The sequence below is a fragment of the Punica granatum genome, chromosome 5 (genome assembly GCF_007655135.1).
Source record: "Punica granatum isolate Tunisia-2019 chromosome 5, ASM765513v2, whole genome shotgun sequence".
NCBI lineage: Eukaryota > Viridiplantae > Streptophyta > Magnoliopsida > Myrtales > Lythraceae > Punica > Punica granatum.
This window is the reverse complement of record NC_045131.1, coordinates 1,994,988-2,131,123: the sequence shown is the minus strand read 5'-3', so window position 1 is coordinate 2,131,123 and position 136,136 is coordinate 1,994,988. Positions and strand designations below refer to the sequence as shown.

Below are 136,136 nucleotides of genomic sequence, written 5' to 3'. Positions count from 1 at the left end.
ACTTTTTATTTTATTTATTCAGGGTGATTATTCGATCCCTTTCAACATTTCTTGTGTTATATATGTTGTCATGACTCATATTAACGTTTTTTTTTTAATGAATGTCATATTAACGTTTTATATGATATAAATCTCACTGCGAATAGTTGATTCAAACGACTTGCATACGTAATAACCCATTCTTTAAATAGATCAGATAAACTCAAGGAATAGATCAGATCAAAAGGCCAGTTTCTTGTGCTTTAGACTCTATTTTTGGCCAAATGAATGACCAGTACGGGGCATACCATAATAGGAAAACGACAATCACTCGGACTCTCGTACGATCAAAATTTATATCCTTCGATTATTGTAGGTTCCATCGCTTGTGTCGTAATAATTTAACAGGTTGTCGGATTGAACCTGAATCACGTCCTATTGACTTTGCGCTATTGAAAGGGACGTGAAAGGTTTTCTCACCGGCCCCCTCTTCCATTGTTATGTCTGAGATGAGAGAAGATGAGGAACCACATATGCATTTTTTATTTTGTATATAACCATAGGAAATTAAGTAAGACCATGCAAACGCACAGTTAGATCACAAAAGTCAGAACTTTCACCCAGTTGACTTTGATATAATTGATTCCCTTTGCTCATGTAAATAAGTGTAGTTCCAATTCAATCGCCATTTTTCTTTTTTTCTATTTTGAATAGCTCAATCATCAATTTGATCAAGAGTCAACCAAGCCCAAGAAAATGTATCACTAGGACTTTCATGTTTTACTTGGAGTAAAATCACAAACATTGTGACATCGCTTTACGTATCATTCGACTTTTGGTACGTGAATCAGGGGATTTTCTTCGAGTTGCGTGACTCGGGGACTTGTTACATAGATAGAACTAACACATACATTCGGTATATGTAATTAAATTAAGTTCGGACCGTAAATTTTCAGAATTTTTTCATGAGTAAATTAATGGGACGGGAACACATAGATCGGTATAGCTTGTGGGAGAGCATAGTAATGTTGCTTTCCGAGGCTAGTGGCCAAACACATGGGACATGTGAAAAGGCGACCTTCCATTTTCAGCTCACCAACATAACCTTTTTTTTTTTTTTTCAAATTAAGTCCCGATTAATTATGTTGAATCGGGTCGGCCCACTAAAGAATAGAGTTCTCCCAACGTAAATTTTCAGCATTCACAAGCACTCGAACTCAAAATCTTACTTAAGCGGAACAAACGTCGAACCGCTTGAACCAACCCACTTTAATTACATAAACTGTTTTATCCGTCTCACAACACATCACCCCCCTCAACTTTAAATGCCACCCAAATGTTAAGGTTTTTTTTCCCAAAAAAGAAAAAGAATTGTACATGTACATGTACGGTCGACCACTTACGACGACGTATATATATGCAGATCGATACCCACTTACATGTCCATTTATTGATAGCATTGTGGTATTGTATATTCAGACGACCCGAGAAGTACCAAGATGAAGAGACATTGTATATATGTTAAGTTTGAATTTATCATCCATTATTCCTTCCTGCATGCTTACAAGTTTTGCAACTAGCTAGTCCGCTCTCCGATAAATAAATACCATAGACCTGGCTCGACTGGATTAGTCGAGACCGAATTCGACTTTTTTATACCATGGTTCACACCGAAAAAATAAATACGATAAACAAAACCTTTAACAAATAAAATTAATTAAAAAAGAAGGGCGATTAAAACTTAATTCCAATTTACAAGTGCTTTTGATTGGTTACACAACCGAATCATTTATCAAACGCTTGTGTCGATGGTAATGCTTCTCCATGAACACTCTTGAAGCTCCCTCCACAGTCTTCCTCCATGTCTACATACACAAATCATCACTATAATTAGTAATAAATAAATAAATAAATAAAAACTAAATAAAGGTTTTCATTGTTAAATAAATTAAAAAAAAAAACATTATTGTTCCAGTTCTGGACCCCCACATGTTGTGTCTAAGAGCAATATGCGTACCTTCTCAATGGTTCCTAAGAGGGACCTGTTCCTCAGTTCCCTCGCCCTGAGCTGGGTAAATGACCTCCCGATCCCGAGCCGCCGGAGCAGTACCGACTTCCTTGTCCTCGCTGCCACGGGCAGGAGTGACCGCCTTTCCACCAAGCTATTACAGTTAGTCGGGCTCTCGCAGGACTCGCCTGCCTCAATGGGGCCCACTCGCTGCCGGGAGCTCCTCTTTCGGCGCTTGGTGGCCCTGATCACCAGCTCCAGCTTCCGGTCCTCCTCGTCGTCGGAGTCGGAGAACTTGCGCAGCAGCTCGTCAGAGCACTTCTTGTTCACGTGCTGGACGTTCATTGAGCCATCTGAATTTTGGTCGGCAGATCCCATTGTCAGATGCAGTAAGGAAAGAACTAAACAGAGAGATAGAGAGAGAGAGGAGGAGAGAAGAATTGGTGGGAGAGAGATATCGTCGGGGAGGGAAGGTGATGGTGTTTGGATTAATATGGGGGGCGGGGGGTGGGGTGGGGATGATTATGCTGCGGGGGAAGGAATGGACCGTTGGGGTTGGGGACTGCTTTGGAATTATTGTTTATTTGAATAATGAAATTGATTGATTGATTGATGGCGGAAAAAATATAGCCGTTGAGGAAGCAGAGCTTATGTCTATATTACTATTATTAGATTAAGCAAGCATATATATGTATGTAATGTATGTATGTATGTATGTATATGCATGCATGTATATGTACGAATCTAATTACAAAAGGATGCATGTGATTTAGTGCAGAGCAATTTAGATCACCGAAATAATAATAACGTTCGCACGCAAAGCAACTTTTGCCATTTTCCCTAGGCGCCCTTTCTGACACAATGCAGGCGCGGGCAAAAGGCCTAATCTTTGGGTTGGGTCAGTTGGACATAGATCGGGTCTCAGTCCGTGCTAAGTCTTTTTAGACCGATGAAAATCGGGGACTAAAGCCCAAGCCAAATAAAAATTGAATATATATATATATATATATATAGAGAGAGAGAGAGAGAGAGAGAGAGAGAGAGAGGTTCTAACGTTATCGCTAAATAATTAACTTATTTAGTACTTCACCTCTTGAAGATGGACATGTATTTTCATACTACATGTTACGAAAAAGAAAGAAAATACCATATAATAATTATAATAGATTAAATGTTTGTATCATGTTTTATAGATCGAACCCATTACAAAGGGGCGTGCATATTTGATATCCCAAAACAAAAGAAATTCTCACTTAAATTATTAAAGAATTACCAATCTGACTTGGTTCAAACGAGTCGGTATTTGTTATTCTTAAAAAAGGTTTTCGATTTGAGCATCGTGAATGAAAAAAAATTCCACATTGGAGAGCTTTACTGATCTGATTCGAACCAGATTAATACGGGCTATTTAAGTTTTCGGATAATAAAATGCGCACTAAAAAAAAGGGGGCAAAGAACGCAGCTAGCTCTATAGTATTAAGATATAGATTGTTTGTTTAGAATCTTTGACCAAAAGGGGATGTAGCTCAAACGGTAGAGCGCTCGCTTTGCATGCGAGAGGTACGGGGTTCGATACCCCGCATCTCCAACAATGATGATGTTTAATATTTTTTTTTGTAGTCCAAATTTTCAATTGAGTATCGATGCACTTGTTTTTTAACTCATATATACAAGCTCACATTGATGGATGGAGAAATTCATCATACCATAATTTTCCTCTTTGATCCTAAAGGAAAGAACTGCTCGAGGTATAGTCCATCGTTATTAGTATCTATTATGCTATTAAATGAAGTACAATTCATATCAGGTGACCTCATATTTTATATTTTACGTTGTACTCCACTTTTATATTTTGGTATAAAAGGAATAATATATTTTAAGATGAAAGGATAAATTTATCCGATAATATTTAGCGACACAAATTAATTAAAAGTAGATCATATCATGTAATATCTCTTTTTTTCTCAATAATGAAAATAAGATTCCACCATTTTCTCGTGGAAAAAAAATAATAATTATGAAAGTGCACCATAAGTCGTCTTTCCATTGATCTCCTTTCAGGAATCCAAAATAACAAAAATTAGTAAATTCTCTTTTCTTTTTCTTGAAACTAATTTGTTTTTGTGATCGATAGTTTCCCAACTACTACTCTTCTTTTGAAAATTGAAAGTAAAAAAAAAGTGCATTTATTTTATCGGAAATATATTATCGAGAGAAAATGCATATTTCAATGAGCTGCTTTGACGTAAATGCCCCTAACAGTAACGGCCGCTCTGGTCGTCTCCCCGTCTTCTTCCTCCCGTCCGTCTTTCTCTCCCCATCTCCAGTCCCGTCCCGTTCTGTCCTGTCCTGCCCATAAACACTATCTTTCTATGCTCGCACCTTCTCACAGTTCACACAAACTGCATCTCCTCGTTCATTCCCGACAATGGCGACGGTGCAAGGCTTGCTTTCTCCGACGGCCTCTCTCGTCTGTCACTGCTCCCCGTCGGCGTCTCCCCCGCAATCGCCATCGAATTTCGTCCCTTTTATCAGCTCCCCGGCGCTCGGTGGGAAGATTTTCGGCTGCCGGAGACTCATGAGGAGGCGTTCGCCTGTGGCCATGGTCCAGCAGGCTGTGCAGGGAGCTCCGGCGACCTACGCCAAGGAGATGGAGCGGCTCTCCGCCAAGGAATCTCTCCTTCTAGCTGTGAGTTCGTAATGGTTCTGCATCTGATTTACTTATCTTATCGGAAAGATCTTAAATTCGCGTAATCAAGCATCGAAATTTAGCTCATTGACTGAGTTTAGAGCTTGGACTGTCGCCAGTTTAGGTAATTTTACGTCATTTAGTCAACGAGCAGTTGTGTTGCTTCACGAGCTCAATTCGTTAGCCAGCTGGTGTGACTGATGATCCATGTAGTCTATCATTATCATTCTTTAATTTGCTTACTTTTTCTATGTAGATGAAGCATTGGATTGGGTATGCCCTTTTGGCTCTGTATTGTTATCTCCCCCTTTTCGCAGTAATTTGGTCTTTAGGAATCATTGACTTTTGATGCTTAGCGAAAATTTCGAAGACTCTTAGCTTGTTGTGTCATGAGATTACTTTAAGTATCATTCGGAATCTCTGTTACATACTCAGTTCTTCCAGGAGCCTGTAGAGGTAGTATGGCATGCCGTAGTTGTCTCATTTGTGTGATATCCAGCTAAGAGAACTGGCATTGTTTTCGTCCTGCAGCTCTTTTACCAGTCCTTTTCCAACCATATGCTGTAACTTTATGTGCCTTAAGCGGCCTTCTAGCTTGAATCTATTACATGGGGTTATTTCAACTCATTCGATCTGTAATTTCAGTTCAAAGACTCTGGAGGATTTGAGGCATTAGTCACTGGGAAGACTACGGATGTGCAGCGGATTGACGTGAATGAGAGGATTATTGGCCTTGAGAGGCTTAGTCCGGCCCCAAGACCAACGACGTAGGTGCTTTCTTGAAATTAACTTCAATTTGCAAATGTTTCTTGTCAGATGTTTACTAGTTTGTTCAGGCAATCAGGTCCCCCTTTTTGGAAGGCCGATGGAACTTTGAATGGTTTGGCTTTGGAAGCCCCGGACTTCTCGCTGCAAGATTGATTTTAGCGTGAGCACTGTCACTCTTCCATCCTGATCTTTCTATTGTCATATGTAGTTAGTGTATAGGCTTTTGAACGTGGAATTAACTAAGTAGCAACTAATTGTCGAATTGTAATTTTTTGAATTGCAGGAGGTTTCCCACAACCTTGGCTAACTTAACAAAAATGGATGTCTTGATCAAAGATGGGTATGCTAATATCACAGCTAACATCAAGCTATTGAACTCGGTAATATGTAATTTTCATGTTCATAATATTTGCACATGTCTGTTCAATCAAATTGATAAAATCTAAGCACTCATTGATTACTTTTTGTGAATATTCCATAGCATGATAAAGCGCTGGTGATCAGTTTTTATCACTCTCGAGTTACAAGACAATTCATATTTCCTCAACGTAGGCAGCTTTTTCTAAATTTGCTCTTTTGGCCAAATAAACGTGACAATGTTACATATTAGAATGCTATACAGATTTTACTTCTGAGTGAAATCTCAGTATAAGCCTTTCGTTGTTTGCTTTGTACTTATATGTTGCATGTCTCATGTTGGACATGGACCTTGATACTGGAGGCATGACTAGATAGTGTTTTTATTACTTGATACAGATAGAAAACAAATTAAGTTTGTTAACCAAGTTATCGGTGGAGGGGCCAATGCGCATGAAGGAAGAGTATGTTGAAGGAACTTTTGAGACACCCACAGTTATAGAAGAAACAGTTCCAGACCAGCTAAAAGGTGCCCTGGGCCAGGCAGCTAGCTCGGTGCAGCAACTTCCTCTTCCTATCAGAGATGCCATTAGCAGTGGGTTGAAAATTCCCCTAAGTAAGCAGATAGAATTCACATTCAATAAAATCAATCTCTCACGGATGCTTCTGCTGCGGCTTAAGATTCTTACAGTGCGTTTGGTTTCAGAGTTAAAGTAACTTTGATTTTGATTGTGGAAAAGGACAAATGAGATGTTATTATAAATTTGACTTGGGAAACGTGTGTTTTTGTTGTGTAGTGTGTTGAGTTAAAGTTAAAGTTAAAATTTTTGTGATTTTAACTGAAAAAACAAACGGGCCTTTATCATTCCTTGAACGATCTGATAGAGTTGACTATGATATATATGAGAGTCTAAAGTCTTTCAGCATCGTCGTTTTTTTTTTTCCTCCCTTTATATTCTCATCCTTTCTTATCCCGTTCTTTTTGTGTCATGCCTTCAGCCGGGACTTTCCAGAGGCTTTTCATGATCTCTTATCTTGATGAAGAGATAATGGTAAGTTTCCCATCTTCACAAGTATCTTAAAATTGTAGCGGGAATGAACCTGAATTGTTCTCTTTCTGACAAAGTGCTTGCTTATTGAGAAAATTTACCGGAGATCAGTTTTCTAGGTCTAAGTATCAGTTTGAGCAAACATGACAGGCTGAATGCTTCATGACTATAATAAGGTTTAGAGACATGGCAAGATCCATTTTGTGATGATTGAGAAAAATGGATGCAGGCGGCTTCATTTATTTAATTGATTTGTTGCAGATTATAAGGAGCACAGATGGAGTAGCAGAGGTTCTAACAAGGTTGGATGTGCCCCCAACCATGGTAGATTCCATGTCAGAGTACGAGAGCTAGAACTTGTAATCCATACATACAAATAATAAAGAAATTTTTCGACTCGTAATTCTAATAAAGATGTTCACGGCACACTTTTTTCTTTTCTCTCAGCTGAATCAACAAGTCTATTACGAAGTTCTTTTTTGCCTCTACCTGATAATTTCTTCTCAACTGTCCTCTGGCATCACTGCAAACTTTCTGCTCCTATATTTCATACTGTAAATTTCATACAATCTACTGTATGCTTCACTTTTATTAAAAAAAAAAAAAACTAAAAAGGAGCGTTCTTGAATCTGATCCTCAAGGATTATGAAAGCATTAGTCTGGGAATGAGCCTATGATATGTGGCATAAACATATTATGGTCATAGGTTCACTCATATATGATATCTTAATATCTTTCATTCTGCAATGTTTAATGGTCTTGATTAACTTTAGTTTGTGCCCTTAGACCTTGGCTTCTGACCTTTGTGGTTTTTTTTTATTTTTCCCCTTGCCATTAGTCTCCTTAGACTTTGGGAAAATTGGCATATCATATGCCACCAACTTTGTGGTCCTCTTGTTCTAAAGCTATCCGGTTTACCCTCGATATGAGGGACTAGGTTCTGTTTTGTTTTTCGTTTCAGCTTCCTGGTATGCCATACTTGAGATTACTGTAACAATTCAATAGAAGTTTTCCTTTATGAGACTCGAATATTTATTTTCCTAGGCTACATTAGCATCTTCAATTGAAAAGCATGCCTGCCAGTAATCGAGGATCGCAACCCTCTTATTGAATATCGGTTTTTTTGTTATAATGGGCAGCTAGTGCCTTGATCGTATCCTACGTGCCGACCAAGAATATTATACTTACCATTTGTGAGGAATCAAAAGTTGACTTTGGAGCCTCTTAGTTAACTATATTAATCTTAAATTCCCTATCAATATTTCTTGTGCGCCTGTATATGAATGTTAGAATAATTATATTCTTGGTCACATTATAGTATCTCTAATGTTGTATCATTGTTTAATGATGCGATTGCACCTACTAATTCCCCTATCCTCCTCCTTGGACGACCGCCACATGTAAACTATATACTACATAGGACATGAAACCGGCGGCACCCCTTCGAACTCTTATCGATAAGCCCCTAGCTAGCTGTGATTGAAGATATCACGGACAAAACGTTGTCATATCTTCCCGTTTAGACCCATACTTATGGTGAAGCTTGTTCTGGATTAGTCTTTTATCGATCTTAACAGCACCACAAAGGCTGCAGCTACAGATAGGTATCTATGTATGTAAGTATAGTGTGTGCTTGGAACAAATTACATGAGATTCCAGTTTCCTGCCGAATTTGAAGTGTATATCCATGTAAAGTAGTGGTCTCGTGAAAAAGGAACCATGCCGTGTATTTAATATATATATATATATATATATAAATGTTTTATTAAATGTTATATATCTGATTGTTTAATCTCTGTTGCGATTTTTTTTTTGTAAGTGTCTGTTGCGAATTTTAATATTGCACGAATGCTTTTCTCAAGAATATTAATGATCATATCAATTGAAACGAAATCAATCCTTCTACCAGACAAATATTTTAGATTACAAGGAAAAACTCACGAATCAATCAGTTGTAGGTAGTTCTATCAATTAGTCGGCGTCATAATTCGGGATGGGATAGACAAGCGACGACATCATTCGAGAGCCTAACATACGTACAAGCATCCACTAATTGAAAAACCAAGGAAAAAAAATTATAATCATTGAGCTACAAGTTAGTTGAGGTCATCAACATGATTTTCGCGGCCGCACGCACATACATATATAAATTTGTATCGAATGTAGAGAACGCATTTTGCCTCACAATTCAAAAGTGTTCATAGTACTTTGGGAGGAAGAGGATGAAGTAGAAGCAGTCTGATCCCCAGTACTCAACAGTACCGGGAACTCCACAAGCGCTTGAACGTACCCATCCAAATGTTCGAAACCATTCAAGAAGCTTCCCGAGCTGTCCGCATTCCATATCCCGAGCTCTTCCCTCTTCACAACCATACCTCTGGACTCCGATGAGGACTGCAGCTGGCCCGGGTCTTCATACTTGTCATGAAAGATCATCGAGCCTTTCCTGCAGACCATTCTCGACTTCTTGATCCGTCGAAGTGACTTCTGATCATTGCCGGCGGGCTTTCCCGTGAGTCGCTGGACGAGCTCCCTGAAGTTGTCCACGTCGGTCTTGATGATCTCGGGGGCAAATATGTGGATTATTCGAATCTTAGGCTTGGTTTTCGATATGGAGTGGGAGTCCTTGCGCATGCTGAGGGCTGAGGGACTTGAGGGATTTGCCATTGGCTTAAAGATGATAATAATACTTACTGGTTAATGGATAAATATATCTGAGAGAGGGGAGAGGGAGAGGGAGAGGGAGAGGGAGAAGAGTTGGTGGATTTGTTTTGGAAGAGAAACGGGGAAGAGTGTGGTTTTATACAAAAGATGATGAGGAAATGGAGAAGATAATTTTTTTAATGGGCAAATTGGTTCAAAAAAAATAAACAAGAAATAAGCTGTCCATGAGAGAGGGGGTAAGATTGGGGTGGATATTTTTTTAGTTTGATTAATAAAATAAAAAGTTGATTTAAAAAAAAAGATTAATTAATAAATTCCCACAAAACCGTCTAAAAATATTTTCACTATAAGATATCAAAAGGTCTAACCACCACAACTCTTTTTGTGGGCAACATGGTCTGCTGATAATAGGATAGACCCTATTTTATATGTAATCCAGCAAATATTATGCAACAGTTTCGCGTTTATAAAAAATTCTCGACGCAATATCAGCAATTTCTGTCGACGGCGACCGACCTTCATATCGTCGAGTTGTATATAAGTGCCCGAATAAATTAAGAAAGTTCTGTCAAAAATGTTGTCTGTTCAGTCTTGTTCATTTGATATGTAAGTGGATGTAGTTTATGCCAATAAATGGTAGTGGAGAACATGATCGGAGGTCGTACGGGGAATTGCATGACAGATTGTTTATGTCCTTTTGAGAAATTAGCTAAGGCCAATTAAAGCCACTTGGAAATGCTACGCATGTCGTTGTTCTTTCATGCCTTCCCAAATCAAATCTACTCATTTAAAAATATTTTATTTATCTTTAACTAATGTACTGCCGGCCTTGCAGCGGCGTCATATGTATCATCAACATGGGAGCTTCTTTCCTTATTAATCCAAGCCCAGCAGAGACTCTCTTTCCTCTCTCCTCCTCTCCCCATCTCCCCGAACCAAAGGATCATACTACCGGCACAATCAATCGTATCAACTGTCTGCACAACTGACCTTTTGTGGCTACGCTCCTTTTTTTTGGGTGGTTTGTACAGGTTTCGGCTCCTCGATAACATTCGCTGGTTTGTACCGATCAAGGAAGCTATCGCTGGTTTAAACTCGATTAAATGAACATTGCTAATTTAATTTGAATATTTAGGGATTGGACTGCTCAAGTTTTTGGTTGTTTGATTTGTTCTAGAGGTGTGATCTGTAGAAGGTTCTTGCGCCGGACACCGGTCCAAGACTCCTCTCGATTCTGCTTACTCGTGAAGCAAGCTCTATATGGATTGTTCTATGCTCTGCTTCATGGTCTTCACTGGGGTCCATATAGAATTTAGTCGCAATATGTTGAGAACAAACTACGACATTTGGAATGATCTCTACAATTATACTTATTATTACTTGATATGCTTCGATCACTTTATTATGACTTGATGTACTTCAATCACTTGTATCTCCCTTTGTAGAGATTTAGGTGGGCCTGCTATTTTTCCCCTCGTATTCATTTTTGTCATCAACTAAACATTGAAAAAAAGAAATTCCTAGATCAGCACATTGTCTAATGAAATTCTTCTTAGTATTTTATTTGTAGACAGATCACGAATCCTTGTTCGTCAAGCCCAATTCGCTTGGATTTACAGAACGGGCCAATGGGCTAATAAGCAGATAAAGGCAAGGAGTAGGCCGAACGCGAGAACCGAGAACTCAAATTCTCTTGGTTCAACATCGAGAGAGGATTAATGTTGCTGCACTGGATTCCTTTGTCGAAATGGAAATAACAATTTCATCGTTAGGAAATTGCATGGGAATGTAACCAATAACCAGAATGAATCCCATCTCATGCAGAGCAAAGCTTTGTGAAATTTTTTTTGGTAGTACAACAATGAATCAGGTCAATAGAATCACCATCGCCCAAACAAACATATATGAAGCAGAGCTCGGAACGGGTCAAAAATCAGACGACTTTAACTTAGGCAAAATTAACCAAAAAAAAAAAAAGAGACGGACCTATGAACCACCCGAAGCAAAGTCCTGCGGATGATCTCAAAGCCTGTTCCGATACCAGAATACTCCCTTGCTCTGGGCGCCCTCGTCGGGCTCCACGTAGATACATTCCTTAGCCTCTCTCCACATGGCCTTGTAGAAGGGAGTCCCGTCGAACTGGTAGTATTCCCCTAAGATCGGTTTTATGGCCTTGGTGGCCTCCATCGCGTGGTAATGCGGCATCGTTGAGAAGAGGTGGTGGGCCACATGTGTGTCGGTTATGTGGTGGAACACATGGTTCAGGATGCCGTAGTCACGGTCCACAGTCGCTAGCGCCCCCCGAAGCCAGTCCCACTCGGACGAGTCATAGTGGGGCAGTGAAGGGTGGGTGTGCTGCAGGTAGGTGATCATCACGAGGAAGCTGTTCACAACCAGTAAAGGTCCTCCATAGACGCATAAAACCCAGGCTAGACCCCTCAGGGCCACTAGGCGGTATAGCCCATAGCATGCTGCGAGGATGCCTGCATCGGAGACAAAGATCTGCAGGCGCTCACGGTCTGTGTAGATGGGCCCATAGGGATCATAGTGGCAGGCGAATCGATTGTACGGCCTGCCTGAGACGTTGAACATCAAGTAGAGGGGCCAGCCGAGAGTGAGGGTGATGGTCAGGGTGAGGATTCGGCCCAGGGGGTTGTTGAGGTACTCGGAGTACCATCGCATATGGGACTTCTGCTTTGGGACGAAGACCTCATCCCTTTCAAGGGACCCAGTGTTGGAGTGGTGCCGGCGGTGGCTGTACTTCCAAGAGAAGTAGGGCACAAGGAGGCACGAGTGGAGGACTAGGCCGACCAAGTCGTCCAGCCACTGGTAGTCACTGAATGCATGGTGGCCACACTCGTGGGCTATGACCCAGACGCCAGTGAGAACGGAGCCCTGCACAGCCCAGTAGAGTGGCCAGGCAAGGTAGGAGTAGGGGGAGGGAAGGAGGTGGAAGTAGGTGGTGGCAATGTAGTAGAGGATGGATGCGATGGTGAGGTCATATACGACATAGGAGAAGGAGCGGAGGACAGATCTTTGGAAACAATGGGGTGGGATGGCTTTCTTGATCTGCCCAACCGTGAACGGAGGCTTTGAGTAGGGGACTCGCTGCACAGCATCTGATCCAGACTTCTTAGAAGAAGGGGGAACAGACATCCTGCCTCCGGCACCCATCGTTCCGAGATCTGCAGATGATGTAACGAATCAAAGAATGAGTACGAGCACGGAAAGTGAACTTAAAACATAGATAAGCACTAATCGGAGGTAAGTTCATCTGATGGACAAAAAGGAAAACATGGGAACACATTTAGCAGCTGTGTACACACACTTGATCCTACTCGTAAGTGCAACTGCAGAATGATGCGTATTCAATTCAATAGAAAGCTTCTGAATCACTAGAGCATGTTATTGTGTGGAAGCAGTGATTCCCAAAGGGCAAATACGAGGCGCATCTTGCAGGCAATAGAACACTACAAGCATCTGACCGCGGAGTCTCTTTTTCTGCTGTCTGTGAATTGCCCACATTCTAATTTAAAGAGGTATAAATCCACAATAAGATAGATCGGTATCACCATACTCCAGCACTTCACTACCTAGAGTATGTCCTGAGCAGTCCTTCACCTTTCTGCAGCAACGAAGAATAGCGAGAAAACAATTTCGGCACTATGAATTAAGATTCCATGGCACGACAGATCTAGACTTGAGTTGGCTCTTTTGGACACAGGGCATACTTTTGCATAGAAGAAGTTTTAAGGTACGGACCTTAGCCTAATGGCCTTTTCCCCCCTTATTATGCAGTGCCTTCCTCCAGGCAGGTTAAAGGGAGAATAGGGTAAAAATTCAGGACCACCTGCTATGGAAACGGGAAACTGAGACTGGGGCCAAAAGGCCACAAGGAAAAGGGGACCTTCTGCAGGCCCATTTGATTTTTTTCATTTTTTACTTTTTCTGTAAGTGAAATAGGAATAAATTCTGCAGGCCCTATTGGTTACAGAGCAAGAAAAGCATCATTTTCACTCAGCTCGACAGGCCACCACTCCTTTATAACAGCCATAAGTCAGGAAGATACTGTCCACAATTTGTGCGCACAACACGACCACCTAAGTGTTCCACTTGTTGTCCCATATATTAATACCATATGACGTTTGAAACATTCAATTTTGGACTGAACTGTTCAAGTGCAACTCGCTGCGGCTCCATTAGCAACAAGTACTCCATCTTAAATGATGTTTAAATGTGATATAAGGATATGACCTAAGCACCCAGAGTATGTGGAGGCGGCCCCGCAACAATGAATCCATTCCATTTCTCCAACTAAACCACGTCCCTTTCCTTTATTACGAAAAGAAAGAAGGAAGCTTCCGCTTCCTCTCGCTGTTTGCACTTTCCAGCCCAGGAAAGAGACAAGGACACCGACTCACCAGTTTCTTAGGCATGAGATATACGCGCCAACCTATGATTGTCGCTTTCAAAATGTGACTCACGATAGTAATAATATCAAGCGGAAATCTCGTGCAAATACACTTGAATGTATCACACCCAATAAAAATAAAGTAAAAATTTGACTCACAATAAATACACAGATTTTCATTAATAAATATTTTAATTGACTCTTACTCATTCAAAGTGAATAAGTAATACCCACTAAATATTTCGAAATCTCATTTGAGAACCTAATATAGCAAAGCCCAACCTAAACTATAGGCAATAATCAAGTTAACTTAGCGGAGCAGGACCTACCACATCATGTAATTAACTACCGCACAATTAATTAATAAAGCGCATCTCCCCCGATTAATTTGTCTCGTGTTTTAGGGTTTTTGTTTTTATAGGTAGGATTTTTTTAGCTTATTACAATCTATTCCATAGTAAACCACAAGTGGTTCAGGTAATATTCTTCTAAGTTAAAATATACTAAGAATCAAAGGAGGGAATAGCATACTAACGCACGCTCTCACATGTTGACCAAGATATCGTAACTTTAATACTTAATGGGACGATTCGTTCCGTTATTAATTATTTAGAATTTATTTTTCGTTGTACTAGACTTTAAACCTCCTTTATAATCGAAAAAATATACTAAGATTTTCCTGCCCAAATAAAAAAAATTAAGACTTACCATTAATTAGCTGTTTTAATTTCCAAATATATAGTATCGTGAATCACAAGAGTAAATGAAACCCCCCTAAACTTCACATTTGATCAAATATATATATGTACATACACATATATAGATATATAAATTACGGTGACATTCTTATTTTTATGCCCAAATCACAAGAAATTCTTAGATTATTTTATCTTGCCGTGGCATGTGAAGCACCAGTGAGATTGACTAAATAAATTACGATATAACATACTACGATTTCACTAACTATAAAAATTATAATCTAGTTCATACAATATTCACTATATGATCATGAACAATGAACTGTTAAATTTCTCGTAATTGACATGTTACGTTGACCTATTTTTTCGCTGAACATTTAACATGCGCCCTTGAAAATAAATAGCCACATTAAGTTAAGAACAGTGATTTTGACCAAACTCATGAGGCCGCCATCCTTTTAGCACGAGTGAAGATGTTCATTCCTTCCTTATCGGAGAAGGCATGTACTTAGCAAAGGAATGAACAATATTATATCAATATATGCTATATATTGGGAAAATATCTAAGGTGGCGTGGACCATGTCAGACGATAGAAAGACAAAAGCCCTGCCGGAAAGTATGGCAATGAAGTGACCACTGAATCCGACTTTTCACATTTCAAAAATAATAAAGGTAATTTAATATTCGTCCCGCATAGGAAGAAAAGAACAAGCTTTAATTTAGAAAAACATAACCACCCGACAATTTCGATAAATTAATCGCAATAATTAATCAATTAAAAATCGGATAAACATAGCAGCAGGATCCAAATCAGAGGTCCCCGAACCCCGACAGGGAAAATAAATAAAGAACGGAATCGGTATAAGCTGAATAGAATAAGCACGTCGCTTTTCGAATTTTACAATCCGAAGGGAGAGGTATCCCTGATAGTGTCGCAGCAGAGCCGCGCCTGCAGCGATCAGATTCAACTGTGCGGTGTAGCGAACACAAGGATTCGCATTCTATTCAATCTCAGTCGCGGATCACGGCCTTGAAAGATCATAAATTGTCATGATATGGGCAATCGTATAAAATGGAACAGGGAATCTGAAAGAGGTGGCATCGGAATCTCATTTCTCGGATTCGAGCTACGTCGAACCAGAAATGGCCGAAGAACGACAGATGAGAGCTGCATTGTATTGAAAATCTGTGCAGGATGCAGAAACTTCGTACAGAGACGTCGTCTCTGAGAGGTATTCAGCCAAGCAGAAGAAGGAAATGAACCGTAGCGGGCGAAAAACGAGAAATCGGAGCTCGTTCGTAAGAAACAGGGCCTGGATGAGCCCGTTCATGAACAGACACCCTATGTTGGCATTAAATATGAGCGTGTAGGATCGCAAACAACGCGCACTGTGCAGATCTAAGCTAATCTACGCCATTGAAGCATCGCCCGAGCTCAAAAGCAATCACATTCAGACAATGCGAGGCACGACAATCGGACGCTCAAATGCAGAGACAGTGATATCGGAGAGAATCGCATTCGCGAGGGTAAGAGCTGGTTTACCTGACGATTCGCTCTTCCCCTAGGCCGACGAGGAGCTCCCCTCTCTCTCTCTATCTGGTTCTCTCCCTCTCTCTCTCTCTCTCTCTCTCTCTCTCTTCAGAGTGGCCGCTCTGTGATGCCGGCCCTTCGTAATGAGCTCCAAGCTTGGCGTATTTATGGTTAAAGCTTCCCTCCCTCGAACTCGTGGCGGGCCCCGCGCCAGGGTGCCACTTGTCAAATTGGACTGCGGTCTGATGACGTGTCGAGCAGCGGTTGGATGGTGGACCGGGCGCCTGATCTCTGGTGACCAATCAACGCCGATTTCGGTGTTTAATGCTCACAAATCTGGACCGTCCGTTTGGTTAGGGGCTCTAATCTCTTGGCGAGCCACTTGATCCAGGGGAGGAGCACCACGTGACATTCGTCGTGCAGTGACCGAATTACCCTCCGAATGTTTCTCGAATTACAGATACTACTACTACGACTACAAGAGTCAACCAACCTGTGGAAACGGTCCAGATAGGATGTCTGTCAGCCTTGCAAAAAATTTAAATAATCGATTTCCGAAAATAGAAGATATAAAATTCTCGAGTCTATTGATACGACCCCGATAATATATTTATTTTAAGATAAATTCCCTGGCCTAATTAGTGCTTTTCTCGTCTAATTATATCCATATTTAGTTTATCAGAGTGCATGTCGGGAAAAAGAACTCCATTTTGTTTGTCCACTATTTTGTTGAAATGTTGCGAGAATCATATGATTCATTGCTTTCATTTGTCAGAGTAAAGCATGTATTCACTCCTGAAATTTTATTTGGATCAAACGTGTTTGTCGAATAACACGTTCTTCTTGAACACTTATCTAACATTATACGTTGATCACATGGTAAAGATAAAAAGTAAGTTGGTTGAGTTACGCGTTTGAATTAGTTGCATGCTCAAAACAATTTAAATTGAGGAAAACAATCTAAAATATTTTCGAAAGCCCGTATTTTATTACATTTGAGATTTATGAGACTGGTTGGGGGTGCAATACTAATTTTGGTTTAGTCAAATCTTTGAATATTACGTAAACCGTAATTTTTTTTTCAAAATCATCTAGGAAAGATTTCAGTGTTGTCATTTTTTTTTGAAATAAAATATTATTTATATATTTATTGATTGGACCGGAGACGGCATTATCAGAGTACACTTCACATGTAAGAATATTCCTTAATGCACGCGTATGTTTCTTTCTGTACACTAGTAGGCAAATTGATTCCGCAACTAGCTAGCAGATATTTTTGGGAGGTACTAAATAAATAATATGAATTTAATTTTGTTGTAATAAAATTATGAGAAAAGTCAACATATAATCTTAACATTCCACACCATTTTTTCTAATATAAAATAGGTCCATGCGTTTAGTTAAAAAAAATAAAATTATAAACGAACATAAAAAATTTCACTAATGATAATCGAATTTAAAATATTTTATACTCCGTTTGATTTCACAGTTAAAATCACAAAAATTTTAATTTTAATTTTAACTCAACACACTATACAACAAAAATATACATTTTCCAAGTTAAAAATTTTAACTTGAACTTTAACTCAACACACTATATAGGTGGTGTTTGGTTTCATAGTAGGATTTTAGAATTGTGATTTTGATTTTGATTTTGAGTGGTATAAATGGGGTCCACCCTTTGACTTTGTAAGAGTTATGTTGTTTTGTTGTGGAAAAAAAGTAATATAAATGGGACCCACTCTTTGATTTTGTATGAGTTATTTTGTTTTGTAGTGGGTAGAATTAAGTTAGAATTGTGATTCTAAAATATAACTCTGAAACCAAACAGAGCCATAATCATTTGTCCTTTTCCACGATCAAAATTAAAGTTACTTTAACTCTGAAACCAAATACACCATTAATTTATAAGTGAATAAAGTGTTTCACTTCACGGGTCATTTCTCTTCTTTGGGGTCATTTTCAAACTTCAATAGCTTTCCTCTTTCAGTTGCTCCACTGGTGGCACCGGCCGTACGAGGACCATGACAACCGATTTCAAAAAAAAATAATAATAATAGCGAAGAACAACATGAGTGGGATTAGTTGACTAACGTTAATGATATCAAAAGATATTTCCTCGGATTTGTTCTTGTGAAACGGTCAGAATCAAAATTACCCATAGAAAATGTTTGAGAATAGTAACGAATTAAAATACGATTTAATTTTGAGGGTAAGAAATTAAAATTACACTGAGAGTTTTGACGATAAAAAATGGAGAGTTGGTGGACTTCTACAGTACAATTAAGGTAACGAATTAATATTTAGTTTAATTGGTCGTTCAACTTAGCCGCTGGCGGCCCCCGATTAACGCGCAAAGCCAGTCAACTTTGTTCGGATCTCTGTCTGATTATTATTTTTTTTCCTTATTTTCTCCGATAAGCATGTCCGGAATTCATGGAATTGGATCTGATCGGATGTCGTCTGCGTTTTGCACTTCCAACTCCCGGTCACAAAAGCCACAGTTAATCGCGAACTAATTAAATAACGAAAAAAAATATATATTTTCCACCGGGTTGGGTGAAAATCAATATCGACGGTACTTCCAGAGTCAATTCATAACTTTTCTTGGGATCTCCCTACCCAGTTTATGTAATTCATAACTTTTCTTTCGCCTTGTATATCAGACCTAGGCCTCCTTTTTCCACCAGAAAAAGTATATAATTATTGTCTTGCTTTTTAAATTTCAATATTGGATATAATGATATCTCACTGTCACGTCTTTCATTCGTTAATAGGATTCACATTCAACGGGGTTATCATCATTCGCCAAGATGCGTGTGAGCGTCGGTATGACTCATTCAGTTCTTCTTCAAGTCTAAATTAGCTTTCAACTTGAAGTTACCATGGATAGGTTAATTTTCCGGTCTCGTGAAAACGCATTTTTCGTTACAGGATCAATATAGACTTGTTCAAATCATCGTGTTTTTGCTTCAAAAGTTATACAACCGTGAAATCATTCTAAACATCACAACCAACAAGAATCGGATATTCAAACTCGGTTTTTTTGAGCTCAAAATGCTGGAGAGCTAGGAAATCTTTGGTGATGGAATGGCCTTTACACCAGTGGAAGGGACAATTCTTCAAGTGGACACAAAGCGAACGACCAAAGATGAAAGGGGCGCATTATCTTACTGTTGGCTTGGTAGGGATGGCAGTGGGTTTTCGTAAATGGGTATTTCATCTATCCCAGATCCTGATAGGTCATTAGAGGGTTCTTCCCGTTAGGTCGTGGGAATGATTTAAAATTTTTGGTGAAAATCATATAGGATTTGGGAAGGATTCATGATTTTATGCTAAAACTTATCTTAAACCTGTTAAGCAATCAAATTACTAAAATGACATTCGTACTTATCCATATTTACAAAGCAACCTTGTCGTCAACTTATGTCTGCAGTGTTTGCTCGTCTCATTTGATTGCTCTATATCCTTCTAGTCACAGTCGATGTTGGATATGCTGCATTTCTTTTTTAGCTTCTATTATTGCTACGTGGCTTGCTTTAAATAACAAACTCTATTATTGAAAGAATTTTATATCTCAATGTTTCTATTTCATGTCTCCCACTCTGAGCAGTAAGCATATATTCACTCTTTTCTATTTCGAATACTTTTTATGTTTTCCTTTTCTTTATTTTCCTTTAGCTTTAGCTACTTGGCTCGTTCTTCCTTGATAAACTTGATATTGATGCTCTTCATTAGTGGAGCTCAATGTGTTTGACAAATGTATGAGCATTTGGATATTTCATTCCAATATAAATTTATGAAGTTTTTTCTACGTATTTTGGAAATGTCTGAACACGGTGAGAATATAAATTGGACAACTTATATATTGTACTTGAATACTTATTGTTATTTTAGACCATTTTATATAAGTACAATGTTGTGATAAGTCCGTATAACAATTTTTTTCTTTTACAATTTTTTCTAATGGGTGAAAAGAGGGTACCAGTGGAAACCCATTAAAATAGCGACAAGGGTTTGGAAAATTTCCTTTAAAATACTAATGGGTTTGAGAAGGCTTTGAGATTACTATTTCTCAATGGGTACGGATAAAAGATGGACTCGGCCGTCCCAAACCCTTTCTCGTTGCCACCCATACTTGGGACGTGACCTTAAAATCCTTCGGCACCCATGCAAAGCACTGTTGAAGTGGCCATTCATCGCCACTTTGTGTATGCATTGCGGGGGCAAAAAAGGTATTGGCATTGGCTCGGGATGGGCATTGACTCGGGATCGCAGCTCAAAAGAAGTCTTTTAGACCCGAGATGTACTTACAGTCCATCCAAACTCACCGGTCTCAAGAAAGCACACCGACTGGTGGCGAAATGTCATACATTAACTCCCAACTAGATTTCAGACTTTCAACTCACCACCTTGAGAGTCAGTTCAAAGGAAAGGAAACTGGTCATTCTTCGGAAAACTGAGGTGGTGTTTGGTTTCATAGTGGGATTTTAGAATTGTGATTTTGATTTTGATTTTGAGTGGTATAAATAGGACCCACCCTTTGACTTTGTAAGAGTCATGTTATTTTGTTGTGGGAAAAAGTAATATAAATGGAATCCACTCTTTGACTTTGTATGAGTTATTTTGTTTTGTAGTGGGTAGAATTAAGTTAGAATTGTGATTCTAAAATACAATTCTGAAACCAAACAGAGCCTCTAGTAAACTTAAAACTCTAATCCTGTTCCTATTCTCAGTTTCAAAACACGCACCGCAGGTTCAAGTAACAGAGTGCGGCTAGACAAGGAAACTCACCGAGATCCCCAGAGCTTATACTGTAATAAAACCACACTAATGCCTCACTAGATTACAACCGAAGCTCTCGCTATGTATCAGCTAATCCCCAGGAATGACCGGAGATCTCTGAGACAAGAAAGACTCAGACTGCTGACCTTCGTAACTCTGCTGCACCATGGGCAAAATTACACCTTTCCCCGAAGGTACAAGATCCTTTGGCAAAATTGTCACACAGCTTAGTCTTGTAGTTGCTCCCTGAAGGTGCAGGCCCGCCCTGTGACCCATGGCCCTTTGCATGGCTGGACATTGCACTGACATTTACAATCAGCTCCCTCACGAGGGCACTTGCTTCCTTGATCTGCTCGAACGTGCCCTCGAGTTCGATGTTCCTGAGGGAAGGGTCAGACTCATGGTCACGGATGGAGAGTTTGGCCCCTGTCTGGCGGCAGATCTGCTTTGAGTTGACTCCACCCTTCCCGATGATAGCCCCAGCAAGGGAAGCATCCACACTGATTTTAGCCGTTGCTGAAGCCCCGAAGCTGGAGACAGGTCCCCCAAACGATGGGGGTGGCAGCAGCTCCATTCTGCTGCCAAAACGGGGTGGGATTGGTGCCATGGCCCGGGGATCATCAAAGGATGCCGCCACAGGTTTCCCGAGTTCCCAGTGGCCATGAGCGAAGTGGCACTTGTCACCAAACTTGCAGCCTTCAGCTGTGTTGTATTTGTTGCACATCCGTGTCTTAACTGCTGGTGAAGAAGAACCATTTGGGACAGGTGGTGGGCCTGGCATGGCCCTGGAAGGCGGAGGGACAGCTGGCGGTAGATTCATCATCTGGGCAACCGCATTATAACCGCCGGGAACATAATGAGAAAAGTGGCAAGCTTCGCCAAATTGACACCCCGAAGTGCTGCAATCAAAACCCTGCTTCAGCTATTGCATGACTAGCAACACCAGAATGCTTCCCAACATGAAGCAGAAAGAGTGTTTGAAACTTATCATCTTTTTAATCGTTTCTCATCTATAAATGATAATAATACAAAAACTATCCTTCCTCGAATAGAGGTACAGATCCTTTTTTTAGTAGTAAACAAAGTAAATCTTCTGATATATCATATAGCTCACTAAGAGACCTCTATTTCACCGCAAAGACAAGAGCGACAACCCAGGCAGGGTGGTTTTTTAAGCAACATGAACCAGTCAAGCATCTCACTTACCATTACATGAGTGGATTCATGAGTTCATTCCCATTAAGTAATTAGAATAGACCAACATCATAGCACAACCTCATCGGGACATATAGAACAACGGGAACAATCACTCTGAACACAAAAAGTATCAATAATACCATACTGAGTCCAACTTTAATCTTTTCATGCTTCATGATAGAGTGAATTCTCCATTACTTAGCATTTCTTAGCTTGATTTAACCAAGGGTCAAAAATGTACCTGTATAACAGCTTAATAACCAGTTCATTAGTAAAACCACATAATCTTATCCATGAGAATTATAAATTAAAAACTTTTACAAGAACTTGTCAAATTGCTTGAAGCAATATGCAATTTTATAGCATTTCTTTTTTAATGGGCAAAGATATTAACCTGAAAAATTTGGTGCAAGGCTTCAATTTGCTTCCTACACCGGTTGAAAAGGACTCCGTTTCTGTTGCAAAAAGTTAATTACCGCCTTTCAGTTCAATGCCTTATTTTTTAACCACATATTCATAATTGAGAACATTAAAGTTTATCAAGCTCAAATATGATAGAGCAAAGAAATAGTTGGGATGGCAACTGGGTTGAACATTTAAAGACTTCTGATAATAGTTAGTCATCTGTGAAGCACATATTTAGCAAGTTCCCTCTTTTCTTGGCAGAATAAGTTTCAAAGTCTTCCCAGCCTTATTGTTAGTGTTGTCACATATTCATAACTGGATGGCTCATAGATTCAGAACCAAACTTTTCGTTTCTTTATATTTTAATGTTTCCCAAAAATAGCTACTGCATACACTTACTTTAGCGCACCTCTGAAGGTCAAATCAATTCCTAGGAAGATGATGTTTATGGATCCCCAAAAAAAACAATTCCTTGTCTTTAGTTGGAGGAAATTAATGTAATTCAAATGCTTGGAGGATCTTCTGCTGTTAAAAAGGTTAAGGTCTTAGTAACGGGGTCATAGAGCAGTTGGATTCCGCTATGTGCTTATGGGGTTTGCACAGAAAAGACAAAAAAAAAAATGCCATCTTTAGAGCTAAAATCTATAATGGCAAAATATTACCTAAAAGGAAGAGAAATTATTGGAGTCAATTATTGAACTCAGCATACATATTTTGTATAAGAACTGACAAACCAATAGAATCGAACTTAATCCCATCAGACAATCACAAAGCCAGTAACAATGACTGAACTCCTATCATAGGCAAATCTTCCCATAATCATAAATCTATCAACCACGTGCTTCACATTTACCATAAGACTGAAACTCTTACCAATATGATAATGCAACATCTAAATCTAAATTAGTTTTAAGAGCAATAGTTCTTGAATTTGAACTCAGACATGTGGTCATGTTTTCCAAGCTGCTGATGAAAGTGAGGCTTCTCATCAAAAGCTTTCCCATTTACGATACGCAATGCAACAGTAACCCTAGAGACATAATCACTACAAGCCCAAAGAAGCTCCTTTGAGCTTAAGGGTAAAGCATATGAACAGAGCAGGGCAGGTGAAATCAACAACATGGATACAGGAAAAGGGAACTAACCATGTTTGGACTTCTTGGGACCGCCATTAGCAACCAAGCCAGCTTGAGGTCTCCCCCTCTTGCGGGCTTCCATCGAAACCAAACCGAAAGCCGAGATCCAAGAAACAGAGGTGGAAGATCGAGACAGGTGACGAACCCAGCAGAGAGAGTCGCAGCGTCGACTCCTCAATGGATAGAGAAAGGAAACCCTAGCCGGAACGACCCCGTTTAAGTCGGTCGGGGAGTGACAGTAGCCGAGTGGATGCCCAGCGACAGCGAGAGAGAAAGAGAGAGAGATCCAGAGATAGATATGAGAGAGAAGCAAAGCAACCCACAGCTGACATAGGGGCTCTGTGCATCGATACTAGAATAACAGAACAAGAGTTTCATAATTTCACTTTAGCCACTAAAAGTTTCTGTTGGTCTCAATTTCCTCCTTCAGTTCATTATTTCATTTAATTGTACTGACTCATGCTTCCATGATGATAAGTATTTTTCTTCTGTGAATTTTGTGTCGTACGACAGACCATTTTCAATGATCGAAAATAATTCAAAACAGTAGTATTTAATATCTACTATATTTGTTCCAAACCTCATAGTTTCTTTTTACATACTCACAAATGATACATAATAGGAAAAATTATATGATCTTACTGCTATGACTTTTTCATAGTGCGTTTGGTTTCAGAATTAAAGTAATTTTGATTTTGATTTTGATTTTGATTGTGGAAAATGACAAATGAGATGTGATTATAAATTTGACTTGGAAAATGTGTGTTTTTATTGTGTAGTGTGTTGAGTTAAAGTTAAAATTAAAATTTTTTACTTGAGAAATTTGTGTTTTTGTTGTGTAGTGTGTTGAGTTAAAGTTAAAGTTAAAGTTTTTTAACTTTCAATCCAAACGGGTCTTGAATGTCTAGTTTTAGCGATTTTCACCGGCATTTACTCAGTATAAATTTGTAAAAATGTCTAATTTCATGTCCTACAATTTCCTGTATCTCTCGAGGGTTTGCGTGATGATTCTCCAATAATAGAAATTGCTTTTTTGATTCCAAATGAGGCTTATCAAACTACCTATTAATGGACGTTGCACGGACTGGGAATGAATTGAGAGAGCAAAAACTTTAGGAGCCAAATGAGGAGAAAGTTTAGGGGACATTTTTAGTTTTAAGAAATATATTATAGCCACATAGAGATCGTTGACTTAGGGCCCATTCCGGAGGGGGTAGCCCATTGGGTTGAGAGCCCATTGAAGTGATCGATATTGAACGCAGAAGCCCAAAATCCCAGACATGCAGGGGTAGAATCGTCATTTCGCAGATCGCCATAGACCCAGTTCGATAGCCTGAACAGTACATGACACCCGCTGTTGTAGTCCCACTCTCTCCAACCTGCGGCAATTACAAAGTTCCCACCCAACAAAAACCAAACTTCGATTTCATCGAAAGCTCCTGTCACGGCCCTCGTCTTCGTATAAATCGAGAGGGACAACCCTTTGCTCATCTCTCAGAGTCCACTCTTCTTTCCGAGCTCAAATCTTGCGGATTAATACAGGTGAGTTCTTCTGATCAGTCATCTCCGCGATATGTTTTCTTGGAAATGTGCTTCTTTTTCGGCTCCCTAATGATGGGCTTGTGATCATTTTCTGGTTTGCCTAATGTTCCTTAGTGTTTCTCAGCCGGATTCGCCGATGAATGACTTGCATTCACTGTTTCGAAGTTTTCCATTTCAGTTTGCAGGGGGTAATCTCGATGACCCTTTTAGATGGGCGAAGGAATGCTATGATGTTTTGTTATGTCATAATCTGCTGACGTGAAGGGTTAGATTGAATAGGGAGATAAACAAGGGTGGAGTTGGGATTATAGTGTTCCACTCGCAGTCACTGTATCTCTTTAAGCTGGAGCTTGTTATTGCCCTTTTTTTTTTCTCCCCCTATTTGATATGAACTGAGGAATATTATTTCTAGAAGCGGCCTTATAACGTACAAATATTTTGTTTTCTTAGGATTTTGACTTTGTTGTTGGGAATTTAGATTCGTGATCATGGCCTCGACTGCAACTGCTGGGACCCATATGGCTGCTGTTAAGCCTGGAATTTCTTACCAGAAGTCGTTCAAGCCAAGTATAGCAGCTCTGGGTGTGGAGAGCAAAAAGGAAGCCTCTTGGACCAAGCTTGCGAGCTCGTCCCACATCTCTTCGAGACAGCCCATGTTGCAGAGCTTTGCATCAAGGCGCGTGAAGCTTGCAAGAGTGACCACAAAAGCAATGTCTTCTGCCAATGAGAGCAGCCCGCTTCCTGGATTGCCCATTGACCTGAGAGGTCTTTAATTATGTCCTCCCTCTGTTTTTAAATCAACTGAATTGAATGGGAGAAATTATTGGTTGCTCTCAAATGTCCATGTTTTCAGCCTGCCAAAACTTGACATCGATGTTGCAGTTTGACAGATGAGCTAATAAATAAGAGCACTGTTGTGAAATTTCTGTTGGTTTTGAGCATAAGCAAGTTTGTTTCTCTCTGCAACCAGTAACTTCCCTAGATTGCAGTAAACTAAATGTCTTATCTGGCACTAGAAGAAATTGATTACCCTGTGTGGACAATAGATGATAAGGCAATGTAATGGAAGCACTTGTAAATTAGAATACTGGGAAATACATTCCATCTCTTGGAATGTTTATGGAGATCTTCTGATGGTCGGTATATTTTTGTACCTTGTAGGCAAGAGAGCATTTATAGCTGGTGTTGCTGATGACAATGGGTATGGTTGGGCGATTGCAAAATCTCTTGCTGCTGCCGGTGCTGAAATTCTTGTTGGTACCTGGGTTCCCGTAAGTACATGATAGATCTGCTTCCACAACGCGTGGCATTCCTCAAACTTCCATAATTTTTTGTCGGTTGATTCAATATGATAATTATTGCAGGCCCTGAATATTTTTGAGACGAGCCTTAGGCGTGGAAAATTTGATGAGTCACGAGTGTAAGTAAACTGTGCTGCTTGGCTATAGTTGCTTATATATGGTCGCATGGTATCTGCTAAGCCTCCTCCACCTTTAATGTGCTTCTCCAGGTTGCCTGATGGCTCTTTGATGGACATTACCAAAGTTTATCCACTTGATGCGATTTTTGACTGCCCCGAGCATGTTCCTGAGGATGTAATGAGCTCTCCTTATTATTTCTGAGAATGTCGTTTTGATGTCAGATGTAGTGACTATATTCACTTACACTACATGGTTTTCTGCAGATTAAGAATAACAAACGCTATGCTGGTTCCACAAAATGGACTGTTAAGGTAAAGACTCTCTGTAACACCTCTGGTAACAATATTTGAAATGATTATGAATATGAACTTGCTACATAAGAAATTCGATGTTCCCATTGCATGTTTCCCATCAATATGTATACACGATTTAATAAATAATACTGACACAAAATTTAGTTATATGGTTTTCTTTCTTTCTGGCGAACACCTTTCTCTCGATCGGTATAGGCACAGCTTCATTATTAACATAAAATTTTACTTTTGTTAGATTTCCCAAGTGCGTGATAAATAGCAATCTCAAATTGGCAAGAAGAGTTTTACAATATACTTTTAAACAATTGTTGGAGGTCTTCGTCTGAAAAATAGGCTCACTTTTGGTCAAACAGAAAGAAAATTTGAGCTTCTTATACTAATTTTGAATGGTCGCAGGAAGTCGCTGAATCTGTCAAAGAAGACTTTGGAAGCATTGACATCCTCGTGCATTCACTTGCTAATGGACCAGAGGTGGGGCATATTGCTCAATCTCTTCTCCTTGAATAATACCCTCTGAAAATGGCTTGTAGTTACTGTCATTCTCTTTCACAGGTCATCAAGCCTCTGCTTGAAACTTCTCGGAATGGATATCTCGCTGCAATCTCGGCATCGAGTTACTCCTTTGTCTCTCTGCTCAAACACTTTGTTCCAATCATGAATCCAGGTACCATTTTCCACTTCATGCTCCCCTCGAACAGTAGTTAGTTTTGTGGATTACATTCTTGAGAATTATTTTTAGTTTTCTGGTCTGACATGTTCATTCAACAGGGGGTGCTACGATCTCTCTGACCTACATTGCCTCTGAGAAGATCATCCCAGGGTATGTCCAATTTGGTTGTTTTGAATAGTGTTCTCTGCATCTTCATATGTGATTTAACGTGGTCTATTTGCCTGTAGATACGGTGGAGGTATGAGTTCAGCAAAAGCTGCTCTCGAGAGTGACACACGTGTAAGTTTTCTTGTCCTTTGCCCATTAGCATTTGTCTCTCTTTGATGCAACTTTCCCCTAAATTAAATTGTTTAGAAAGTCTTGAAAATCTATTCTTAAAAATCATTTTAAGAAACACGTTTGAAAGCCTTTTTCCTTTGTAAAAGAAACATCAAAAGTTAGGGAAAGATAATTCCTGAAACTGGCTTATAAGAAAACCTTTTACCATGATGTTTAGGAAAGACTTCCAACGGGCCGCCCGATAATCTTGATGAATAATGATGTATATTGTGGAGATTGATCCATTACTTTGCTTGGTGCAGGTCTTGGCTTTCGAAGCTGGGAGAAAGCACAAGATCAGGGTTAACACAATATCTGCAGGTAAAATGCACGGACTCCTTGTATAAATCCTATGGCGTCACTCCCATGTTAAAGAAATTAGTCGAAGCATCCTCTTCGATGAGTATAACTAGAAGCCGAAAGATCTAATTTCTAACAATTAATCCTCGGGGAAAAATAAATTGCAGGTCCATTGCGAAGCCGTGCTGCCAAAGCTATCGGCTTCATTGATATGATGATCGATTATTCTCTAGAAAATGCGCCGTTGCAGAAAGAACTCTCCGCAGGTACATTTGCCTCTCTCCCTTACCAATTCATTGTGCATCTTCTGATATTTTGCCACTTTGTATGATTGGGCTTGTAAAGTTCCTGAAAGTCACTTCTAAATTGAAATTTCAATTTCCAGACTGAATTTTTCGGTAAAGGAGCCATTCTGATAACGATATCGACTGTTTTATTGCGCAGAGGAGGTGGGTAATGCTGCTGCCTTCCTTGCCTCTCCACTGGCTTCTGCCATCACCGGTGCAGTCGTGTACGTCGATAACGGTCTAAACGCAATGGGAGTTGGAGTCGACAGCCCAGTATTCGCAAACCTCGACATCCCGAAGTCTAAGTAGAGTAAAAGAGTTTGAACGAGAGAAATTAGTAAGAGGCGGACAGAGGATTGTGCTCAGTGAAATTTCTACTGGAATTTTGAATAATAGATTTGTCTCTCCCTTGTCTAGCTGCGTTTGATTCTTCCTGGTGAGGTGGAACCAATTTTCTTGCTTCGGTTTACTTTAACAAGTTTGTAATTCTCGGGATCGTCTTCGTCTTAGTTTTGCACTCATATCTCGCATGTGATACCTGCAATAGCTGAAATAACAACATAGCTGTATGTGCTTATGGTGGAGTCTGTTGGCAGTTGCCATTTAACTGATTCATGGGTTCCGACTTCCAAGCATACTTTAAGCTGGTGGATCGAGAAACCGTCAAAGTCTCGTGCGAAAGAATCTATATTATACCGATCCTTTATAGGTTTTTTCGGTTTTTCGTAAAAAATCTTGAACCGTTGGCCCTGGCAATTGCAGTGAATCAAACCGCGAGGACTTATCTTGAGATAGTGGCATAATGCAGATGGAAACATTCTATATCAAATCATTGTTGACTGTTTATTCGAGGCGGGTGATACGATTTAATTTGAAAATTTTTTTAAAAAAACAACGTTTGTAAGAAAATTCAGAATTCCAAACGATGTTGAAAATTAAAAAGGAACATAATTTATGGTTTCCTTCATCTGTCTGTCTCGTAAAGCCAAGAACTGACAAAAATTAAATCAGAGAAATGTTAAAAAAGAAAAATCCTTAGACGGTTAGGAAACCGCCACGTGTAACCTCAGCCTCATCGGACCGTCCCTCAGAGGAGAAATGAGTTAGCCAGTGTGACGGGACCCACTTGAGGATGGGCGCGTCGGATCAGCGCCAAAATTGGGCGGAATCTCCGCCCAATAATAGCCATCTCTCCGCCCTCCAATCTGACCTAAAAAATCGAACTTTTGATTTGATTCTCTTCGAATCGCCCGCCGGAGAGCCTCCACAGCCGCCGGTCTCAGTCTCAGCAATCCGAAGATGAAAGCGTCACTCAAGTTCCGGGACGACCAGAAGCCTCTCATCAGGGCCAAGGTCCCCCTCAACATCATCGGCCTCCCCTTCCAGTCTGGCATAGTCGCCGGCGAATCCAAGGAGCTCACCCTCAACCTCGGCACCTTCTTCGAGTCCGGCCCATCTGTCCGCGTCTCCTATCGCCCCAACGACTCCTGGAATCCCTTCTCCCTCGTCGTTAAGACGGGGACCGGCCCCTTCGGCTCACCGATTTCCAGCTCCATGTCCATGAGCGCCGAGTTCAACCTCCTCAACCGCGGCAATCCTGCCTTCATGCTCCATTTCCGGCCCAATTTCGGCGACTTCTCAGTGAAGAAGTCGCAGTCTTCAGTCATCAAGCCCAAGTCCATCAGCACTGAAGAGGATGCCTCCATTGAGGTGGTGGAGGCGCCCCCGCCGCCCCAGACCAACGGCAGCTATGTGCTGGATAACGGTGCCTTTTTTGGAAAGAAAATTGCTGCCCTGACGCCTGGGTCGCCTGCTGTGGCGTTTTCCGGTGTGCTTTCTGGCATGGAGGTGGCGGCAAGAACAGTAGTTCCAGTGAGGAGCCGCGCCGTCGTTAACTTCCGGTGGGGAGTCAGGGTTCCCGGAGAGGCAGGGAATGCTTTCAATCCCACGGGGGGGATTACCTTTGATAAGGTCCCATTTCTGGTGATGAATAAGATCGGGATCGAACATGTGCCAGAGGGTTTCAATTCGAAGCAAGAACCAAAGGGGCAGGAGAAGTCATCGGGAAAGGAATCAAATTTTCCCGGAGACAGCGATCTTGCAGAGGCTTGCTTCTCAGTGAAGCGCCAATTAGAGATACTGCAGGCTGAGAATGGGATGCTGAGGAAGGCCATTGAGGATCTCCGTCGAGAATTCTCTGCAAAGAGTGCCAGTCCATCCCCGCCAATCACTCATGACTCGGTGAGGTACCACGAGATCGAGAGGAACGGAAACAGAGCTCCTAGCGGCAAAACCGATCGGCGAAGCAGTGAGAAGAGGTCCACTGATTCTAGCGGTTTTGCTGGGAAATCAGTGGAGGCTGATGTGAGTGAGGAACTGAAGAAGGCCTTGAAGGGAGCTGGTGGGGCCTGAATCTGTTTAGATGCTCCATTGTTCGGGTTTAAGGCCTGGTCAAGTAGGCTTGCAATAGTACAGTAATATGCAGTTCGAGATTTTGTGTTTGGAGTGTTTCTTGTTAGCTTTCCATTTTATTGTAGCGTTGTTAGATATAAAGGAAGTATCCATTGTAGATTGCTTAGTTGCAATGATATTTTGGAAAATGAAATGCCTAAATAACATTGCTGGGTTATTCAAGTTTGATTCTCTTGTCTGTGTTGAGAGCTGACAGGTTAACCTTACCAAGACATTTGTAATTGCTGAAAGAGAAACAAGCTTTCTTAGTCTGCTCTGGAGGCCGTCATGAACAGACAACGAAGGAAAAAAACCCTCTACGTGCTTGCATAATGTGTATGTTGGAACTTCCGATGTTCTCATTAACAGAATATTTTAGAAGAAAATGTGCACCCTACCTATCGATCAGGTATGATTCGGCTGTCATATCACTTGCATTGGACCCAGCCCTTTATTTTTATAAACTTGATTGTGCATAACTTAACTTACTAGCCAATAAATTTCGGGTAGATTTGGGTTTCCGTGCAAAACAACGAGCTATGGAAGATGCTTCCGTGGCCTTGGAGTTTATATCCTGTAATATTGACAGTTTGACTTTGATCTTCATGCCTTTGCTACTTAACGGCGTCCCAAGTAAGACTTGCTCAGTCAAAATTAGTTCTTCTATTTCACATACTTTATACGTTAAATAATGCACATATATATACTTTAATATTACTGTGGAGATTTATGATGTAGTCTCACTGGGGCATTGGGGCTGAGAAGCGTGTTAAAAACATGCATGATATAATGGTGAGCAAAATGTACAGATTGTAAGTTCTGATGTTCAAACCTATCCCTTTATTATGCTAATTGTTATTATGAATATCCTCTTTTTTTTTTTTGGTTAAGTATTATGAAAATCGTCATTCTTACAACTGTAACTGTGAATGTATTGCACTAGCCCTCTGCATACAGAGGAGGCGGTGACATGATGAGACGCATAATGCTGGAAAAGAATGGGAAAGCTCTTGAGTTCTTTCCAGGGGAAGTATCAACTGATTGCATAACTGCTATCCAGGTATTGCCCGGTGGACTCATTTACAGTAGTTTACGCATATCTGTTTTTGGTGAATGGACACATTTGGGTCCTGGCTAATGATGTTGTCTAGGAAGCTTACTGAAGCATGGCGTCTGCACTCCGAAGCTCTGACATTATACTGATCCTGAGGAGGTCTGACATCACTAGGTAAAATCTATAAACTTGTAGTAATTGCAATTTTATTAAAAAGCTTGAACTGCTCAATGTTGAGCAGCTCAAATTGCTTATTACAACCCTCATTGATCTCGATGCAATGGATGGCAAGAGCAGTGTATCCCTATTGGCAGAATGTTTGAGTTCTCCGGATGTCAACACTAGCTGAGTAGAAAAATATTCTCACAAGAAGAATCTCTTTAGACTAGTATTTGCTTCCGCTCATTATGCGAGTTTCTTTATTTTCTGTCGCTCTCTTCTTGACTTGTAGAAAAGCATTGGCTAATGCACTCACAACAGCTCCATCAATGTGAGTCTTGGAAATGCCGGAATGGTAGCCCTTCAGGTAACTTCTGCAAATTGACTGCCAAAGGGGTATGGAAGTGAAGTTAATTCTCTTCACTGCTTAGATTTCACTTCTCTCAGCACCGACAGATTAACCCCTTTTGATAATCCACATTCCCCTTAGCAAGTTCCGACTTGGTTCTAACCTTGGCATATCATCACCAAAAACCTCGAGATCTGATCAGTTTACTCTGCTAGAGTTTTGGAGGGGATCAATCAACGGACCAGATAATTTCCAATCAAATTCAGTAGCTCGAAGACCAAAAATTCATGGTATCCATCGAAACAACATAGACAACATCATCAGTAGTAAGGTATGAATATGGCTCATTAACATTCTTTGATTAGAAGAAGGAGACTTAGTGCAGTGACATAAGGTGTCGCCTAGGACCAAGAGATTCTGAGTTCAATCCTTGCCAATGAGCCTTATAGACCTTTATTTCGCTTTATTTAATCTCCTTGTACTAGGCATATGTGCCTCCCTTATTACCCAAAAAACTTTCTTTGATTAGCTAGGCTTGGTTTGGGAGCGTTGTTGCTAAAACAAAAGTACTGAAATATAATTGCTGAAAAATAAGTGTTATAAGTAAAAGCGTTTAGGAGGTAACAATTTACAACTGTTGAAATTAAAATTAATACTTGAAATAGAAAATAAACAGAAGTGTACTGGAAAAAATCACGTTTCTAAGGGATTCCAAAAAAAGAGCCCTTAGATAAAGCTCAACGGCGAAAAGCCATTAATGGATCCAATGAAGCCCAAAGCTTCTCAGCCCAGTTCCTTCCTTATTTGAGGCCCAGCCCACGGCATGCGACTGTTGCGGGCAGTTAAAACTATACATAGACCTCTATAGATATGTCAGAACTTGGCCCTCTGAAAGAGGAAACCGACATGAACAGAGACCCATATTTTCCACACGACATCAAGGTTGGCGTCCGAGGGCCATGGGGTCGAAAAGTACTTAAACTCACATGGCCAATTCTACCAACTATGCGGCGGATTCAATAAGTATGAGGCCCCGAACATGGAAGAGTGCACATTCGCATCGATAAGAAGTTCTTAATAATCATACTTCAATTGAACCGCGTCGACGGATTGGAAGTTCAGACCGAGGATGGTGCCTAGATTAGGGCCACTCCTCCATCTTCCTCGTTAATTCATTGCCCTTGTCGGGGAATCGTTAGTCGCAAGTATATATACATCCATTTGTACAGATAGTTCCCTATCCCAGGAGTCAAAGGGACGATATGGGGCCCCGACAAGCTGGCAGATGAAATGGGACTGCTTCGTTTCTACCGAACCGAAGAAGGCTTCAAAGTTGAGTGTACCATTAATTAATTAATGCCTCTTTGGGGTGTTTAAAACGTAATAATTATATAAAATAAATAAATAAATCCTTCTAAGCACGCAGTGTAACTAAAAATTCTCCTAATTCAAAATTCTATTCACATCTATTGAGTTAACAGTCCTTGAATGTTGTGTAAATTACCACCCATTATTGTGAGCGAAATTTTGAATTGGAAAGACTTTTAAGTTGATTATTAGGAGGACATGGCAACACTCAATAATCATATAGATTCTCGATCAAGTAATGTCATTGTTTAATTGTCATGATGAATGTCGTAGAAATAATAAGTTGTTTTTGGCGTGATTAATTTGGTCTACAAGACGTATGCATAATATGTGCATGGTTTGGTTTAAATTAGTTTACTGACATATAGAGAGACAATAAAAATGAGGATTAAAGTATGCGATGGACCGAAGGGGCCGGTGCTAAGGGACGCGGTTGTCCCCCTTAAAATTTTGACGTGTATTAAGAAAGATTAATTGTACATTATTCTTCAAATTTTTGACAAAATTTCTTGTAATATCGCCATATCTAGTTCAAAAAGAAGTATATCCTTGGTCCCTTAAGGACCCCTCTCCTCCCAAAAGTGCACCGTCCCTATTGCAGTATTCTAATTAGTATTCTACTTGGGCAAATTCTATATATGGTGTTAGTCATTGATTTGGATAATGCTCATGTTTGGGTGTCAGAAGTTCAATGCCCACACTCACGCCAACGCAAATACAAAATTAAGAAAGTTTAGCAAACATACTTAATCAGTTTATTAGACCGTGCGTCGCGCGGATTTTATAAAGAAAATTTTACTGTAAAAGTTTAAATATGAAAACAATAATTGGTTTGAATTTATAATTTATATTAGCATGTAAAAAGTTAGACAATCAATTCAAACTTGTAATAACAAAAATTATTAAGTAAGGAATTCATGTAATACATACATCATTGCGATTATCAAATTAATTTATAAGAAAAATTAATCTAAAATTTGAATACTTTTAGATAAGTTCGTTAGTTATATTTTATGAAAGAATAAGAATCATTTAGAGTCTATCAAAATTTTGAAAATTCATTATATGCTTGTGCTCCTTTGTTATAAATTTGAATAACTTTAGATAAAAATAACCCGGTCACTAGGACGAGGGTTTTACTTAATTAAGTTTTTATGAGATTAGCTATAATGCTTAATTTTTTAAATTAATTTTAAGTGTGTAAGTATAAATGATTATTTATTTTTTTAAAATGGATGAATATATTTATTTGTAAACGATATAATAATAAGTGATTGAAATATTTTTCATATATTTTTTAATATAAATATATAGTGAAGAATTAAAAACGTGGTTTTCTTTTCTAATTCTGACCCGACAGGCCAACCAATAATGCTAGCTGATCCTCATGTTTCGAGGGTTATATCATTCTTCAAGACGTTACATTTCAGAGGACCTTGTCATCCCAAGGAGGCAAGAAAAGATTAAATCTTACACATGGTTCAACAATGCAGTTCGAGCTTTTAGATCAGTCGAGCAAAATTTTCATGGAATTTTCGCATATATCTGTAAATGCTGAACTAAAGGACAGGAATAAGCTAGAGACAATTTCGATCGATAGCTTAGTTATGTTAAGTAGTAAAAGGGTCGTGTGGATGGATAGTCACGTGAATCTGCTATAAGCTTCATTTTGGTTTGGCAATTGCAATTAGCAGCACAGGGAATGGGACATTAGAAGCTTATAAAGACTGTTTGATAATAATCCTCTGTTCTCCCCTCTTATCATTTATTTTACTTTACCTAATGAAAAGGCACTCGACCCTCGAGTGTATGATCGAAGGCAGAACTCATAATAAGAATCAGTTGTGCAGTAGGCAATTGAGTAGCATATGATGAAATACCGAAGTGCTAATTTGTTACGCAATGATATGATGTGATAAGGGAGTTCAAGGATTGAATTCCGCTATTAAAGAAAAAGATACAAATAAAATGTTCTGCTCTTTGGATTATAATATTATTGGCATGATGGATCTAAAATCTGGTGTTTATCTCAAGACCACGATCTGCAGTCAGTGAAGTACTCCACTCACCAATACATCATCTTCTCATAAATCAATGCCGGCCCCCACCGTTTGCAATTATGAATTGCATCTCTCATTCTTTTAGTCTATTTCCACATCATATATATGAACTTATGAAGATAATCGACGGTTGCCGGAATCGGACGGCTCTCTTTGCCTTCCTGCTCATAGTGAACATCCTCTTGTGCTCTGAATTAGCTGCTCATCATCACAGCAGACCAAATCCTGACAACGCGAGACGAAGTTATTGGAAGGGCTCTAGGAAGCTCGCCATGGCCTCGATGAGCAACTTTTCTTCCAGGAGGCTGGTGAGAGGTGCGGGCAGCGCGCCAGACAAATCTATGGAGACAACAAGCATGAGGAAAGTGCCTGCTAGTGGACCAAATCCTACCCAGAACAAGTGACATCGATCAAGATCTGGATGTAACGGATTCGAGCAAGCGTTCTGCATAGCTCTTTCCTCTCTTGTAGGATCAATATTATCCCTTTTTCGTGTTCCGGGCAATGTTCTTTTCTGTTAAATATACAGTAGAAGGTGTACTTGCATCGTGTCAGATATTTTGTACATAAAACTAGATTGTTAGAAGCATAGCTACTCTCTCCATTTTAGGTTATGATGATATGATTCACAATGATAACCAGTCAAACACAGAAGACTAACCAGTCTGATGATTGAAGAAATCATCAGACAATAAATCAACAGCCACCGGTCGACATCATATATGAGTAAAGAAGAAGACCGTGCGAAAAAAGAAAAGTACGACTTAATTATGAATTTCATAACATGTAATGATACTGATGTATCTGGATTATTAAGTTAAATGACATCGAAAAAACGAATGTATAATTTTTTTTTTATTTTTTTTCCTCTAGGAAAAAGGGATGAATAAAGCGACCTTTCTCGTTTCCCCAAATGTCTATAAGCTCGACAGCTAACGAGGTAATCAAGGTAAATTCAAAGTAGAAAAGATAGCTCACCCGCTACCCATATGTCGGGTAAAGCCTGGACATGCGTCCAATACTCTTGAACTGTTTAATGCTAATAACCCCATTAAGACATTGCTGATTAATTAAGGAGGTCCATTAACTTTATGTTGAGAGAGTGAAAATTGTCAGACAAGGACCAGTAAAGTTTTGAAGCATGGAGGTGATCAATGTACAGATCTAGATAAGGAGCATTCTGCGGCTAGAAGTGCCTACTGGAGAACGGTTAAATGGGAAAACTGATGCCAGAACTCTAGTTATCAACTGAGAAATGTTCAAAGAGGACACTTATCATGCCACCATTTATCGAGAATGGTGGATTACAAAGACGAGCGAGGAGGAGCTCGTCGAGCCATCATTAAAACAAAGACGAATCGCAATTTCCGCAATGATCCCCTGACCACGCACAATCTTGGCTTTTGAACCAGACAAAAAGCATAATGCAGATTGAACACGATTTTAATTTACAGAGTACAACCACCTTCAAAACTATGCCAGCTTCTATATAGCTATCATTTCCTGAAACCTGCGATCGGATTCTTGCTTCTCCAAAATGAACTTCTGGTGGCATTTCGCGATGAAGATGTCGGCGAGCTTGTCAATCTCATCCGCACACTCTTCATGAGCAGACGTACCGTTGTCACTAGACTCTTCACCTGCATGTGCATTGTCCTTCTCTTCTAGCCATTCCAGGTACTTCGAGAGCTGTGAATCTCCGCTGCTGTTGTTGTCCTGATCCGCTGGCTCCATTGAGATCATGGAATCCCAAGTTGGGTCGTAGTAGTAGAGGTGGCTCGTCGAGAACGGAGCTGGAAATGGCTGCACGTGCGAGGAAGAAGCAGAGCACCAGTTGTAGTGGAACCGGAACGAGCCTAAGTATATCTTCTTATTCTTGCTCTTCTTCGCCGGGAGCATGAAGTGAATCTGGAATTTGTCTAGTTTTCTCTGGACGGCCTTGACGAGGAAGGATTTTGCTCTGGAGAGGACCCGAACAATGCGGCACGCGCACGACAACACGAGGGTGCGCATTGGGTTTTTTATCTCAGTCGAGATTAAGCTCGAGGACTTGGGAGATGGCATTTTCATTGATAGTACTTGAGCAGAGGAATTTGATGTGAGACTCGTACGAGTGTTGAACAATGCTGGGGCGTGCAATAGCAATTTATAAGGTGCCCAAATTACCAATTTGCCCTCTTTTCCGGGGATTTGATTTAAAGGGACGTGAAGGTATCTATCCATACACATCTCGTTGAGGGCCTTTTGGCCTTTTTCACTTTTTTTTTTTTTCTGGTTTTTGTATTTGCATTGACTATTGACCGAGTGGTGATTTTGCTGGAAATGATACGGACAATTACATATATATATATATACACATAAACAAAGACCTCCTTGGTCAGTGGAACCAATGAAGCAAAGACGAGACAGCTCATGGTGGTATACATATATACCGATACGTAGTGATACGGTCGAAAAATCGACCGTAATCAAGAGTTTACGCGATTTCATTAATCTATATGCCGAACTCTCGGGATGGAAGAATATGAAACAATTGTCTATGTTAACCAAATGCCTTTACACAGCAAAAAGATGTGTTTGGTTCCCATGTGATCCATGTATAGGACCCGCCACCTGTGTTCAAATTGGTTGTAATTCGAGTTTACTCTAAAATTTTTTAAAGTAATAAAGCAAATTTCCCAGAAATTTACCTGGGAAAGATTAATTTAGAAATGCCTGGGATAAACTAATCCGGTCATATATAGGTAGGTTGTTCCAACTAATGGTATACGTATGCTGATCATAATTTTCTCATATTTGTGTGTCGCAGGTATATCGTTTTTGGTATCGTGTCAAAAAGCGTAAGGTTAGTATTGATCGTGATAACGAAAGTTCGCAATATCTTGTCTTGTTGCATGTGTCCATATATCAGAAAATCCTAGCCCGAACGGGCTGAGGGACGGATAGATTTAATTAATTTTTCATTGCATTGACTAATTCCCCAATTGATGGGAAACATACGTACGTCATAGTTGTCACAGCAAAGTGACGAAGACACAATTTTTTTTTAATACTTGGTTTGATCCCAATTAATTCAGTTCGAAAAAAATTAGATCTTTATTTCATTATAATTTTTTTTTACTCACTAAATTAGAATCTAAAACTTTATTTAAAGAAAATAAGGATCAAATCACTTGAATTAATTTACATTAGTGACAAATTAGTATTTTCAATCCTTAATATGTAAACCAGATTTCAACCTATACCTAATTATAAAAAAAAAAAAAGAATATCACGCTGCAAGGAAAAAGATTGCGGTAGACTTTGGGGTATTGATAATATAGAAAATTGACTGATTGATGATGGATGATGAAATTCAGAACCATTGCCCAATCGGAGATGCTTCACTTATCAAAGAGTGAACCTTTTCCCAAATAGATCGTAATTGACCGATAAATTTTACTTGGTAGTTGGTAGATCCAAAGTCCACATCTACTGTGGTACACGATTCGACCTTGCATATGTGCCAGTAACGTATGAAAATTACGCAGCATTCAATAAGTAGATTTGCTTAGATCGTTTTAAAAGGATAGCGATACTTATTTATTTGATTTACCAATGGTAATAACAAGCATTTCTTCATTTGCCATACTTTTCGTGTACTAGAAAATTAGTAACATGGATTATCAACTAAATTGGATAAACATTAACAAGTAGTGTTTATATATAATTTTGTACCGGAAAAACATATACAAATAAATTACCATTTTCTTCAACCAACACGTGATTTTGTTGCACTGCGGATTTCTCACATGGGTCCCCCACGTTTTGGAGTCAGTACAATAAATAGTTGACGAAGACTGAGAATAAACAGATCACTATTATTATTTAAAAAAAAAAATAGCTGAAAGAAACACAATATTTCACTAAATTATATGTGCTCAAATATATATATATATATATATATATATTAAAGAAACGGACCGAGGCCCAAAAGCAAAACTAAGAAAATTGAGAAATACAGGAATTGGGTAAAGAGAACCCAGCAAAATCATCTAAGATAAGCTACTTAAGACCAGCATGCGAAACATCGAGTAAATGCATGACCCACGAGAGATTCAAAACCAAACGAGCCAATCAATCAACACACATATGCGTGTTCGGATGAGTGGCAGGTTGAAGTGCTCAACATATTTTCAGGGCATAAGCTACTTAAGACCGGCATGCGAAACATCGAGTAAATGCATGACCCACGAGAGATTCAAAGCCAAACGAGCCAACCAATCTAATACATATGCGTGTTCGGATGAGTGGCAGGTTGAAGTGCTCAACATATTTTCAGGGCTTGATAGGGAACTTATATATATATATATATATATATATTTTTTTTTTCAGTGAACTAGGGACCAAAGGCTGAAATAAAACTAGAGTACATAGAAGAATGACAAGACGGTCTCAAAGATATCTCCGGACAGAAGAATCTGAAGACCCTTTAGTGGTGAATGAGTGGTGGCTCAAAAGAGTTGGGTCCATCAACAGTTTTAAGTCCAAGTCCAAGCCCAAGATCGGGTCCCAAACTTTACATTTCATACGAATTTTAAGAAATTTCTTCCAACCTACAGTTTAATTGAATTTGCTTATATTCCGAACCGAAAGTGGGGAATTTATTTATTCAATCCCACCAAAAATAGGAAAAGGTCTTTTTTTTTTTGGGGGGGCTAGGAGGGAATTGGCATCCATACAGCTCCAAAGTATGTGTACACTTCCCTGTTATAGATATGGTTAGCATAATATTTTGGAATCTAACCAGGCATTATACGTTACATTATCTCCTCAATCAATAATTTCGGTTACAAATTAATAATTCGTCAATGTGAAAAGGCTACACTCTCAAGAGAAAATTCCATGACAAAAAATATGCTGTACGAGGGGGTATTAATTCATGCTTTTCTTTCCTTGCTTCAGGGAAAGTGCTTAGACTTTCGATTGAATACAAAGATTAATTGTACACCTCACACATCTCTATCGGTCGATATCTTTTTCCCCAGTGAAGTTCTTTGCTCTTTATTGGCCACCACTAAAGGTCCCTGTCCTATGGATTTCGACCCTAGCCCCTACTTACCGGTATATATTTCTCACAACGTTACTTATTTCATCGACGTAACAATCGGCAAAGTGTACTGTCCAAAATCACAGATTTTATAATTATTCTGAGATTTTGATGATATTAAATCTGAATATTATGTTCGGGCATTCTGACCCCTTTTCTTTCCGAGTGGATCTTTTGATATGTCGCACAAGTTCGTGCAATTTAGGATCCACGATTAATATCCTAATTCTTATGTTAATGGGAATATTAGATATCCGAACCTTATCTAAACAGAGCCACGAGATATTTACTCCTTAAGGTTCCAATTTACAAAAGCCATGAGATATTTCGTGTAGCATCACACACACACACACACACACACTATATTGCCATTTCCATTAAGTTATCGTAATAAAGTCCTTGAATTCATACTCGATCAGCTCGATCGATTGCAAGAGATCATATATATCGAGGTCGTGTAAAGATATGCCCACAAACTGTTGGCCATAGGGGCTTGACAAGTAAAAATTGGATCAGTCTCTCGTAGTCCGTCGGACGGTATCCTAAAATGGCTATGATCTCTCATCAAGGAATAGAAAATTAGGGGGGGGTGGTGGTGGTAAAGGACACGCATGCTGCCTACAATTGTTTGGGAGGACACAAAGAGAAGAGAACTAAAAATATATATGACCCTATTCACCCAGAAAAAAATAGAGATGACCCTTGGGGGCTTTAGAGGTCAAAAAGGGCATGATAATCCAAATTAAGATGGATAATAATCGATATTATATATATATATATATATATATTCTTTAATAATTGGGAATTAATTAGCATTGTTAACAGCCATACTATGCGCCCTGGATTTTTGTGGTCCTCTATATCGAAGTTTATCGAGTTGCCCCCAAGTAATCAGCAAAGTCAATTAATTAATTGTTCCGACTATATGTAGATCCGAGATAATTGAATGATTTGCTTGCTCGATGAGTTGGATTAGCCGAGAAACGTACAAATTGATCCGAACAACAACTAATCGCTATGTTTATTTTTTTCAAAATGGAAAAATGATTGTGTTCTTCCTGATATATGTTAACATTGCTCTCCTTATGAAAAAGATTATTGTTTTCTTAAATATACCTCATATTTATCTATATCTATGTATATGTGTATATGCATGCATGACGTTCCTTCCAATTTCTATAGGTGGGAGGGGACATGGGGAGAATCTCCGTCCAAGTTTGTCCTCTTCGATAACATATTCTACCGGAGTTCTAAATCCTAATTAGAAGAAGCGAATTAGGGGCATCAACGTCAACCGGTGACCGGACCCTGACAAATCGATCATCAATTATATTAGTACTTTAACTATAAAAAAGATTATATTAGTATTTTCTATGTGTGATGATATATTAGTATTTGCAAAAAATGCATGAAGAACCTTCACGACACTCGTAGTTGTCATCGGGACAACATGACATATTTATCAGTCCGATTGAAGATTGCAGCGGATGATTTGTTTTGGATGTTTGCTTGTCCTCGTATTTGTCTCTAATAAATAAGATTAATGCCATTGTAACATTTCTTGTCATAAAACTTGTTTTGTTATGTGGATGGCCTCAGTTTCAAACTAGGTACAGTGCTGCGTATTGCGAGGGATTAGAAAAATTAATAAAATATAATTATTTAATATATATATATATAGAGAGAGAGAAATTAGTTAATTTTTAGAATTCGGATTATATTAAAAAAATTTAATATTTATTGAAAAAAAGAAAATTCATAAAAAACTTTTAATACTTATTTGCTATTTTTAATATAAAATTAATTGTTATGATTGCACTAAAATTGAAATATTCAAATACATGAATCTCTTTTCGAAAAAATTAAATATCTTAGTAATCGATAAGATATTAAACCACAAGCTGATGGTTAGCAATTGAAGTTCTCACGACTCGAACTACACTCAACCACTAGCTGAGAGTTAGCAGATGGAGCTCTCACGTCTCGTTTTTCAGCTTTTATATAATATAAATAGAGAGATTGTTAATTAAATAATTAATTGCACCTTTTTCTTTTCATTTATAACTCTGACAATAAAAAATTAAATTCCAATATATTCCTTTTACTACTCTATTGGTGCATTTAAATAATTTTTTCGACTTATATTAGATAATTAGACGCAGCTTTTTTTTTTATATATAGAAATTAAATTTTAACATGACAAACACCTATCTTCGAGATCTGAAGATCTTTTTTTTTTTTTGTGTGTGGTTTGGTTAATTACCACATTGTGTTGTTAGACCTTTATGTGTGTGTGTGTGTATATATATATATATATATATTTATTTATTTATTTATTTATTTTTTCTATGATCCTTCGTATCTAGTCTATGGAAACAGGTCAAGTGCAGTGGACGAACATCAGCGTTTTATGTCTTCGAATGTTTTTTTATTTGAACACGTTTCGGAATCTAACGGCTTCAGCTTTGGCACAAATGTTCTTTTAGGTTATTGAATTTGGTACAATGGAATTTTTCTAGTAATTTCAGATACCCCACTGAGCAACCGGCATTCCTATGGGGAGGAAAGGGATCCATATCTCCTTTTGTGGAATTGAAGGATCTGGAAATTCTCATGTTTAATTAATATCATCATTTTATTATGAGAATAATATATATTTATATCTATGTGTCTTTGAATATATGCTATAGTATCCTCCTCCCATTTAAAGTATGAAGCCATCGATGCCCACAACAATATATTCTCCATTCTTTCTGGGTATATAATATATACATACAACCACACACACATGCACATATGTATCCATGAGAACCTGTCATCTTCTCAGCTGTAATGAGCTTTGTTTTTGTCGATTAGTTGTACAAATTAATGCATTTTTTTTTAATTTTCAGGAAAAAAAAAGAGAGTGGAAAATGAAAATATAATTAATTTTTCAAAATAGGGAAATATGACATTAGTTTATAAGCATTGTTTTTGTCAATTAATTGTTCATTCCTATCCATTTCAGGAATAAACAAAAAGCTCTTCTCACTGTAACAAAACAATTTCCATTATACTGAGCTTACAGCTCAAGCCTTCCTCATATAAGATGGAATCCGTCTCTTATGCATTCGAATTCCACACTTCAGTGTCCTCCATTTTCTTCCTCAGAAGGCTTGAGAGCCTCGAACCGGGACAGAATGGAACTCGAGAATGATTAATCTGAATGGGACATATCTCTTCCTAGGATTTCTTGCCATTTTCCGTTACCATGTACTCTCAGTCTCAGAAGATCTATTGCACACCGGAGCGGATTCAGCCTAACTATGAACTTACCGCTAATGGAAACTTCGAGCTCGGGAACTGTTCTTGTCCTTCGCAGCTGTTTGGGCTGCAGCAACAACCTTGGACCTCCGGAGTTTGCCATGAGTTGGCGAGGCAGGACAGCACAGGACACGCCAAGTCGACGAGCACCACCTTGCTGAGCCGCTTTGAGTCACCGGCCTCTGCATTTTATGCAGCTGAGAGGTGTATGAGGTTCCCACAATACGGATCTGCCAGGATGGCTTGTGATTCAGAATTTCCGCTTTATCGATCGTCATGCGAGAGCTTCTCGATCAGCTCAGGAGACCAACCTGACCAGTCATGCGAACAGGACAAGCTATCAGTAGATCATGGAGACTTGTTATGGAGGCAACTCTCAGTTCCGAAGGAAAATCAGGACTGCAAGGTAATAGAAAGTTCCATTAGTTTGCCAATTTTACTGCTTTCTGTTTTGGTTTTCTCATAGAAATCTTTTTTCTGTTTCCAGGTTCTTTGTAATTCGTACAGTTATCCTCCACCTCCGTCACAAGTGAGCTTCGCATCACAGCAAGAGAAGCAGCCCTTGAGACTCCCATCCGGAAGCAATAATTCGACTAGCTCCTCGGGGACGTTCTCTGTATCAGCAACATCAGCACTTCCCAACAAAACACGAATAAGATGGACTCAGGACCTTCATGAGAAGTTTGTTGAGTCTGTGAATCGCCTAGGTGGTGCCGAAAGTAAGTATTGGTCAATCTCCTCGCTTGCCTGAGACTTTCGTAAGATGAACGGAGTTTGTGTAGTATCTTTCCTTTTGATGAATATCGTGCGTCTCTTCATATGCAGAGGCAACTCCTAAGGCTATTCTGAAGCTCATGGATTCCGATGGATTGACAATCTTCCACATAAAGAGTCATTTGCAGGTGCTCATCCCTTTGAGGAAACGAATCGCTGTACTAAACATCACGAAGTGGGTTTTAATTTGACTTGCTGATTGATTTTCACTTTGCCCTTCATTTGATTAACAGAAGTATCGGATAGCAAAGTACATCCCAGAGTCTGCAGAAGGTAAGAATTCCCAATATCCAATCCCTTTGGTGTGAAACTATTATCCATCTTTCGTGCCAATATGACTGGACTATATCTGCAGGAAGGAACGAAAAAAGAACGATCCTAAGTGAAGTTCCCCGGCTTGATCTGAAAGGGTAAATTAATCAGAGCTCTTAAAGAGATCATACACATACACGGTTTTATACTCGAATCCGTTTTTGCTTAAGCTACGATCCATCTTATTCTGCAGCGGCTCGCATAACAAGGAAGCACTGCAGCTTCAACTGGATGTCCAGAGGCAACTCCATGAACAACTAGAGGTATGCCAGTAAGATCTTTGAGAGCTTTCAACAGGACATTCTTATATTTATCAAATATCGAAGAATATAAGTACGCGACTCTTGTGGATAGATTCAGAGGAAGTTACAGCTGCGAATCGAAGAGCAGGGGAGACAACTCAGGATGATGTTCGATCAGCAGCAGAAAACGAGAAAGGCGCTATTAAGCAATCAGAACAAGTTGGGTCTCGAAGACGATCAATCCTTGGGAGCTGGAGGATCCGAGAACGCACAATTCCCATCCAAAATAAGTTAAGACTCTCGAAGAAAGCAGCAATCAGCTGAATCCTTTTATTTGCAAGAGCAATCATTGGTTTAGTCAAAACAAAAAAGAAAGAAAGAAAGAAAGAAAGAAAGAAAGAAAACAACCCGAACCGTGCAGAAGTCCCTGTGATGAGGGTGACAGTATCTGTTTGTAAAGATATACCAAATGTACACAGGCTATGTTGGTGAAGTATAGAAGACGATGACGAGCACATATGTTGCAAGTCCAGAGGAGTCCCGGTCTCAGTCTCACTCTCACTATTATACTAATGTTCTGTTTCATTTCATGTCTCTGAGTTTAGATCGAATCCATGAGAGTCAAGAGTTCATGAAAGGTTGCTGAAATTCCTCAGCAAAAGGGTCATCAGTGTATGCCAATACCTGCCGGAAGCACTTGGTTGCTCTACTAACGTTTGTCCTCCTACACGATATTTCCACAAGCACTTATGAGCTCTTCGGAACAGGTACAAGAAATCAGTCAGATGCCCTGTGTCAAAAATACTTAATCCTGATGTCTGGCCTTCAGGAAGAGCTAATTACCCATCACATCATAGTTTTAAGAACATGGACGCTTGATTGAAGAATTTTGTTCGACAGAATCCAACAAAAACCCGATTAGCTCGCTTCAATGGGCGACACTTTTATTGCTGTAAGACCATCTCCTGCATGGTTTTAAATTCGATTTGGACTGGTGTGGAGTGGACAATGTTTAATCATTATTTGGTTATTGAAGACGTTTCGAACCGTTTTGCATTTATATGATCTTGAGTTTAGCTTATTACATATTTAAGTTGAGGTATCTCTATCTGACATATATATCGGGAAATTAACAAACACTAGTTAGGAAATTGGGGGAGGGGATCATTCAAGTTTTTATGTATTTTTAAATAATTAATTAAACTTATGGTATGTATATGTAATTTTCAAACCTAAGCTTACATTGTTTGTAAATTCATGAATTCCGAATCGAATTATGAAAGCTTCAACTATACGAAAACTTTTGAATCCGATAACCTTGATATCCAGTTCCGTCGTACTAATTCAGAGTTCCAATTAGCCCGTGCTTCAAGAAACAACTTGCACAAGAAGTTATTCATATTGAAATACAGTTTAATTTAATTCTCTTTTTTCTTTTTTAAATTTATAAAAAAAAAGAAAAAAAAAAAGGGAGATATGGCTTGAAATAAAAGAGGATTCCGATTAAATGGTAAGAGAAAAGGAATTTTGGGGGGAAAATGGTCCAACGAAATGCGAGAGGAGAAGACAGTCGCCCGCAGTTCCGGACGAAGTAGGCGGGCTACGCCGTTTTGGCTCTTCCGACCAGAACTGGAGACGTCACGAGGGTTTTCTGTCTTGAACTCTCTGCAGCTCAGAAACCCTACCAGAATGTTTTATTTCCATCAAGAATTTGCGGCTTCTGTAGGGTAATATAGTTTTGGAGAAGAAGAGAAGAGAAGAGAACCGACTAATAGCCGAACCCTCTGTTCAGTTGCCGCCGCTGAGACGCTGCAGAATCTCGGAACTGAGGTACGACGATGGACCTTCTTGTTACTATTCTATAAATTGGTCGCCTTGGAGCTTATGTTATCTCTGTTTCGGCTGCTCGGTGTTTGCTTGGAGTTTTTGGTTCCGCGTTGATTCCTCAATGTCCTTGGGTCTTCTGAGACTCCGAGTAGCATCTGTTTTCAGATGGGTCTCCTCGGCTTGCCCCGGGAACCACTTGGGACCGGCCAAAATCGGAACTTGGCCACCTGGGTCGTTTCACATTGCTATGATGAAACCTCGATTGTACAGGACAAAGAGAGTTTCTTCGGAAAATTCTGCGGCTAAAGATGTGGTTAGGATATCTAGGGCGACTCGGAAACTAGCCCAAGTTGCCCTCCTAGACTACCTGCACTGCACCAGAAGCTTGCAGTTCATGCTCGCGGAGCATATAAGCAAGAACTCGCCAGTGTTCCTCGAGACACTCTTAAAGAAGGTCAATTGCGAGGGTGATGTTCAGCGGTCGGTGACCCGCTTCTTGCGTTATCATCCGATAAATGAGTTCGAGCCTTTCTTTGAGAGTATAGGTCTGGAACCGTGCGAATACAATCCGCTGCTTTCGCAGAATCTGATGTTCTTAAGTGACGATGATACTTTGCTGGAGAACTATCATGAGTTATGTCACTACGGGGTCGAACGGAATAAGATTGGAAGGATATTTAAAGGGGCCTCCGAAGTTTTCCGGTATGACTCTGGGATCTTGATGTCAAAGATCCGAGTTTATGAGGAGCTTGGGCTTAGTAAGTCTCTTGTAATCAAGATTATTGTTTCTAGTCCTTATCTCTTGATTGGGGATGTGAACCAGGACTTTGTTGAAGTGTTAGAGAGGTTGAAGGGGATCGGGGTTGAGTTCAGTTGGCTTGAGGAGGTTTTCCCTGATGGTGTCTACATTAGATGGAGTCAGATCCATGGGCTATTAGACCTATTTAGTCAGATGGGCTGCAATGAGGAGCAGTTGAACCAATTGATCCATCAGCATCCTGAGATTCTGTTTGATGGCTCTGGGGGCAGGACACTTTCCCTCATCGGCTTTCTCCTCAAATTTGGGTCTACACTGCATGGTCTATCCCCAATTTTTCTTCAGTTTCCAGGAATCCAACTTGGGAAGTTCGTTTCAAACTTGAGGCAGTGTTTTCTCTTCCTTTCTGAGATTGACATGGAGAGTTGTGACATTGGCAGAATCTTGCGATCTCACCCGTCACTGTTGGGTCAATGCACTCTGAAGAAACCCAACAGTATACTTGCTCAACTAAATGTTGGGAAGAGGCGACTTCGTAAAATCATCCTAGAAGATCCAAACCAAATGAAGAATTGGGTCATGGGATCAAAGATCGAGCGATTACCCAGCTTGGGTGAGGACCATGGATCATTAATGGAAAGGATTAAGTTCTTGTCCGGCTTGGGATATGTGGACGAGTCCAGTGCAATGAAAAAGGCTCTCGAGCGGTTCCGAGGTAGAGGAGGAGAGCTCCAGGAAAGATTCAATTGCCTCGTGGAAGCAGGCCTGGACCCGAAGGATGTCCTCGAGATGGTCAGAGTGGCTCCTCAGATACTGAACCAGTCCAAGGATTTGATCAACAGGAAGATAGACTTCCTTGTGAACAGTTTGGGCTATCCCGTCTCGACCCTAGTGAAGTTCCCAGCGTATCTTAACTATCATATCAAGAGGGTCAAACTTAGATACTCAATGCACAAGTGGTTGGTAGATGAAGGAACAAGCGATCCTAAGTTATCCCTTTGTACCATAATCACGACTACAGAGAGAGCATTCATTAAGCATCAAGTAAATCATCACCCGAACGGCTTGCAAGTTTTCCAAGACCTGAAGAGAGAAATATATGCTTCAGTAAGCTAGTTTTTACTGAACAGTGTTCCGATTTTTTTTCATCGTGAAAACATTTACCCAGCCCAGCATCACTTGTTCCATAGGTGGGAAGATGGATTCTTTTTGAAAATGAATCATTTCTATCTTCTTGTATGTATAGTTCTCTCTCTTATCTGCTTTCCTAGCATTGCATATCCTGCAACTGTCTGAGGTTATTCATGGCATTTGGAATTACGCGCTGGGCTGGTCCATTATTAGCATAGGCGAGGACCGACTTTTGAGGCTTGCTGTGGCTCATCATTGGAACTGAAATGGATAAAACCAGTTCATCCGAGGAATGTAAAAGTGTGAATCTCAAGCTCACCAGATAATAATATCGTTCCAGGAGATATTCATTTTCTGATACTATTTCAGGACAGAGCTCGTTGGCCTAGGCCGATGTAGCCGACCAGGAACCCACTCCTAGTCCATGTTCAGGACCTTGCTAACGCATATACGGATTGGCCTGCCCAGTTGCACAGGCTACCGGCCAATAATTAGGTCCGATTTTAGGGGAAGTGAGGAAGATTATGGGAAGAGAGGAACTAGGTCTGTGGAGTAATCTGCGTGGGCCTCTGCTTGAGGCCCAAAGGCCAAGAAAATCCTGGGCCATTGGTTCCAACGCAAATGTGCACTTTTTTGCTTGATCCAACGAATATATATATGGGGGGGTGTTAGTTTAAGGCATTCAATGCAAGCTCTCTTTGATAAAGGTCTTGAGTTTGAGTCTTATAAATAAATAAAAAAATTCATGATTAAAAGAAATTTACCTCTTAGTGGATTTAACTCGAGCCTAAATTAGACAAGATTTATGGGAATTTGGATATTAAGTTGCGTACAATGAGAAATATATACGTATGTACTCCCATAATAGCAATGAAAAACTGTTTATATAATGTTTTCAACTATTAGGAATTTTTTTACTACCTCATGTGAAATGAAATATATAATCTTCGGAGAGAACAAGCTCGAAAATTGAGATCAAACTGCAAAGTGCTCTTCTTTTAATAATTTTATTTATTATTCAAGCCAAAAGAAGGAGAAACAATTCTATTATTTATTAGTTCAGATTTCACGCGTTTGTTTTTCTAATTTTTTAACCTCAAAAAGCTCAAAGGGCTTAGTCAAAACTCTCTAAACCAACAGAGTTTTCACTTTAACCCACGCAGCATCTGCATTGGATTTGCCTCCAATCGCCACGTATCATCTTGTAATCTGCATTCTAAAGTATCTTGTTACCGTCAAGCAATGTATAATTTACTGTACTGCCTTCGCCGATATTTTAAGCACTTGGGTATTGTTTTGTCAGAGATAGAGGTATTTGGATTTCATCCGACTTTTTACTAGAATTCATGTCATATGTTGACGTGTTTTAGAAAATTATATATGATATAGATAAACGGACGTCCACATGTAGAACGGATGAGGTTGAGATTAAAATAAATAAATAAATAAAAATCTATCCAGTTACAAGTTTACAACCACGAGTGTTGCTTCTTGTCAAGCTCGATAATAATGCTTTTTTAAGTTGCAAACTTTTCTGGGAGTCCTAGGAAATCTTCGGTTCAGTGATACAATCGGCGGTGACCCTCTGTCCCTACTTTTCTTTTTCCTTTCATTTTTTCTTTTTTCGGCAGAAAGCTGGTGAAGTTAATTGTGCTGCTGTCTCAGTCTGTCGCGTAGGAGCCATTTAACATCATATGTACGTCTTTCCCCATTTTAGACAAATGATTGCGCCTACTCGTACCTTTCCGAGGCTTGAATCCATGGTACGGTCATACTCCTTTGTTGAACCAATCTAAGCATGTAATTTATATTGAACTTGAAGCGTGCCGCATATTTGATATCTAATACTGAATGAGATGAGCAAACTCTTTTGCTACACGGGCTAACCTGCTACTGGTTAGTTGCATCCACGTATATAGTCGGTGTGTCTTTTCGGAGCATTATAGTTGTTGTCTTGTGGATGGGTCACGTCCTTTTATAATATGGCCTAATAGGACGGACCCATCAAATTTTGGTGCATCCCCAACTCATCTTTCACCATCCTATGTCCAGTGCCCCCTTTTGGACTGGTTTCCTTATAACTCTTTTGCAACTTGTCCCTCCTTCGACTCATCTTTCACCGTCCTATGTGTATGTCCTATTTTCGACCTTCCTCCCTATAAATCTTGGCGACCTGCCTCTCCAGCTGTCAAGTGACGGCCCGACAATCGATCTCGTGTGCTCGATTTTTAAAGATTAAAATGACAGCTTCATCCTTCTTATTTCCTCATGTGTTAATAACAGCGATAATCATATTGATCACTCGCCCTCAAGAAGAAAGAAAGAGACAAATGAATATATAGATAGTACAGATTGATACTAGGGCGATATAAACTTGAGAAATTCTTCACGAATTTTGAATAAAATACTTATATACAACAATAACTAATATATATATATATATATATGTGTGTGTGTGTTTCAGTTCACTATCATTATCAATAAAAATTAAAATGTCGTCGGATTACCAGAAAGCTGGCTAGGTTGTTGTAGTGCTATCAAATGTGTTTCCTTAGAGGGATAAAAGAGAACATGAAAGTAGAGTGGCTAAGCATCTTTACCCTTGTGGCTTTACTTTGACTAATCCAACAGAAAACATAATAATTACCCCAAAAGTGAATGCCTTCTTTTTTCAGCAAATTACGGATGTTCTTAAGCAATGTAAAATTAATTATAACAATTCGACCTTACAAAAGGCATAATTCCTATGTGTTACGGTCACATTCGGCTTATTTATCGTTTAGAATTCAATTGTATTGTAAACCCTTATTTAAATTTATCGAGACACCAGATGGAACAATCGACAATATTATTTTGAGATATATATAGTTAATTAGTTTTTAAATATAAGACTCATTTACTGAAACTGATACGTTGTAATTTCGGTTATATATTTGTGTAATCGCAGTAATTCCATATTCATCGAACTTGCAACAATATTATAGAATGCTCTCATACGTATGCGTGCCTATGCTATGATACATATAACAATGGCTATGCTATACATACCTATTGGAATCATCATCAGTTCAGCATTAACTATTACAATTATTAAGTTTTTCTCTTGAACTATTTTTTTTTTCCTTTCTTCCTTTTTTTTCTGTCAAAAATAGACGAGAATCTTGGCAGGAACTTTGGGGCAGCATGGCCCCACGGGTGGCCTCCAATTTGACTGGCTACTTTGTTCTTTACAACCCAGCCAATAATTAACTTATTAATTGTCGCCATCTCGACATGTTTTCTTTTTTATGTTTTTCTCCTCTACGCGTACTTAGTAGCATTGGTATTAAAAAAATCTACTTCAAAATAATTGCCAAAAAAGCAGCCTATATATAGGAAAGAATCCACGGCGAACATTTATGGTAATCGTTCTGGAAAAAGCAGTGATTTGCGGACCGCACATCGACCACATTTTTGGTAATGGTCAGATATTAACCATTAATGGGACTCTATTTTATTTAATTAATCCTAATCCTCCAGCTGAATAATAAAGAAACTACCGGAAAAAAAATAAAGAAACTGGGTCATATATTTATATACGTGTTTGTGTATGTAATACATATATGTGATTAGGACTAACAATTTGTGTCGTGTCTAAACGGGTTCGTGTCATCAAAGTCATAAACCGTACATGACACGATCATTAAACGGGTCAAGTTTTGGAAACACGAACACGACCTGTTTATATTAGTGTCAACCCGGACACGACACGTTTAAACCTGTTTATCGAAACGTATCATAATAGGTACACATGTCCGTACATGACACGATTATAACCGGTTACCCGACACGTTAACACGATCCGTTTATTCGATTAGTCCAGTTACACGGACACGTTAACACGACCCGTTTATCCGATCAACCCGATTATACGGACACATTAACACGATCCGTTTATTCGACACGTTAACACGACCCGTTTATTTGACACATTAACACAATTACGACCTGTTTATTCCGAATAGAATTTTCTAAAAAGTTAACCATACTCATTTCATTCATAGAAATGGATCATAATCTAGGAAGTACAAAGATCATGAGATATAAGTATACTCTTAAGTCTTAAAATAGATTACAATAACTTGTAATAGCATCATATCATTGATGCTTCCAAAGTAGGCATTCATCATCAGAACTCAGAAGGATCATAAACACATATAAATATATATGTTCATAATCACCTTCAAAACTTTTCTCTAATCGTCCAGTCATCTTGAAGAGCTGATCGAAATGGGGTTTGCAGTATAACACTCCGTCGTAGGAGGAGTAATTACTCAGCTACAAAACATACATGAAGTCAAACACCGAATGACATAGGAACCGAAGAACTCAAACTCGTCTCAAACTTATCAATTTTCACAAGAGAAGGCCATAACAAGACAATCATTCCAAGATGCAGCTATCGATGAATATCGAACCATTGACCAGACATATCAATTTTAAGGAACTAATCAATGAGTTGCCGTCATGAATCATGATCATCGAGCTGGTCCTTGATGTCAAATGGAAAGAACTAAAACATAGACATGATAAAGTACCAAAAAACAAAAACTTCAGCTTCAACCAATTCTCCCTAGTGTTTTTGAACAGATTCATAACTTGGCTCAAGCAAACACATATAATCGGTCCCATTCAATTCAAGGCACAACATGGCTTTCTTCTCCATTATCAATTAATTTGATGAAGCAAAGCAGAGTGAAAAATTGGATGAAATCAAAGATGTAGCAAAGCAGAGCAGGGAAGGGGGTGCAGCGGGCGGGTCTGTAGAGCAGCAGCAAGGATACCTGAGGTTGAGGCCGTGCGGTTGAGGTATCGGTGACGTCGCAACGGCTGAACAGTTAGAGAAGGCTTGAGGTCGGGGGCTCAACGGTCGACGACTTGAGGGTCGCGGGGTGGAGGTCGCGGGGTCGAGTCGGGTTCGAGGTCGACGTCGTCTGAGGTCGAGGACCGAGCCAACGTCGCTTCGTCTGAGACTTTGAGGTCGAAGAGAGGGCTGGAGTCGAGGTTCGCGGGGTCGCAGTCACAGGGGTTCGAGGTCACAGGGTCGAGCGGAATGGCGGAGCGGATCGTGGATGGTTGGAGCGATGGAGGCTTCTTCAGTTCTTCTGCTGATAGAGGTGGAGGCTGAACGCCGGAATCGAAGGAGGAAGGGAAGGGACGAAGTCACTGACTCACTGTCACGAAGGGTTACGGGTTAGGGTTTTGCGGCCGAGCGTACAGGAACAGGAACAGGAACGGGAAGGCTTAGGCAATCAGTACTCAATAGCACTAGCACCGCAGGTCGCACCGTCGCATATTCGCAGGACAGGAGGCGCGACTCGCAGGACAAGAGGGAGGAACAAGGCTGCAGGACATGAGGAATTTCAAAATTAGGGTTAGTGGAAGGGTATATTGGTAAATTCGATTAGATAAACGAGTTAACGGATTACATGATTAGACACGTCTAAATAAATAGGTTTAATCGTGTCTAATCGGGTTATGCGGGTTCAACCCATCGAGACACGTTTATTAATCGTGTCTAAATGGGTTGAACCCGTTTATATCGAAATTTCAAAATTAGGGTTAGTGGAAGGGTATATTGGTAAATTCGATTAGATAAGCGAGTTAACGGATTACACGATTAGACACGTCTAAATAAATAGGTTTAATCGTGTCTAATCGGGTTATGCGGGTTCAACCCATCGAAACACGTTTATTAATCGTGTCTAAACGAGTTGAACTGGTTTATACCGAATATAAAAAAACCTACCCGTTTAACTTCGTGTCGTATCCATGTTGTGTTATCGTGTCGTATTAAATATTGCTGGCCCTATATGTAATGGTACGAGAAACAAAGGAGGAGACTTTCCCTCTGTACGGACTAATAATCCATTCGCCGGATATGAGGGAATCATGGAAAGCTAAATTAGGAACCCATCTTCATGGTAATGACAAATAAGACTACAAAGTACACAGTTGCCCATTAGCTACTAATGGGTTGCGAGTACAATTTCTGCTTCCTCAAGGTGGAGCATCTTATTAGGGACTATTTGGAAATGATTTAAACATCTGTTCATGAGATATGAAGAAAGGGTTTTGTTGGAAGGAATAGTACTTCAAATGTCTTGGTCATTAGTTTCAAAAGTTGGATGCACGTTGCTCGATGCAATTAGAAAGGATCAAGAACCTAGCCAAAGTTTTGGGGAGCGTTCGGAAATGTTAATGTGTGATGGGATGGCTTTTACAAAAAAAATCTTGAGGGGTTGTTTACAGATGGCATGCGCGGTGCATCCCCATAGAGACATGACTGGGATGGTAGTGGTGGGTGCTCGGTGATGTCAATTCCAGAATGGATGCTATTCCTCCTACAGTAATTCGAGGATGACGACCGTTGCATGAACGGCTCGAAATGGTTACCAACACAACACGATATAGAGAGAGTTAAGAGGGGAAGAAGATGAAAGTCAAGAATTAAAGCTAAGACTAGAGACCTATGCATGCTTACTTTGGCCAAACAACTTTTTTAACCAAATCGGAAATCATCAAATCAACTGAAACCGAACGTAAAAGAATCCTCTGAGTCTGAATCTGAGCCCCTATCTGCCTAACCTATGTACGGGGGGGGAACACACAGTATGGGGAACTTTTGCCCTTCCGTTTCTATCCAACTGAAATTGAACAGTTCCTGATGTGTATATATATGCCTGTAAATGGGAACTCCTCCCCTTACCTTAGCTTCCCCAAAAGTATAACCCCTTCTTTTTCACATTCTTCATCCTCAATTATTGGTCTCCCCGCCAACAACATCGGTTACCGCGCTGGGCCACGGGCCGAGCTTCTGCTGTCTTGACACTGTAGTTATGTTATACCATCACCAGGAGAACTCTGCCAGCCGTAGGATCACATCTGATTGATTCCAAATGCATTAGAAAAGGCATTTGCATGTCGTGTCAATCGATCGATCTTTTTAATCGGGATAATAGGCAGTCTAAGCAGATCATGGGTACCAAATATAGTAATTGCATTCACCAAACACTAACCATACGTAACCTTCTAGGTTGCAACCTAACCAACCTGCTGTCGGTATGGATGGATGAATTTGGACTGTTGATTCCCATGGAAGAAGAAGGAATTGTTAAAGAGTCCTATAAAAGTGGTCCTCTCTCGAACCTTTTTCTCTCTGAATTAACCAAACAGCCAACCTCATTTACACAGAAAGACACACAGAGACAACCTCTTTCTCTGTTTTTATTTTTCATCTTTTTATTTTTTGGGTGGCCCATTGTTGCGTTATTTTATTATTTTTTGCTAGAGAAACATAGGAGAGAGGGCACAGTAGACATAGGAGTGTTGTCCCGCTCTACTCTTACTCTACAGAGAGGCAGAGAGAGAGAGAGAGAGAGAGAGAGAGAGTGGCAACGGGGGCAATGGGCAATGGGAGAGTGTGTCAGGTGTCTGCTTTTCTTTCCCGTCCACTCCCCACCACCACCACCACCACCACCACTCTCTTAACCCTCTCTTCTAACCCCCCCCCCCCCCCCCCCCCCCCCCCCCCCCCCCCCCCCCCCCCCCTCTCTCTCTCTCTGCAGTCTCTTCAATTTCAGAGGAGGCAGCAGAGAACACCCCACTCTTTCCCCCGTGAATTGTCCTGCAATGAATGGGAAGAAGCTCCTCCTGTAGACCTACTCCTCAATCATGGAACCGGGCTCGATCTCCCTGACCGACTCTGGCTCCTCCTCCCCTCCCACCACCACCACCGCCTCCTCCTCCTCCCCCCTCCACCACGGCCTCAAGTTCGGCCGCAAAATCTACTTCGAGGACCATGCCCCCCATCCCCCCAACCCTCCCCCTCCTCCTCCTCCTGCCAAGCCCGTCCCCGCCTCCGCCTCCGCCTCCGCCTCCTCCTCCTCCTCCGCTTCATCATCTTCCAAGAAAGGCAGGGGGGCCGCCACCGCCGGCGGTGGCGGAGGTGGGCCGATGCAGGGAGGCCAGCCGCCCCGGTGCCAGGTCGAGGGATGCAAGGTGGATCTGAGCGACGCCAAGGCTTACTATTCCAGGCACAAGGTCTGTGGGATGCACTCCAAGTCCCCTAAAGTCATCGTTGGTGGCATAGAGCAGCGCTTCTGTCAGCAGTGCAGCAGGTCTGCGCCCCTCTCTCCCTCTCCCCCCTCCTTCCCACCTCCCATGGTTCCTTGAAGCTCATACTCGACGATTGACAGCTCATTCTCATGGACCTTGGCCTTACTAAAGCACAAGGTTCTGTTGGGTTCTTCTGAACTTCACCTTCCAGGAAAAAAGAAGGGTTTTTTTTTTCGGGTATAATTTATTTGCCCAGTCAGGAAGATTTTAGTACATTCTCGTTGTTAGTTTCAGCTTTTCTACCTGTTAATTAGTTTTGCTGCCGATAATTTTTCAGAAGTTACTTCCTTAATCAGCCACTCAATTTATGTTCTTAAAAATTGGTTATTATAGTTGAACACCAGTTAATTCTTGGTTTTGGTTGGAGGTTCGGTGACAAAGCTGCTTCTTTTAAGTCTGCTTCAGTGTCATTTTACGTGTTTGGAAGGTTGTACTTGACTTGATGTTGTGCTTGGAAGAGTCTGAGTATAATAATTATTTGGGTTGTAATGGCAAAATGACTGCTCTTGTTTGGTTGCTTATGTTGTCGGAAGGTTGTGATTGGCTCGTTTCTGGTAGAAAGCTACTGCCTTTTTTCTTGTGGTGATTCACTTATAGAATGGGGTTATACTTTTGGGTGTTTTCTGCTTGTCTCCACGTCCCTATTCTCTTCGACTATTCATTTTTGGAAAGATTCTAACACCTAGACCTGCCTACTCATGCTCACTGTGCTTCTTTTTTTTCCAGAAGAAAATGGTAACAGTTTGGTCCTCTAGGTGATGATTATCCTATACAGAGCAAAATTGGTCTTGTACTTTCCAAGGTGTTCAATAGCTCTTTTACTGAAAATGGTTGTTAATTGCTGAGCTTCCAGTATTCGACACAATTTCTGTTTGTTCCTGATCATCTAAGAAGGGGGATGTCTTTAATTGTTTTCTGCAATGACCGGAATCTGTTCTTTCCTTATCTTTATCAAACTTGAGGATTGTACAAGACGGATGCTGGGAGGACTTTTTTTTAATATTTGCTCTAAGATTTCCAGTTCTGCCCTTTTGTATCGATATGGAAACATATTATGATTAGCTTTCAAGGCCACTTTTCTTGTGGAATCTAATTCTAGGGGCAGCAGTCTTCATGGAAAACTGAAAATCCAGTGGAGCGAACAGCTATGACCAGCGCTTTACAGTACTGCTGAAACAAATAAATATTTGTAAAGTCTCTGAAGTACATATGGATCCAAACTTGCAGTTCTTTTCTGCTTAGCCTTTCATGTAACTTCAAACTTTTCGGGTTCGTTAATCATGCCTTACAATATCATGATAAAACACAGACATCACTCATGTGAAGACAAGAAGTAATCGTATTTTAGCCGTTTGTCCTGCGGTTTTTGTCTTTTTATTGTTTGATGAAAACTAATAGCTCCTGGCTAGACTGTTCCCAGGTTTCATCAGCTTGCAGAGTTTGATCAAGTGAAACGTAGTTGTCGAAGACGCTTAGCTGGTCACAATGAGCGTCGCAGGAAGCCCCCACCTGGATCCCTATTGGCCTCTCGCTATGGACGGCTCTCTACTTCAGTATTTGGTGAGACCTCTCATTTTTCCTCGTCTTTCCTCCGGTTTGGTTAATATAATGTTGGATCATGCCTTCATCCGGTGGTTAAGCTTTCAGATCAGCTGGCGTGGTTTCTTTATCGTAGATTACTACACATGGGTTCGAAATATCATACTCCCTCATGTCTCCACTTTATTCTGTTTCCTTTTGTTTAATCTAGTTCAAATCACAGGGGGTTTATCATTCTTCCAGCCCATACTACGAGGAGTTTTGAGATGACAAATATATGAATGACATGGCTGCGGCGCTGTGCAATGTTTAAGTCTTATTGTATGGTAATTCTTGTCTCAGCTTATGCATTTTTGTACGTGAACAGATAACAGCAGCAGATCAGGAGGCTTTGTGATGGACTTCACAGCATACCCCAGGCATCTTGCAAGGGATGCATGGTTACCCCCTCGATCATCTGATCGTGGACCTACAAATCAAACGAGTGGCCATGGAAAGTTTCCACTTCATCATCCATGGCAGAGCAGCTCTGGGAATCCCCCACCACCCAATCTCTTCCTCCAAGGTTCTGTTGGTGGTGGCAGTAGCAGCTTGCCTTCTCCTGGAATCCCTCCTGGAGAATGCTACACAGGAGTGGCTGCTGGCTCAACCTGTGCTCTCTCTCTTCTGTCAAATCAACCATGGAGCGCTTCTAGAAGCCAAGCCTCGGCTTTGAGCGTGAACGAGATGTTTACTCAACAAGAAAACCCAACCACGGCAGCTCCTCATGGTGCTTCCGTTAGTCATCTTCCCAGTGCCTTGTGGGGCTTCAAAGCAGGTGATGATTCTAGTGGGATCCCATCTGAGCTGGGTCTGGGCCAATTCTCACAGCCTCTGGACAGTCACTTCCCTGGTGAGCTCGAGCTGTCCCAGCAGAGCAGGAGGCAGTACATGGAGCTTGACCATTCCCGAGCTTTCGACTCATCCCAGCAAATGCACTGGTCGCTTTAGGTGCATATCCCCTCTTTTGTTCTGTATGGGTTTCTCGGAGGATCTTGGGGTGCCTGCTTTAGAATTGGCACTATTTTTGCAGGTGATCTGTGTCCTCATTTATCTGGAGTTAATTCTCCATGACCTGGTGTCTGTATTTTACTTTCTAGGACCGAAACTCAACTGAATTTGATATTTGGCTCCGATTCTGCCCGAGGACCATAATCTGGCTGCGGAGACCTTGCTTACTAAATTGCAACTTCGCCGGGCCGAACAGTTATTAGCTGTTGTCTTGGATTGTGAACTTATCATGTTGACTCTGTTTCTCCTATAAATTATATATTATTGCTGGTTTGCATGCCAGTGTATGTCACTAGATAGTTCATATCTCGCAATTGATCCTTAGTCTCGTGATCCAACTATATCGTTTATATCTGGCAAACCGCTGCTGCTTACCATGCATTGTATCATTAGTACATCGGACCACCCACCTCTATAATCATTAAATGGGTGACCATGCGCAAAGAAATTATATGCTATGGGGATGTGCCACAGTCGTTTTGCTCTTGTATTCGTAATTCGTGTTCTTGAAATTTTCGGTTGAACGTAGCTATTTCTTGATTCTAAGGCCATTTTCTTAAAATGAATAAACTACAAATTGAAGCGGGAAAGAAGCCCGCTGCTCCTTGATAACTAACTTTTAACGATTTTTTAACAGTACTGCTAAAGCTACAGGTCTCCCTCACTCTCTAAGAAAGCAATCTCTCTATCTCGTAATCCCTCTCAATCTCTCTCTCTCTCTCCCCTCTCTGTTCCACTGGGGAAAACGAGAGTTGAATCCACTGGAGACTGAACATCTTGCACGGGAGTTGATTTCAAGAAAAAAGAATCAAAGATCGCAGCATTCTTCGAGCTCTCCTGTTTCTCTGTACAGCCCTCGGCTCGCAAGGTGATCCATGGCTCGTTCTTGTTCTTCTGTTCACGGAAATCGGTAGCCTGCTGCCTCTCTGAAACTTGACTACATGTTTACAGGGAAATCAGAGATATATCCCCATTTCTCCGATGAGATGGTGAGAAAGAACTGCTGTTTGTGCCTCGGTTTGGTTGTGATCTTGACTATCCTCAACGTGCAGGCTTTTGCTGTGACAGACCCTCTCGACGGTATTCATATATTTATCCTGGAAATTTCTCCCATTCTATCAACTGATCAGTGAAATAATGTTCAATGCTTTTCAGCTGTTTCTTGAACTTAGTTCAATTTTCTTGCTCAACAAGTTAGTTACGTGAATTCAGTTATATTGTTCTCTAAGATGACATCTTTTTTCTCGGACAGTCAGAGCACTCCACGATCTATATGGGTCCCTAAATTACCCATCGCAGCTGAAAGGATGGAGATCGGATGGTGGGGATCCGTGCGTGGAGCCATGGACTGGAGTTGCATGTTCGGGATCTTCCGTGCAATACCTGTAATCTCCTTCACGTCCGTAATATCCAAGAATGAATAGGTCAATATTTTGATTATGAGCTGCTTTTCAGTGTAAATCTTGTGACTATATGCTGATCGTATGCAGTAAACTTGATGGCCTGAACTTGAGCGGTGTTCTAGGTGCCGAGCTTTATAACCTCCGGAGCCTGAGGCTACTGTAAGTTGCCACTCTCGGACAAATCAAGATTCGACTTTAGTGTGGGAAGGTGCACTACTGATGTGTTCATTTGCGTAAATTCTTATCAGGGACGTGAGCTCTAATGGCATATGGGGAGAAATTCCTCAGAATTTACCTCCGAACGTCACTCTCTTGTAAGACGATTGATTTTCCTGCTTATCTTCGCATTTGTTGACACCTCTCTTTTCCTTACTTTTCTTTGCGATTGATGATCTGATTGTTTATCGGTTCCTCGTGCAGAAACTTGGCTTGTAACCATTTGGTCGAGAGCATTCCTCACTCATTAGGTTCCCTGAAAAATTTGAGGCATCTGTATGTTGCCTGCAGCAGCATCTTCATACCTTTCTAGCTTTGTTCTCCATTTCTCGAACAATGAACTCAAAGTATGCTTTTCTTTTCAGGAACTTGAGCCACAATACGCTATCAGGACCCATTGGAAATGTCTTCACGGGGCTGCAAAATCTGAAAACTATGTAAACTTCCCATTGATCCATTTCCAGGATCTACTCCTCACCGGAATTTTGAAATTTCAAAGTTTTCCATCCTTCTCTTTTGCCCACGGTAACAGATATACATCTAATTTTACAGGGATCTATCATATAATAACTTCACTGGGGACCTCCCGAGTTCATTCGAGTCTCTCATAAATCTTGCTGGACTGTAAGAATTTTTTTTTCTGATTCCGAGAATATCTTCCCATCTGTCAGGTTTTTGGATCACGTGTTAGTTTGGTGCATCTGCAGGTTCCTCCAGAATAACCAGTTTACTGGAGCAGTGACTTTATTAGCTGACCTCCCCCTGACCGACCTGTAAGTTCTCCTTGGGCCTTTCTTGTTTCACATCTCAGCTGTCAACTTCTTTTCCCAAGCTATCTCACTTTCGAATTTACCAGGAACATTCAAGATAACCAGTTCAGTGGCGTTATTCCAAAGAGCTTCCAGAATATCCAAAATCTGTGGTCAGTGTCAAAGATTTTAGTCCTGCTACAAGTTGCCTACATAAGATCCTATCATGAAGGGTAGTGAATTCTAAGCTACTTCCACTTCTTGTCAGGTTTGGCAGTAACCATTTCCATGCAGCCGGCTCTCCGATGTGGGATTTCCCACCGAGTTTGCCCATTAAAAGGAATATAAGTAGCCCCCCGACGAGTCAATCAACTGCTATTGGAAACTATCCCTCGCCTAAGGCCCGTAGGCCCAGGAAGAAAAAGATGGGTCCTGGGGGAATCGCCTGCATTGTCGGCGGAGTAACCTTAGCTGTGAGCTGTGCAGCGTTTCTGATCGCAATCCGTATCCATCGAACTCGGGCCATGAAGCCTAAGGGCTTTGGAAGCAGCAGCAGCAGCAGCAGCGGAAGCTCCATTGAGTCCCAATCAGAAGGAACAGGAAGAGGTGAATTAAACTGAGCTATTTCCTGAGAAGTATTGCTTGCCTGACTCTTTATTTCCAGTGATGGAGTGTCTTGTTCATTAGGAGAAGGGAGCCCAGGTGTCCTGCCCATCATATCTCCTGATGTTTCTGCCAGTGCAACGTTCTACACGAGAAAGAGCTTCTCCAGAGAGGGTAAATTCCCACCATGCGCGAAGCTCTTTACATTGGAGCAACTTCAGTACGCCACAAATGGCTTCAGTGAAGAAAGAATCATTGGTGAAGGATCTCTGGGATCTGTGTACAAAGCTTATTTTCCGGACGGGAGAGTAGGAACCTTATCCATTTAGTTCATTTCTCTTATTGATCATATTCGAAAGAGAGAGATAAACTAAGTGGAAGTCTGATTTGGGGTCTTCTCTTGCTGTCAGATTCTAGCTGTGAAGGTCATGAAAATGGCATCTTTATCCTTCAAAGAAGAGGAGCAAGTCTTGGACGTGATTTTCATGGCATACAAACTGAGGCATCCAAACATTGTGCAACTTGTTGGGTATTCTATAGAGCATGGACAACATATCCTAGTCTATGAATACATCAGGAGCTTGTCCCTCGAGGATGCACTGCACAGCGGAATTTACAGGCCTCTTCCGTGGAGTTTGCGTTTTCAAATCGCACTTGGAGTTGCTCAGGCACTAGAGTCAGTAAACTACATTAACTGAATGCCTGTAATCCAATGTCAGCTGAGAAATTTCTCTGAGTTTTGTTTTTCGTTTTTCTAGGTACATGCACTCGAAAGTCTCACCTCCTATTGCTCACAACAATATAAAGGCAGGGAATATCTTGCTTGATGGAGAGCTCAGGCCCCTTGTTTGTGATTCCGGGCTTGCTGTTCTGAGACCGCTTACAAGTAACAGTGCCAAGCTCAAGGTTAAATTTTGAATGCAATTAGTACTTTGTGAGGAAATAAGCAGATCAATAGACTTATTTACCTACTCCCTATTTATGGAAAATATGAGCAGGCATCTGAGATGGCCATTGGAGATTCAGGCTACATTGCACCAGAAGATGGGCAACCGGGGATTGAAAAGACGAAGAGCGATGTTTATGCCTTTGGAGTGCTGCTCTTGGAGCTGCTTACTGGGACAAGACCCTTCGACATGTATGTTTTACAGAAATTATTTTATCAGTTTTAAGTGGAGATCTCTCCATATTTGCGTTGATTTTTTGATCCTGTGTTGCAGTTCAACGCCGAGGGAAGAGAACTCTCTGGTGAAATGGGCTTCGTCCCGGCTTCATGACCTTGAATATCTGGAACAGATGGTTGATCTCGGGATTAAAGGGACAATCAACTTGAGGGTGCTCTCGCGCATAGCTGATATCATCTCACGTTGTTTACAGGTACTTTTTCCCATCCCAGACTCACAAGCATCATACCATTCTCTCAGAGAACAGTATTATTGGACAAAATTATATTAGTATATGAGGAGACTTGCATGGCATGAAATGCCTAGAAACTGTATCAGATTTACCAAGGGAATTTCGTATATCGACTTCTCTTCGAATCAATAGTGGAGAGCTTTGTAATTTTTAACTGCCCTGTCATCTAATTATTGTTTTGTTCCGAATGAAATTTTGGGCAGCCTGACTACGGATTCCGACCGCCTATGTCTGATGTGGTGGAATCGCTAGTATGCCTTCAGCAGAAGCTCAACAAGGCTGAAGATGGCAATGAACGTGAACTACAAGACAAGTCTTTCAGGTCAACGTATACCCGCTTCTTTGGCTCACCCACAAGCCATTTCTCGACCGAGCTTTGAGTGGTGTGACTAAAACTAGCTGCTTCTGTTGTCAATCAACTTCATGGTGCTCTGTTGCGGTTCTTTTGCCGAAATCAGTTTTGAGATTTTCTGTGAAGACAACTCTGATGAAGAAAGCACTCATGAGTCTGCTAGTCTCATTCATGTCCTACATCATTAAAAGTGAGGTTTCATTTGCCCTTTCATCAAGCAATCCTAACTCTCAGTCATAAATAATACATACGCGTGCCAAACTACTGATTACCAAGCACAACCACAGATAGCAAATTGTCTTCCGACAGGAGAGTCCCCCCTATCAAAGTCTAGTAATACATACTGAACATGATGAGATGACTAATTAAGGGATGAACATATATATATGACCTGGTTGGGAGAGTGATGGAAGAGCCTCCCTAGCCCTGGCTAGACTTATGAGAGCACTTACAACCGAGAGGGGCTCGAGGTGACCGGAAAGTGAGGGATCACAAGTGGCACTTGGCATTCCTCCTGAAGGAATTTAGGCTTCTGGCTCTGAACTCCTCTGGAGACTTCTCCGTCACCGGAGATTCGGGATCGGGTGGGGCGGTAGAAACAGCAGCAAATCGACGACCAGAACCCCATGGTCTCTCCCCCTTTCTTCTAGATCATGGAATCGTCAGAAATACATTTGCTTCTGTTGTTGTTGGCTCAGCTTAGACAAAGCAGGACATAATTTTCCTACAAGTCAATACACGTGCCATGACAAATGATGTCACTGCTTTACCTTTTGGAAGTCAGCAAATATCTAAAGCTCTGCTGAAAAATGTGGCACGAGGACCGTTCGTTGCTCCTGAAAATCACCCGTGACATCTAATAGTCCGACAAGCCGCCTCAAGAGCGCATATTCAATGGACCGGATTGGTTAGAGTGAATTGCAATCTGAGTCTAGGAAACTCATATGTTAACACGATCCGTGGCAACTCTCAGATACTCTCTTACATGAGCTGATTTATGTCATTGGATAGCTAGAAATAATTTAAAAAGTATCATTGTTGAAAGTTGAGGCCTAATGTTGGCCTAGATCGGGCATATGGCGTGGGGTGACCCTTCTCGAAGGGTCAGAAGGAGGGTCGCGAGGCATTTTTTGACCTCAAAATGGGTCCAATATCAAAATTTGGGTCGTCCTAAACCTGTTTTTCTGTAGCGTGATTGCACCTTTGACAGATTCCGACGACTCTAGATATCAGCTTTGGGCTGGGCTGGCTTCGAAGCTGATCCCAACCTCGCCGCAGAAATTGGCTAATGCCCACAATTACCGTCTTATTTATTCAACGATGAGATAGACATTGACAGATTAATTCACTAAAGGATTTATTAAAGCCAATAATATCGATTTGAAAGGATTTGATGACTTTTAATTTACATTAGTCTATTGCTTTCGTGCTTCTTACTCATTCCTTCTCGATTAAATTATTATATGTTGTTATTATTTTTAGTTTACCGAATGAAAAGGAAATACAATAAGTGGAGTTGACATCCAAAACCCAAAAACGGAAGGCCATAACAGAGATAATGATTTACTAAATTTGGGAAGTGGAAATGGTCTATGTTGGGCCCACTAGGGAGCGTTTGGACTTTATGACAGGTGGAATGATGATGAATAAGGCCCATAACAATGGCTAAGTCCCTATTTCATCCGAGAACCCCATGCCCTCTGAGCTTAAAGGGGTATTCCAAGTACAGCAAAATCCTTTTCATCTTCCCTACTCGATCCAAAAAGACACATCTAAAAGGCTATTCGATTCCATTTACCTCCACCGAAAAAGTCTTTCCTAGGTCCCGTCCTCTTTCTCATATCTATGTTGGGGGTCATGATGAATATATAAATGTTATATTCTCTATGCTCGTAAATTTCTTCTTCAATGTGATTGATCCGGTCTGAAAAGATCGGAGCTAATGTAAATAGTTCTGTAAGATATTCTTTCGAAGTAGAGGGTTCAAAGATCCAAAAGTTATATAGATGATCGTCTAAGCATGATCATTTAATGTTTCTCCATATAATCATCATATAATTATATATATATATATATATATTTTTTTTTTTTTCGGTTACTCATTTACTTATATTTCTTTTCAATAACGACTTCATTAATTTCTATGCATCGAAACTTATATATACAAAGCGGAGAAAATTATCTGGCAAAGCGAATGTAATCAGCTAAACCTTTTACATATTCTCAAAATATAGCTGACACACGATTGATATAAGACAATGTCCATATAATCCATACAGAGCAATATACATGTATATATAGTGGTCTGCCCGCAACAATCTCTCGCTCTTCTCAACAGTCCGATCGATCATCATCTCTGTCTGATGTATTAGACTAATTAGTACGTTTGGTCGACGTTATTGTCATCTTTCCCTTTACCACACTCTATAGAACAGTTATTTTAGTACACTAAAATCTTCCATTTATAGTATAAGGACAACAATATATAATTGTTACTACTCCTATCTACCTCCAGCCAGGCAGCGTTGTGGGCATACAAAATGATACTTATCAATAAATAACAGATGTAAAGAAGACGTTGAAGCCCAACTTCTTACATGATTTCTTTATAATTTTGTTTTATCTTCTCTAAAAGAGTACACTTCAGCTATGAATAGTCCCTATCTTTCGAGGGAGGTTCATATATGCGCGTATATATACATATATTCATATTTGATGAATATATTATCCATTTTTTTCTTTTTTTTGGGTTGTTTATTAAGCATTAGAGATGTTCAAATAATTGTAGATTAAACTAATTAATTGGTCAACCCTTAAATTATTAGGAGATCACTATCTCCATTTACATTCCCTATAAGCAGCAAGACAAGGATTAGGCACACCGTACATCTTTGGTGTTGATATTGTTAACCAAACATCTGAGTTGTTATTAAAATATATATACACATATATGTACATTTACATGGTTGACTATATATAAGACTAATGATAATAGTTACTAGCAAAAGGGGAAAAAAAAAAGAACATAAAAAGAGAGAGGCATGTTTCATATGCAATGGAAGACCAAGGAAAGACTCCATGGATCATGCAAACGCTAGCTTTGGATTATTATTTTTCCGATCCAAGCTAACATCTACTTGCTAGATTATGCACTTTTTTTTTGATATAAATCATGACATCTGGAAGTCCAATTGGACCATAACTAATCTAGTGAAGCCCGAGTCGGCCCGCTAAAGGGTAAAACTCTCCCGATGTTGATTTTTTACATTCACAAAGACTTGAACTCGAGATCTTGCTTAAGCGGAACAAGTACCGAACTGCTTGAACCAATCCACGTTGGTTAAATTATGCACGCTTTGGTGGATTAAATGATGCTTGACATTAATGATTATAATCAGAATTAATGCCTGCCCGTGCTAGCAATATTACTCTATTTCCAGTTTTAGCACGGTGTTCTTTCGCTCATCACTTTCCTAATCCACAAGCTTTATTGAAAAATATAGCAGCAACTCTTGAGTCCCTATCTCTAGCTAGTTCCTCCAAATATACACGTTCACAATTCCTGTCTATCTGTCTCTTCTCCCAATTTGATGCTCCTCTAAAAATATCGACTAGGGGATGGTCTGTGTAGGAAACGTTCTCATCATCAGTGCATGCTGCAATCCCAAGACATATTTAACTGCAGGAAAGGATCTGTAGATTGACAGGCCGTTCCTCAGACCTCTTGGATCATAGTTAGTACTAGCTTATGGTTGTCGTTGGTAAGGTAAAACAATTTAAGACTTGTGATCGATCATATATTTGCATGCCCTGCATTATCTATGTTCTGAAATTGTCAAATATAAATTGTGCGTGGGCCGATTGAATGCCCTGAATCTATCGAAAGGTCAACCATATATATAAACTATTATTGAAAACGGGTGGTGGGTTGCACTCTTCAAAGGATCTCGATGCATACATTTAATAGCATAAAATATTTGGCAGCAGAGAAGGAGGAGGAGGTCGATCCATTGAACTTTGATTTAGATGTCGTTACTTAGTCAATTCCCCTGACTTACAATATTAAGCGAACACATAATATACATGAATATATATATATACATACATATTTGTATGTAAATGCGTACACGCTTTGTCATTATAAATGTAATTTACAATGTCTTTGGTATTACAATACATCTATAGATGAATTGATTAGCATATTTCCAATTTTTCTCTTTTCATGTACTTCGTTGCACTTATCATGTTTACATATTAATATCACCCAAATGAAATCATGTAATTATATGCAAGGGAGAAAATATTCAATGACTAATTAATATGGAATCACGTAATTGTGTAAAACTCAATTAACAACTGATACATGTAAAAGATGTAGTTATGATTCATAATTTTTTTCTTTCCACCTTTATATGTGTCGTTTCTTATTGAGTTTTTATATACTAACGTGACCGTGTAATACTCACTGAATATTTTCTTATGGGAATGCAAATGTAAATCAGTCATACAAACGCATAGTACAATTCTTAAAGTATCCTAAATTCAAAATTTCACCGTAATCAAATTATCGTGGAAACACAATATGTAGAATGCCTTTCAAACGTAAATGCACAAATTAGTTATCAACTAGGGCCAGACCCAAGAGAGAACCGCCTTGATTCTCAAATAAAAGAAAAATGTGAATTGGACGAAATAAAATCATTCGAGTAATAGTTTTGCCCCTTAGATACACCTATATATTTAAGAAAATGCATTGACATGAATATATATATCTATCTATATAATCTATAAATTATTTTCTGAAAATAAAAAAGTAAATATTCATATGCAACCCAATGAAGGAAGATATCGATATCAATATACTTATCAAAGTGCATTGACCCGATGTTTAATCTATAAATTCCTCTTTGAAAAATAAATAGGAAACATTACCAATGAAACAAGAAACCCGACACATATGTTCTTGAGTTCACAAACAAGGGTTTCATTTCTTCTGGGTAATAATTAGGGTTTGTATGATATGTCAATTCAGAATATTATAGCTAACTAGTGGGCTCTTCGATATAGGAGGAGTTGGTAGCGAATTAGCCTCGGCTGCTCGAATTACATCTTAAAAGGGGAACCTTAATTTCATTAATCGCAACAATCAATTATAATATTGTTTTACTTTGCCGACGTGTTTTGATATACCTAATCCAAAATATTTTGTTTTATTCTTATTATTAATTTCATATAATTAGAGAAACGTCTCTTATAAGAGGAAAGGTTTGAAGTGGGATTCGGGGAGTGCATCAAGGAATAAATTATAAATGGAATTCTCAAATCCAGTTATACTATACACATTAAACAAGTGAAGAATTTTGGCTGCTAACTATGTTTTTCTATTAATATCTTATACCGGAAAACTACTTCGACAAAGACTGATTAATAAAGATATGAGAGAATAGCTCCAAAATTCAACGAAAAAACAAAAAGAACATAGAGTAATAAAATCAACAGTTGCCCTAATTTATACTCATGTCTAAATTGTGTGAGAAGTAATATTGTTTACTTGTATTATATCATATTTACTAGTCCAAATAAACAATAACCTATCAAAAAAAATTGTCCAAATAAACAATAAAACAATTAATATATATATTTGTCACAAAAAAAAGGTGATTAATCAATATGGTGGAATTCAAGTATATTCAAGTTGTAATTGTTATCTACAACACTCTTAATTATAATTCTTAAATATCTCTTTATCGGTTTTTTTTAGAGTCATACATACATATATATGGTTTTCTTTTTCTTTTTTAATTATCTGATGATTGAAGTATTACATCTGATGATATAGATATGTATGTTGATGTACAAACATACATACAGGCCACTGGTTAGAGAACACATGAAAATTACGTCTAATTAATATTATGTAACTGTTCTTAATTATAATCATAATTTGAAAGGATCCGTCCTATATATATGTGTGGATACGCGACCCTTTTTTTCTGTATGAACTCTGGTATCCGAAAGCCTCAATTATTAGATCCCAACTGATCCAGTCGAGCCGGGTCTGCCCACTAATAGGTAAAATTCTCTCAGCGTGAATTTTTTGCATTCACAAGAACTCAAATACAAGATTTTGCTTAAGCGGAACAAGTGCCGAACCGTTTGAACCAACTCACGTTGGGTGTGTATGCAGCCCATTTAACCTGCAGTTATTTTTTTTGTTACAAATAATGAAACTTATCATATTAGATGAAAATAGATAGAGGAGGGAAAAAATAGGGACGTAGAGAGTTCCACTGATAAGAATTAAATTTAGAACCTATTGATTATCAATTGAAGATGATGTATATGCACTAAAGGTCAAATTAACAATATCTCAAGTTAAGAATTTCCAGCTAATGATCGGTGAATGAGATAAGTGATTTTAATTTCAGAGTCATCATCAATAATAATTATTTAGAGCAAGAGAGAGCACCCCAAGGCAGCTAGCTAGTTTTGGTCAATCAATGAAGTTTTTCCTTTTCACGTCTTATATTCCCTTTTAACGAATATTAATATTCTTTAATTAAATTAAATTTAAACAATTATTTAATAATTAGTATTTATATTAACTAACAATTATTAAAATTATATTAATAAGTTTAATTAGTAAATATAAGAAAAATTAATAAGTTTAAATTAAGAGTGATCAATTTATTTACAGTATACCTCTTCCTGAATATGAGGAAACGTTATCTATATTATTGGCTCAAACATTTTAAGAAATCGTTGGTAATGTTACTCTATGTATCATTGTTTTCATATTTCCATGCAATTTCACCATATATATATATATATATATAGGGGTTTTTTTGGTGCTCTCATGTACGGAAGTCCATATAAAAAGCACTCATGTTTTCAATTTTTTTAATTAATAAAAACCATAAATTAGCAGAAACTATTTTTTATTGTCCACTTGAAAAGGGAAATTAGAAACGTAATTGTTGAAGAAAATATATATAAATAGAAAAACTGCAGAGTAGAGAATTTGCAGATCATCATCAACAAAAATCGGAAATATTTATAGAATAACAGTGAGAATATTACATTACGGATCCTCAACATCTTCGCAAAAGCGTGTCTGCGTGTGGTAGAACTAGCCAGCAAGGAGATAGTCGAAGAAGAGGAAGGAGACAGGAAGGAGGAAGAACCCTAGAATCTTTGTAATTTGATTTGTTCCATTCACCAATTATTCAAAAGATTACATATAAATATACTCATTAGATCATTACATGTATATTCTAATTTGCAACTTACATTATTACTGTTAATTGCTGCTATAAAAACATGACAATCTGCCAAGAAAAAGGAGGAAAATCCACGTTAGAACTTTAGTTCAGATAACTTTAATCTGTGCGATTAGACGTTGTTAATATGATTTTCTCAAGCACATCAAAGAATACCATCACATGCTACATATATACACACACACATACTAGTAAAGTAATCACGTGCGCGCACGAGACGATAATGTAATTTGATATACTTTTGCATATTTTTTAAATAAATATTAGTTGTCATACAAATAAAAAATGTATATATTTTTATTTTTTAAATGATAGTATATTGGTAAGCACTTTTTGATTTTTTTTCTTTTTTAGATTTTAAAGTATCCCATTTATTAATTTTTATGTTCAATTAGAACTTATGACTAACAATGAAAAATAAATTTAAATATTAATATGTATAAATAAAAATAAAATGATAAAAATATTCTAATGATGTTTTTTTTTATTTGAAAAATAAATTTAAAAGTAAAGGTAGGCCTTTGTAGGTAGTAGGGAAGGAATTTGAATATACAAAATGTGAGAGGTTTTTCTCTTATTTTATTAAATCTGGGATGATGGAAAGAAAAAGGGCCATGAAAAAGTTAAGTGATACATTCTAATGATGTTTTTTTTTTATTTGTCAACACATATAAATATTTGAATTTCTTTCTTAATAGTCGTTATGCAGATTAGTTATACGAAATATCAACTAATTCGCCAAAAAAATATCGATTAATTGATTAAGAATGATTTTCGGAGCAAATTGCAGTATTTTGATTTGGCAAAACTCTAAACAATGACAATAGTTCGAGATGAAGTTTTAGTATCAATTCAAACTATAAAAAGTAAACGTGGAATTATGAAAAGTCTAGAAATAGTCCGTTGGCTTCCGTACTTTTATATCAATTATAGATCATATTATAATACCATGTGACCGATAAAGAGCTACATAAGAATAGTAGTTGGCCTTGGGTGCTTATTTTGTCGATCAAAACGAAACAATATATGTTTTCCAATAAGAATATCACTGAATAGCGGGCATGCACACACATATATATATAGATGCACCCGGGATATTATCGAGTTCCAATTTGCGGATGTGACCTTAGACAAGATATATTATACATAGATTATGACAACTATCTCTCTCTCTCTCTCTCTCTCTCTCTCTCTCTCAAGATATGTTAATATTGGTCAAAACTCACTCCAACATTTGATGGGCCCTTTCCTTTGAGAGATGTTACCATTTGATGGACTTTTGCTTTCTTTTTTTTTTTTATGAATAACTTTTGCTGTTATTTCAAGTGTATATAGATTCTCCAATAGGCAACTGATCAATAACCTTTTACCACAAAAAGATTATAATTAATTAATTAATTAATTGTATATATATCCTAATTATATATTCACTCAACGCGAAAGGAATCAGCTACATAATATAAATATAAATATAATATCTGGCTAGATAAACATTTCCCAAATAATGAAGCTGGTCTTAAAAGCAATTATCAACTTCAACGATTTTGAAATTGGTTTGGGGGGACTCGTGTGCCTTGTTATGTTGAAAATAATTAGAGATTAATCCTACACTAGTTTGACTGGATATGAAGTGTTATGATCACACCTTTCATTAATTTCCACCCCCATTTTGACGGGAGTAAAAATAGCCCTTATTTGTCTTGCTCAAACTTATAAAGATATATGCTCGGTCCAGTCAGTCTATTTATGATAGTCGATATATATATACTTCTAGTTCTAGATCTTAGAATAAACAATTATAATTATTTGTCTAAAAGTATTTCAAAAGTCATCGAACTTTATGAAAACATTCGATGATTACATTTCTTGTCTTAGAAACAAGTAATTCAGTACCCAATAGTGGGACGAAACAATTTTTTGCTAATTACAGTTCTTTATTATATGAGTAGTTTAATACACACAGAGACATACTAAAAATTAAACCATAAATGGATGAAATCTTTTTTGGGATCGTGACCTACTATTTTCTTAATTAATAAATTAAACCATAAATGGATGATGATAAAATTATAACAAAAGATATATAAAAAATATTTTGCAAGAATTTTAAATTTTAAAATTTTCATTTGCAGTTAACTTTTTTTTTTTTTTTTTTTCTGAGGCCACTTTTGCAGTTGGCTGACAGTCCTTATTTTCGGAGTGGTTGGAAAACCGGGAGTAAAAAAATCGCGGGAAATGGTGGGGGCGGGTCTATGGTGGGGCCCGCCTTTGTTCTTCTTCCTCATTGAGGGGTGGGAAAGAGGGAGACGCTTAACATTTGTTGGTGGGTCCCGCATGTAACTCCCCTGCTGCCCAGTAGGTCGGCACGTGTCCCCATGGTCCACGGTCTTACCAGAAACGCTCGCCCAAGTCAGACAGCTGCCCCCTGCACTGCCTGACCGTACTGCCCCTGCCCTGCCCCACAAGATTCGGTAACCGCGAGCAGTTGTAATTTTTTTTTTGGGGGCGAATATTACATTAAATTTTTTTAAATTTTTTTTAGCTAATGTCTTTTTTTTTTTGCATGTAAAATAGTATTCGAAAATCTAAAAGAACAGACTAATTTAGTTTAAGTCGGGTCGGCCAAGTAATGAATAAACCTCTCATAATATTAATTTTTTCTATTTACAAAACTCGAATCGAAATCTCATTTAAAGAAAACAAATGTCAAATTGTTTAAGTCAACCTACATTGGTCAATTAATTCTTTATTTACCTGGAAATAAAGGTTCATATTTTTATTTTGGTGAGTACATTTGCGGAAATAACTAGAGTTATTGATTGAGATGGAGTGCACTACATGATGCTGTGGTACCATAACTTTTTCTAAGGTATATTTCTTTTCTATATAAGTTATGATCGATCGTTTCTTTAGTACTCCATTGATAATCTCTAACCTTTTTTAAGAAATGAGCAATTTTATGACAAATTTCTTCTTGAGATAAATAATTTACTTCATGATTGCATAATATTAAATCGTGTTGTTGAAAATTTAGCTATTCTAAATAATTTTATGCGATTCTAGCTAGTATTGAGTTTTCGATTGAAGAAGAGGGGCGTGGTGCATGCAAAATTTCCAAGTCTCCTCTTCTTTAATTATTAAGAAGATAATTTTCCTTCTATTTGGATGTATAATTAAATTAATTAATTTTCTGGTTACTTTAAGAAATTGTACTTTGAGTTGAACAATCGAAGTCTCCCCTAGATTTTTCTAGGAGAAATAGTTTCCCTAATCCCAGAGTTATATATCCATTTGTCTATCTGTTTTTCCATTTTCCGTGTTGTATTTACATTAATTACCAGGGACGATATATTCTTAATGTTCCTATGCTAATGTGAAAGGACACATTTAAATATTGCTAAAATCAGAAAATATGTACACACAAACATATTTATATTTATATGCAACGGTAATTGCAATTTCTTTTTTCACTGTGTATCATGATATTCAAAAGTACAATATCGGATTACTAATTTAGTTTGAACCGAGTCGATTCACTAAGTGGTAAAACTTTCCCGGCGTAAATTTTTCTCTATTCACAAAACTCGAACATGGAATCGTGTTTAAAGGGAATAAGCTAAGTTTTGAATTACTTGAGTCAACCCATATTTATAATTACATTTTAATTATATATGTAATTACAATTTAATTATATATGTAACATGCCCTGTCTTCTTTTTTTTTTCTTCTCAGTGGATTATAACATGCACGTCTTTGATAGGTGTAAAGTGTTCCGTACATATATACATGTAAGGATGCACCTCCTTTCTGCATGGAAAAATGCCCCAAAAACAGTAAATCCCTTGACGGAATAAGGTCTTTTTTGTCATTTCGGATGGACAATAACACTAGGAAAAATCGAAGTAGGAAGCCGCCGAGCGGTTTTACGGACACCTCCTAGGCGGTTTTCTTACAGCGACAGAAGCGGTTTTTGATGAATATATACACTGAGAGAGAGAGAGAGAGAGAGAGAGAGAGAGAGAGAGAGTTGAATATGTGAGGGAAAGGGAACCGCTTTATCTGAAAGTTTGGTTTACACAAAGTCGTCTTCTTCCTTCTCCCCTTTCTTCTTCATCATCTTCTTAGCAGTCAGAGAGAGAGAGAGAGAGAGAGAGAGAGAGATAAATAAGAAAGGGAGCCTTTTTCTCTGTCCATTTTGTTTCTTTGCAATTCAATTCTTCCCAGTTTTCCTTCCCCCTCCTCCTCTCAAAGTCCGTAAGGAGCAAGCAGGCAGTCTTCCTTAACCCCACCGACTCTCTCTTCTCTCTGTGTGTGAAAGCTGGACTGATTGTTATAGCATGAGAGAGACGATCTCCGAGATAAAGAATCGCGTTGGTTATGCTATTTATGCGAGGTTTGGGAGCCCTCGAACAACTAGAAGCAGCTGAAGAGCTGGGCATACTGAGCATCATCACCATCACCATCACCAACTTGACGTCCAAGGGATAATAGTTTTATCTCTCAGCATGGCGAGTTCCAATTATAACAACAGGCCCACCAACCACCACCCGATAGCCAGCCAGCTCCACCATCCGCTGCCGCCACCGCAACACCATCAACTGCAAGATGGCAATCACCAGCACCATGCGCAGCTGCTCCAGTCCTCCACCTCCTCATCGTCCATCCCCGCGGGGAACTTCATGTAAGTATATATATATATACGTACATATATTTTGATCGCATGAAAGACAAAGCAGCAGCAGTTCTTGATAATTGTCTCCTAACTACTGAACAGCAGGACTTTCCTTTTTATTGATCGTTTTAATATTCTTTTGGACGTTCCAGCGGGAAAGATGCAGCCGGGGCATACGACCTGGGCGAGCTCGATCAGGCGCTCTTCCTCTACTTCGACGGACAAGAGCCGTCCTCGGCCGTTCAGGACCAGCGACGTACTAACTCTCTCTCTCTCTCTCTCTATATATATATATACACACACATATATATCTCTTTCTTGTTTGTGGGCCTGTTGGTGTCAGATATTAGCAAAAGAGGAGAAGAGAGGGAGTGTGATCACAGGGAAAGCACGACCAACAGATTAAATATTCCGATCGTACCTCCCCCTTTGACCAGATCCACCTTTTGCAGCAGCAAAACCCCAAAAACATTAAGAACTTCCCCAAAAAAATCCAGCAAGTTTTCGGTTTTCCATTCTTTCCGTTTTCCCTATCGATTTCCATTCATTTTCACGAGCTTCTTTTCCTTCCCCATCGACTCATCATCGGTACACTTATACACGAACAAGAGATATCGGGGTCTCCTTTCCTTTTAAACTTTGAAAAAAAGATTCAATTTCAATTAATCAACACTTCTTTAATTAATCCGTTTTGTACCTTTTGTTTTCTGTCGGTAATTATATAGAATGCGTGCGACGATCCCGAAAACCCGACCCTTATCCATATCTCTCATAGCTCTCTAGCTAGTGTTTGTCCTCTCGGCCTTCTATCATTGTGCTTGTTGAAAAAATCCTCTCTCCTTCTCTCTCTCTCTCTCTCTCTCTAAATATATACGTGTGCGTGTAATGATGAGTGAATGTATGGGACGGTGATTTTACGTGAGCAGAGAGCAGTGGGATGAGGCCTCCGACTCTCAATATTTTCCCTTCCCAGCCTATGCACGTTGAACCATCAACCAACAAGGTAATAATCTCTCTCTATATAAATACATAAATATATACGTATATTTAATCACTGATCTATCTATCGGGGAAGATGCATGTTCAGCATAAATTTTGTCCGTAAATTGTGTCTGCCTGTATTTGGGTTGTAGGGCAGTACCGGCGGCTTAGTTGTTAGTTCTCCATCGACCAGCGGTTCTAAGAGACCATCGGACCCATCCATGGAGCTTTGCAATGCACGGAATGAAGCTGCGTCCTCAAAGCCGGCTGAACCCACCAAAGCCATCAAGGTATTATATATGATGCAATAGAATATGAAAACACCAACACAATGACTGACTAACTAATTCTTCATCAAATCTTCACCTACTCGTTGGAAAAAAAAATCATTTATTTCGAGAGTTGTTCTATTTTGATAGAAAGAAGGGAACCGTAAAGGCGCAACTTTCAGTTCAGAGCAGGATGGGCCAAAGACACCTGATCCTAAGGTAATTTTATCGATTAACTATATAGTGCAACGCGTACTTCATAGGACAATTTTTTTTTAAAAAAAAAAATCTCGTTTTCCCTAGTAATTTCTTTTTTTGGCTTAGCTAGGGTAAATATTTTATTTTCTCTTTTCATATGAAAGTAATTGAATTTCGGGGTGCATGCAGACCTTGAGAAGGCTGGCTCAGAATAGAGAGGCAGCTAGAAAAAGCAGGCTCCGGAAAAAGGTCAATCATTCTTCTAATTACTAATTAAAATTTTTAATTTGGCTCTTCAATGAATTATTTAATTTGAAGACTATAAATCATCATATATTATCCCTTTTATCGTTGTACTTTTACAGGCTTACATTCAACAGTTAGAATCAAGTAGGATTAAGCTTACCCAGCTGGAACAGGAGCTGCAAAGAGCTAGAGCTCAGGTTATTAACTTAATCGAGGCCTCTCCCCCCCCCCCCCCCCCCCCCCCCCCCCCCCCCCCCCCCCTCTTGCATAATATACAAGAATAAAAATTTTTCTCGGTAGCATAATTTTTTTTTCTGAATTATCCTCACTAATAATTAATTTTGTTTGTTTAGTAATCAGAAGATTTTTCCATAATGACAGGGAATAATTATAGGAGGAGGAGGAGGAGGTCTCCTAGGACCTGAGCAAGGCCTTCCTGTCGGAATCAGCAACATCAGCTCTGGTACCATTTTTTTCCCCCTTCTTTTGCAGTTTAAATTTCTTAAGTTATCATATGAAAATATCAGTATTACTAAATCTTTTCAAGCAGAAAAACCTTGCCCTAATATGTATGTGATACTCATTCGTGTGGTTTGACTGTTCATCATTAGATGCTGCTGTGTTCGACATGGAGTACTCGAGGTGGCTCGAAGAACACCACCGCCTGATGTGCGAGCTCCGGGCAGCGGTGCAGGAGCACTTGCCAGAGAACGAGCTCCGGCTGTTCGTGGACAACTGCCTAGCCCACTATGATGAGATGATGGGACTCAAGAGCATGGTTGCCAAGTCCGATGTATTCCACCTTGTCTCCGGCATGTGGAAGACTCCCGCTGAGCGATGTTTCATGTGGATGGGCGGGTTCCGTCCATCCGAGCTCATCAAGGTAAATTACTAACACTGTCCCATCTATAAAATAAAATAATAAATGTCTTTTTTTGATAAATAAAATAAAACAGATGTCTTTTGGGAGTAAATTTGTCAAAAGCTAGCTAGGGGAGATGTATTTTCATGGGTGTCTGTGACAGCCGATGAAACAAAAACATTACGGAAGCTGGCAATGGCATCGTGAAGGTTTCTATTAAAGGGTCGAGTTAGGTTCTATTTTTCATAAAGTCATGTATGTTGCTTTGCTACTACCAAATTTACAACCGCTTTGTTCCTTCGTGGACAGGACAGGGAGGAGGATTTTGTTCTCTTGCTCACACTTTCTTTTGGTTTCTAGCTAGCAAAGGATCAAAAGATAAGGCCACAAAAAAAAAAAGAAAAAAAGAAAAGAAAAAACACTCGGTAAACTAAATCTTGTATTGCATACATGAAGACAAATCACATGCATGTATATATGTAGAACATTTCTCGACGTTTTAATGAAGTTCGGTGTATTATCATCCTCGGCATTACCCACACAACATTTGATGGTAGTCATCAAGATTTCTTATTTTGTGCTTCTATGATGTGCTCCGAATACAGGTGATATTGAGCCAAGTAGAGCCACTAAGTGAGCAGCAGATATTAGGGATATGCGGGTTGCAGCAGTCGACGCAGGAGGCAGAAGAAGCGCTGTCCCAAGGGCTCGAGGCTCTGAACCAGTCTCTCTCCGAAACAATAACCTCGGATTCGTTGAGCAGTCCTCCAAACATGGCCAACTACATGGGTCAGATGGCCCTCGCCATGAACAAGCTCTCTGCCCTCGAAGGCTTCGTCAGGCAGGTGATTGGCTCTCCCTGCCCTGCAATCATTCTTTTATAGTTCTCACCCCTTAATTTCATTTTCATAAAAGCATGGATGCACATGTTATATAATTTTTTACTTTTGTCATAAAAAATTAATTACACGTACACATATGCAATGGGTGAAAAACCACCTGTTGTATCCCAAAAAAAAAATTCACTAAGAATATATCCCTAGATGTTCTTAGTAAAATCCAAATTTCTCTCTATAGATCATGTCCCCAATTTTTTCTCTATGTTATATAATAGATATAGATATATAGATCAGTGGATTATATTTTGGGGAACCTTTTTATAAGTAAATTATTCGTGCTTTCTATCCCAGATTAGGGATAGCTAGGAAACCAATCCTCCACTGAAACTACTCCATGTCTCAGCTTAAATACATCCTCGAGGTGATTTTGGTGGACGATTTGGCTCCGATAAATATATTGTATATCCCAACATCCATTTTAATATATGTCTACATATATATGAGGGGCAACTCAGTGTCCAAACATTTTTTTATTACGAAGTGATGTGTGTATATATATATGTGTGTGTATGTATGTATGTATGATATTATGAAAACACACTTTTGGTCAGCCTATCATATTTTGGGCTTTAAATCATTGGTTAGATCAATTTTGATACGTGCATCCATACATTTTGAAAAATAGATCATAATAACTGATATCTTCATTCATTTTATTTGCAAATAATTAAGTATGTATTCTATTACATAGGAAAAACAAGCAAAAAGAAAAGTACATACGTATTTGTATATAAGTGGAAACGATTATTCTGTCTTATGTTTTGTGAAATTGTAATATTTTCAATTTTGGCCAGTGTGGATATATATAAAATAAAATTGGAATAAAATTTAAGAGTCTAAATTAATTAAACCTGCATGGGGCAAATATCGCCATGAGAGCCACTTGCATCCATATCCCAATAAACAGCCAAACAGTCCGTGCTTTACATGATGTCATGGTCCTAACCGTTTGACCTAAAATGCGCCACATGATTATTGACCCCATTTACTACCTTTTTGACTCTTCTTCTTCCAGGACCCTTTTGCTTCACACTCAAAACCCTCTCTTGCAGGCAAACCTTCTAACCCAAAAATAATCTATATCTATCTATATATATATATAAATAACTAAACTTAAAACAAACAGAATTCACCCAAAAAAAAAAACAGCAAGTTGGTCTAACTTCTAAGTGATGATGGTTAGGACCTTAAACTTCTGAAGTGAAAAGGTCTCCGGTAAGAATGATTTGCATCTGACTCTTCCGGACAAAAAGAAAACATAATGGTAGGAATTGAAAAGTTTTTTAGAGCAGAACTTAGAAATCCATAGAATAGAATTATAGAACTTTGAATAATTTATATCGAAGATTGATTAGGATACGATGAACTTGTCTTTGACTAAAATAGTATTGTAGAATCTTGAATAACTACATCGAAGGTTGATTAGGATACGATGAACTTGTCTTTTGACATAATAAGTAATTATCGATGAACTTGTCTCTGGCATATAATAGTAATTATCGAAGAGTAACTTTCCTTTCTGGCTATATTTTTCTTAGGTATATAGTGTTAACCTCAACTGATTTTTAACATAGTATTGCAGGAAACAACAGTTTAGGTTTGGCAATCTAAACAGCATATAAAGAAGCTTATAACTCTAACCTGGGTTTAGATATATATGTATATGTGTGTGCGTGTATTAATATATATACAGAGACAACAACAATAAATTAAGAGAGATAATTTTTCAAGTCATTTGAATAGGTTAGAATTCCATGAGTAATTGTCGGGTCGGCCTCATGTTGAAATCTTACAATTCAACATCTTGAAAATCAAGCTCCTAATCATTATAATTGATAAAAGGGTGCTCAGGGATAGGGTTTTGTCCTGTCGTAAGTGAACTGATCAAAAGACAGCTATAATTAAGGATGGGGAATTATTAAAAGTTCCCTACCAAATCATGATATTTAGGACGTGAGAGTAATTACTAGAATACAAGAATCAATGCGGTGAACAACCTCTTGGTTGACCATTTTTAGCATAGGGCCGTAGCGTTGACTTTATTGCCATTTCATCGATTTGCTATCGATAATCTTTGGTTGAAGTTGCGGAACTTCCGCTTATACTTTTGCTCATTTTTGCCAAGCGGAAGCCCTAGCTAACGAGCCAGCCTTGTACGTAGTTGTAGCTATAAATTCCAATGCATTTTTCTTCAAATAGGCCTGAACAAAACATGATGGACATACACACAAAGAAAAATGCTTCTTCCTCCCAAGAAAGCTTCATCTAAATCTCCCGAAACCCGAGGTTCCAAAAACATGCCCATATAATTGGCCAGAATTGCGTGCTTGCCCTATGCAAGATTTTCTGGGCCTATAATACAGAAAAGAACCCTATGCATGGATGCAGCGCTATATGTGTAAGAGGAAGCATATTAAAATCCATGTAGAATATCCATAATATCTCCTCTATTAATACTGGATATATGTTCCCTTTCATGAACAACTATGCACATTTTTGCTTCATGGTTGTGAGAAAAATGAATACAAAGGAGAAAAGAGCAAAAAATTGTTATATGTTTAGGATATTTATTGGTTTCTATACATGAATGTGTATGTATATACATGTATATGTGATATGTACATCATCTACTTATAGATAGAGAAAATGGCATGTATATATTCTCCAAATTAGAATTAAGCAGTGTGCTATCATTCCTTTTCATTTCTTATTTTGTATGTCTTGCTAATGCACATTATTTAAAAAAAAAAACACTTACAGGCAGATAACTTGAGGCACCAGACGATCCACCGACTGTACCAGATTCTGACAACACGTCAGGCTGCGAGATGTTTGATTGCCATTGCAGAGTATTTCCACCGTCTCCGAGCTCTCAGCTCCCTCTGGCTCTCTCGCCCTCGACAGGATTAATCAATGCATATATACAATAGGGGAACTCATTTAGTAGCCCAACTTGATGATATGATTTTTAGAGTCAAAATCATCATCCACTTATCAGTCTTTCTACACCAGTCTTAAGTAGTTTTACTTTTATATGTATAGATAATTGAGAGAATAAACAGAGGTATATTAAGCTTAAAACACTCCTTGATCCTACCCCCAGCCCAAAGGTTAATTAAGAAAATGACTCACCCATTTCTCTTCAGTTCACTTTTTTATCCCTTGTAAATTCCAAGGGAGGGAAAAACGACAAGTCTGTATGCTGCCATTGCTGACTGATGAAAAGTCTCTACATGAACAAAAATGGAAGTGGAAGAAAAAGAAGGACAAGGACAAGGACAAGGAGAAGGAAAAAGCAAGAAGGAATTACTTGACAAAGAAGAGGAGAATTAAAGGTGGCTTGATTAATATACATTTTCCTTGTAAAAACCTTCTTCTTCTAAATATAAATGTGGTGGTGTCTTTTTGAGAGAGAGACTGGAAATTGCTTGGCATGATCAACTCCATGGCCCATTTGGCCTCTAGGTGTGGTTGAAATTGCAATCCTTCAGGGTAATGCATTTTTTTCCCCTTCTCTTTTTTGACTGGCCATTTTTATGATGATACCTAGTAAAACATATATAATTGTAATGCAGTGACATTTGTTACAAAACTTTTGCCTAGTACTTGAATATAGAATTAACTCGAGAATTTATATATATATATATATATTGCGTCATCGTGTGAGGCTGAATTCTTGAATTCTCTCCAAATAGAGAAGTCATAAAATTTGTTGTCTCAACATCATTCGGAAATACTCCAAACTAAATTAAATCATCCGGAATTCTGATGTTCTATATATTAATTATCGTCCTCCATTAGGAGTTGCTAGAAGAAAAGGAGGGTTCCAGTTTCCTATTCGATATATAGAAAATGATATCGGTGCGTGTTATATATATGTATATATTTGACTTCGTGGGTTGACCTTTAATTTTTTTATAGGATGAGATGAGATGAGAGGTTTTGTTAGGTAATAACTTCACTCTCGAAGAGGGCAGATTCTATGAATTTGATTAGACAAGTGAAGCTCAACTAATATTTATGCTGTGTTAGGTGATGCAGTTGTAGAGATATATATATTTACAAATAAAGTCAAAGGGTCCTTCCTCTCCATATATCTATCTTGAGAAACTCAAAATAGGTAGAGACACTCGACTGATCAATTAATTATTTAATTAATTGTATTACAACAAATATTAGGAGAACGAGAAAATCCAGCTCAACCACTTGATCCATTGCTCTTTTGGGGACATTGCATATTCTAAACAAACTATATATAGCTAGGTTCCCGCATAGCACATGATGTTGATTAAATTCATCAACTGCTTCATAATTAACACAAACTGATGCCTAAATGAAAATCGGTTTCAATTAATTGATTAAGGATACACCGTGATCTCACCAAGATAAATAATTCATCAACTAAATATCTGCCTATGGGTAGGCCAAAAAAAAAAAAGGAAAGAAAAAGGCTATGAATGCAACAAGGAAAACTTTTTGATAGTCTAGGACTAGGACCATCTTGTCAACTGTCAAGAAAGCCCATGATGAAACATTATATTGGGCTCTAAGTTGGGCCAGCCCTTCCAGATCTCTTGTCTGAAAGATTAAATTGGGCCGGCCTTCTAAACAGCAGAACGTTAGTCTGACCCATGAACTCCCCGTTCTAACTTCTAAGCAACTGTCAATAAGAATCCCGTATATCAAGATCAAGTCAGGTTCATGCTGTCCTGGCATTTCCCATTTGATGTTCTTTTCTATTATTTATAATTGACAAATATGGGCTGAAGTTATGGATGTTAACTTGGGCTTGGACTTGGAGTGTTTGATGAGCTTCGCTAAGTATTGAAATTCACACTTGATACTGAGGAAAGAAAGTGAAAATATTTTCCATTCCACTTTACTTTTTTTTTTCAATTTAACAATACAATTATTATTTTTTTTTTCCATTTTTCTTCAATTTTTTTATATCTTAACTACCATTCAATTTGATTTTTTAATACTAAATTCTCTAAACTATTCATTAATAATCATTATTTTTTTTTCATAATTCAACAATACAATCATTACCTTTTTATCTTCTTCCTCAACCCCATTATTACTATCCCATTTTTATATATATATATATATATATACATAAATACTTATTCACCAACATACTTATTTGTCTTTTACCTATTTCAATAGGAATGGAATTAAATTTGAAATTTAACTCTATTGCCAAACGGACGGTTTTTATGTTGGCAATAGATCACGAAGGGATCGCATTATTGATTAGCTTCATCTGCAAATCAACTCCGTTTGTTGATCGGCTTTGAAATCACCATTACGTAATTGAGGTCTATGATCTGTAATGTGATATTTATCGATTTGAAGGCACGCCTCAATATGTTACTGACGAAACTTGGGTGTATCTAGTACACAATTTGTTGAAGCAGACCTTGTAGTCGGAACACGATTTATTGAAAAACACAGTTACAAGAGAATGGAGCTAGCATAAAAAATTGACAGTAGATCAAGAGTTTAGACTTCAGAGCATGCTGTCAGCCCGTGAAGGCAATCTTTTGAAGAAGTTACTTGGGACCGATGGCAGCTTGCTTCGGAACCTGGGATGCCGGAGCCAATATATGCCCGCAACCAAAGCCACTATCCTGAATGGAGTTATGTAAAGGGCAATAGCCGCAATAAGGCAGAAGACCACGAAGAGGCTAGTAGCTCTAGGGTCCCGCCAGCTCAGCAGGCCCTGAAGTCTCTCCCCTTGGGTCGCCATGTCCCCCACCACTGTCTGGATCCTTCCTGCGACGCTTCTCAGCCTATCATACCTCATCCGGGCCACGTCATGAGACTTGGATGTGGGGAAGCTGTCAAACTCCTCATCGAGCTCGTCCGGGTGAACAGCCTCTGCCCAAGAGAGCTTTGGGTCCATATGAGGCGGGTGCCTTGGGCGGAAGCGGTAGTTCCATATCCCAATGAGGAACATGTAGAGGAAGATCGTCGGAAGTATCAGCTCGGGGTAGCATATAAGTATGAAGAACAGTACATGGACTAGGACCGTGGTAACTGGATTCTTCCAGTGGCAAACTTCTCCAAGCCACCTGCTCATAGATATCACACCTGAGAATAGGGACACAATCCTAAAGAAGTTGGCTTTGCTCCTCCTCATGCTCCACATGTGGGAGTCCACATCGAGCATGTATTCTACGACCTCCTTCCTCAGGGGCGGCTCTGCCCTCCCAAGCCTAACCGCTACTATGTTCATGGCCTGGTACCTCAGGCTATCAAGCTGGTTCACAGTGAAAGGATGTAAGTAATGCATTTTCGGCAGTAATGGATGCCAGTAGAGGTAGATCATATTCGCCAGTGAAAGGCAGGTAAACCGAATCGCTAGCTGGAGCTCGCCCATCTTCTTCAGTCCTGATGGTTGCAGGACTAGAAGTGGGTAAGCATGGGTGTAAATTCGGTCCATCTCCAGTGTGGACAGCCTGATCCTCACCTTTCCGATTCTTGAATCATTTTTAGACCCACCACCAGCTGTGGATTTCTCGTTCCCACCCAAGTGGCAGTTGTCGAAGACTCCGAATGTGATCACGGTGCAAGGGTCATTGACCTCCCAGGTGTACTGCTCATTCCATTTCGGGTTGAGGTTCTCAAGTATCGTTCTTGTTCTCACCCATTTTTGACCGTACTTGGCCACACAATAGGCGTCAGTGGTTCCTCGACCGTCCTTTGTCTTCATCGGAAGGAGCCCTTGAGCGCTCAGAATGCCCACTTCAAGTATTCCGATGGGCTGCTTCCAGAGTTCTCTTGCAGTCGGCCGCTGGTCGCTTAAGTACATGGTGGACTCGTCCAGGACATGGTAAGCGCCTTCAAGGCAAACCCGGAGATGGACCCTGCTTGAGAACTTGAGCTCATGCCTCCTGTCTACTTCCAGGACCCCGAAACCAAACTTCTCAAGGTCGAACCAGCGAGAATGAATCGGCCGGTGATCAAGCCGCCTCTCAAAATCATTGAGTGGAACCGCTAGTCTCCCCATCACCCCATCCTTCCCTTGTCCCACCTTGTTCTCCACCGTGAGCACCAGCTGCTCCTCGAATGGCTCGGCTGCAACAAATATCAGGTCCTCGTTCCAAAATGGATTGCTGGTTCGGTTCGGGCAGACTTTTGTCTTTAGTGTCTGGTTCCCAACTTGGGCTTTCACGAAAGCCTGTGGGAGTTGAGCCCGATCGTTAGGCTCCACATCCTGAGCTTCGATAACATTCACCCTAAGGTACCACAACTTTGGTGAAACGTAAACCTTCGATCTGATGCTATAAACCCCTTCCCCATGAACCGTTGCAGCATCAGAGTGCCAAGCCTCCGGGAAAGCTTCATCAGCCTGTGTTCCCATCCAAACCGCGAGCATGACTTCTCCTTTTACTTTGCTGTCTTTCCTTGGATCTTCCAATCTATACCACTGAGGTGCCAGAGGGCTGTCAGGGGGAACTCTGGTCGGCACCTCATTCATATCGAACACAACCTTGCCTATGTAATTGTCCCGCGTTACTATCTCTCTATCCCGAACATATACTTCAAGGGCAGAGGATTGGATTTTCTCCTTGGAGAATGCAAAGACCTGGTTCCATTCGGGATTGGTCTTCTTCTCAAATTTCTGCGTCCTCCCCCTGTAGTTCCCTAGCATCACCTCCACGTAAGGGTCGCAGCTTCCTGTCACAGGGTTTGTTGGGAGATCCTTGGCCTTGACGACCCGAACATAGAGGTAGAACATCTGTTCAACAAGGTCATAAGTGCTTGTACCTCTCTCGCTACTTATCCACCCGCCGACACCCCGTAATCCTCCATGAGGCCACCTTTCTCCTAGCTGCGGCTTCGTGTCTTTGAGCTTGTACTCTTCCGGGTTCTTGGGAGGGGCTGGGGTACTCATTGGTGGAAGTTTTGAAGCAACTCGTCTGTCGCTTTTTCCTTTAGAGTTTGTTGTCTGCGTTTCAAAATAAATGAGCTTCCTCGGTGTCTGAAATAAGAAATATATATGTACTTAGTTAGCAAAGGAAGAAATATACATCTCACCTGGAACACTAACTCCTCCTTTATATCAACTAAGCTGCACAAACAAAGTTTTAGAACCTGCTAAGAGAGTAACTGAAGAGCTTAAAAACTTCAAGACTCTTGAGATTGCTGAAACTGGGAACTTGCTAATAGCTTAGGATCTCGGTGGCAGTGTAAGTTTTTGTAGTTCAGGGACGGAATGGGGACGGATATTTTTCGTCTCGTGTGGACAGAACTGTCCGTCTCTACGCATAGCAACACTAAAATTAGAAAAGGTGTCCAGATCATCTATATTCCGTCTCTATGGGTGGTATAGAGACGGATTGGACCGTCCCTATTTAGCGAAATTCTTGCAGTGACTCCTGCCTTCAGTTTCTAGACCAAAATGTGAGAGCATCTCCTCACATATCCATTCTCCACTACTAGCTCAATGTGACCTTTTCGATTATTTTGTTTATTATTCTCGTAAAGAATGGGATATGAACACAATCAGGTTCTCGATTTGAGGCAAGATTTACTTGTTCGTGTAGTTCTGTGAAGTTTGTTTTTTGGGGAGGAAAAACAAATTATTCTCTCTCTTTTTCCCTCCAAAAGCACTTTTCCTAAAGGCAACATATTAAGCCTTGAACCTTTGAATTAGGGAAAGCATAAGCACAATAGATTAGCAAAAGTCGAGTGATTCCCACTTGAAAGGACAAAGATGGTCTTTCTGCAAATTCAATCGTATTGATTAAGCTACTTGGCATATTAATGGCATTAGCTTTTGCAGATTCTTCACTTAGCATTCTCATTAAACTTCTCGGCCTCCATTTCCGGACCTTTGTCTTCGAGGGACAAAAGATTCTTAGTAACAGACAGGTGGATGCCTTTTTCGGTTCCTGCTGTCATTGCAGGCAAAATGTGAAGGGGGAGAAAGGGAACTTAGAGAGCATAAAGAGTTTGGGAAATTCCAGCTCATGGAGCCTAAAAGCACTGTATGGTAGCGTGGCTTAATGCAAAGAGAGATAAAAGTGAAGCAGAAAGAAAGGCTTAAGGCATGAGACCTTACCCATAAAGATGCTTTTGCACTTGTGAGAATGTTATTCCCTTATCTTTATTCCCATCCCATCCTTTAATTCGGCGTTAGGCTGTTCGGTTTCTCCCTTTGATCTGTGTAGACTTTGGGACTGGACTTTCTGGGATGCTTCTCTAGGAAGCCTTTGTTGTGCAGGAAAGTGATGGAAGGTGAAAAGTTCCATTCCAAAGCAGAAGGCAAGGTCTGGAAGCTCGAAATTGAAGTGGTAGGAACATGATCGTGAATCCTCCATTCCGAGGGATGACCTTGCATCGAGTAATTGGAAAAAAACTCGGTTTCTCTGAGAGTGATCAAAATGTTGATATCCACCTGTTTACGCCGTTCAAGTAAAGAGAGAGACTTGCATTACAGAAACTATCAAGAATCTTGTGGATGGGAGACATTGTAGTGACAATTAAGGAAATCTGTCCATGCAGATGTGAGGGTAACAGAAGTCTCATGACCTGGTAACACGGACTAGGATTCAACCGAAATTTAAAGATATAGTACATATTTCTTGGTGAACTTTTTTGGAAAAAAGGCATTTTTGGTCCTCAATCTTTACTTACTTTTTTTTTAAAAAATTTTCGTCCTAAACTTATTTTTTCGTTCAATCCTATCCTAAACGTTGCATAATTTTGTTCGTTTTGTCCCACCGTTAATTTTTCCATCAAAAAAATATTTTCACATTCAAAACACTTTTAAAATATATTTTAAATTAAAAAAAATTCAGGATCGATTCCTTTTGTTTAAATAATATATTTTAAAACATTTTGAACAGGAAAATAGTTTTTTGACCGAAAAAATACTAAAATGAATAAATTATGTAACATTTAGGATAGGATTGAAGGAACAAAAATAGGTTTAGGACGAAAACGAAAAAGAAATTAAATGTTGAGAACCAAAAATTGGCTTTTTCCCGAAAAATTTTCTGTCAAAAAGTGTTCCGAACTGCGGAAAAATTCAATTGCCGGCTGATCCTTTTACACTTTACTAGCAATGCCTTCATCATCTGAGTCCAATAATCGTGCGACATCACGCTATATAGATAAGAATAGCTGACGAAAAACACAGGCCGAAGATTCCTAATACAAAAATCTAAAGACATCTCAATAATATATATGTGGCAGCCCACTCATGGCAAAAGTTATTTGCATTGCCCCCCACCGGTAATCATTCTCAAGACATAATATTGGACGACGTGATTACAGATTAATGCTACTGTTGATGCTTGATATTAATTGTTAAACTATCCGAAGGTGGATGATTTAAAGTACTTCTTGTACCGTACCCACCGATAAATATTGACCCTCCCCGTCCCTCGCAAGTCACAATCCCTAAGCTTGAACATAAACATCAGCATGCTCATGTTATCTACTCGAAATTGAGCGGAGGCACAATCTTTTCAGCACTTCAATCAGGTTAATAAGTCGATAATATGAATATATTATCCGTAATTTGCTACGTGAGCTAAAATAATATATTCGTGTCCAGAGAATTGTCAATTTTTGCTTCCTTGGGGCCGGAAAAGCCCAAACTAATCCAGGCCGTGCAGTTGAACCCAGCAAATGACTGGGCAAGGCTGCCTACTCTGGTAAACTTGGGCCTGGGATCTGAGCCGAGGCCAAGCCCGTTTACCATGCTCATGAAAAATATTCCATCTTGCTACTTACAGTTCCTTTCCTGTTGGTATGGGGGAGGATGACGAACGGGGAGCGGATAATCACTCCAAAATCGCTCCGGTGGTCTTTAAAGAGTTTCGAAGCCGGAATCTGATGGACACATGAGCTCATTCTCAATACTATGCCAAATCCAAGAATCATGAATCTAGTACAATGAAATTGAAATGGAAAAATGAAATTCAGAAAGATTGACCATAAAAATAGAGAGAAATCAATTTACTTGACAAGTTCAACAACTTATTGGACGGGTAATTATTCCGTAATGCGATATAACATTACGAGAGTATCCTAAAGATTTTTTAATGGCATTGCATTATTATTATTATTATTATTATTATTATTTGCATTGTCAATTATTATTTGCATTGTCAATGTTCAGAGTCAGAAGAACCAAGAGTTTTTTACAGAGTCTCCTCTCCTCTTTCCATAGTCAGAGATTCCTGTTTAGTCGTTTAAGAGATTCCTCTTTCCATTATTTCGTGGGGGTAGGCTGGGGTTCAATCATTTTATGGAAAAGGCCAAGAAAAAGTCAGAAATCTTACACGTGGGCATGCAAGCGTGTAAATGTAAAATCATGATCATTTATTAATGGCTGCAAATATGGACCAGGGACAATCAAATTGCCACATTTGATTACGATTTGCGTCCAGTATCAAATTGATGCATATTCCCACTGCATCCAACTGGGGAAGCTCTACTTGGTGAAGGGCCATTGGAGAGTCAGATGGAAGAAAGTCCGACTAATTTAATTTGACACGTCGCCATCCTGAATTCATTCCTAGTTGCTTTCTGCAACACCCGATCTGGAGATTTGTCCCACTTGCTTTAGCTTTAAATACGGCTTACATGATAAAGACTAGGATCAACCCAAGGAATTTGACCTAATAGTTAATGAGCATCCAAGTTTGCTCCGAGACCCGGGTTCGAATTCCCTTGGGGCCACCAGAGCGCCTTTGGCGTGATTACCTGCTCCGTGCGTCGCCGGGGGTTCATGGAGTTCCGGGGATTAGTCGGGCGAAGCCCGGACACCCCGGGTTAGCAAAAAAAAAAAAAAAGATAAGACTAGGATCAATGAATGAACGAGACTAGGATCAATGAATGAACGAGACCCCGATATTCCTTGACAAGGCCTTTTGAAGGTTTCCACCAATCTTCCATGTGTGCTTAAAATAGCAACAAAGTGAAGAGGAGGATAGGCCTTTCATGGATAAGATTGCTATCTTCTGTCACATTCCTAGTCGATACAGGCATGTTCTTATCTCTGGATATCACTTATGGGTCACAAGCCTCCATGTAAATTAGCCGATTGTAAAAGGCTTTACATCATTATTTTTATGATGTGATTGGGTAAAACATGATAAAACAATACATGGATCTTTCTAAATAATAGTTATTATGAGATTCTGAGATGCCACACTTGTATTAATCTAGAATGTTAACATTGTTGGATACTATGTGATTTAATTATTTATTCCTCAATAATTATTTATATCAAAATTGTAGTATGATTTAAAGAAGATTTTAGAGCAGCCGAGATGGAGGACTGACCGACCATACATTTTTTATGAACCGAAGCTGCGATGTTGCTAATTAATTAATTGGGTAGCCATTCAAGTCAAACTAGCAAAATTTAACATGATTTGAATTTTGAATTTGCCCGGTCAAATTCATAGTTTCATTTGGCTTTTTTCCTTCTTGAGTTTTCTTATTAAAAGCTTCAATTTAAAACCCATTATATGCATTTTCAGACCTATATAAATACAAGCATACATGGTTGTCGCATAGTGCCAAATCATTCAATCACTTGATAACTAAGATCCTTAATCAATCATCTGCCGTTGGAAAAAAAAAATATGGATCACTCTCTCCTCTCATCCTTCATCTTCACCTTCTTATTTTCGGCACTCTTGATCTCACCTTCCTCCTCTGAGAAATGCAACCCGAGTGACAAGAAAGTCCTCCTAGAAATCAAGGCGGCTTTTGGCAACCCCTACATCCTGGCCTCGTGGAAGAACGACACTGACTGCTGTAGCTGGTACAACGTCAAATGCAACTCCACCACCCACCGCATCTACCAGCTCACTATCTTCGATGGCGAGCTCTCAGGCCAGATCCCTGCCGCTATTGGAAATCTACCCTACCTCGAGATGGTGGATCTCAACAACTTATCCAATGTCACTGGCCCGATCCCGTCGGCCTTAGGCAAGCTGAAGAGGCTCACATTCCTGAGGCTGAACTACCTGAACCTCACCGGCTCGATCCCAAGTGCCCTAGGCCAGCTCAACGAGCTCACGCTCCTATATTTGAACAGTAACAAACTCACTGGAAGCATTCCGTCACAGTTAACGCAGCTCACTAATTTGAACGCATTGAATCTGAGTTCCAACCAGCTGTGTGGACAAATCCCGGTGGGTGGCAAGCTTCAGAGCTTCGATGCCTCTTCCTATGCCGATAACAAGTGCTTGTGTGGAGCTCCGCTCGACAGCTGCAAGTGATGCTCATTGATCAATGAATTATAGAAGAGTCTGCACTTTCTGGATGCCATTAGTAGTTGGTCAATAAATGAAAGCGGTGTAGGATCCTAAGAAGTGCTTTATATTGTCAAACCTGTTGCAATATTTAATAAATAAAATGAACAAAAGTTCATACTCGGAATATATAATTACTATTACTTAATTATATTTTTTTCTTCGTATTCAATTCCCTCCCGTTGCCAATTGCCCAATTCCATATCATTAACGTTAGAACTCCGCGCATTACAAGCAGGCAAAAACAGAGCATCTGTTAGAGATGGACGCTTTTCAATAAACTTGGGAAAAAGCTGTCCTAGTTCAGCATGTTTCAACATATCGAAGCTTCTTCTTTCTTTTCTTTTTTTCCTTTTTTTTTTAATGATCAAATGCGCCAGAGCTTGTATATCTGAGCATAAACCATAACATCATCTTCTGTGTCAGCAACTATATGGCTGTCTGTGTTGGTAAAGATTATTCAAGGTCAAAGACAGACTTCAATCTGCATCGCAATCACCGCGAAAAACTGCCTGATCAACTTGACATAATCAGGTAGAGCAGTTTAAAATTTAAATATTGGATCATTACCAATAAACAGAAATCACAATACCGGCATGCCCAATGATTTTCCTTGTACTTACACAGGGAATGGACGAGATACTATGAGTGCACTACTGGCAAAGCAGCTCCCTCCCCCTCACTAGAGCAGGTAATTGATTGTCACCTTTCTAGATCCTCCTCTTAATGGGGTTACAGATAATGGAATCAATGATAAATTTGTTGAGGAGTAAACTGGGATTAATCTCACATCGGAAAAGAAAAGGAAAATCCATGGGTTAATATATAGCTTGGGTACCACCACTTATTAGCTTGAGCTTATAAGTGGAAATGAGCTCAGGTCCGTATAAGCCCAATGGAAATTTAAGATGGTATCAAAGCCTAAGTTACGAGTATACGTGCCTACGCGCGTGTGCGCACCCACACCACGCCGGGCTATTGTCGAGGGCAGGTGTTTAAGGGAACATGACAATGTGTAAGCAAAAATATAGACCACACGTTGTATGTGAGGGCAGGTGTTGAGGAGTAAAATGGGATAAATTCCACATCGAAAAAGAAAAGGAAAATCTATGGATTAATATATGGATTGGGTACCACCATTTATCAGCTTGAGCTTTTAAGTGAAAATGGGCCCAGGTCCGTATAAGCTCAATGGAAATATCTCACTTTCCGATCTTTCCTTTGCTGTTAATTCCGTCTGCCAGCACATGCATGCTCCCACTTTGGCAAATTTTCAGCAAGTTAAGAGAATGTTGAGATTCATCAAGGGCACTCTCGATGTTGGACTTCAGTTTCATTCCAATAATTCTTTGGACCTTTTTGCGTTTGTTGACGCGGATTGGGCAGGCTGTAAACTTACCCGTCGCTCAACAACGGGTTATTGTATGTTCCTTGGAGCTAACTGTATTTCATGGAGTGCTAAGAAACAACCTACTGTAGCTCGCTCGACCGCTGAAGCTGAATATCGCGCTCTCGCTTTTGCCGCAGCTGAGCTCACTTGGGTTTCCTTCATTCTTCGAGATATTGGCATTTCACAATCTCAGCCGTCTTTGCTCTTTTCAGACAATATCTCTGCTTTGCACCTAACTGCCAATCCAGTTTTCCATGCTCGACTAAGCATGTTGAAATCGACTATCATTTCATTCGGGAGAAGTCCTTAGGCAACATCGTTACCCGTTATGTTCCCTCTTCATTGCAGCTTGCTGACATCTTCACGAAGTCACTGTCTCGAGACTCTTTTCAGTCGTTTCGGTCCAAACTCGGGCTTTGGTTCTTACCGACGCCCAGTTTGCGGGGGAGTATTAACGGAATCAGTTCGGATATTTCTCCTTCAACTGATTCAGTTGTTGTACTAGAGAAATCCTCAGACCATGTAAATAGGATAGTCAGTTAGTATAATATCATTCTCTCTTATCCTCTAATTACTTGTATATATACTGATATACAGCACTCATAGTGATTAAATGTGAAAATCATTCCATCAAACTCTCTCTCTCAAACTTTCATTAAATTGTGTTTGGCATTTACTGCTAATTTGAGCAAAGAGCAGATCTTTTGGGGATTTTTCTGAGACTTGGAAAACAAAAACTCCTTTTGTTATTTGGGGTCCTGTCCTCTGCATTGCAAGTGGGGGAAAGCATGTGATGTGGCCGTAGCTTTTCCGGAACTCCTCCTTTTTTTAAGTTAGGAGCCCCACTCTCTCCATTCCCATGTCCTCCCTGGATGGACCTAACATTTATCCAAATCGGATCAAATTCAACAGCTCTCTCTCTTTTGCTGTTATCATGCAGAGCGTAAGTTTCCTGTGTTCTCAGTTCAAAGTCATGACTTAAGACAATTTGTTTCTGCATTCCAGTGGGCACTTACACTTACCCTCCACCAGATATACACGTAAATCGGCATCATTGCCTCCTATCACTCATCACCTTCAATAGCCGCTAACTTGACAATAATGTTGACTTCCACCACCACCCAGTCCCAGTTCCTCCTTCCTCCTCCTGCTCCAACCTTCGCTGTCAAAGGAGAAGAAGTGCCACCAAGAGGACAAGAGGGCCTTCCTGAAGATAAAGAAGGCCTAAAATGACCCCTACATGCTGTCCCCGTGGCATCCCGAATTGGACTGTTGCACCGGGTACTGTGTGAAATGCGACCTCACCACCCACCGCATCACCCAGCTCACCATCTTCAAGGGCGACCTCCCTGGCCGAATCCCTGACGCCATCGGAGACCTCCCTTACCTCGAGATCATATTGTTCCACAAGCTCACTAATTTCTCCGGTCCCATCCCATAATCCATCACCAAGCTGAAGTACCTCAAGGACCTCACCATCAGCTGGTCCAACCTCACCGGGACAATCCCTGATTTCCTCGGCATGTTAAGTAATTAAGATTCATAGAATATATGCATAAATCTTGGTGGACTTTCCAGCCTCATTAGTACAGTAGTTTAACCAAGACTATTGAAAGTGACATGTACTTGGTAGGCCAACTCAAGAACCTTGTTTACCTGATTTTATCCTTCAACATCCTCACTGGCCCGATCCCAAGCTCCCTCTCTCAGATCCCGAATCTAGGCTACATCGCCCTGGACAGGAACAAGCTTACCGGGACAATCCCCGCCTCGCTTGTGAACCTCAAAGGCAATAGCCTCAACCTAATCCTGTCCCACAACCAGCTCTCCGGCGAGATCCCGGCCTCATTCAGGGAGCTCGACTTCGGGAAGGTTGACTTGTGACGCAGCGAAACTAAAAGAATGATTATAATCTGTTAATTCGTGTACGAATGCTAGAAAACAATCTTCTATAACCTGTTGATTCTACGAATACCAGGGAATAGACATCAAATTCGTTGATTCAATCAATGCCGAATTTGGAAAAATAGAGAAAATATTCTCTCGAAATTTTATTCATTCAACTTATCCAAATTTTTTCGGATACAACAAGACAGTACAAATAATGAATTTCTCGAGGAACATGTTCGAGTTCAATATCTCGAATCTTCAAATAGATCAGGGCTTAACATACTTGGACATTAACCATTACAAGATTTATGGGAGCATTCCAGAGGTGATGACTCAGTTGGAGTTGCAGTGTCTGAATGTGAGTTACAATAGGCTGTGTGGTAAGATTCCTCAAGGGGAACAGCTGCAGACTCAATTCGACTACTCTAGTTACTTCCATAACCGGTGTTTGTGCTGTCCTCCTCTCAACAACACCTGCAAATAAACCAACGGACTGACCAAGACCAACAGAAGATCTGTTAGCAAATGAAGTTCAAGACAGTCGAAATCCTCCTAATAGTAAATTTTTTTCTTATAACTCCAAGTCAAAGTTTAAATTTCTGGAAGATCACTAACCGGAGTAGGGTTCCCTCTTCAATTGGTGATGCTGTACAATGAATATGTCGTTAAGTTGTGTTAAATGTGTTGAATCCATGATGTTTCCTTCTCCTTCTCATCATCTGAATTTTTATCGGTCGGATCTCTGTCCATTCACTTCATTTTTTTCCCCTACTATTTGCAGTTAATAAATCAAACATCAGCCTGCAAAAGAATTCGTTTTACCATTGTCTTACTAACAGAGGAGCCCGAAACTACAATTGTCCATATATACTCCAACTCAATGGAAGCGTGACATCCATATTATAGTGATGACCACTTCATCGGTACAAAAATCGACCTCCGGCCACTTGTCATTATGGTATTTATACATTGGGAACCATAAAAGATGATCGTCCTGCAGATAGCCAAAATGGAATCCAATGGCTCCCATATCCATTTTTTTACATGAATACTATTACTACTATGCCGAAAAGGGGCTTCACGTTTTCCCTCCAAATCTATACATAGCCACTTTGAAAAAAGTGGGCAATTTGTCTTCGCATTGAAGATGGGCAGTGGGGACTCCAATTTGTCTTTGCATTGAAGATGGGCAGTGGGGACTCCCCGGCTTATAAAGTAATCCTTCCCCTCCCTATCAATTTGTGCCTCTCCATTCCTCATATCTCCAAAGATGTTGACTGTGGGATCTGTGGCCACCGACCTCCGCCTTGGCATTGTCATCCTGTCCCTTCTTCTCGTCCTCCGGCCTTTGCTCTCAGAGGAGAAGTGCCACTCGGACGACAAGAAGGCTCTGCTGAAGATCAAGAAAGCCTTTAATAACCCCTACCTACTGGCCTCGTGGCAGCCCAACATAGACTGCTGCACTTGGTACTGCGTGAAGTGCGATGATGTCACCAACCGTATCATCGAGATATTCATTTCTGACGGGGACCTCCCAGGTCAAATTCCTGATGCCATCGCTGACCTCCCTTACCTCAAGAGCATATCCTTCCACAAAGTTACCAAATTCTCTGGCCCCATCCCTTACTCCATCACCAAGGTCAAGTACCTCGATTTCCTGAGAATCAGCTATGCCAACCTCACAGGCACCATCCCGGAATTCCTCGGTAAACAATAATTTAAGATTATATACATCGAAAGCCTCACTTATTTACCTGCCTGTGACGGGTTGATTCTACGTATAATTTATCTGGCAGTCATTTTGATTCTACTACTAATTTATCTTAAGCACTCCATCCAGCACTCATCTGGATTATTTCTGTTTCTCATCTGGTAATGCAGGCCAGCTCAAAAACCTTACTTACCTGAACTTGTCCTATAACAACCTCACTGGCCCAATCCCCAGCTCACTCGGGCAGATCCCAAAGCTCGGCTACATTGGCCTGGACCAGAACAAGCTTACGGGGACTATCCCACCCTCGCTGGTCAACCTTAAGGGCAGCGAACTCTATTTGATCCTGTCCCACAACCAGCTCTCTGGAGAGATCCCAGCCTCATTTCAGGATATTGACTTTGGGAAGATCGACCTGTCCCGGAACAAGCTCCAAGGAGACATATCCATGCTGTTCGGGTACAAGAAGACCACGTATATGATGGATTTCTCGAGGAACATGTTCGAGTTCAACATGTCAAAGCTTCATGTGCACCAGAGCTTAGTATATCTGGACATCAACCATAACAGGGTTTTTGGGAGTATTCCAGAGGTGATGACTAAATTGGCACTGCAGTCATTCAATGTGAGCTACAATAGGCTGTGTGGTAAGATTCCTCAAGGTGGAAGATTGCAGACTCGATTTGATTACTCTGCTTACTTCCATAACCGGTGCTTGTGTGGGTCTCCTCTCGATGTTGCCTGCAAGTAAATTACCCCAGTCTAATTATATCGGTCATCTGATTGCTCAGGAATACAGTTCATGAAGTTCGACGCACTAGACCCGCCTATCCTAGTATTTCCTTTTCTTTTAATGAAACTGAATCAAATTTCTGGTTTTCCTTCTTGATAGTATTAATGTATGAGTTGGGCTATGGCTTCTGTTAAATGTGTTCAAGAGTTGAGCACACACACCTCGTCTGGTAACAAGAGGTGCTGGGTTCGATTCTCGTTATGCGAGTACCCCTTTATTTAGTTTTCCTTTCCATTTCCTTCTACTACGCCCATGAACCTCCTTTGTAACCGAAAAAAAAAAGTGTTCAAGCGTTCGCTATGTGCTTGCTTCATTTCTCTTACTTTTCTATTTAGTTACGATGTCGCCTTTTAATTAACATCAAGAGAAACATGACAAATTAAACGGAGCAATTTAAGATTAAAGTATTATCAACAAGAAAAAGTTAAGTATCGGCATGGTCAACAAGATTCTGCATGCGGTTGATATTTACATCGGGAATGATTGTCCGATTATATTGGACAAAGCGATTTAGCCTAGAGGATAAATGCCTTGTCTGCCCAGGATCTCGAAATAGCTTCGCTTCATTTCTCATCAGTGCCTCTAAAACCCCAGCTGAGCAGAGCAAAATGCTTGATAAGTATGTTTACACTTAAAGAATTATACTGATCACACCCATGAAACTGGGGTCGACACGAAGCACTCTGCCTCTCATCTAGATCTCTAAGGTTCGAGGTATTCCATCTCTTTGCTCTATGTTCCTCCCCTATTGCCTACTGTAACCACGATCCTCTCTTGGAGCAAAATTGAATATCCAAGTCAATTTCAACGGCAGCCTGACCATTCAAGATATGTACACCACATCATGCAGGACAGAAGTTTCCTTTTGCCCCAACTGAGAATAGAAAAACCAGGATACCACTCCCAAGAAGTTTCCTCCAAGCCATTTTGAATAGAATAAAGTAGACAATTTGCCTTTGCAGTGCAACTTGGGCACTTTCCTGCCCTATAAGTAGAGCCATGTACATCCTTTCTCACCCCTAAAATCATTGAATACAATTGCCAACAACGATAATGCCGACTTCTGCCATCACCCACCACCTCCTCCTCGTCCTCCTGTCCCTCCTCCTTGTCTGTCCTTCGCTTTCGAAAGATGACAAGTGCCACATGGAGGACAAGAGAGTCCTTCTCAAGATAAATAAGGCCCTGAGCAACGGCCATGACTTGTGGACTCTTGACCTGGATTGCTGCTCGTGGCACGGCGTGACATGTGATGACACCACCAACCGTGTCACTGCCCTTGCCTTCCTCCAAATAGACCTCCCTGGTCGAATCCCTGAGGCCATTGGTGACTTCCCTTACCTCCAGACCATAATCTTCCACAAAGTGACCAATCTCTCCGGCCCCATCCCTTACTCCATCACCAAGCTCAAGTACCTAAATTTTTTGGATATCAGCTGGGTCAATCTCACTGGCACTATCCCCGGTTACCTTGGTAATTCATATTCATACAATACATCGTCGCTTTCATGGATTACTACGCTAAAGTAGACTGTTAACATTGTAATTTGGTTCGTGCTAGACGTATAGGGCATAATGGAAATGAATGTTAGAATGTTATTAATTAGAGTACAAATTTGGTGCAATTTTTCTTTTTTTAATTATTTCTCACCGTGTTCTGTTTCTCTTGGAACTTGGCAGGCCAGCTCAAGAACCTCACTTATCTGAACTTATCCTACAACAACCTCACGGGTCCTATTCCGAGCTCGCTCTCACAGATCCCAAAACTTGGCTACATTAACCTGAGCAGGAACAAGCTCACTGGGACAATCCCAGCCTCATTGGCGAACCTGAAAGGCAACAGCCTCTACCTGATCCTGTCCCATAACCAGCTCTCTGGTGAGGTCCCTGCCTCTTTTGGGGAGATCGACTTCAGGAACATCGACCTCTCTCGGAACAACCTCCAAGGTGACATATACATGCTGTTTGGGTACAAAAAGACCACAGAAAGCATGGATTTCTCGAGGAACATGTTCGAGTTTGACATGTCGAAGCTTCAGATACATAAGAGCTTGGCATTTTTTGACATCAACCATAACAAGATTCACGGGAGCATACCAACGGTGATGACTGAGTTGGAGTTGCAGTCCTTCAATGTGAGCTATAATAGGCTCTGCGGGCAGATTCCTCAAGGGGGGACGCTACAGACTCGGTTCGATTACTCTGCTTACTTCCACAACCGGTGCTTGTGCGGTGCTCCCCTCAATGTAACCTGCAAGTGAACCGGCACAGTTCAACCAGTTCTGAATTAAGTCTCTGTGCCGCGTCAGACAGCAACAGCATATATAACTGAGGCATATCATTTTAAGCGGGTAAAAATATAAACTATTGCCTGCAATTCTCTGTATCTGTTCAAACGATCGTCATAAGTCATTCTTCAATCGCCAAGAAATAAAAAGCAGCCCTCCGTCAGCATGAATGAAAAACATGTGAGCTTATCCTTCAACAAATCCACCTGTCAGATCCATAGCTCCGTCCCCACCCAGAGATCAATCTTTCCTAGGTCGGCCCGAATATTGCAACAAGCCTAATGGGATTACCCACCTGCGAGATTTTAAAAATGCCACGACCGTCTAATCTAACATGTTAACCCCATTAAATACGGACCACCTTGTTAGATGCCTTTTTTCTTCCAACAAATGGCTCCTCAGAAAATATCCATGATTTTAAAACAAACAATTTTCCTGCCAAAATCTAATACTTAGTTTATTTATTGAATTGGATATTTAGAATATCAACTCCTTAGACTGTTAAGAAAATCTGACTATGAACTGATCCACCATAACATGGATGGGATTAGGATAGGCTTAAAGAGAGGGAGCCAGTTCCAGTTCATGGGCCCACTTCTCGAGGCCGAACTCGTGATAATTATTTTTGGCATAATACGTCAGCACTGTCTGCAATAATGATCGAGAATACAATTTGGTGGACCCCCGCCAAAGTGGATAATCCCAAAAAATAATCATGCCCGGCAGAGAGTGCTTGTTTAATCTTCTTTGTCGGAAAATTCTATTTACTTTGCTTTTTATTGAAAGGACATATTAACAAGAAGCAGGTGCGAACGTAAAATCCATTTCGAATGAGCGGTGCTCAAGAACCAATATTTATCATCTCATTTTTCTGGATCCTGGAAATGGGGTTCCGCTCCTTCCATTCCAGCTGGTGTACGTATATGTAGTTTGATTGATAGAGCTTCAACCAGATGGTCTCCAGCCTTCTGCCATCCACAGACCTCTCTATATATACCGGCATCTTCTGAATAATAATGCTCTAAACATGATTAATTTCTACATAATCCCGATTAATTAATTGCATGCTACGTACTTCCCCCAGGAATATACCATAAGAAGATCAAAAAAAGGTGATGAAGCCCTTCAATTCAATTATTTCAACGCCAGCCTATCTGTGACGACTAAATGTCATGTGTTATTCTCCAAGCCACCAGAGATCACACATCCCGCCTTTAAACAATTCAATTCAATTCAATCACACCCAGCAGTATTCTCTCCTCCGCCTCTTCCCCTATAAACAGTGCGATCTTCCTTGGCATACATACTTCACTAACACATCTCCCCAATCGCCACTGAATCCGCTCAGTACTGATCGACCTTTGCGACAATGTCAACCACGCTTCATCTCCTCTCCGCTCTCCTCTTCTCCTATTACCTCCTCTTCCCGACCGCATCCGAGCTCTGCAACCCGAGCGACAAGAAGGTCCTGTTGGCGATCAAGGAGGCCTTCAATGACCCTTACGTCCTGATCTCGTGGAAGCCCGACACCGACTGCTGCGTCGAGTGGAACAACGTGGAGTGTGATGAGACCACCCACCGGATCACCTCCGTCACGGTGGTCGTCGGGGACCTTCCGGGACAAATCCCCGCCGCCATCGGCAACCTCCCTTATCTCGAGACACTGAGACTCCACAAGCAGGCCAACCTCACCGGGCCCATCCCCTATGCCATCACCAAGCTCAAGAACCTTAAGTACCTCGACCTCACCTGGAACAACCTCACTGGTCCCGTCCCCTCCTTCCTCAGCAAGCTTCAGAACCTCGTCTATCTCCATCTCTCCTTCAACAACTTGTCTGGTTCAATCCCGAGCTCCCTCTCCACCCTCCGCCCCCTTTCATCCCTCCGCCTCGACAGAAATAAGCTCACTGGCACAATTCCTGCCTCCCTCTCCGCCATCAAAGGTTATTGACGTCACATATTGAATTTAACACTATGCCTCCGTCTGAAATTTTTTCTATGCGGTACTTATTAATCGTCCTATGTGATGATATATTTGCCGTTTTAACAGGTAATGGCCTGTACCTTATCCTGTCTCACAATGGCCTCACCGGCGAGATCCCAGCTTCATTCAAGGACACGGACTTCGGGCAGGTGGATGTGTCCCGTAACAAGCTTAAAGGGGACATATCCATGTTCTTCGGGCCAAACAAGACCACGCAGATCATGGACTTCTCCCGGAACCAGTTCGAGTTCGACATGACGAAGCTTGAGGTGTATAATGAATTGATCTCCCTGGACCTAAACCACAACAAGATCTACGGGAGCTTCCCAAAGGCAATGACTGAATTGCAATACCTGCAGATCTTCAACGTGAGCTACAACAGGCTCTGCGGTCAGATTCCGGTAGGAGGGAGGCTCCAGAGTTTTGACTATACCACCTACTTCCATAACCGGTGCCTCTGTGGAGCTCCGCTCAATGTGACCTGCTCGTAAACTAGCCACGATCATAATGGCCCGGTTGGGTTGGGCTCCATGGAGCTCAAGGCTTGCCAGATGCGGCTCCATTAACCCCGTTGGAGTCTCGAATCTGCAAATTTTATTTTCTATGGTTTTCCCCCTTCCCGATACCGCGTCCAAGATACAGGGTATAGGGACTTATTTTGAATTGAACGCGGTATGAATTAATTATCCGATTGATTGATTGAAGTAATAAAGCGGGGATCCACTGTGTTTGACTCAATATATTACTTCATGATTCGATATGCGTACTTTTTTTTGTTTACTACGCTAATTGTTAGGAGTGTGCAAGGGTATCGGGTATACCCGGAATCGGTCGGAACCTATCCGTTAGGGTAGGATCCGGGTAGCTCGTATTAAAAATATGGTAGGTTTCGGATATTAAAATCAGAAACCGGTGAAAATCGATTCCGATTCCAATTCCTGCCTATAGAATACTCAGAACCGATTATTTATAATAATAAAAAAAGAGAAAAGAGTAAAGTTACCGTCTCCTCTAATGAATCAGAACATAAACACTTTACTATGTGAGATCGTATTATGAATATTTAATTTTGTCGATGGATTGATGAAACATATATATATATATATATTTTGATTGTGGATTAATCTAAATCTTTGCTAATATTTTATTTGGCGTGATTACTGATTATGTATGTGATATTTTTTATTTTATTTAGCAAGACAAAAAAATTTACAGGTTCTAACATGATACTTGGAACCTGTGGTATAATATAGGTTCCGGTTCCAAGATTCAACATGGTAAGGTCTAGTTCTAAAATCTTGGAACCTGTACCTTATATGGTAGGGTCTGAATATCGTGAAAAATACAAGGCACCCGAAACCGATTACCTCTACTAACATTCTTCTTGAATAGTTTTAGATGGCGTTTGATAAATTCAGTGTTTAAAAATTAAATATTTAATTGGTTAAAGAATGAAATGTATAGAAATGGAGGATAAGTGATAAAGATGAGGATATGTTTTGTGAAGAAGAAATGACACTAATAAGTGAAAAAAAAAATTTATTTCATTATGTTAAATATTTTTATTTAACTCATTAAGTAGTTTTTAACTTAATGAATAAGTAGTATATAACCCCACTTTTCATCTTTTCCTCTTTCTCCAATTCGTCTTTCCTTATAACTAACATTTGAGCACTTATTTTGATTAAATTGAAACAAACGCACCGTTACTCAATCATTTGATCAACTATTCAACTTTGGGTAGGAAAAAACTCACCGAAAAAAACTTTAGGTAGGGAAATGGAACGGTGTTCCGCCAATCTAATTTCTTAGATTTGCATACAATCTTCATATTGGGGCACACCGGCCAATATGTGATCTCGGCTCCGGACTATAAACTTGACCCAAATCGACCAAGCTAAAATTCGGATCTGTCTCTCGTGCAATGGTTTTTTCGAGTGGAAAAAAGAAAGACTATTCCAATATGGATTGGTATAGGTGATTCAGTACCTTTTCCACTTAAGTAAGTCTTGGATTTAGGTATTGTGATTAAAGAAATCCATGATTGCTTTACCCTTTTGGTGGTCTGACTTGATTCAAATCTAGATTAGTGAGGAATCATTATACTTCTGGTTGCTTTAGACTAAAGGAAAAAAAAGAGAAGAAGATAATAATAAGATTACTGGAAGAGAGTTTAAAAGTTTTTTTTTTTTTGTGTGCATTCTGATATCCGAAAGCCCATTGAGCCTTTGATTCATTTAGTCGAATTGAGTCGGCCCATTAAGAGATAAAACTTTCTCAGCATGAATTAATACGGAAAAAAGTTTAAAAGTTCTTTATTTAGTGTTCTACTATATTATTACTCTATAATAAGAAAACGGACCCTGCTAGCTACCATTTTGAATGTACGGGCAATACCGTGCTGTATGTCTGAACCGTGTATAATTGTTTGTGTAATTATTCTTCTGATTCGAGTACGATCTTCATCTTAGAAGTTCCATATAAATTCCCAGTTTATGAATCTCCCATGTACCAAAAGTAAAATTCAATTCTTTTCGTGGAGAACACACAAAGAAGCATTCATCCAATGTGCATAATCTTATGCCCCAATGATCCACTAGTCATATACCGTTGGTCAACTTTGTCACGCCACTCTAAAATCTTATCTTGGTCCCTCGACATATAGGTAACAGCTAAGCTTGTTGATTTCTAGCAGTGGATCGTCGAACTGTGGCACTGTGGTCACGGGGCGACCCACTTTTTTTTTTTTAAAGGAGGCTAAATGCTTAAAATAATGAAAGAAAATTCCTAAATAACGAATAAAGGAGTACGGGTAGTCCCACTAGATATTGAACTTACAACCTCTAAATTAACATGCGAAAACGTGTGTTATTGCACTACACCTTCTTTTTAATCACATGTTTTTGTATGGCATCCTCTCCACTCCAATGTACATAACTCCTCTCCAACTATTTGAGTGGCATTATAATAATTAGAAAAAATGGGTGTGAGAATTTATGATTAAATTGAGGAAGAAGATAAAAAGTAATGATTGTGTTGTTAATTATTGAAAAAATAATGAATAGTTGAAAGAATTTAATTTTAAAAATTTGAATCGAATGATAGTTAAAAAAAGTACGTGGGAGAATTTATTTTTATATTGAAGAATAAAATAAAAAAGTAATGATTGTATTGTTAAATTAAAAAAAAAAAAGTAAAGTTAAGTGGAATATTTTCCACTCCACAGTCAAACATAGCTACTCGAATCCAACATTGAAAAAATTGTCTTCCGTTGGTGCTTAAATATATACTAGATAAAAGGCCCACGTTTATGTGCAAATTAGACCTATTGAGTTAGCAAATCAATCAGATCAATAAAAACAATAAAGGTTATAATTTTAAAAATAATATCTTAAATATGGTTTTATATTTCAGAGAAAGATTCTTGTGTATTGTTATTGCACCATTATAGAGTGAACATCTAAATTCATGCCATTTATAATCACAAGTAATTTTACGTCATTCAATCACAACACGCCCAAAATCCTGTTCAAGAGAACCATTTCGTCATCATGACTTCCATTTCTTCTTTCCGTCAAAGTAGTTATTTTTATTTGGAAAAAATATAACATTTTACTTTTGTGTTAATTTTATTATGATTTTAAAAATTACACTATATAGTACATCATTTAAGGTGTAGTATCAATCATAGCACAACATTTTATTTTTGTGTCAATTTTATCACAACATTTTAAAATTATACAATATAACACATCGTTTAGGATGTAATATCAATTATGGTATGCATGACGTCAAATTTTTAGTAAAAATTAACCTAAAGAATGATGTAGCGCACATATGGATAAATAATGGGCCTAGACTCTTGCCACATGTAGAATTACCCATATTCCGACATGTCCGGTGGCCTTTTATCCGCCCGACTCCCTCATCATCAATACCCAAATCCCATTCTCATTTCTTCACATATCTCCCGCACACTGCAGCCCTAAATTTCACTTCAATTCAACATTTTGCTCTTTCTTCCCTTCTTCACTCATGGGCTTGCCAGTCTCTCTCTTTATACTTCTCCCTCATTTGAGAAGAAAACAAATTAAGGTTTGCATTTCATTTGATAGGTATGAGCTTATTTCTTTTTCTAACAATTTTTAATCAATCGTTTATTATATAAACTGCAATAAGTTCAATGTGTGATTTTTTTATATAGTATAATTTTAAAATGTTGCGATAAAATTGACACAAAGCAATATGTTTTTCCTTTTTATTTTTATTCCAATGATTTCTATCTTTCTTTGGAAAGCACTTGCAATAGCTAATGAAAATTAGGTCGTTATTCAAGTGATGTTTTTTTCCCTTTCGATTACATGAAGAAAGACTCATGTGTTTAATATAATAAAATAGAAATATTAATTGCTAAGAAAGGGTATGGGTAATCCTATCACGATAATCGAATTTCAAACCTCTTGATTACTTAGCGATGCCATACAATACATGTATGTGGCTTATAACTTTCAATGAGCGCATATCTTTCCACCTTTAATAAGCAACGTCTATCAAAAGAGGGAATCGCACAGTGGTGCACCTCTCATATGGTGACAAAAAAGTCTGAGGTTCGATACTCCAGTGGCACTATCTATTCTCTTTTATTAGATATTTAAGATTTCTATTTTAATGTACTAGATCCATGTGCATCCCTTGTAACCGAAAAAAAAAAAGCAAGGTCTCAACATAATAATAAAACGCTTACAATACATCCTTATTCGTCAAAACTCGAAAGGTCACGTAATGAGAGGTTTGTTTTGTCCTACGACGCACGTTCCTAAATTTCACCTCAGCTTTTATGTATATTGTATATAGATGAAGTCGTGAACTGAAGGAACACCCATATTTCTTTTCCTACCATAAAAATTCCTCTCTCATTATTGAACCATGAGGCAGACCCGCCATCTCCTCTCTTCTTTACTCTTCCTCTCCGTCGTCCTACTCTCTGCCGGAGAGCTCTGCCACCCGGATGACAAGAGGGCCCTCCTCCAAATCAAGAGCCACTTCGACAATGCCTACTTCTTCAACTCCTGGAGACCCGATACTGACTGCTGCGTCAGCTGGAACGGCATCATCCAGTGCAACGAGACCACCCACCGGGTTGTCTCCTTCGAGCTCTCCAATGGCAGCCTCCCGCCAAGCCAGATTCCCGCTGCCTTTGGCGACCTCCCTTACCTCTGAATCTTGATCCTCCACAAGCAGCCCAACCTCACGGGCCCCATCCCTCCCTCCATCGCCAGGCTCACGAACCTCGAATACCTCACACTTACATGGAACAACCTCACAGGTCCTGTACCCTCCTTCCTAGGCAAGCTTGAGAAGCTCATCTTCCTCCACCTCTCCTTTAACAACTTTCATGGTTCCATCCCGAGCTCCCTCTCCAACCTCTGCAATCTCGGGTCCATCCGTCTCGACCGGAACAAGCTTACCGGCACAATCCCCTCCTCCCTCTCTGCCATCAGAGGTGATTAATTAATGTCCGACAGTGAATATAACAATGCAACTTCCATCTACAAAATATGCTTTGTCTTTCAGATCATCTGCCGCGGTGGAAAAATTTTTCTAATTAAACAAGGTACTGATAATACTGTTGTGATGTATGTCATTTAAGAGGTAATGACCTGTACCTGATCCTGTCCCACAATGGCCTCTCAGGCAAGATTCCGGAATCATTCAAGGACGTGGACTTCGGCCAGGTGGATGTGTCCCGGAACAAGCTCGAGGGGAACATATTCATGTTCTTCAGGCCAAACAAGACCACCCAGATCATGGACTTCTCGAGGAACCAGTTCGAGTTCGACATGTCAAAGCTGGAGGTGTACAATAACTTGATTGCCTTCGACATTAACCACAACAAGATCTATGGGAGCATCCCAGTGGCGATGACTGGGTTGCGATACCTGCAGAACTTCAACGTGAGCTACAATAGGCTCTGCGGTCGGATTCCAGTTGGAGGGAGTCTCCAGAGGTTTGATTACACCACCTACTTCCATAACCGGTGCTTGTGTGGAGCTCCGCTCAACGTGACCTGCTCGTAAGATTAGACATGGTTGTAAAATGGCTCGATGTCCCAAGCCATGTCCATGAAACAGGGACCATTTCGAATCGATTATGGTGTATTGAATAACAATGAGCAAAATAAGGGATGTGTTGCGCTCAGTAAGAACTACCATTATCTGTGCACGATCTTCCATAGTGGAGATTCCTATGTCGCTAGTAATCACCAACTAGCCGGATTCCGTCATACCCCTTTAGGAGTAATTAGTCGAAGCTGGTTAGGACGAAATCATAAAATTCAGTTAAAATGATATCCAATAGAGATATCTACATACTCATGGGGAAGGTAAAGTATCACATGAGGGACTATGACAAATTTGGGTATTTGGAGTCTGAAGGTATGGGTGGTAATCCATGGGTCCGTATCTATGTGGGGTCAACTTTGTGATGCCACTATTCCCTTATCTTGACCAACTTGTCATGTGGGAAGCAAATTATTGATTTCTAGAAGTGGATCTAGCTGGGGCAATGCAGTCGCTGCCGGCTCATATAATCCTTTGTTATTATAGAGGAGACCTATGAATTTAATATTATTTTAAAAAAAAAGTAAGGAAGAATGAGTAGTCTTACCAATGAAAATGGAACTTATCTCTTGTTTCCATACATTCTTTTTAGAAAAACGCTTTGCTTACTGTGTTTACACAATATTCCATTTCATACTGATCCCATGATGCAGACCCATCATTTCCTCTGTGCTCTACTCTGCCTCTCCGTCGTCCTACCCTCTGCCGGAGAGCTCTGTCACCCAGACGACAAGAAGGCCCTCCTCGAAATCAAAAACCACTTCGACAATGCCTATGTGTTCGCCTCCTGGAGCCCCGACACGGACTGCTGCACCAGCTGGTACATCGTCAAGTGCAACGAGACCACCAACCGTGTCGTCTCCCTCGAGCTCTTCATGGGCGGCCTCCCACCGAGCCAGATTCCCCCAGCCATTGGCGACCTCCCCTACCTCCGTATCCTGACCCTCCATAAGCAGCCCAACCTCACAGGCCCTATCCCTCCCGCCATCGCCAGGCTCACCAACCTCGAGTACCTCACTCTCACCTGGAACAACCTCACCGGTCCTATCCCCTCCTTCCTCAGCAAGCTTCAGAAACTCATCTTTCTCCAACTCTCTTTTAACAACCTTTCTGGCTCCATCCCGAGCTCCCTCTCAAACCTCCGCAACCTTGCAGCAATCAGCCTCGACCGCAACAAGTTAACAGGCACGATTCCTGACTCTCTTTCCGCCATCAAAGGTAATTAATTAATGCGCAGACAATCAACTTCATATAACAGTTAACCTTTGCCTCATAATCCTATGGTGGTATTTTTGATCTAACAGGTAACAGCCTGTACCTGCAACTGTCTCACAATGATCTCATCGGCAAGATCCCAGAGTCATTTAAGGACGTGGACTTTGGACAGGTGGATGTGTCGCGGAACAAGCTCGAGGGGGACATATTCATGTTCTTCGGGGGGAACAAGTCCACGCAGATCTTGGACTTCTCAAGGAACCAGTTTCAGTTTGACATGTCAAGGCTGGAGGTTTACCCGAGGCTTGCTTATTTAAACGTGAACCACAACAAGATCTATGGGAGCATCCCTGATGAGATGACCCGTTTGCCTGAGCTGCGGGGGCTTAACGTGAGCTACAACAGGTTGTGTGGGCGGATCCCAGTAGGAGGGCAGATGCAGAGTTTCGACTACACAACCTACTTCCATAACCGGTGCTTGTGCGGGGCCCCTCTCAATGTAACTTGCAAGTGACTGTATCGTTGGGGGCAGCCGCTGGGAGGACAGGCTGGCTGGGCCTGGCCGCCGTATCCGGTTGCTTAATCTTTAATGCTCCTCCACTGTTCCATGAGAGTCAGAAGCATGCATTATCCGGTCCAAAAGTCAGAACTAATACTTGTGAAGTCAACGTTGCACTTTTGGTCTTCCCTATCTGTCGGGCCATGTACAACCATATATGCTGAAATTGAATGGCTAATCATATGATAACCAGTTAAGCGGTAGGAAAAAAAAGATTTATACGTTATCTAACTACATATTGTTTGTTCAGCCAAATAAATAGGTGGATTTTCGGAATTTGCAGGTTTGCAGCTTTTGCGATGAACTTAACTGAAACTTCGAGTAATAATAGGTGTGGTTGCTCCAGGGGACATGTGACGAGTTAACATATGACGATTTAATCTCAGCACGACTAATGGAGATAAAGGAGTAGGAAGCATATCTCAAGAAAATAACTACATGTACGCTGTGGCAAGCAATCCACGTAGAAGTAGAACCGATGAACCCAGCTATCTCAGCACAAGGGATGAGCCTTGTTACAGGCCTGTCATTGGCAAACTTTCGGAGGTTTCCAAAAACAGGGGAAGCAGAACAGGAGCGCGAAGGTTCCTGATTTCCATGACCCTCTGCATAATAGTAATATTGGTAGAATGAATCACCAATTCGGGAGAAATTATGATGATTTTATTCCAACGAACAGCCTTAGCATTTTGGCCCCGGAAAGTAGTCATTTGTTCAGATAACGACCGACAGGTTCTACGAATTCAGTCTTTCAAAACAGAGTATCTTTCTCTGAACATAGAAGCATGATCATATAAATCACTAGAAAGGGTGGCGCTTCTTCTCTTGATTACTGATGCTTCCAGTTGGATAAAGTAAACATGCATGGCCTCATTTAGTTGTCTTCTATATTTCGATTCCAATATCCTATCCCATTCCCAGAAATATCAAGTAATTTGGGATGATGGAAATGGGTCTAGGCGAGCAACAGGGATGCAGATCAAGGGGTGAGCCCTAAGAAGGGTAAGCCCTGGAGCTTCTTCCATGTTAACCCTACCATTTTCTCCTCCACTGAGTTTCCACTCAAAGCATTGAATCATGGAACCAAGTGTTGCCTGAACAACCTGAAGTGCCAGTGACGTTCCGGGGCACCCTCTCCTGCCGCTCCCAAATGGCATCAGCTGAAAATGCTGCCCTCTCAGTTCCAAATGTTGGCTACTTCCACTAGTGAACCTCTCTGGCCTAAACTCGAGGGGATCCTCCCAGTGACTTGGATCTCTCCCTAAAGACCAAAGATTCACGAACAGCCTTGTTCCGGCAGGAATCTCATAGCCTCCTATCACGCAAGTCTCCGTCGACTCTCTCACAATCATTGGACCTGATGGGTGGAGCCGGAGAGTCTCCTTCGCTATGGCTTGGAGGTAGGGAAGGTTGGGGATATCTGATTCCTCCACGAGGCGGTTTTTTCCAACTACCATGTCGATCTCTTGTCTTGCTTTCTCCATAATGTCCGGATGGTTAATTAGCTCTGACAGTGCCCACTCTATCGTAATTGCAGCTGTGTCTGTCCCAGCAGCAAATATGTCCTGTGAAACTCAGAACATCATAAAATGTTCAGTCTTCTAATGATTTTTACATCAGGAATTCACAATCACCGGCTATGAACAGATGTATTTTCTTTAGTTTCTTCTAGAAAAGGATGTGATGGAACTTTCCTAGTAAAATAATGGATTTATGCTGAAAAAGCTGTATTGGGCCGGCTAGTCCATTTGACTAATTTATTCACCTAAAGGAAGACTGTGACGACATAGAACGACCCTGTGATAGAAAATCCAAACGGGACAATGATTAAGCAACAAAAGTTGAAGAAAGAACTTATTACCAGGATGAAGGCCTTGATGTTTTCTTTGCTCAACCTCATCTCTGAGTTCTCATCTTCAGCAACGTTCAGCAATATGTCAAGCAAATCCTTCACCTCAGCACTTCCACCCGTTTCTTTCCGCTTTCTTCTCACCAACTTGTGATCTATGATCCTCTCCATCATTGAATCAAAACGATCTCGCACTTCCTTGAGGCGCTTCTTGAATCCCTGCAAGTCCAAGTTCTTGCAGAACCAAATAAAATCTGTCAGGTTAAACTTCCCTGTCAGCTCCACTACCTCATGGACCAACTTTCTCATCTCATCGGCTTGTTCATCTTTATCCGAGCACCTCTGCCCCATCAGCATCCTCGAGACCATGTTATTGCTCATCCTTATTAGCTCTCTTCCCACATCAACCTCCTTGCTTTCTTTGGCCTTCCTCAGCATGAACTGGACGAACCGCTTAATCTCTTCGCTCCTAACAGGAAGGAGAAGGCCAAGTGTTCGCCCACCAAGAAGTTCTGACATACAGAGCTTCTTCATGAACTTCCAGTAGGGCCCATAAGGCGCGAAAGAGAAATCCTGTGAGCCGTATGTGAGGTAGTCTACTGCGGCAATCACAGGTCGATTAGAAAAGTGCTCCTCATAAGTCTTGAGGAACTCCCTGGCCATCTCGGCAGTGGACACGACCACGCAGGGCACGGATCCGAGAAAGACGTGGAACAAGGGACCATATTGGATTGAGAGCTTGTGAAAGGCTTGGTGAGGTATGGGGGCAACAAGGTGGAGATGGCCAATGATTGGAAGGGCTAGTGGGCTGGGTGGAAGGTGGGGTTTGGTCCAAGTCCTGTTTAGTACAACCCGGACTAAGATGGCTGAGACTAGCCAAATTAGGAAGAGAACCGTGTAACCTTGCCAGTCAGCCATTGGTTGATTTTTCAGAGTAATCTATCAGTTCGAATTTGTGGTACTGCTGCGGGTTAACGTGCTTGTTCATATAGGGTTTGTCAATGCAATTGCAGACAAGGAGTAACTCTCTAGGATTGTCTCGGCTTATATGTCCGAAAATGACTATTGAATAATCTAATTCCTCGGCCCTGGCATGTTTGTAAGCTTCTCTTTAGACTCAAGGAAGAAGCAAAGAGATGCACTTATTCCATTTTCAGCCCTCTGCAGAGGAGAATCAGTCTTCAGGAAATGGCCGGCTAGATTTTTCCTGTTATAGTTGATTGAAGTTTAGAATCAGTCAAATCTTAGAGAACTTTTCCGGCAATCCTTTTTAGGAATCTCTTCTTATATATATGTTACAGGTTTTGGTTATTTTAATAGGTGGAATGTGGTAAAATGTGTAACTGATTTGCACCAGCAAGTATTATAATGGATGAAGAGTATTTCAAGTATTCAACTAGCAGATTGGTGTATTGTTGTTATACCGAGTCCGGTTCAAAGTCAACGAAGAAAAGCCCATAACTTTGCAACGAACATTTTCGTCATGTAACAGTAATTCACTTCGACAGCGTGATAAAATCTCTTGCATAAATTACTTTATATACACCACATCATATTTATATCATATATATATATATATATAGTTGTATCCCCATAATAAATAGTATTAGAAAAATAATTTTATATATAGCATATGGTCATAAAGATAAATATCTAAATAAACAATTATAAGTGTATATACAATTACGACTGAATCAGTAAATGCATATAAATTATTAAATACTTAATAATTTTATTATACAAGCACATTCTTGATTTAACATATATAATCTCAAAATTTATTTATAAAAAGTACAATTTCTTAAAATAAATATCTATAAAAAACTTTTTGACATAATTAGGAATTACAAGAAAAATCTACTATATGCAATATGTATGTTTAAATATGGAATACTTTTGAAATAGTAATAGATAAATCTATTTAAAAATTATTAAAAATAGATAATTTGCACTTTTTCTTTTTTTTACAAAATACATGGAGGTTATGTATTACAATTTTTTAAAATTTGATATTAAGAAAATGTAATATGATTTCTACGTAATATTATTTTCTTCATCCATATTTCGTATTATAATTAATTTCCAATTATTTTGAATTTGTTATTGTATGCACTAATATTTGCATGTTTTCAATTTAAGAATATATATAACTTAATGAAAATTTCAATTGTGAATTTTAAAAAACCATCTAAAAACCACTCTAAACAATAATCCGTGCGAGGCAAAAAAGCTAGTGTGTGTATATATATATATATATATAAGCAAAGTAGTCAAGGGTGTAGTATATATACTGAAGGCTCCATTTGTTTGGGCAAATTGTTTTTCCAAGAGAAAGCTTTTAATTTTACATGAAAAATAGTAGATCTTCATGTATTATTTGAGTGAAGTGAAAATCATCTACTCGAGTTAAAATGGATGTCAGCAATTACCAACATCATAAAGCCACAGCAGATAGTCACAGCTAAATGGGCAGAAATGCCAACATAGGTCGCGATAACCTGTAAATTTTGAGGTGGTGATGGCGAATCATGCTGGTGACCCCTCTTTTTTTTTTTTTTTTGGGGGGGGGGGGGGGGGGGGGGGGGGGGGGGGGGTCAGCGGTAGCCATCTGAGGTGGCTGAGGGGAAGCGGCAACAGCAACGATAGCTGAATCATTTTCCAGAAATTACAACCGGACTTTCCTCATGAAATATATTCGGAATTTGTTTCCTTGCAAGACTACGTTTCCTCCATGTACATACAGAAACAGGGTTGAAGGTGCATGGGGTTAGTATCAATAAGTTATGAGACTAAATATTCAATGAGTATCACTCATCTACTTTGGATGAGTAAGAACCAATTCAAATGCTTATAAGCAGGAATCTATAGGCCCATTGTAGTGTCAGTTTTCCACTTTCATGCATTTTAAATTGAGTGTTACATATCCAAATGGATGAATAATACTTACTCAATATTTGCTCAGGTTATGGATGATCAGGACTTGGCCCATTTACACACATATATATAGTCCCGAGAAGATGATTTGTGGGCCGAAATCACTGTTTGCTTAGAAACTTGCCATTTCCAAATCGCCTTATTGTGCAAAGACGAAAGCCCCAGTCAGCGGAGTACAAACATCATCTACCCCATCGAGCTGAATTAGCATGCAGGTTATATTACAGTTGAAGGGCCAGCAGAAAATTTCCGTGTCGAGTTCTCTTCTTTTTTACCTTTGGCAAGAACAAAAGTAGAGCACCACTATGAGAGGGTTTAGAATTCCGATAACGTGACAAAATAAAAAAAAAGACGGTTTCAATTTTAATAAGGTGTCGGAATGAGAAGCCCGCTTGAGAGTTTATTAATATATATATATATAGGTAGATTATACTGATCTTTCAGGGGGAAAAAAAGAACAAAGAAAGATGGGAGAGCACTAACAAGAATTTTCATACAAGAGTACCAAGAGTCTAATACTAATCTGATTATTGGAAATGTGAGGCGATTGAAGACTTGGGGAAGTCAAGCACAGCCAAGTTTGATAGTGAGGGCCAACTTTAGGAAAAGTTCTGTCATGAGAAAAAGATGTGCTCGAGCTTCTTGTTCCTTCTCCTGTCCGTGTGATGAGGGTCGACTCCGCTACTACTTCCACCGGAAAAATAAATAAATATAATAAAATAAAAATAAAAGAATCCCTACGTATACAAGACACTGTAATGACTGGTCTCGCTCCAGGTATGATGCAACTATGACAATGAAAGATCAATGGCCCGGCTGTTGCAGTTTGTGATACCCCACGTCATCCATCATGCGTCATCAAATAAATAAAGTCCCCTACAAGTCTACCCTGATGATGAGGCTGGAAATTTTGAGAACCTGACTCTGGCCAGCGGCCGAGCTAAGCAACTCTGGGTGGACTATGATGGGACCGAGAAGAGAATTAATGTAACTTTAGCACCCTTCAAGGCAGTGAGACCGAGCACTCCACTCCTCTCCCTATCGCTTGATCTCTCAGCAATCGTCAAAGGAGACCATGTTTGTCAGGTTCTCATCCTCGACAGGTCCATAATTAACTTCCCATAATTACATTCTCGGGTGGAGTTTCCAGATGAATGGACAGGCACGGGGGCTTGAGCTGTCTATGCTTCCTAACCTTCCCCGATTAAGAAAGAAGCCAACTTTTAGGCTGCTAACAGTTGGAGTGCCTCTAATATGCTTATTTTCTGTTTCAGTGTTAATCTTGGGATTGTTCTATTACATTAGAATAAAGAGGAAGTACGCAGAGGTTCTGGAAGACTGGGAGCTCCATTATGGGCCACATCGGCTCAAATACAAGGATCTCTATATCGCCATATGGGGATTCCTGGACCAGGAGCTGTTGGGGACTGGTTGTTTTGGTTTTGGGAGTGTCTACAAAGGAATACTACCCGCTTCAAAGTTTGAGATCGCTGTGAAGAGGATCTCACATAATTCCAGGCGAGAGATCCGGGAATTTGTGGCGGATATCATTAACATCAGTCAGCTCCAGCACCGCAACCTAGTCACACTCCTTGGGTACTGCCGGAGCTCCTTTTGGTGTATGATTACATGCCGAATTGGAGCCCCAACAAGTACCTCTTCAATTTAACCCAAAGTCACCCTCAATTGGACCCAAAGGTTAAGAATCATAAAGGGTGTGGCCCCTGGGCTGTTGTACCTCCATGAATGGTGGGGCCAAGTCGTGATCCACCGCGACAGTAAGGCAAGTAACGTCCTTCTTGATGCCGAATTGAATGGGAGATTAGGAGATTTCAGGCTCGCAAGGCTGTGCGACCACGGGACCTATCATCCACTGACCACCCACGTGGTGGGGACTCTCGGGTACCTTGCCTACCAGGACAGGCAGGGCAACGAAGGCGTGAGATGTCTTCGCATTCGGGGCATCCCTCCTTGAGGTGGCAACTGGAAGAAGGCCGATTGAGGCTCGAGGAACGGAGGATCTGATATTAGTTGATTGGGTCTTCTCCTCCTGGAGCATAGGAGGGGAGATTTTTGCAAGTTATGTATAGGAGGGTAGATGACTCACTGCATGCCGTCGACGTCCGTTAAATTTCTCTCTCTCTGGATGTGTATATATTATATATCTCTTTTCTAAATTTTACCAAAATGGCCAGGGAACTGATAAAGAAGGAAATGATACTGTGATACTAACTGAGAAGCCAATTCGAAAATCCTCTTAAAATATCAACAAAGTTTCAGATCAAAATCATCTTATTCTCTCCGTTTTTTTTTTGGGTGAATTACGGGACCGAAGCCCGAAACAATACATTCACTCAAAATGCATGTACAATACATGCACTATGCAACCAAATAGATGAGGGGTTCTTGAATGTCACTAGCTTGAGCCCTTTATCAGGACTTGGCCGATTTTCCAAAATTACACCATATAGTCCGGGAATATGAATTGTGGGTCAAAATAATATTACCTGCCCAAGAACTTGCAATTTCCTTATCTCTGTGCCCCCCTACACAGTAAAACATCTTTTATTCCATCCAGCAAAATTACAAGGAAAGTCCAACTGTTAATGATCGGGTCCACAGCCACAAAAATCGAGGTTGTGTACGGCATGTGCAACGGTACAGAACTCCATAGTATTGCCCCATCTTCAATCTGCGTGTGACAGGCAAAGAATCCTCTGCATAACAGCTGTGGTTCGACTTGCAGCAGCTTCTTCCATCTTCCTCGTATGGAAAATGGCTCAAGTTGTTCTTCTTTCTTTATTTCTTTTCAAACTACTTGGTTCTCATCTACCTTCAAGCGATCCTAATTTGACTTAGCTATAATTCACTGGGTTCTCGTCCAGAATATGACCGGCGGTGCTCTGATTCAGTCTTTCAGCAAATCACTTTTCTCTAAACAGAGAGAACATGATCATATATACCGGTACATTTCTTCAAGATTTTAGAAATGCTCCCATTTGGATAAACTAAACATGCATGATCCCCTCTGTTTGAGCTGGGTATTTTGATTTCAGTTCCCTGTCATTTTCTATGGAATATCCGGTAATTCAGGATGATGGAAGCGGGTTGAGTCGGGCTACTTGTGTGCAGATCAAGGGGTGAGCCCTTCTACCAGCGCATAATATTTGTAATAGAATATTGCAAAATATTTGTACAATATTGTAAAATGATTTTTAAAAGTAATTGTAAAATAAGCATTGTAAAAGAAATATTGTAAATTAAAAAATAAATATGTTGTTAAATAAAAAAAACAAACAGTTAGTTATTTATTGTAGAATAATAAGAATATATATGATTATCAAATATTTTAAAATAAATATTATTTATTTGCAATGTTGAAATAAAATAATTGTAAATGAATGCTGATAATAATTGTAAATTATAAATACTTTTGAATTACTACTTGTAGGAAAATAAATATTATTAATTTTAAGTAAACAATTGTGAAGTTAAAAGTTAAATAATTATGAATTGATTTGAAAATAATTGTAGATTATAAATAACTATAAAAAAGTTGTAAATTATTTACACAAAAAAAAAGGAAAACAACTGACATACTACTATAGTACATAAGAGAGCGTATCATGATAGAATTTATCCAAAATAAGTGCAGTGAGGGTCGGAACTGATTTATAGAGACTAATTGGTGAAAAAATTAAGAAAAATACTCTATGAATACAACTTATTTATTTACTCAAAAGATTTTCCTTAACTTCTCCGGAAAAAGAAGAAAGTGGAAAGATTTTTGTGCATAATATCTCTCAGTCGATTTCCGGAAGCTCCTAATTTTCATCTTCCTCGTGTGCAAGAGGCTGTGCTAATTTCTTGTCCTTTTCTTCTCTTCCTCTTGTCTACCTACAAGTGGTCCTGCTTGTAGCCAAAAAGGTCAAAAAAAAAGAAAAAAAAATGGTCTCACTTGACTTAGTCATAATTTTTTTCGGTTACAAAGGCGGCCAAATGCATAGTACAATGAATGAATTAGTCATAATTTACTTGTGCCGGTCCAGGGACGACACAACTGTGACAACAAACTAAAGATCAATGGCTCGGATGTTGCAGTTCATGGTACTGAGTCATCCATCATCTGTCATCTAATAAATAATAGAGTCTTCCATCTTATTGATACATCTAACTCCTTAAAATGTCATAAATATTTGCTGTTACATATAAAGATTCTAAATATAGATTTATTTATTTAGGCTAAAGAGACTTGTTTCGAAATAAAAAAGTTTTATCTGCAAGCTAAAGAGACATGGATTTTGTTGCACTGGCCACCATTTCTGAGTTTCTTCTCATGTTGGTCTTTCTCCAAGCAGGAGCAGGGTCAGATCAAGGGATCGGGTTCACTTTCAACGGCTTCCAATCGGTTAAGTTGGAGCTGGATGGGATTGCAGAATTCACCAACAATGGCCTCCTCAGGTTGACAAACGAAACAAGGCAGATGATAGGCCACGCGTTTTATCCCGACCCAGTGCCCTTCAAGAACTCAAGTGAGGGCTCTGTCTTCTCCTTCTCCACCACGTTCGTGTTTGCAATCATCTCCAAGGGCCCAGCTGTGGGTGGACCAGGGATTGCCTTCGTGGCCGCCCCCCAAAGGGGCCTTCCCGGCGCATTTCCAAGCACGTACCTTGGACTCTTTAATGTGACAAATAACGGGGACCCCACTAATCACGTATTTGCCATCGAGCTCGACACGGTGCAGAGCCCTGACTTTAAGGACATCAATGATAATCATGTTGGGATTGACATCAACGGGTTGGTCTCAGCCGAATCTGCTTCGGCAGGTTACTATCCCGATGGTGGTGCTGGAAAATTTGAGAACCTGACTCTGCTCAGCGGCCGACCTATGCAAGTCTGGGTGGACTATGATGGGATCGAGAAGAGAATCGAGGTAACCTTAGCACCCTTCAAGGCTGTGAGACCAAGCACTCCACTCCTCTCCCTGTCGCTTGATCTCTCGACAATCGTAAAGGAGACCATGTTTGTTGGGTTCTCATCCTCGACAGGTTCATTCTTAACCTCCCATAGTTACATTCTCGGCTGGAGTTTCCAGATGAATGGACAGGTTCAGGGGCTTGAGCTGTCTAAGCTTCCTAACCTTCCCCAACTAGGAAAGAAGCCAACTTTTAAGCTGCTAACAATCGGAGTGCCTGCAATATGCTTATTCTCTGTCTCAGTGTTAATCTTGGGATTGCTCTATTACGTTAGAAGAAAGAGGAAGTATGCAGAGGTTCTTGAGGACTGGGAACTCCAGTACGGGCCCCACCGGTTCAAGTACAAGGATCTCTACACCGCGACGGGGGGATTCGGGGACCAGGAGCTGTTGGGGACCGGTGGTTTTGGGAGTGTCTACAGAGGGATACTACCCACTTCAAAGTTTGAGATCGCTGTGAAGAGGATCTCTCATAATTCCAAGCAAGGGATCCGGGAATTTGTGGCGGAGATCGTTAGCCTTGGCCGGCTCCGGCACCGCAACCTAGTCACACTCCTTGGGTACTGCCGGAGGAAGGGTGAGCTCCTTTTGGTGTACGATTATATGCCGAATGGGAGCCTCGACAAGCACCTCTTCAACCAACCCAAAGTCACCCTCAATTGGACCCAAAGGTTTAGGGTCATAAGGGGTGTGGCCTCAGGGCTCTCGTACCTCCATGAAGGGTGGGACCAGATTGTGATTCACCGAGATATTAAGTCAAGTAATGTCCTTCTCGATGCCGAATTGAATGGGAGATTAGGAGATTTCGGGCTTGCAAGGCTGTATGAACACGGCACCGATCCACAGACCACCCACGTGGTGGGAACTCACGGGTACCTTGCTCCGGAGCACACCAGGACAGGCAGGGCCACGAAGGCTACAGATGTCTTTGCATTCGGGGCATTCCTGCTAGAGGTGGCAACTGGAAGGAGGCCGATCGAGGCAAGAGGTACTGAGGATCTGATATTGGTTGACTGGGTCTTCTACTGCTGGAGCAGAGGAGGGGAGATTCTCGAGGCAAGGGACCCAAACCTGGGTGAAGAGTTCGTGGCCCAGGAAGTTGAGCTGGTGCTGAAGCTGGGCCTGGTGTGCTCGCACCCAGAGCCTGGTGTGAGGCCAACTATGCAGCAAGCAGTGCAATACTTGGAAGGAGACGCGCCAATACAGCACCTATCCTCCTCCCTTGACACCTATTCGAGTGGATTAAGGATCAAACATGGAATGGAATTTGATGATTGTGTTATGCTGCACCCTTCCTCATTGGACAATGGATTCTCAACCTCGTCCACTGTGGCAGACTCACTTCTGTCAGGTGGAAGATGATTGATATATCTCCCATTGAGATTTCGTGTTGGAATTGTCTGTACTAAATGCTTCCTTTGTACCACTGTAAAATTCACAGGGTTTTACTATGTGTCATGTATCATAGGATAGTTTTTCTTTGGAATCTATGTATTATACCTTGGAAGCATCCATTTATCCCTCGAATCCGGGGACGACAGTAAGCATACAGATGGAAACGATTTCCTCAGGGTTGTATCCTGTGGTCCTGGTCTTCGTTCGCTTGGTTCATGATATTAAGGGGGTACTCTCAAAGGATTGGGATGTCCAAATTCATCATGTGTTTCGAGAGAGAAACAATTGTGCGGATTGACTTACTCGACATTCTATCATTCGGCCTCTTGGTTTGCATTTTCTCTGTTCTGTTTCTAATGGTCTTGGTTCTGTACAGTTAGGGAATCTTGTAAGGTTGCTACACCCTGTCTTTGTACTGTTTAGTTGTTTGGGCTTCTGTCACGTTTTCCCACCAAAAAAAAAAATCACCATATTATCTATATTATCTTTCTTCATGATATTTATCCATGACGACTGTGAGGTTTTCATGCCCTCCAACTTTCCATCTCCGGGATTGTTATAAAATGGGAGGATTTCAACTTTCCAAAATAACAAACATTGAAAATTGTACAGTAAATTTTACTCGAATCAAAATGCATGAATGTGAATGATATGCACTACGCTATGCAACCAATAGATGACGGGGTCTTGAAGGTTTTGAGTCCATTATCAGGAGTCGGCCCATTTTCCAAAGTCCACATATAGTCCTGGAAGATGAATTAATTGTGAGTCGCAAGACTCACAACTACCAGCCCAGAGAATTCGCAATTTCCAGATCTCCGTGTCCGGAGGTAGAACATCATTTATTTCATCCAGCCAAATTGCAAGGTACATGGAAAGTCCCACTGTTCAATTTTTGAATCCATAACCGCTTAATTCTAGGTCGACGTACGGCGGGCGCAATTGTACAGAGCCCCATTTCTCATAATAATGTTGTTCCTTCTTTAGTCTGCGTGACAAGGAAAGAATCCCATTCAATAACAGCCGGGGTTCTACTCACAGCAGTTTTTCTTCCATCTTCCCCATAAGAATATTGGCTCAATTTGTTCTTCTTTCTTCATATCTTCGTTAACTGTTGGGTTCTCATTTACCTTCAAGTGATCCTATTCGACTTGGTTATAATTCACGGGTGACAATCATCACGACAATCACTGATGATGATTAAAGATCATGATGGAGTTTGTGTTACTCCCAAGTTGTCCATCATCTATCTTATTTTAATAGAATCCTTGATAGTACCGATACTGATACTTTTTACATCTTAAAATGTAATTAATGCTTTTACGTACAAATATTCCATATGGTACCCTTTTATGAGTTAACCTTTCCGATGTACGCAAATGACTAATCAATGTATTGTCTTTCTAGAGGGGAGGGATATTTATACATCGATTACAACAATTCCATGTATCAGATTGGATAAACTGAGGTGGTGTTTGGTAAATTTAAGTATTTTAAAATTAAGTACTTAATTAGTTAAAAAAATGTATAAGAAATGAAATGAATGATAAAGATGAGAAAATATTTTGTGAGGAAAAGAGAACACCAATAAATGAAAAATGACTTATTTCATTAAGTTAAATTTTTTTTTTACTTATTAAGTGATTTTTGACTTAATGATTAGTAGTTTAGACCATCATCTATCATATTTTCTTTTTTCTCCCATTCATTTTTCTCTTATAACTAACTTTTAAGCACTTATTTGATTTAGTTGAAATAAATACATGCTAAATTTGTATTTGTTTGGACTTAAAATTAAGTGTTGAAATTTTAAGTACTTCATGGAATAAGTGACGGGCCCGTTTGGTTTCACAAAATATTTTAACTCTATTCCACTTAACTTCAATTCAACAACACAATTATTACTTTTCCCTTTTTCTTCAATTTTTAACCATTCAATTCAATTTTTAATACTAAATTCTCTCAACTATTCATTACTTTTTCACAATTTTTCTCATAATTCAACAACTCAACTTTACTCAACTCTAAAATCAAACACAACCTAATAGAATAAGTCAATCTTGTTTGATTACAATATGGTGAACCACTTTTAGCATATTTTATATTATCTCCCATTAATGCCCCAAAGCTTTTGCATTTCAACATTTGACCCCAAATATATAAATTTTTTAAAAAGGAAATATTAAATTAAAAAAAAGAATCGATTGTTTCGAATCGAAGATGGTGAGGGGACAATGGTGGCACTACACCGGCCACCACCTTTACAGGTGACGTCGTCGACACCATCAGTGGTCGCCAATGACGTCGCCTAGGCTGTAGCGACCGGTGACGAGCTACAGTGGGCTCGATCTCGTTCTTTGTCTCTCTTCAGAGAGAGAGAGGAAATGAGATATGGGTTACGGTGGCTCGTCGCAATCGTGGCAACGTTGCAAGCGACCATTGATGGTGTCGATGACGTCACTTAGGCTGCGGTAGCCAGCGACAAGCCATCGCAGTTGTGATCTCCTTCCCTCTCTCTCTTTTCAAAGGGAGGAGATTCGGGAAAATTCCCTGCAATGGTGGCCCCATCGCTAGGCTCCACCCCTCTGCGTGAGGTTGTAGGACCCAAGCAACCTTGCTGGAGGGGTGGTGACCGGCAATGGGGCCTCTCTCTCGGGTGTGGGAATGAAAGGATGGACTAACCTGCAAATTGGAAAAAAAATTTGAGGGCATCATGCAATAAATAAAAAAGGCCCTCAGCTATGTGAATTTAGTCACAAATAAGTAAAAAAATTACTTAATTGATTCAGTCATCATTCATAGTATTTTTTTACTTAACTTAATCAATTAAGTCATTCTAAGTTGCATTTACCAAACAAGTTGAATCTAATTAAGTGCAGCAAAATTAATTTCAGCGGTTAATTTTGGTTATCCAACAAGCTCTAAATAAAACCAATGCTTATCAACCTAGGTTGGTTCAATTTGCTTGGCACTTATTCCCTCTTAAATAAGGTTTCGAGTCGAGTTTTGTGAATGAAAAAAATTCAAACTGAGACAGTTTTACCATTTATATTTTGTTTGGATAAGTTTCATTAAGGGGAATGGAGGAGAAGGGGAAGAAAGGGAAAGGGAAAGGGAAGAACGGGAGGGTAAGGGACAAAAATTTTTAACCCTGTTTGGATATACTTCGTAAGGGGAAGGAAAGGGAATGGAGGGGAAATTTTAGCCTTGTTCATATATATATATATATATATATAAGCAAGATATAAGGTGGGCCCAACCAGATGACTTCAGAACGCTCTTTCTCTGAATGAAATTTTCTTGATTTTTTGATTTTTTAAAAGTTTAAATTATCTTTTAAAATGAAATTATGAACAAAATCTTTCGAAATTATTTTCGATTATAATATTCCATTTAAAAAAATAAAAAATTTTAGAAAAATTTTTGGATATTGTAATGATATCTAATGACGGCAATATGATTTTTCTGAATAAAATTTTCTTGATTTTTATTTTTTTATTTTCGAAATTATATTTAATAAAAAATATTTTATAAAGATATCTCGTCATATAATCCGATTTCTTGATTACTTTAATTTATATTTTTTATTTTTTAAAATGAGTGGATTTTATAATATGTATAGATATTATTTAATAATCTTGAATTTTTTAAAATAAAAATTAATATCTCATCACATAAATATTAACATCAAAATAAGTATATATTCATACATAATATAAATATATTAATAGATGGCCTCAGGACGCTCCATTTTTTAGTATAATTTAATAAATATATATTAGTATATATTTTTTGAAAGGAACTTTCTAGATCTTTCTTCGTTTATTTTTACTTTCAGAATTACTTTTAATAAAAAATAATTTTTAAAGATATCTCATAATAAAATCTGATTTCTTTATTCTTTATAATTCATATAACATAATGTATTTGAAATAAATGAGAAGATTTTATTAAATGTGTAGACATTATTTAATAATCTTGAATATTTGAAATTAAAATTAGTATTTCATCACATCAATATCAACATCAAAATAAGTATATATTAGCATATATATTTTCTAAAAGGATTTTCTAGTTATTTATTTATTTATTTATTTATATTTTCGGAATTATATTTTAAAAAATTATTTTTGAAGGTATCTCATCATAAAATCTGATTTCTTGATTTTTAAATTTTTTAATTTGTATAACATAATATATTTGAAATAAATGAGAAGATTTTATTATATGTATGTATAGATATTATCTTGAATTTTTTAAAATAAAAGTTAATATTTCATCACATCAATATTAACATAAAAATAAGTATATATTGGTATATATATTTATTTATACATAATATAAATATACTTAATATATGGTTACGTAAACAACCTTCAGTATATACGTTTGGAAAAAGTGTAAATAAATTGTATGTTTTTATAGATATATATGAATTATATTTTCTTTTCAAAAAATAAATCCGATTTGTTAACCATAAAAGAAAAACGAATCATATTATATTTTATATATATTCTACATAATAGTTATAAATAGAAATTATCATACTCATAGCATATTCAGCTCTCAAATAATACATCTATAACTAGACGCAAGCTCTCGAAACATATGTCTATCCCTAGATGCAATTGAGTTGATTAAATTTATGTTTTGATTTTTTCTCTCATTTTTATTGTAATTTTTTATTTTTCCTCCATATTCTTTCTCAAGATTGGTGATGTAACTTTTATCTCTTGAAAGTCTACCCCTATACGCAAACTCTCATAAAAGTAAGTTCATCTGCTATTAAACGTAAAGAATGTTGTTTGTTTATTTTATTATTTTTGTTTTACTTTTGACTCTCGAATGAATTTTTCCTTTTAATTCTTAATTATATATTTTTTTTTCAGATTGGTATACTATTCAGTGCAATACACGAGCTTCGCGACTAGTATGTTAATAAAGAAAATGGAGGGAAATGAGAGAAATTTAAATTAAATGACAATATTGTCCCTCTTATGGGTTTATTAGCAAAAAGAAGATGGATAATTTAGTCTTTTCAATAAATCCGAATTTTTTAATAACATTTCACCTCCATTCAATGCTAAATCGGGGTTGAAAAAAAATGAGGTATTGGAGGTGAAAGGAGGTGCAAGTTTAACCCTCATTTCCCTTACCCTCCATTAAATTCTTATATCCAAACAAGGTGAAATATTCTCTTTCCTTTCCTTCTATTCCTTTCCCCTCCCTTTCCCCTCAATCCAAACACATAGTGAGCCGACCTAACTTTATCCTGAATTAGATGGATTTATTAGACTTTTAAATACCAGATGGTGCGTAATAAAAAAAATAAAACTAATGTTTACTATTATTATTCTCCTGGCACCAAAATTAGTAAAATGCACATGTTCTGACTATATGTATGTGTTCTTATCAACTCCGTCAATAATTTCCTAAATAGAATTTTCTTTCAAGTAAAAGAAACGTGTCGACTTTTAGAAAGGAATAAAGGAAGCCAGAGAATGGATCATATTGACCAAGTTGGCAATAAACCAATTGATTTTTCACAAATATTGGAGCGTTCTCCATACGTTAAACCTTTGATTAGACAAATGTGGAAAAATTTCTCAATTCAATTACCAGTAATCCCATTCTTGCTTCAACACATGACAAGTCTTTTTTTTTTGGCATGCACACTGGTATCCGGAATCCCAATGAGTTTCGACTAATCCAGTTATAGTCAGATTGATCCATTGAATGGTAAAACTTTCCCGATGTGAATTTTCTTTTATTCCAAGGATTCGAACTTGGAACCTCACTGAATCTAAAATGATCTTTTAAAATTTTTTGTTTCTTTGATTTTTTTTTTGGGCATAAGGAAGGCTGTTTCACTGAAATTAAATTTTCATGATCCACTATATAAATAGATACTTAAAACATATATACTTTCCTCTTCATGCCTAATCAGAAGCATATCCAGCAGCTCCACGATATAGTTCAGGTGCGATTCTGAAACTGATCCTCGAAGAGGGAACTCAATAAAGAGACCCATTCTGATTGAATGGTAGCCTACTCGTTGATGAGAATGTTCATTCGGCTACCCTCTGACTTTGGTTTCGTTTTTGTACATTTGGTTATTTTAACCTTTTGTACATGTATGTTTGCACCTTCTTGATGCTTTTTTAATGATAAAAGTTATTATCCTTTTATCAATAATTTTTTTTTTTAATAAAGACACCCATTCTACTCTCTTCCATGGCCTTTCTAGCACACACCATGATTTCCCAGCTCCTCCTTGCGCTGGTTTTTCTCCGAGCAGGACTTGGATCAGGCCAAGGCTTTGGATTCACGTTCAACGGTTTCCGGCCAGTTGACCTAGACCTCGATGGAATTGCAGAGATCACTCCGAATGGCCTGCTCAGACTGACAAATGAATCAGACCAAAGTACTAGCCATGCATGTTATCCCCACCCAATAACCTTCAAGAACTGGACGGAAGGCTCGGTCTTCTCCTTCTGTACCACGTTTGTGTTTGCTCTCATCTCCGAGAACCCAAACCGTGGCCATGGGATCGCCTTCTTGGCCGCCCCCCAGATGGGCTTTCCCGGGAGCCTTCCAAGCCAGTACCTTGGACTCTTTAATGCGACCAGTAATGGGAACACTACCAACCATGTGTTTGCCATCGAGCTGGACACGATAGAGAGCACTGAGTTCCAGGACATCAACAATAATCATGTCGGGATCGACATCAACAGCCTGGTCTCTGCCCACGCTGCTCCAGCAGGGTACTACCCTGATGGTGGTGCTGGAAAATTTGAAAACCTGACTCTTATCAGCGGCCGACCTATGCAAGTCTGGGTGGACTATGACGGGACTGAGAAGAGAATTAATGTAACTTTAGCGCCCTTTAACGCTGCTAGACCGAGCATTCCTCTCCTGTCCCTATCGCTAGATCTCTCACCAATCGTTAAGAAGACCATGTTTGTTGGGTTCTCATCATCGACGGGTTCATTCACAAGTTCCCATTACATTCTCGGCTGGAGCTTCCAGATGAATGGACAGTTAGAGGGGCTTGCTTTGTCTGAGCTTCCTAACCTTCCCCAAATAGGAAAGAAGCCGACTTCTAAGCTGCTGACAATCGCAGTTCCCATAATATGCTTATTTTCCATTTCCGTGTTAATCTTGGGACTGGTCTCTTACATTAGGAGAAAGAGGAAGTTTGCAGAGATTCTTGAAGACTGGGAACTCAAGTATGGGCCCCACCGGTTCAAGTACAAGGATCTGTACATCGCCACGAGGGGATTCGGGGACCAGGGATTGTTAGGTGCAGGTGGTTTTGGGAGGGTCTACCGAGGGGTGCTGCCCACTTCAAACACCGAGGTCGCTGTGAAGAGGATCTCTCATGATTCCAGGCAAGGGATGCGGGAATTTGTCGCGGAGATAGTCAGCATTGGTCACCTCCGGCATCGGAACCTAGTCGCACTTCTTGGATATTGCCGGAGGAAGGGTGAGCTCTTTTTGGTGTATGATTACATGCCGAATGGGAGCCTCGACAAGTACCTCTTCAACCAGCCAAAAGTCACCCTCAATTGGACCCAAAGGTTTAGGGTCATAAAGGGTGTGGCCTCAGGACTCCTGTACCTCCACGAAGGGTGGGACCAGGTCGTGATCCACCGCGACATTAAGGCAAGCAACATTCTTCTTGATGCTGAATTGAACGGGAGATTAGCAGATTTCGGGCTTGCAAGGTTGTATGACCACGGGATTGATCCTCAGAGCACCCAAGTCATGGGGACTCTAGGGTACCTTGCTCCTGAACATACCAGGACCAGCAAGGCCACGAAGACCACCGATGTCTTCAGTTTTGGGGCTTTCCTCCTTGAGATGGCTACTGGAAGGAGGCCGATCGAGCCACGAGGGACTCAGGACGTGATCTTGGTCGACTGGGTGTTCTCCTACTGGAGCAGAGGAAGAGAGATTCTGGAGGCGAGGGACCCGAACTTGGGTGAAGACTTTGTGGCCGAGGAAGTTGAGCTGGCGCTGATGCTGGGCCTGGTATGCTCTCACTCGGTGCCTGGTGCGAGGCCTACGATGCGTCAAGCGGTACAGTACTTGGAAGCAGACCTGCCAATGCAGGACTTATCATCCTCCCTGATCAGTTTTCATTCGAGTAGGGTAAGGTTCGCACATCAAGAGGCATTCGATGATTTTGTTAGGTCGCAACCTTGTTCAACGGACAAGGCATTCTCAGTTTCTTCCTCTATTGCAGATTCCCTTCTCTTTAGTGAGAGATAATATTGAGCTCCCATAATAAAGGTGTTGTGAAGATATCTGGGTCTGTTCATACTTTTGTATGCTCCTAATTTTATGCCACAGTGAAGGTTAACACATAATAAAGCAGTCCATGGCTAGCAGATAACTAAATTGATTTCATTTTAGGTCGATATTAATTATCAGAGCAGCTTATAACATATATATTTACATGCCGTTTTATTTTCACACAAGTTGAGTTTCTTCTCAGAATAGATGAGCCTGTTAGATAATAAGCTCTCCAAGAACAATAATTTTTACCATTCATCCAAAAAAAGAAAAAAGGCTCTCCAAGAAATTTCTCATCTATCTTCTGTATGAGACGTTTTCTTCTCTGTCTCTGTCTCTGTCTCTCTCTCTCTCTCTCTTGTTTAAATATGGAGAAACAGACATGGCAAGCGATTAACTGCCGTGTCACTACACGTTGATCCAAGAATGACAATATGACAATAAGTGTAATAATTTTATTAAGATGAAATTAAAAAGAAAATTCAAAGAATTAAAGCGCATGGAGTTCCGACATCGTAGCGCAACTCAAAATTTATATATGATATTATCCATTAATTTCGAAAATTTAAATATGTATATATATGCAATATTTGTTGAATCTCATAGTGAAATAAAATGACTTTTCCCACTCAAGCATTAGAACTGGAAAGCAAACTGAATTTGGTCACTGGTTGAGTATAGTATGTTTGAAATTACATATTTCATCAAGAGAGGGTATAGCGCAGTGACGCACCTCTCGCTTGGTAATCAAGAGGTCTCAGGTTCGATACCCAATGAAACTATCTATAGGTCTTTCTTATAACCGAAAAAAATTACATATTTCTCGAAATTCAATATTTCCATATGCGTAATACTTTCAATAATAAATTTATCTTGCGCAGATGCTAACAATGCCTTTTTTATTACAAATATTTTATTTTATTTACACATATATAAAATTTGAAACTCCATTTCTTTAAATGTTATTATTTGGTTAGATTTTAATTACTGATGTTTTTAAATTACTTTTAAATAGTCGAGTGTTTATACTTTTTACTTTAAAATTGAGAAGTAAAATTCATTGCAAAAACTCTGTCTATAGCCTTTTATATATTTATATTTATTGATTTCAAAAAATATTACTTCCTCATATATATATATATATATATATATCAAATTTGAAAACCTATTCTTTAAAAATTTTCATAATAGAACAGATTTTCTGTACTATTGTTTCTAATAATTTCTAAAGAGACAAGTGTTTATGATTTTCACTTTGAAATTCACTACAAACTAATTGCCATCTAGTGAAAGTTTTTCTACTGATGGAAGTTCCCATCACTATCAGCTAGTTTTTACTGGCGACATTGAAATCCGTCAATATATATCATTGTTGCAGACAATGGTGCCGTCACTGGAGCTAGTTTTTATTGACGAAAATTTGAAATCCGTCAGTATACCCTTTTTTTGCTGACGAACCATAGTGCCGTCACCGTAGCTAGGTACTTTACTGATGACTAAAACTAAAAACCATCTATCGCATGGCACAAGTGGCTGTTGGTATTTTATTTGACATTTACTGATATGTATCTCCATCAGTATATCGTACTTTCATGGATTTTGATCTTGTTTTTCGTTTTTTCCCCTCTCGAGATCATGTTTTTGGTATAATTGTGAAAAGTATTTTGCATCGACTTTATCTTGCACTAATAATGACTGATTAGTTTTTGTTATTGCTAGTTCCACGGGGCGCAACGGAAGCGAAAAAGGAACAGAAATTCAAAATTTCCTACCCGTGAAACTAATTCCAAGACCTACTAGAAGAATAAGAGTAAATAAAAGCGTACCTGGAATATTTAAAATTGTCGACCAAGCGTCCCACGCGTGACGCCTCTACCGGTGTCCACACCGACTTTGTCGACGAGTCTTCGAGATCGGCGGTGCTAGCGACCAACACTCGAAAGAAACACTAATGCGACACCCGAAATTTTTCAGACTAATGGACCTAATTTGGATTGAACAATTCAACCCAAATTATTATATACATACACATATGCACGCACTATCTATATCTGAGCACTTATATGAGTGCGTTTTATATATATCTATATATATACTTATGCATACATATATATCACGTATATATGCATACCCTGTTACCCATACTTACTGCCATATATATACACATATATATAGGCTTGAGGATGGGGCAATTTGCTTGTCCCACCGATGTGGGATAAGAGAAATTAAGAATTTCAAGAGCCAAGTGCATGGCTAAGTGTCATTATACAATTGGCCCATGTGTTACCATATAATAGACTCCAAGTGGTTCAATAAAAATAGCCACTTAGCACACCATTAAATCAAATAAATCGGGTCTAATTAATCGGTAAATTTAATCTCATTAAATATCCGATTAATTGGTCGCACCTAAATCATCTAATCTCTATTAGACGATTTTATTTGTTTCAAAATATCTCGTCAATTTAGTCGTCGTGTGTGACCCTGTAGGTTCCCAATTACGTTGACAGTAATATCAAAATCTCTATTTCAATATTACAAACAGTGAGCGGCATCTAGCAATGCATCACTGTTACTCAAGTAATCTAAAAGTCAATTTCTCGACGAACCTCGTGACCTATATTACCGTGTAATATAATCCATTGTCCTCTATATCTCTATTGAGCCCAAGGCATGGTCGATGACATCCTTGTATGGCTCAATATCTCTCTTTCTTGGTTTACCGGGTAAGTCTATCAGAACAAATGAGCTCGATATCATTATATCGACTCATTTGGGTATGCATACACTTTTAGACTTAACCACCAAGTGGCCGTGAGATATCACTCCCGTTTCGTAGGAGGGACAAATCCTATCTTGATCACTCACATTCCTCTCCATGCTCTGTGGTATACCCAATAACTGTCTTTATAACCATCCTGTTACAGTGGCGTTTGACAGTATCAAAGTATATGACATTACATGTAGGAATCTATGGTGACCTCAAGTCAAAGGGCCATTACACTATAGTCACTTTGAGATATGCTAATGACAGTCACGTAACAACCCATGTAGCAATCTCATGGCGGATCAGTCCTATACACATTACTCTTAATGTATACATGTGGTGTGATTTGATATCTCCATATCCATGACCTATGAGATTTGATCATCAATCAACACTTACACTAATCTAACCGTATTATCGTTGTCCTAATTAACGATAATACTTTGACTATGGACATTTAGGAATAATGTTCAGTAATTATAGGATCTCACAATCAAGTCACACTTGATGCCTATTGAACCTACTATTCCAAGGACATTATTGTGTAAAATCATATTTAGCGCAATCTACACAATAACAGATATGCCTTGTAATATAATGAAATACATGTCATATTACAGAACTGATGATAGATTGCATCTAGGGCATACACCAATTCCCAACAATCTCCCACTTGCACTAGAGCCAATCTGGCATCTGTCTAATGCCAATAGATCTAGTGTGAGCCTCGTGCTTGCGCTGCACAAGAGGCTTCGTAAGTGGATCTGCGAGATTCTCATCTGTTGGTATTCTGCATATCTTCACATCTCCTCTGTCGATGATCTCGCGAATGAGATGGAAGCGCCTGAGTATATGTTTGGATCGTTGGTGAGACCTAGGTTCCTTAGCTTGCGCAATGGCTCCATTGTTGTCACAATAGAGATCCACTGGGTCTGCGATGCTAGGAACCACAGCAAGTTCTTTTATGAACTTCTTAATCCAAACGGCCTCTTTTGCAGCGTTAGAAGCAGCAATATACTCGGCCTCTGTGGTAGAGTCGGCTACTGTCTCCTGTTTGGAACTCTTCCAACTCACAGCACCTCCATTCAGGCAGAACACATACCCTGACTGCGATCTACTGTCGTCCTTATCGGTCTGGAAGCTAGCATCGGTGTAACCTCTTACAACGAGCTCTTCTTCGCTTCCATATACCAAAAACATCTCCTTAGTCCTTCGTAAGTACTTAAGGATGTTCTTTACTGCAATCCAGTGTCTTTCACCTGGATCTGATTGGTATCGACTCGTCATACTCAAAGCATACGAGACATCTGATCGAGTGCATAACATAGCATACATGATGGATCCAATAGCTGACGCATATGGAATCCTATTCATGCGGTCCCTCTCCTCTCGAGTAGAAGGACACTGAGCCTTCGAAAGGCTTATGCCATGTAACATAGGCAGCGACCCTTTCTTAGAATCATGCATGCTAAAACGCCGAAGCACTTTATCTATGTATGCACTCTGACTTAGGCCAAGCAGTCTCCTGAATCTATCTCTATAGATCTTGATACCTAGCACATAGGTAGCTTCGCCTAAGTCCTTCATAGAGAAACACCTTCCCAACCAAGTCTTCACAGACTGTAAGGAAGGAATGTCATTTCCGATCAGAAGTATGTCGTCTACATACAACACCAGGAAGATCACTACGCTCCCACTAACCTTCTTGTAAACACAGGGTTCATCTTCATTCTTAATGAAACCAAACTCTTTGATTGCATCATCAAAACGAAGATTCCAGCTCCTAGAAGCTTGCTTCAGCCCATAAATAGACCGTTGTAGCTTACAAACCTTTCCGGCACTATGTGGATCGACAAAACCCTCAGGTTGTGTCATATACACATCCTCGAGGAGCTTCCCGTTCAGGAAAGCAGTTTTGACATCCATTTGCCAGATCTCATAATCATAATAAGCTGCAATTGCAAGCAAGATCCTGATGGATTTAAGCATAGCTACCGGGGAAAAGGTTTCGTCATAGTCAACACCATGAACTTGTCTGAAACCTTTTGCCACAAGTCGGCCCTTAAAGGTAATCACATTACCGTCCATATCAGTCTTCTTCTTGAAGACCCACTTACACCCAATGGGTTTTGCCCATTCAGGTGGATCAACCAAAGTCCATACTTGGTTAGTGTACATGGACTCCATCTCAGATCTCATGGCCTCCAGCCATTTCTCAGAGTCAGGGCCTATTACGGCTTCCGCATAGGTTGTAGGCTCATCATTATCTATGAGCAATACGTCATTGTCTTGAGTCACGATAAATCCATATCTCTCGGGCTCATGACGTATCCTACTAGACCTACGAGGCTCCTGTGTCACCTGTGTAGAAGATTGTGCCACAAC

The 136,136-nt window shown here is 39.7% G+C and overlaps 22 protein-coding genes, 1 non-coding gene and 3 pseudogenes across 29 annotated transcripts; 19 read left to right on the top strand and 7 right to left on the bottom strand.

Moving 5' to 3' along the window:
- Positions 1-1,496: 1,496 nt before the first annotated feature.
- LOC116207826 lies at positions 1,497-2,479 on the bottom strand. The gene is made up of 2 exons (XM_031540919.1): positions 1,997-2,479; positions 1,497-1,844 (listed from the first exon to the last, which is right to left on the bottom strand). Exons 1-2 carry the CDS (start codon positions 2,363-2,365, stop codon positions 1,752-1,754), a joined length of 462 nt encoding a protein of 153 aa, XP_031396779.1. The 5' UTR covers positions 2,366-2,479; the 3' UTR covers positions 1,497-1,751.
- A 1,023-nt stretch (positions 2,480-3,502) lies between these two features.
- TRNAA-UGC lies at positions 3,503-3,575 on the top strand. The gene has a single exon. It is a non-coding gene; the product is annotated as a tRNA-Ala (tRNA).
- Positions 3,576-4,302: 727 nt separating this feature from the next.
- Positions 4,303-7,323, top strand: LOC116206705 (probable plastid-lipid-associated protein 13, chloroplastic). The gene is made up of 7 exons (XM_031539502.1): positions 4,303-4,676; positions 5,322-5,443; positions 5,521-5,604; positions 5,728-5,824; positions 6,201-6,417; positions 6,801-6,853; positions 7,112-7,323. Exons 1-7 carry the CDS (start codon positions 4,416-4,418, stop codon positions 7,202-7,204), a joined length of 927 nt encoding a protein of 308 aa, XP_031395362.1. The 5' UTR covers positions 4,303-4,415; the 3' UTR covers positions 7,205-7,323.
- Positions 7,324-8,943: 1,620 nt separating this feature from the next.
- Positions 8,944-9,640, bottom strand: LOC116208731 (VQ motif-containing protein 25-like). The gene has a single exon (XM_031542282.1). It carries the CDS (start codon positions 9,515-9,517, stop codon positions 9,032-9,034), a length of 486 nt encoding a protein of 161 aa, XP_031398142.1. The 5' UTR covers positions 9,518-9,640; the 3' UTR covers positions 8,944-9,031.
- Positions 9,641-11,279: 1,639 nt separating this feature from the next.
- On the bottom strand, positions 11,280-16,323 carry LOC116208050 (delta(12)-fatty-acid desaturase FAD2). Of its 2 annotated transcripts, none has more exons than XM_031541254.1 (2): positions 16,168-16,323; positions 11,280-12,699 (listed from the first exon to the last, which is right to left on the bottom strand). In XM_031541254.1, exon 2 carries the CDS (start codon positions 12,686-12,688, stop codon positions 11,537-11,539), a length of 1,152 nt encoding a protein of 383 aa, XP_031397114.1. In that variant the 5' UTR covers positions 12,689-12,699; positions 16,168-16,323; the 3' UTR covers positions 11,280-11,536. The 2 variants fall into 2 exon arrangements, with proteins under 2 accessions (XP_031397114.1, XP_031397115.1); XM_031541255.1 differs by lacking the exon at positions 16,168-16,323 and adding an exon at positions 13,108-14,678.
- A 4,447-nt stretch (positions 16,324-20,770) lies between these two features.
- LOC116209319 (zinc finger CCCH domain-containing protein 31-like) lies at positions 20,771-24,015 on the bottom strand. Its single transcript, XM_031542924.1, has 3 exons — positions 23,688-24,015; positions 22,532-22,592; positions 20,771-21,839 (listed from the first exon to the last, which is right to left on the bottom strand). The coding sequence occupies exons 1-3, from the start codon at positions 23,758-23,760 to the stop codon at positions 21,074-21,076; spliced, it is 900 nt and encodes a 299-aa protein (XP_031398784.1). The 5' UTR covers positions 23,761-24,015; the 3' UTR covers positions 20,771-21,073.
- A 1,003-nt stretch (positions 24,016-25,018) lies between these two features.
- On the top strand, positions 25,019-29,114 carry LOC116209347 (enoyl-[acyl-carrier-protein] reductase [NADH] 1, chloroplastic-like). Of its 2 annotated transcripts, none has more exons than XM_031542958.1 (13): positions 25,019-25,220; positions 25,699-25,985; positions 26,382-26,491; positions 26,585-26,640; positions 26,731-26,815; positions 26,905-26,952; positions 27,352-27,426; positions 27,508-27,619; positions 27,724-27,775; positions 27,853-27,904; positions 28,207-28,264; positions 28,411-28,509; positions 28,688-29,114. In XM_031542958.1, exons 2-13 carry the CDS (start codon positions 25,709-25,711, stop codon positions 28,837-28,839), a joined length of 1,176 nt encoding a protein of 391 aa, XP_031398818.1. In that variant the 5' UTR covers positions 25,019-25,220; positions 25,699-25,708; the 3' UTR covers positions 28,840-29,114. The 2 variants fall into 2 exon arrangements, with proteins under 2 accessions (XP_031398818.1, XP_031398819.1); XM_031542959.1 differs by having other exon boundaries at positions 25,027-25,220; positions 25,671-25,985.
- A 558-nt stretch (positions 29,115-29,672) lies between these two features.
- Positions 29,673-31,173, top strand: LOC116208579. The gene has a single exon (XM_031542102.1). The coding sequence runs from the start codon at positions 29,830-29,832 to the stop codon at positions 30,940-30,942; it is 1,113 nt and encodes a 370-aa protein (XP_031397962.1). The 5' UTR covers positions 29,673-29,829; the 3' UTR covers positions 30,943-31,173.
- Positions 31,174-37,168: 5,995 nt separating this feature from the next.
- Positions 37,169-38,103, bottom strand: LOC116207258. The gene has a single exon (XM_031540163.1). It carries the CDS (start codon positions 38,039-38,041, stop codon positions 37,457-37,459), a length of 585 nt encoding a protein of 194 aa, XP_031396023.1. The 5' UTR covers positions 38,042-38,103; the 3' UTR covers positions 37,169-37,456.
- Positions 38,104-44,073: 5,970 nt separating this feature from the next.
- LOC116208093 (myb family transcription factor PHL5) lies at positions 44,074-46,733 on the top strand. Of its 2 annotated transcripts, none has more exons than XM_031541321.1 (7): positions 44,074-44,769; positions 44,851-45,082; positions 45,189-45,265; positions 45,371-45,410; positions 45,493-45,547; positions 45,643-45,712; positions 45,810-46,733. In XM_031541321.1, the coding sequence occupies exons 1-7, from the start codon at positions 44,311-44,313 to the stop codon at positions 45,984-45,986; spliced, it is 1,110 nt and encodes a 369-aa protein (XP_031397181.1). In that variant the 5' UTR covers positions 44,074-44,310; the 3' UTR covers positions 45,987-46,733. The 2 variants fall into 2 exon arrangements, with proteins under 2 accessions (XP_031397181.1, XP_031397180.1); XM_031541320.1 differs by having other exon boundaries at positions 44,081-44,769; positions 45,804-46,733.
- Positions 46,734-47,188: 455 nt separating this feature from the next.
- LOC116208091 (transcription termination factor MTEF18, mitochondrial-like) lies at positions 47,189-49,595 on the top strand. The gene has a single exon (XM_031541319.1). The coding sequence runs from the start codon at positions 47,640-47,642 to the stop codon at positions 49,389-49,391; it is 1,752 nt and encodes a 583-aa protein (XP_031397179.1). The 5' UTR covers positions 47,189-47,639; the 3' UTR covers positions 49,392-49,595.
- A 7,039-nt stretch (positions 49,596-56,634) lies between these two features.
- Positions 56,635-60,445, top strand: LOC116208185 (squamosa promoter-binding-like protein 9). Its single transcript, XM_031541472.1, has 3 exons — positions 56,635-57,565; positions 58,984-59,123; positions 59,470-60,445. Exons 1-3 carry the CDS (start codon positions 57,120-57,122, stop codon positions 60,090-60,092), a joined length of 1,209 nt encoding a protein of 402 aa, XP_031397332.1. The 5' UTR covers positions 56,635-57,119; the 3' UTR covers positions 60,093-60,445.
- A 557-nt stretch (positions 60,446-61,002) lies between these two features.
- Positions 61,003-65,093, top strand: LOC116208186 (protein STRUBBELIG-RECEPTOR FAMILY 2). Its single transcript, XM_031541473.1, has 16 exons — positions 61,003-61,232; positions 61,405-61,537; positions 61,643-61,714; positions 61,804-61,869; positions 61,976-62,047; positions 62,137-62,208; positions 62,324-62,395; positions 62,479-62,544; positions 62,628-62,693; positions 62,789-63,126; positions 63,208-63,431; positions 63,534-63,799; positions 63,882-64,029; positions 64,122-64,261; positions 64,344-64,500; positions 64,743-65,093. The coding sequence occupies exons 1-16, from the start codon at positions 61,094-61,096 to the stop codon at positions 64,917-64,919; spliced, it is 2,208 nt and encodes a 735-aa protein (XP_031397333.1). The 5' UTR covers positions 61,003-61,093; the 3' UTR covers positions 64,920-65,093.
- Positions 65,094-76,211: 11,118 nt separating this feature from the next.
- On the top strand, positions 76,212-83,890 carry LOC116206916 (bZIP transcription factor TGA10). Of its 2 annotated transcripts, none has more exons than XM_031539751.1 (11): positions 76,212-76,852; positions 76,996-77,099; positions 77,770-77,846; positions 77,977-78,114; positions 78,244-78,312; positions 78,481-78,540; positions 78,657-78,734; positions 78,919-79,000; positions 79,149-79,420; positions 80,005-80,244; positions 83,063-83,204. In XM_031539751.1, the coding sequence occupies exons 1-11, from the start codon at positions 76,677-76,679 to the stop codon at positions 83,069-83,071; spliced, it is 1,305 nt and encodes a 434-aa protein (XP_031395611.1). In that variant the 5' UTR covers positions 76,212-76,676; the 3' UTR covers positions 83,072-83,204. The 2 variants fall into 2 exon arrangements, with proteins under 2 accessions (XP_031395611.1, XP_031395610.1); XM_031539750.1 differs by having other exon boundaries at positions 76,215-76,852; positions 83,059-83,890.
- Positions 83,891-85,666: 1,776 nt separating this feature from the next.
- LOC116208764 (FT-interacting protein 1) lies at positions 85,667-89,616 on the bottom strand. Of its 3 annotated transcripts, none has more exons than XM_031542319.1 (2): positions 89,369-89,616; positions 85,667-88,285 (listed from the first exon to the last, which is right to left on the bottom strand). In XM_031542319.1, the coding sequence occupies exon 2, from the start codon at positions 88,196-88,198 to the stop codon at positions 85,808-85,810; it is 2,391 nt and encodes a 796-aa protein (XP_031398179.1). In that variant the 5' UTR covers positions 88,199-88,285; positions 89,369-89,616; the 3' UTR covers positions 85,667-85,807. The 3 variants fall into 3 exon arrangements, with proteins under 3 accessions (XP_031398179.1, XP_031398178.1, XP_031398176.1); XM_031542318.1 differs by lacking the exon at positions 89,369-89,616 and adding an exon at positions 88,399-88,788; XM_031542316.1 differs by lacking the exon at positions 89,369-89,616 and adding an exon at positions 88,342-88,787 and having other exon boundaries at positions 85,667-88,252.
- A 3,208-nt stretch (positions 89,617-92,824) lies between these two features.
- LOC116209221 (polygalacturonase inhibitor-like) lies at positions 92,825-93,751 on the top strand. The gene has a single exon (XM_031542807.1). The coding sequence runs from the start codon at positions 92,910-92,912 to the stop codon at positions 93,549-93,551; it is 642 nt and encodes a 213-aa protein (XP_031398667.1). The 5' UTR covers positions 92,825-92,909; the 3' UTR covers positions 93,552-93,751.
- A 999-nt stretch (positions 93,752-94,750) lies between these two features.
- LOC116207816 lies at positions 94,751-97,348 on the top strand (annotated as a pseudogene).
- Positions 97,349-98,091: 743 nt separating this feature from the next.
- Positions 98,092-99,668, top strand: LOC116209217 (polygalacturonase inhibitor-like). The gene is made up of 2 exons (XM_031542804.1): positions 98,092-98,570; positions 98,746-99,668. The coding sequence occupies exons 1-2, from the start codon at positions 98,135-98,137 to the stop codon at positions 99,324-99,326; spliced, it is 1,017 nt and encodes a 338-aa protein (XP_031398664.1). The 5' UTR covers positions 98,092-98,134; the 3' UTR covers positions 99,327-99,668.
- A 703-nt stretch (positions 99,669-100,371) lies between these two features.
- Positions 100,372-101,745, top strand: LOC116209218 (polygalacturonase inhibitor-like). The gene is made up of 2 exons (XM_031542805.1): positions 100,372-100,842; positions 101,049-101,745. The coding sequence occupies exons 1-2, from the start codon at positions 100,422-100,424 to the stop codon at positions 101,627-101,629; spliced, it is 1,002 nt and encodes a 333-aa protein (XP_031398665.1). The 5' UTR covers positions 100,372-100,421; the 3' UTR covers positions 101,630-101,745.
- A 766-nt stretch (positions 101,746-102,511) lies between these two features.
- On the top strand, positions 102,512-104,378 carry LOC116209220 (polygalacturonase inhibitor-like). Its single transcript, XM_031542806.1, has 2 exons — positions 102,512-103,599; positions 103,707-104,378. Exons 1-2 carry the CDS (start codon positions 103,026-103,028, stop codon positions 104,129-104,131), a joined length of 999 nt encoding a protein of 332 aa, XP_031398666.1. The 5' UTR covers positions 102,512-103,025; the 3' UTR covers positions 104,132-104,378.
- A 3,973-nt stretch (positions 104,379-108,351) lies between these two features.
- On the top strand, positions 108,352-109,966 carry LOC116209222 (annotated as a pseudogene).
- Positions 109,967-110,166: 200 nt separating this feature from the next.
- Positions 110,167-111,722, top strand: LOC116209216 (polygalacturonase inhibitor-like). The gene is made up of 2 exons (XM_031542803.1): positions 110,167-110,977; positions 111,064-111,722. The coding sequence occupies exons 1-2, from the start codon at positions 110,293-110,295 to the stop codon at positions 111,486-111,488; spliced, it is 1,110 nt and encodes a 369-aa protein (XP_031398663.1). The 5' UTR covers positions 110,167-110,292; the 3' UTR covers positions 111,489-111,722.
- A 103-nt stretch (positions 111,723-111,825) lies between these two features.
- On the bottom strand, positions 111,826-114,710 carry LOC116209215 (3,9-dihydroxypterocarpan 6A-monooxygenase). Its single transcript, XM_031542802.1, has 2 exons — positions 113,395-114,710; positions 111,826-113,098 (listed from the first exon to the last, which is right to left on the bottom strand). The coding sequence occupies exons 1-2, from the start codon at positions 114,298-114,300 to the stop codon at positions 112,460-112,462; spliced, it is 1,545 nt and encodes a 514-aa protein (XP_031398662.1). The 5' UTR covers positions 114,301-114,710; the 3' UTR covers positions 111,826-112,459.
- A 2,364-nt stretch (positions 114,711-117,074) lies between these two features.
- Positions 117,075-118,517, top strand: LOC116207815 (annotated as a pseudogene).
- A 1,973-nt stretch (positions 118,518-120,490) lies between these two features.
- Positions 120,491-123,165, top strand: LOC116209213 (L-type lectin-domain containing receptor kinase IV.1-like). Its single transcript, XM_031542800.1, has 2 exons — positions 120,491-121,364; positions 121,536-123,165. The coding sequence occupies exons 1-2, from the start codon at positions 120,611-120,613 to the stop codon at positions 122,651-122,653; spliced, it is 1,872 nt and encodes a 623-aa protein (XP_031398660.1). The 5' UTR covers positions 120,491-120,610; the 3' UTR covers positions 122,654-123,165.
- A 5,754-nt stretch (positions 123,166-128,919) lies between these two features.
- On the top strand, positions 128,920-131,098 carry LOC116209214 (L-type lectin-domain containing receptor kinase IV.1-like). Its single transcript, XM_031542801.1, has one exon. The coding sequence runs from the start codon at positions 128,921-128,923 to the stop codon at positions 130,958-130,960; it is 2,040 nt and encodes a 679-aa protein (XP_031398661.1). The 5' UTR covers position 128,920; the 3' UTR covers positions 130,961-131,098.
- The last annotated feature ends 5,038 nt before the right edge of the window (positions 131,099-136,136 follow it).

What these genes read in the sequence shown, in the direction of transcription:
- LOC116208579 (XM_031542102.1), top strand. Translation starts at nt 29,830, where the DNA reads ATGAAAGCGTCACTCAAGTTCCGGGACGACCAGAAGCCTCTCATCAGG.
- LOC116208731 (XM_031542282.1), bottom strand. Translation starts at nt 9,517, where the DNA reads ATGGCAAATCCCTCAAGTCCCTCAGCCCTCAGCATGCGCAAGGACTCC.
- LOC116208185 (XM_031541472.1), top strand. Translation starts at nt 57,120, where the DNA reads ATGGAACCGGGCTCGATCTCCCTGACCGACTCTGGCTCCTCCTCCCCT. An exon ending in TTCTGTCAGCAGTGCAGCAG is followed by an intron (nt 57,566 to 58,983) that starts GTCTGCGCCCCT and finishes GACTGTTCCCAG; the next exon opens with GTTTCATCAGCTTGCAGAGT. An exon ending in GCTCTCTACTTCAGTATTTG is followed by an intron (nt 59,124 to 59,469) that starts GTGAGACCTCTC and finishes GTACGTGAACAG; the next exon opens with ATAACAGCAGCAGATCAGGA.
- LOC116209218 (XM_031542805.1), top strand. Translation starts at nt 100,422, where the DNA reads ATGCCGACTTCTGCCATCACCCACCACCTCCTCCTCGTCCTCCTGTCC. An exon ending in CACTATCCCCGGTTACCTTG is followed by an intron (nt 100,843 to 101,048) that starts GTAATTCATATT and finishes GGAACTTGGCAG; the next exon opens with GCCAGCTCAAGAACCTCACT.
- LOC116208093 (XM_031541320.1), top strand. Translation starts at nt 44,311, where the DNA reads ATGTACTCTCAGTCTCAGAAGATCTATTGCACACCGGAGCGGATTCAG. An exon ending in CATCCCAGAGTCTGCAGAAG is followed by an intron (nt 45,411 to 45,492) that starts GTAAGAATTCCC and finishes CTATATCTGCAG; the next exon opens with GAAGGAACGAAAAAAGAACG. An exon ending in CCCCGGCTTGATCTGAAAGG is followed by an intron (nt 45,548 to 45,642) that starts GTAAATTAATCA and finishes CTTATTCTGCAG; the next exon opens with CGGCTCGCATAACAAGGAAG.
- LOC116206705 (XM_031539502.1), top strand. Translation starts at nt 4,416, where the DNA reads ATGGCGACGGTGCAAGGCTTGCTTTCTCCGACGGCCTCTCTCGTCTGT. An exon ending in GCTGCAAGATTGATTTTAGC is followed by an intron (nt 5,605 to 5,727) that starts GTGAGCACTGTC and finishes TTTGAATTGCAG; the next exon opens with GAGGTTTCCCACAACCTTGG. An exon ending in ATCTTGATGAAGAGATAATG is followed by an intron (nt 6,854 to 7,111) that starts GTAAGTTTCCCA and finishes GATTTGTTGCAG; the next exon opens with ATTATAAGGAGCACAGATGG.
- LOC116208186 (XM_031541473.1), top strand. Translation starts at nt 61,094, where the DNA reads ATGTTTACAGGGAAATCAGAGATATATCCCCATTTCTCCGATGAGATG. An exon ending in GACCTCCCCCTGACCGACCT is followed by an intron (nt 62,545 to 62,627) that starts GTAAGTTCTCCT and finishes CGAATTTACCAG; the next exon opens with GAACATTCAAGATAACCAGT. An exon ending in GGAGTTGCTCAGGCACTAGA is followed by an intron (nt 63,800 to 63,881) that starts GTCAGTAAACTA and finishes TCGTTTTTCTAG; the next exon opens with GTACATGCACTCGAAAGTCT.
- LOC116209220 (XM_031542806.1), top strand. Translation starts at nt 103,026, where the DNA reads ATGTCAACCACGCTTCATCTCCTCTCCGCTCTCCTCTTCTCCTATTAC. An exon ending in CTCCCTCTCCGCCATCAAAG is followed by an intron (nt 103,600 to 103,706) that starts GTTATTGACGTC and finishes CCGTTTTAACAG; the next exon opens with GTAATGGCCTGTACCTTATC.
- LOC116207258 (XM_031540163.1), bottom strand. Translation starts at nt 38,041, where the DNA reads ATGAAAATGCCATCTCCCAAGTCCTCGAGCTTAATCTCGACTGAGATA.
- LOC116209217 (XM_031542804.1), top strand. Translation starts at nt 98,135, where the DNA reads ATGTTGACTGTGGGATCTGTGGCCACCGACCTCCGCCTTGGCATTGTC. An exon ending in CACCATCCCGGAATTCCTCG is followed by an intron (nt 98,571 to 98,745) that starts GTAAACAATAAT and finishes CTGGTAATGCAG; the next exon opens with GCCAGCTCAAAAACCTTACT.
- LOC116209221 (XM_031542807.1), top strand. Translation starts at nt 92,910, where the DNA reads ATGGATCACTCTCTCCTCTCATCCTTCATCTTCACCTTCTTATTTTCG.
- LOC116209213 (XM_031542800.1), top strand. Translation starts at nt 120,611, where the DNA reads ATGGATTTTGTTGCACTGGCCACCATTTCTGAGTTTCTTCTCATGTTG. An exon ending in TGGGTTCTCATCCTCGACAG is followed by an intron (nt 121,365 to 121,535) that starts GTTCATTCTTAA and finishes TCTCTGTCTCAG; the next exon opens with TGTTAATCTTGGGATTGCTC.
- LOC116208050 (XM_031541254.1), bottom strand. Translation starts at nt 12,688, where the DNA reads ATGGGTGCCGGAGGCAGGATGTCTGTTCCCCCTTCTTCTAAGAAGTCT.
- LOC116209319 (XM_031542924.1), bottom strand. Translation starts at nt 23,760, where the DNA reads ATGGAAGCCCGCAAGAGGGGGAGACCTCAAGCTGGCTTGGTTGCTAAT. An exon ending in TCCCAAGAAGTCCAAACATG is followed by an intron (nt 22,593 to 23,687) that starts GTTAGTTCCCTT and finishes TTTTTGCAACAG; the next exon opens with AAACGGAGTCCTTTTCAACC. An exon ending in CCTTGCACCAAATTTTTCAG is followed by an intron (nt 21,840 to 22,531) that starts GTTAATATCTTT and finishes TTTTGATTGCAG; the next exon opens with CACTTCGGGGTGTCAATTTG.
- LOC116208091 (XM_031541319.1), top strand. Translation starts at nt 47,640, where the DNA reads ATGTCCTTGGGTCTTCTGAGACTCCGAGTAGCATCTGTTTTCAGATGG.
- LOC116209214 (XM_031542801.1), top strand. Translation starts at nt 128,921, where the DNA reads ATGGCCTTTCTAGCACACACCATGATTTCCCAGCTCCTCCTTGCGCTG.
- LOC116209216 (XM_031542803.1), top strand. Translation starts at nt 110,293, where the DNA reads ATGAGTAGTCTTACCAATGAAAATGGAACTTATCTCTTGTTTCCATAC. An exon ending in CTCTCTTTCCGCCATCAAAG is followed by an intron (nt 110,978 to 111,063) that starts GTAATTAATTAA and finishes TTGATCTAACAG; the next exon opens with GTAACAGCCTGTACCTGCAA.
- LOC116207826 (XM_031540919.1), bottom strand. Translation starts at nt 2,365, where the DNA reads ATGGGATCTGCCGACCAAAATTCAGATGGCTCAATGAACGTCCAGCAC. An exon ending in TCTTAGGAACCATTGAGAAG is followed by an intron (nt 1,845 to 1,996) that starts GTACGCATATTG and finishes TTGTGTATGTAG; the next exon opens with ACATGGAGGAAGACTGTGGA.
- LOC116208764 (XM_031542319.1), bottom strand. Translation starts at nt 88,198, where the DNA reads ATGAGTACCCCAGCCCCTCCCAAGAACCCGGAAGAGTACAAGCTCAAA.
- LOC116209215 (XM_031542802.1), bottom strand. Translation starts at nt 114,300, where the DNA reads ATGGCTGACTGGCAAGGTTACACGGTTCTCTTCCTAATTTGGCTAGTC. An exon ending in ACATCAAGGCCTTCATCCTG is followed by an intron (nt 113,099 to 113,394) that starts GTAATAAGTTCT and finishes TGAGTTTCACAG; the next exon opens with GACATATTTGCTGCTGGGAC.
- LOC116206916 (XM_031539750.1), top strand. Translation starts at nt 76,677, where the DNA reads ATGGCGAGTTCCAATTATAACAACAGGCCCACCAACCACCACCCGATA. An exon ending in AACCCACCAAAGCCATCAAG is followed by an intron (nt 78,115 to 78,243) that starts GTATTATATATG and finishes CTATTTTGATAG; the next exon opens with AAAGAAGGGAACCGTAAAGG. An exon ending in TCGAAGGCTTCGTCAGGCAG is followed by an intron (nt 80,245 to 83,058) that starts GTGATTGGCTCT and finishes AAACACTTACAG; the next exon opens with GCAGATAACTTGAGGCACCA.
- LOC116209347 (XM_031542958.1), top strand. Translation starts at nt 25,709, where the DNA reads ATGGCCTCGACTGCAACTGCTGGGACCCATATGGCTGCTGTTAAGCCT. An exon ending in ATTGCCCATTGACCTGAGAG is followed by an intron (nt 25,986 to 26,381) that starts GTCTTTAATTAT and finishes TGTACCTTGTAG; the next exon opens with GCAAGAGAGCATTTATAGCT. An exon ending in CACTTGCTAATGGACCAGAG is followed by an intron (nt 27,427 to 27,507) that starts GTGGGGCATATT and finishes TCTCTTTCACAG; the next exon opens with GTCATCAAGCCTCTGCTTGA.